At 37.9% G+C, this 144,179-nt stretch overlaps 1 pseudogene; it reads right to left on the bottom strand.

Moving 5' to 3' along the window:
• Window positions 1-77,081: 77,081 nt before the first annotated feature.
• On the bottom strand, window positions 77,082-77,181 carry LOC111748461 (U6 spliceosomal RNA; annotated as a pseudogene).
• Between the last annotated feature and the right edge of the window lie 66,998 nt (window positions 77,182-144,179).

Here is a 144,179-nt window from a genome sequence, read left to right as displayed (position 1 = left end):
ACTAAAGGGGCACCACAGCCCAGGCGCAGGGACTAGAAGGCAGGCGGGGACAGGAGACCTGGTAGTAGGGAACCCAAGTTTGAGAAGGGAGAGTGTTGAAATGTTGTAGGGATGTTAAACATTGTAATAAAGCAATAGGTGTACTAATTTTTTAATGAGAAGCTAGTCTGTTCTGTAAATTTTCCTCTAAAGTACAATTAAAAAAAAAAAAAGCCTGTGTAGCTTTTGTGGGAGTGGATGACGTTCCATAATTCCCATGCACTAGAATAGCCCTTATCACAAAACAGAACTTACAGACTTGCATCTGATAAGATCTGAGAGACAATATTAAAAAAGAATAAGGGAAATTAACATTTATCAGATGTGCACTGTGTAACCAAGCCCAAATCTCAAGAGGCAGCATGATGCAAGAAGTAGGGCCTGGACTTCAGCCAGCCAATTAGTGGGAGCTGGATCCTCTTTCTAGCTTCTCCAATTACTGTGTGACCTTGGGCATGTCATTTAACCATACTCAAGTTCAGTTTCTTCACTTGGAAAATTGGCTTGAATACCAGCTATATTATAGTTGTACTATGATGATAAAATCAGGTAATAAATGTAAAGTGCTTGGCTTAGTGCCATGCACATATTTAGTGCTCAAAATGTAATTGTTATAATTACCCATGTACCCAAAGGTTTCTTGCTTCTTTCTGATTACGCAATTAGAACTTCAATCTTTTTTTCTCCTAAAGGCCGTGCAACCACTAAGTACTACTCATTAAGATACAAATGTCCCTGGGTTAGGTTACCTTTTATTCTAATTTTAGCAGGTCAGAAATAATAGTTTTCAATGGACCAGCTCTCCAGGAGGAATGTCTTGAGCAAAGACGAAGAGATGGATTGATTCCTCGGTTGGTGTCAGAAGTGTGGAGGCTGGAGGAGACCAAAAGAGGGTTGTGAATCGGAGAGGTGAGATAAATTTCCATAATTTTACCAAGCAAAACAGTACAATAACCCAAAAAGTAGGCTATTTGACAGTATGAATGATGATAACATACTAACGTAATATATATTAATAGCTATATAATTATATAAACATAATAAACTTGGAATTTACTTTTTCCTTGAAGACTCACAACAATCCTGCTGTACATATAGTATTGGCCCTATTATAGACGAAGGCCCTTCGGTAGCTCAAACAGTTAATGCTTATCTACTCAAAGTTTGGTGATTTGAACTCATCCAGCAGTGCCACAGAAAAAGACCCGATAATCTCCTCCATAAAGATTAAAAAAACAGCCAAGAAAATCCTATGGAGCAGTTCCCCTCTGTAACACATGGGTCACCACGAGTTGGAATGGACGGAACAGCAATTGGTTTGTTTTTTTTGCTTTTATTACAGATGAGAAAACTCAGAGTCAGTATATTAGGGGAACCAGTGCTAGCAGCTGCATAAAAAATAAAAATAAAAACCAATTGCTGTCTGTTGTTGTTTTTAGTTGCCATCGAGTCAGTTGTGACTCATAGCCACCCTATGTACAACAGTAAGAAACACCGCCTGGTCCTGCAGCATACTCACCATCGTTGCCCTGCTTGAGTCCATTGTCGCAGCCACTGTGTCAGTCCATCTGGTTGAGAATCCTCCTCTTTTTCGCTGACTTTACCAAGCGTGATGTACTCTTCTAGGTACTGGTCCCTCCTGATAACATGTCCAAAGTAAGTGAGGTGAAGTCTCAAAATCCTTGCTTCTAATGAGCATTCCGGATGTGCTTCTTTCAAAACAGATGTGTTCATTCTTTTGGCAGTCCATGGTATATTTAATATTCTTCACCAATACCACAACTCAAAGGTTTCAATTCTTTTTGGTCTTCCTTATTCATTGCTCACCTTTCACATGCTTATGAGGCGATTGAAAACATCAGGACTTGGGACAGGTGCGCCTTAGTCCTTAAAGTGATATTTTTGCTTTTTAACTCTTTAAAGAGATCTCTGTCTAGTCAATTCCAACTCATGGCAACCCCATATGTGTCAGAGTAGAGCATAGGGTTTTTAATGGCTGATTTTTCACGAGCAGGTAGCCAGGCCTTTCTTCCAAGGAGATTCTGTGTGAACCTTCAACTTTTCGGTTATCAAGTGAGCCTGTTAATTTTTTGCACCACCGAGGGACTCCTGCTGTATCCAAACTATCCCCAAATTTCAGTAGCCTAAAACATTAATCATGAGAGTTTATTGCTTCCTGAATAGCTTTCCTCTAAGCAGTGACTGACTCCGGGATGCAAGTTCTTTCCTTAATGAGTTGGCAGTGTCAGTGTTCTTTCCTTCCAGACACACAGGCTGGGAAGAGAGAGGGAGCTGAATTGCCCCTGGAGATTTTAGGGGCCAGGTTAGAAAAAGACGTACATAACATCCACTCATTTTCTTGGCATTTTGGCCCTAACCTAATTACAAACGAGGCTGGGAAATTAAGCCTCCCTGTGCACCCAAGATGAAGAAATAGGATCTGTGAGAATTTACCTTGTCCCTGCCATCCTCAGGAAACTTAGAGTGTTGGTTTGGAAACTCCATGAAGGCAATAAGCAAAACACCAGTTGCTGGGGAGTTGATTTCTACCCATGTGTGTTAGAGTAGAACTGTGCTCTATAGGGCTTTCATTGGCTTATTTTTCAGAAGTAGATTCTGAGGTGCCTCTGGGTGGACTCAAACCTCCAAAGTTTCAATTAGCAACCAAGCATGTTAACCATTTGCACCACCCAGGGGCTTCCATGAAGGCAATAGGGGTATTGTAATATTCATGAAAACAAGACTGAGTACAGAATTACATAGGAAGGACTCGAGTGAAAATAAAACAAAACAAAACATTTCCTAATGACAGAAAGGCCAGTAACATTGTCCTAGAGATTCTGCCGGCTGTTAGATTTCCTACTTTTCCACACTTATTCATGTTCTTAGCCTGGGTGATGCCCAAAGGAGCAGCAAAGAGCTACAGTTCTGAGTAATATTACCAGTAGCATATAATCTCTGTTTTGAAGAATAATGTTCTGTATTGAGTAGGAATCGACTCGATGGCACTGGTTTTTTTTTTTTTTTTTTTCATGTTGCTATAGAGGTCACTCTGTAGTTTTGTCAGTCTTCCGTGACCATAAATCCTGAATATATTACGGGAGTGTGAGAGAAGTAGGTTAGGTAACAGACTGGGTCAATGTGTCTCTTAGCTTAGTGAGAAGGAAGGAATGCATACCCGCTATGGTCCTCGTGGGGGAATTAGAGAAAGACTTAATTCCTTTACCTAGTGATCTAGTGTAAGTCAGCTGAGCCCAGTAATTACAGATTTGCTTTGATTCTGAAAATAAAAGGTACCTATTACGACGTCTGAGGCGAATCCTTAATGACTGTCATTTGTGAGCTTTGGAGAGTGGCATATCACACTTGGGGATATGGCCTTAAAACAGCTGCTGGGGAAACTCCTACAGCATTTTGTTCTTAGCCACTGGTGCTAATTTTGCAGTGAGAACAATTTCTGGAAATTTTAGTAGAGGAGGCAGGAACAGATAACTGTTGCATAGTTGCTGAGAATAGATACTATCCGTCTCCCTCAGGTTTGAAATTTCATTTTTGCCTACCTTACCTCAAATCAAAAAATGATAGGCTAAGGGCAGTTTGTCATTTTGAAATGAAGAACATGGTGTCCTAATTAAGGAAAATGGATGACTGCAAGGGGAGATGGTGGTCACGATGCTCTTTCCACACTAATATCAAATAAAATGGTGTTAATTTTTAAATTATTTTCTTTATTACAAAATAATACAGGTTCATTGTTAAATTTTGGTAAATATAAATAATAAAAATAATATATAATAACCATAATTTCATTCCAGAGACAACCACTAAAAGCATTATTTGTCTATTTTCTCAACTTTTTTTTGTTTCTGTATATCACTTTCTCTCCACAGAAATTCATCCTACTCTATATATTTTGATTTTTCAAAAGTGATTTCAAAGTCAACAATTTATTGTGACCTTATTTTTTTTTATTATTATTGTTGTTAATCTTCTATGATTTTTTAATGGCTTCATGAATATTCTGGATATTGTTTCCCTTGCCTGACCTGCTCTTTCCTCTGGTTTTCATGTGGCTATCTCCTTTTATGTTATTCCCATCTCAGCAAATGGCAACATGCTGAGATGGGCCTTCCTCAATTATCTAATCTGAAGTAGCCCTCTAATCACTTTCTGTCACACTGCTCTTCAAATTGTCTGTATCCAGTTGTCATGGAGTCAGTTCTGATCATAGCGACTTCATGTGTGCCAGAGTAGAGCTGTGCTCCATAGGGTTTTCAGTGTCTGATTTCTTTGAAGTAGTTTGCTAGGCCTTTCTTCAGAGGCACCCCTGACTGGACTTTAAAACTTTAAAACTGTTACTTTAAAACAAACAAATAAGGTTTTTGGGATTATGTAATTTATCATAATAATAAGGTTTTGGGGGCGCTGTAATCTATCATAATAGAACTGGAAAGTTAATCCTGCTTGTTTTCCTAATGCTGTAGAATATCTCTGGACAAATACCTCTTAGAAACCAGAACACTTATATACTTTGCTTAGTTTTGCAGAGTTATGCTGTACTATAATATAATTTAGAAAGCATATTTTGTAGAACACTATTCCATTTTTATGTTATGGCCTAAGATAATTTTCCATGTCTCTCTACACATCCTGTTTTAAAATTTAAATTGAAGCTAAGAAAATAATTTCACTTCAAAAATTGTTGGTAGACTCTGTAATGCTGATGGCAGATTCAATTTCTCAGTAATGTTTTAAACTAAATTTATTTAATACAGGCAGTCCCCAATTTATGATGGGGTTCTGCTCCAATGACTCCATTTTAAGTCAAATCTGAACATAAGTCAACTACATCTTTTTCTTAATTTTCATCATTATTGCCTTTTATTATCAGTATCTTTATAAATCCCATCTTCGAATATCTGTGAGTGAACTTCTGAGAATGTTCTTGTTATTATTGTTAGATGCCTTCCAGTCAGAGCCGACTCATAGCCACCTTATGTACAACAGAACCAAACACTGTGCCATCCTCACAATCATTGTTATGCTTAAACCCATTGTTGCAGCCACTATGTCAATCCATCTTGTTGAGGGTCTTCCTCTTTTTCACCAACACTCTACTTTAACAAGCATGATGTCCTTCTTCAGGGACTGATCCCTCCTGACAACATGTCCAAAGTATATGAGATGTAGCCTCTCCATCCTTGCTTTTAAGGAGCGTTCTGGTCATACTTCTTCCAAGACAGACTTGTTTGTTCTTCTGGCAGTCCATGGTATATTCAGTATTCTTCGTCAATGCCACAATTCAGAGGCATCAATTCTTCTTCAGTCTTCCTTATTTATCTTCAAGATTTTACAAGCATATGAGGTGACTGAAAACATTATGGCTTGGGTCAGGAGCACCTTAGTCTTCAAGGTGACATCTTTGCTTTTTTGACACTTTAAAGAGGTCTTTTGCAGCAGTTTTGCCCAATGCAATGTGTCTTTTGATTTCTTCACTGCTGCTTCCATGGATGTTGATTGTTGATCCATGTAAAATGAAATCCTTGACAACTTCAATCCTTTCCTCATTAATCATGATGTTGCTTATTGGTCCAGTTGTGAGGATTTTTGTTTTCTTTATGTTGAGTTGTAATCCATACTGAATGCCGTGGTCTTTGATCTTCATCAGTAAGTGCTTCAAGTCCTCGTCACTTTCAGCAATCAATGAGTCATCCTTCCCTGCTCTTGTTCATATAGTCCAGCTTTTTGGATTATTTGCTCAGCATAGAGATTGAATAGATATGGTGAAAGGATTCAACCCGACACATATCTTTCTTGATTTTAAACCATGCAGTATCTCCTTGCTCTGTTCGAACAACTGCCTCTTAATCTATGTATAGGTTCCTCACGAGCACAATTAAGTGTTTTGGAATTCACATTCTTTACAATGTGATTCATAACTTGGTATGATACACACAGTTGAATACTTTTGCATAGTCAAAAAAAAAAAAAAAACACAGGTAAACATCTTTCAGGTATTCTCTACTTTCAGCCAGGATCCATCTGACATCAGCAATGATATCCCTGGTTCCATGTTCTTTTCTGAATCTGGCTTGAATTTCTGGCATTTTCCTGTCGATATACTGATGCAGCTGGTTTTGAATGATCTTTAGCAAAGTTTTATTTGTGTGTGATATTAATGATATTGTTCCATAATTCCTGCATTTGGTTGGATCACTCTTCTTGGGAATAGGCATAAATGCAGATCTCTTCCAGTCAGTTGGCCAGGTAGCTGTCTTCCAAATTTCTTGGCATAGACAAGTGAGTACTTCCAACACTGTATCTGTTTGTTGAAACATCTAATTGGTATTTCTGGAGCTTTGTTTTTTGCCAATGCCTTCAGTGCAGCTTGGACATCTTCCTTCAGTACCACGTGTTCCTGATCATATGCTGCCTCCTGAAATGGTTGAACATCAACCAATTCTTTTTGGTATAGTGACTCTGTGTATTCTTACCATCTTCTTTTGATGCTTCCTGTGTTGGTTAATATTTTTCCCATAGAATCCTTCAAAATTGCAACTCGAAGCTTGAATTTTTTCTTCAGCTCTTTCAGCTTGAGAAATGTCAAGCATGTCCTTCCCTTTTGGTTTTCCATCTCCAGGTCTTTGCACATGTCATTATAATACTTTACTTTCTCTTCTCGAGCCATCCTTTGAAATCTTCTGTTCAACTCTTTTGCTTCATCATTTGTTTCTTTCACTTTAGCTGCTTGACATTCAAGAGCAAGTTTCAGAGTCTATTCTGACATCCATTTGAGTCTTTTCTTTCTTACCTGTCTTTTTAACGGACTTTTGCTTTCTTCATGTATGATATCCTTCATGTCATTCCACAACTCATCTAGTCTTCAGTCATTAATGTTCAACGTGTCAAATCTATTGTACTTTGGCTCTTGTGGACTAATTCTAATTTTCTTCAGTTTCAACTTGAACTTGCATACAAGCAATTGATAGTCTGATCCGTCGGCCCCTGGCCTTGTTCTGACTGATGATATTGAGCTTTTTCATCTTCTCTTTCCACAGATGTAGTCAATTTGATTCCTGTGTATTCCATCTGGTGAGGCTCACTCACATGTATAGTCGACCTTTATGTTGGTGAAAAAATTATTTGCAATGAAGTAGTCATTGGTCTTGCAAAATTCAATCATGCCATCTCCAACATTGTTTCTGTCATCAAGACCATACTTTCCAACTGCAGATCCTTCTTCTTTGTTTGCAACTTTCACATTCCAATCACCAGTAATTATCAGCACATCCTGATTGCATGTTCGATCAATTTCAGGGTGCAGAAGTTGGTAAAAATTCTTAGTTTCTTCCTCTTTGGCCTTAGCAGTTGGTGTGTAAATTTGAATAATAATTTCATTAACTGGTCTTCCTTGTAGGCATATGGATATTATCCGATCACTGTCAGTGTTGTACTTCAGGATAGATTTTGAAATGTTCTTTTTGGCAAAGACTGCAATGCCATTCCTCACATCTGAGAATAACATCAGCAGGTTGTGGGTTGTAACATTGTATGTAGTATATATTACTAACAATAAGAAGTATGAAAAAAGGCCATAAGTGCAGTTCATATAACTTGAATATGTCATAAGTTGGGACTACCTGTATAGGCAAAACATGGGTTTCTTTTAAAACCTGAATATTTAATGTGTTTTATAACATAACTAAAGAATACAAAGTTCTTAGGTGACAGCACAAATATGGAATAAGACAATGAGCAGTTCATTGGGATATATTTGTTTTTAGTGGTGAACATTTTCATATCTGGTTATTTGATCTTAGACTAGCAACTTAGCTTCTCTGGCCTTTAGTTCCTCATTTGAAAAATGATGAAGATGAACAAGTTATTGCCCAACATGACTTACAGATCAAAATGTCTATGATGTCTGTTATAAAATGTACTGGAAACATCGTGTGTGGCTTTGTCATGACCTAGCCCTACTGTTCATCTATTCCAAAACATTATTGCGTGCTGGAAATACCATGTGAATTTTAACTATTAGTCATTAGCATTAGTCTCTGTGAGGTTGTATAGATTTTATAATTTCACAATTTTCTTGATTAAACAATGTGCTTAACAATCTTTCTAGAGATACCTTGTTTACAGAACAGAAAAAAGTAAGATTAAAATGAGCTGTCAATTTGGGTTAAATTTTCTGAAAGCTATCCTTGAAGGAAAGAGGCACTTATGATTCTTCCCCTAGTGATGTGTATAATTTGTAAGATGACTGGAGAATATACTGATATATTAGGAAAACATCTGCAAGTTCTTTATCTAAAATCCAGGACTTCAGAACTTTTACACATAACCATACTTCAAAATAAACTTACTTTTCCCTACTCTTTAAACACAAATAAAATCCAGAAGAAAACTGGGTGATTAGATAGTGCCTAAACAGAAAGATAATATTGACATTTTTTCTTTTTTTTTATTTATTTGAGCAAGATAAAAACCCATAGACCTGGCTTTTGTCAATCATTGGGCCTGCATATTCCTGCTTGGCAGCCATAAAAATTAGGTGTAAGCAGTGAGGCTAAAGTTTGCCTCCTCCAATTATATTCTCCATCAATTTGCTCAAAAGACAATCTCAAGAAAATATTTTTATCTAAACAAATCAGTAAAGTGGCCATGCTAATACAGTTTCAAAATAAATTCAGACCTATCCTATGTCACCTCTTTCTCTTTCCAACTAATTTGTATTGGTAAACCACTTCTATAAGGATGTTTGGGAGGCTGGAAGCCTCTGTGGAAATCAGTAGCCTTGGTTAGAGTTAACCAATCCAGTGCAAAGCCTTTGAAGAAACTATTGCACTGAGTGCATTTTCTCTGAACTTAAAATATCCTCCTCATGACCTACTCTCATCTGAACAGTAATATCTTGGTATTTGAAGAGAGTATGAAGATTTATTTTTATTTATTTTTAATTTTGGTGTTTTCTGCCTCTTTTCAATCAATCAGTTAAGATACATTTGCCTCTTCACTAAAACTGTTTGTTCCTTCACTAACAGTGTGCAAAACATTTGGTTGGGTGCTGAGGGAATATAAAGTAGTAAAAGGGTGGAATCCAGTAAACTTTTAAAGGAGATAGACAACCAAGGTGTCTCTAACCTTAGAAGACAAATAATAGTAAAAAGAGATGCTGCTAGGTGGCCAATGAGTAACTACTCTGTCATTGGTGGAAGTTCAAACTGCAGAGTTCAGAGGAACTTAAGTTTTTCTTGTTGATGGAATTGAGCGGGATTCTTGGACATGAAGGGGCCTTATAGGATCACTATGAATCAGAATCAATGTAACAGCAACAGGTTTGGTTTTTCCTGACTTTAAACCATGCAATACCCCCTTGTTCTGTTCAAACAACTGCCTCTTTTGGTCTATGTACAGGTTCCTTGTGAGCACAATTAAGTGTTTTGAAATCCCCATTTTTTGCCGTGTTATCCATAATTTATTATGAATGCCTTTGCATAGTCAATAAAACACAGGTAAACATCTTTCCGATATTCTCTGCTTTCAGCCAAGATCCATCTGACATCACTAATGATACCCCTGGTTCTACGTCCTCTTCTGAATCCAGCTTGAATTTCTGGCAGCTTCCTGTGGATGTACTGCTACTGCTTTTGAGTGACCTTCAGCAAAATTTAATTACCTGTGATATTAATGATATTGCTGTATAAGTTCCACATACTGTTTCAATCCTCTTTCTCTGGAATAGGCATAAATATGGATCTCTTCCAGTGGGTTGGGCAGGTAGCTCTTTCCCAAATTTCCTGGCACTTCTAGTGCTGCATCTGTTGAAACATCTCGATTGGTATTCCATCAATTCCTGCCTTGCTTTTTGTCAATGTCTTCAGCGCAGCTTGGACTTCTTCTTTCAGTACCATTGGTTCTTGATCATATGCTTCCTCCTGAAATGATCAGATGTTGATCAATTCTTTTGGTTCAGTGACTCTGTGTATTCCTTCCATCTTCTTTGGTACTTCCTGTGTTGTTCAGTATTTTGCCCATAGAATTCCTAGGGGCTTGAATTTATTCTTCAGTTCTTTCAGCTTGAGGAATGCTGAGCATGTTCTTCTTTTTTGATTTTCTAACTTCAGGCCTTTGGACATGTCATTATAACACTTCATTTTGTCTTCTTGAACAGCCCTTTGAAATCTTCTGTTCAGCTCTTTTACTTCATCATTTCTTCCATTCACTTTAGCTACTCTATGTTCAAGAACAAGTTTCAGAGTCTCTTCTGACATCCATTTTGATCTTTTCTTTCTTTCCTTCTTTTTAATGACCTCTTGCTTTCTTTAAGTATGATGCCCTTGATGTCGTTCCACAACTTGTCTAGTCTTCAGTCATTACTGTTCAGTGTGTCAAATCTATCCTTGAAAGCCAAAATACAACCTTGAGTATATCCCATATCCCACCTGAATTTAGAGACCATTCCTGACAATGAAGTTAATTTTTTGGTCACTTTATGCTTCTATAAATGACTGAGGCTACTCGTCTGTGGTATTTAAACTATTTTAATTGAACAATTTATTTACACAAAGTTAGCCTGAAGCTTTAGGGTAAAGGTTGTATTCTAAAATCAATAATAAAGGCTAGATCTCAGTCTAGTTTAATGGAAAGGATCAATACTTTGTAAAAGAGCTTTGGAAAGTGGATTTTTGATGCTGGAAAAGAAAAGTTTAATTTTAGCAAAAAAAATCAAAATAAGAACCATTATTTTTTCTTAATTTTTAAAATAATGTGTTTTAAATATTTTCTTTCTGTTTACTTCGACATGTATATATATATATAAATGCATAAATATATAGATTCATTTACTTCATACACACTTTTCCTAATCTTTTTCTGTGCTCTACCTATTTTCTAAGATTTCCCCTCCCTCAAGACTCCCTCACCCTAACATATTTACCCCCACAATCCCAGTCATAAACATAATTACATGTATTGTTTCATTTTTTTTCATTTTTCAAAGTTATAGGAAAATTGTATTATTACTATACCTAGAGATTTCTCTTTAATAATTGTTTTTCAGAAATGGATCATAATATGTATTATTTTTTTGGATTTAGAATTTTTTACCTGCTCAACTGTACCTTCTGGAAATCTCTCCAAATCAGCTGGTTTACTTCTAATTTAGTATTTTTAAATATTTCAGGGTGAGGTGTGTATCATAAAACATTCAGTCATGGGTCTAATGATGTTGACTTACTTTTTTCTTGATTTTGTTTTCCTTTTTTAGTTCTGTGAATTAATACTGCTAGGATATTCTTGTTATAAAACCTTTTTATACTAGTGCCATTATATGTAGAGAGAATGAATTCTCAGAAGAGGAGTTTCCAATGTGTATGTATTTTTATTTTAATGTACTTTGTCAGGTTACATGACAACATAGTTGTAACAATTTACTTTTTCACCAGCAATGCATCAGAATCCTTTTATTCTTACATCCCCACCAAACCAAGATGTAAATTTTCAAAAGAAATACTGAGAAAATGTTATCATATTTATCATATTTAAAGTTGATTTGTATAAAGCTGACTGAGAGAACCACCTGACCCATCCACAAAGTAGAGGGCTTCAGGAGTTCCCCCTTTACCTCCAATTAAGAGAGTGACTTCAACATAGCTACTACTAGTAGTAGGGTTGACAGGTAAAATGTAGAACACCTAGTTAAATTTCAGTATCAGATAAGCAATGAATGGACTTTTAGTAAAAGCATGTGCCAGGTATTGCATGGGCATACTCACACTGAAATAAAAACAAAAACAAAACCATTATTTATCTGAAATTTAAATTTAACTGGATATCCTGTTTTTTTTATTTCACTAAATCTGGCAACCCTAATCAATAGGGCTTGGTATTATTTAAGCTAACAAAATTGACCAGTATTTCACAGTGATATTTGGACAAGTGTCCTGCTTTGATTGGAATTGACCTGCATGCTCTTCATTTATCTGAGCAAAACTGAGTTCTTTGTCCCCCATCAACCATATGTATGGCATGAGCAAAGGGACCAGTGTATCAGTTCAGCTAGCACTTAGAGAACTGTATTCAGCAGACCACCAATTCCTAGAACTTGAAGAGGAATTAAGAGAACACTGAAGTGTAGTACCTTCATGTGAATCAAGGAGGTTTTGGGTTAGAGAGAATAATAAGCGAGCTTTCCAAAGAACCCACAAGGTAGGAAGCAGTGAGAAAACATTAAACCTGTTGTTGCTGTTAGTTGTGTCAAGTTGATTCCGACTCATGGAGACCCCATGTGTGCAGAGTAGAACTGCTTCACAGGGTTTTCAAGGCTGTGACCTTTCAGGCGCCTCTGGGTGGGTTCAAACTGCCAACTTTTCAGCTAGTAGTTGAGTCCTTAACCGTGTGCACTACCCAGGGACTCCATATTAAATCTACTGGACCAAAAATGTGAGACCTCCTTATGAGAGTGTCAATCAAGTAAGATTTCCTGTTTCCCTTTCCACTTCTCTGTTTTGACAACTAAAGTTGAAAAAACAAAGAAGTGGAAGAATAAAATGTGGAAGAAGAGGTTTATGCCCTATCCCTTATGCCTACATTTTGCTTTCAGTAACCCCCAAGTAAGAAGCCCTTGTGGCACAGTGTTTAAGTACTGAGCTGCTAACCAAAAATTTGGCAATTCAAACCCACCAGCCACTTCAAGAAAGAAAGCTGTGGCAGTCTGCTTCCATAAAGATTACAACCTTGGAGATCTTATGAGGCAGCTCTATTCAGTCTCTATAAGTCTGAATTAACTTGATGGCAATGAGTATGGTCGATTGGTAAAAGTATGTGCTTTTTTCCCTTTTGTTTATTGATGCTATGGATTATTTGATACATTTTCTATTATTGAACCACTTGCATTTTGAAGTAAACCATGCTTGGTAAAAATATACCTTCTTCAAGCCCCACCCTGTGCTGTCCCCCAGACTTACCCTGCTGGAGGTTATGCCTCTGAGTAGCATCAGCACAGACCTCTGGACCCCACCCATGCTGCCCTGGGTCCCACCCTACCAAGCTCTGTGCCCCAGAGCAGCATCGGCATGGGCCTTCAGCTCCCCTCCCTGTGCCACCTCCAGCCACACCCCACTGAATACCACACTCCAAAGCAGCACCAGTGTGGACCAATGGACCGTGTCCTGTGCTTCCCCTAGCCCCATCCCACCGAGGACAATGCCCCCAAGCAGTATCTACATGGACATCTGGAACCCCAGACCCCACCCTGCTGCACCTCCCCAGAACTGCCCCACTTGCCCAAGTTTATGCCACAAATGATATATCCCTGCCCCTCCTCAACCTACTCTGCTACATCAGAGCTGAGCGACCTGCCCTGCCCACCTAGAAAAAGTGGTGAGAACTATCATGCCCAAGGAAGAGCAAGCAACAAAACATGCCCAGCCCACACATCCAGATGTAACCAAATAAAGCAAAAAAGCAGGATGAAACAAACAAACCCACAATCTACAAACAAAGAAAATAATTCCCGAATGTCATGGAGACAGCAGACAATATCAAAACATATATTAAAAAAAAAAAAAGACATGATGGTTCCAATAAGCAACCAAAATAAAATACCAGATGGCCTTCCAGTAGAAGAAAATGCACTGGAACTGCCTGAATCTGACAGAGAATTCAAAAGCCTAATATTCAGGCCTCTCCAAGAGATTAGGAAAGAGATGAAGGAAGACACAGACCAGAAAAAAAAAAAAAAAGGGCACTACAAAATGACAGCAATAAACTCACACCTATTATAATCGCATTGAACGTAAACAGCTTAAGTGTACCCATAAAGAGACAGACAGTGACAGAGTGAATAAAAAACATGACCCATCAATATGATATTTATAAGACACCCACTTCAGGAACAAAGACATTAAGTATACTAAAAATCAAAGGATGGGAAAAAATATATCAAACAAACAGCAACCTAAAAAGAGTGGGAGTGGCAATACCAGTCTCAGATAAAATAGACTTTAAAACAAAATCCATCATAAAAGACAAAGAAGGACATTATATAATAAAGGGACAATCCACCATGAAGACAAAACCGTAATAAATATCTGCGCAACAAATGACAGGGCTCCAAGATATGTAAAACTACCTTTAACAGCACTGAAAAGAGAAAATGACGGTACCACAATAATAGTAGGAGACATCAACACACCACTCTTGGTAAAGGGCAGAACATCTACGAAGAAACTCTAACAATGATACAGAAGATCTAAAGGTCGCAATCAACCAACCTGATATATGTAGAACACTCTACCCAACAGTAGCAAAGTATACATTCTTTTCCAACACACATGGAACATTTTCCAACATAGATCACATCTTAGGCCACAAAGCAACCCTCAACAAAATCCAAAACACAGATAATACAAGGCATCTTCTCTGATCTTAATGCCATAAAAGCACAAATTACTAACCTGAAGAGCAAGAAAAAAAATCAAATACATGGAAACTGAATAACTTTGTTTATAAACCACCGGGTAATACAGGAAGCAAGGATGGAATAAAAAAATTCTTAGAATGAAAACACATCATACCAAAATCTTTGGGACATAACAAAGGCAATACTCAGAAGTCAATTTATAGCAATAGATGCACAAGTCAAAAATGAAAAAAGGGATAAAATAAAAATGTTAGCTTCACGATTTGAAAAAAAATAGAGAACAGCAAAAGAAGCCCACAGCCACCAGACAAAAGGAAATAATAAAGATCAGAGCCAAAACAAATGAAACAGAGCATAGAAAAACAATAGAAAGAATCAACAAAACCAAAAATTAGTTCTGTGAAAAGATCAACAAAATCGAGTACTTGGCTGATGGCTGGGAATCGTGGTCTCAGAGGACATCTAACTCAATCGGCATAACATAAAGAATATGTTCTACACCCTACTTTGGTGAGTGGCATCTGGGATCTTAAAAGCTTGTGAGCGGCCGTCTAAGGTAAGTCTACCGGTCTCACCCCATCTGGAGCAAAGGAGAATGAAGAAAACCAAAGACACAAGGGAAACATTAGTCCAAAGGACTTATGGACCACAACTACCACAGCCTCCACCAGACTGAGTCCAGCATAACTAGATGGTGCCTGGCTGCCATCACCGACTGCTCTGACAGGAATCACAATAGAGCATCCTGGACAGAACTGGAGAAAAATGAAGAACAAAATTCATAGTCACACGCACACAAAAAAAAGAACAGTTACTGGTCTGATAGAGACTGTAGAAACCCCGAGAGTATTTCCCCCTTAACTCACTACTGAAGTCACTCCAGAGGTTCACCCTTCAGCCACAGATTGTTGTTGTTGCTGGGTGCTGTCAAGTGAATTCTGACTCATAGTGACTCTATGCAAAACAGAAGGAAACACTGTCTGGTTCTGTGCCATTCTCACAATTGTTGCTATGCTTGAGCCCATTGTTGAAAAAACTGTGTAATCTATCTCGTTGAGGGTCTTCCTCTTTTTACTGACCCTGTATTTTACCAAGCATTATGCCCTTCTCCAGGGACTGATCACTCCTGATAACATGTCCAAAATACGTGAGACACTGTCTACATCCTTGCTTCTAAGGAGCATTTTGTTTGTACTTCTTCCAAGATAGATTTGTTCATTCTTTTGGCAACCCATGGTACAGTCAATATTCTTCACCAACACCACAATTCAAAGATGTCAATTCTTCTTCTGTCTTCCTTATTCATTGTCCAGCTTTTGCATGCATGAGATGATTGAAAACACCACGGCTTGGGTCAGGCACATCTTAGTCCTCAAGGTAACATCTTTGCTTTTCAACACTTTAAAGATGTCTTTTGCAGCAGATTTGCCCAAAGCAACGTGTCTTTTGATTTCTTGACTGCTGCTTCCGTGGGCATTGATTTTTGATCCATGTAAAATGAAATCCTTGACAATCTCAACCTTTTCTCCATTTATCACAATGGTGTTTATTGGTCCAGTTGTGAGGATTTTTGTTTTCTTTATGTTGAGACTTAATCCACACCGAAGGCTCTGGTCTTTGATCTTCATCAGTAAGTGCTTCAAGTCCTCTTAATTTTCAGAAAGCAAGGTTGTGTCATCTGCATAATGCAGGCTATTAATGAGCTTTCCTCCAATCCTGATGCCCAGTTCTTCTTCACTGAGTCCAGCTTCTTGGATTATTTGCTAAGCATACAGATTGAATAGGTATGGTGAAAGGATACAACTCTGACACACACCTTTCCTGACTTTAAACCATGAAGTATTCCTGTTCTGTTCAAACACCTGCCTCTTGATTCATGTACAGGTTTCTCATGAGCACAATTAAGTGTTTTGGAATTCTTATTCTCCTCGGTGTTATCCATAATTTGGTATGATCCAAGCAGTTGAATGCCTTAGCATAAAACACAGGTAAACATCTTTCTGGTATTCACTGCTTTCAGCTAGGATCCATCTGACATCAGCAATGATATCCCTGGTTCCCTATCCTCTTCTAAATCCAGATTGAATTTCTGGCAGTTTCCTGTCATTATACTGCTGCAGTCGCTTTTGAATGATCTTCAGCAAAATTTTGCTTACATGTGATATTAATGACATTTTTCAATAATTTCTGCATTCAGTTAGATCAACTTTCTTGAGAATAATCATAAATATGGATCTCTTCCAGTCAGGTGGCCAGGTAGCTATCTTCCAAATTTCTTGGCATAGACAAGTGAGCATTTCCAGCACTTCATCTGTTTGTCGAAACATCTCAACTGGTAATCCATCAATTTCCAGAGCCTTGTTTTTCGCCAGTGCCTTCAGTGCAGCTTCGACTTCTTCCTTTAGTACCATTGGTTCCTGATCATATGTTATCTCCTGTCATGGATTGAATTGTGTCCCCCCAAAATATCTGTCAACTAAGCAGGGCCATGGGTCCCAGTATTGTGGGATTATTCACCTTTTTATGTGATTTCCCTATGTGTTGTAAATCCTAGCACTATGATGAAATGAGGTGGATTTGTGGCAGTTATATTGACGGCGTATGCAAGATAGTGTCTTAAGCCAATCTGTTTAAGATATAAAAGAGAGAAGCAAGCAGAAGCAGATGAGGACCTCATACCACCAAGAAAGCAGTGCCGGGAGCAGAACGAGCCCTTTGGACCTAAAGTTCCTACTCTGAGATACTCCCAGACCAAGAGAAGACTGATGACAAGGACCTTCCTCCAGAGCCGACAGAGGGAGAAACCCTTCCCTTGGAGCCAGTGCCCTGAATTTGGACTTCTAGCCTACTGGACTGTAGGAAAATAAAATTGTCTTTGTTAAAGCCATTCACTTGTGGTATTTCTATTATAGCTGCACTAGATGATTAAGATACCTCCCAAAGTGGTTGAACATTGAACAATTATTTTTGGTATAGTGACTTTGTGTATTCCTTCCATCTTCTTTTGATGCTTCCTGTGTTGTTTTTTTGGCTTGCGTTGTTTAATATTTTTGCAGTAGAATTCTTCAGTATTGCAACTCGAGGCTTGGATTTTTTCCTCAGTTATTTCACCTTGAGAAATGCTGAGCATAATTTTCCCTTGTAGTTTTCTACCTTATGAGCAATTGGTCTGTTCTGTAGTCGGCCCTTGGCCTTGTTCTGACTGGTGATATTGAGTTTTTCCATTGTCTCTTTCCACAGATGTAGTCAATTTGATTCCTGTGCATTCTATCAGGTGAGGTCCATGTGTACAGTCACTGTTTGCTGGTGAAAGAGGTATTTGCAATGAAGAGGTCGTTGGTCTTGCAAAATTCAATCATGTCTTCTCTGGCATCATTTCTATCACCAAGGCCACACTTTCCAACTACCAGTCTTTCTTCTTTGTTTCCAACTTTCACATTCCAATCACTAGTAATCATATCCTGATTGCATGTTTGATCAATTTCAGACTGCAGAAGTTGGTTAAAACTTTCAATTTCTTCATCTTTGCCTTACTGGTTGGTGAGAAAATTTGGATAATAGTTGTATTAACTGGTCTTCTTGTAGGCCTGTGGATATTATATCCTATCACTGACAGCATTGTACTTCAGGATAGATCTTGAAATGTTCTTTTTGACTATGAATGCAACACCATTCTGCTTCAAGTTGTTGGTCCCGGCATGGTAGGCCATATGAGTGTCTGATTGAAAATGACCAATACCAGCCCATTTCAGCTCACTAATGCCTAGGATATTGATCTTTATTTGTTCTGCTTTATTTTTGATGATTTCCAATTTTCCTAGATTCATACTTTGTACATTCCAGGTTCTATTAATGGATGTGTGCAGCTGTTTCTTCTCACTTTGAGCTAAAGATTAGATGGGCCTATAAAACAAACAATAACACAAATAGTCAACCATAAATATGAAACTAAATAAGCATACCAGCCTAGGGGCAAGGACTTGGAGGCAGGAGAGAACAAGAAAGCTGTGTGAATAGAAATGGGGAACACAAGGTCAAGAAGGGAGGAGTGTTGACACATCATGCTGCTGGCAAACAATGTCAGGAAACAATACATGTATTAATTGTTTAATTAGAAATGAATTTGCTCTGTAAGCTTTCATCTAAACTAAAAAAAATAGTGTTGTTTTCCAGTTGATTCCAACTCATAGCAACCCTATAGAACAGAGTAGAACTGCTTCATAAGGTTTCCAAGGAGTGGCTGCTGGATTCAGACTGCTGACCTTTAGCTTAGCCACAACGCTGTTAACCACCGTGTCACATAAAGCACGATTAAAATGTATGTGGTCTCAGGGGACATCTGGCTTAATTGGCATAACATAGTTTATAAAGTATTATGTTCTACATCCTACTTTGGTGAGTTAAGTCTGAGGTCTTAAAAGCTTTTCAGCAGCTTTGAAAACCATCTTTTGCTATTTGGGCTGATTTCTTGAGTGAGACTGGTCTACAGCTTTCTTTCTTTCATTCATCCTTTCTTACCTTCTCTCTATCTTTTTCATTTTCCCTTCCTTCCTTCCTTCCTTCCTTCCTTCCTTCCTTCCTTCCTCCCTTCCTTCCTTCCTTCCTTCCTTCCTTCCTTCCTCCCTCCCTCCCTCCCTCCCTCCCTCCCTCCCTCCCTCCCTCCCTCCCTCCTATCTTTATTTCTTTCTACCTTCCTGCCTCCCTTCCTTTCTCCCTTTTTTTTAATTCTATATTTTGTATTAAAGGAGACCTTGTGGCACAATGGTTAAGAGCTTGGCTCCTAAACAAAAGGTTAGCAGTTCAAGTCTGTCAACCTCTCCTTAGAAACCCTGTGGGATGGTTCTACTCTGTGCTATGGGATCACTGTCTTAATTATCTAGTGCTGTTATTGGTAAAAACCTTCAATTTCTTGCTTTTTGGCATTAGTGGTTGGGGCGTAAATTTGAATAATAGTCGTATTAACTGGCCTTCCTTGTAGGCTTATGGATATTATCCTATCACTGACAGCATTGTACTTCAGTATAGATTTTGTAATGTTCCTTCCGACTTTGAATGTGATGTCATCTCCCCCTCAATTTTTCATTCCCGGCTGTCTTAGTTATCTACCCATATACCCATTGATTCTGACTCACAGTGACCCTATAGGACAGAGTAGAACTGCCCCATAGGGTTTTCAAGAGCAGCATTAGCTCTTAACCATTACACCACCAGGGTTTCCATCTTAGTTATCTAGTGCTGCTATAACAGAACTATCACAAGTGGATGGCTTTAACAAAGAGAAATTTATTCTCTCACAGTCGAAGAGGCTAGAAGTCCAAAACCAGCGTGCCACCTCCAGGGGAAAGTTTTCTCTCTCTGTCACCTCTGGGGGAACATCATTGTCATCAATCTTCCCTTGGTCTAGGAGATTCTCAATGCAGGGACCTAGGGTCCAAAGAATGCACTCACCTCCTGGTTCTTCCTCCTTGGTGGCATGTTCCTCTCTGCTTGCATCTCTCTTTTATATCTCAAAAGGGATTGACTCAAGATACAATCTGATCTTGTAGATTGAGTCCTGCCTCATTAACACAACTGCCTCTAATCCTGCCTTATTAACACCATAGAGGTAGGATTCACAACACATAGGAAAATCACATCAGATGACAAAATGGTGGACAATTACACAATAATGGGAATCATGACCTAGCCAAGCTGACACATTTTGGGAGGACATAATTCAATCAACTACATTCCATCCTTTGGCCCCCCGAAATTCATGTCCTTGTCAGATGTAAAACACATTCATCCTATCACATCATAGCAGAAATCTGAAATCTACAAGTTCAAAACCCAAAAATTCCCCTTCATCTGTGAAATCTAGAAGAAGAGTCATCTTCTTCCAAAGTACAATGATGGAAAAGGCACAAGCTAGACATTTCCATTACAAATGGGAGAAAATGGAGGGAAAGTAGATATAATAGGTACCAAGCAAGTCAGTACTAGCTCTCAAGTCTTGAAAATAATCTGTTATCTGAGACCATTTAGACAATGGTCCTGCCCCACAGACTCTAGGTATTGGCCACACTCTCCAAATTCTGAGTGGTGGCCCCCCAGCCCTCCGTTCCATCTTCCAGGCCCACTGGAACAGCAGCTCTGCTTCCTTGAATTTGGGCAACCCCATTCTCCCAGTCCATCTGAATGGTGACTCCACCCCCTCAGCCTAGGCAGGCCCCGTTCTTCTGCCCCTTGAGAATGGCAGCCCTGTCCCCTCAGCTTTGGGCAGTGGATCTAGTCCCATCCCACCGGCACTCGTGAAAGGCAGCCCCACACTCTGAAGCCCAGTTGGTGAAGATCTGACTCTTTAAAACCTAGGAAGCTCTGGCCCCACCATTTGCAACCCCAGAGGCTATCACTCCACTCTTTGTCACCCCAGAGATTGTGGGCCTGCCCTTTGAGACTGAGGTAGGTCTGCTTCTTGTGTTCCTTGTCTCTTCCACTTCTGCTTTCCAGTTCCTTGGCCTCTCAGCCCCTCAGTCCTTGCAGCCTGCATCTGGCCTGCTGGGGCAAGCGTTCCAAAGCTCTTTCGCTCCACTGATTAAGTGCCTGGAGGCACCCCACTTCACCAGTAAACTTTGGCCAGAAGGCACTCAACTCTCTTGCTACGTGGGTCAGTTCCAGTGCTATCTCATGCTGGTCTCCTGGTTCTGCTGCTGCTGCAATTTCTCTCCTGCTGCTTTTTGCCATCTCCACTGTCTCCAGTATAAGAACTTTCCTCATTTCCTTTGAGTCCTCACCAGAATTGTCTTTGCTGTCCATAATTCCATCAACAATCTCTTCAAGGCAATCTAATTTTTTATTATCAGTCACTTTAAAACTCCTCGAGCCTCTATCCATTCAGTTTCAAAACAGCTTCCACATTTTAAAGTACCAACCCACTCTATTAGTACCAAATTCTGTCTTAGTTATCTAGTGCTACTATAACAGAAATACTACAAGTAAATGGCTTTAACAAAGAGAAATTCATTCTCTCACAGTCTAGTAGGCTAGAAGTCTGAATTCAGAGTGCCAGGTCCAGGGAAAGGCTTTCTCTCTCTGTTGGCTACGGAGGAAGGTCCTTGTCATCAATCTAGGCCAATAATTCCCAGCATTGCATGATTGTCAATCATTTTGTCACCTGATGTGACTTTCCTAGGTGAATTTCTTGGCCATCTTATTATTTATTCATAAATTTTTGGATTGCAACCATAGAATTTGATTTCTACATACCCATACCCATCGCCATCGAGTTGATTCTGACTCATAGTAACCCTATAGGACAGAGTAGAACTGCCCCATACGGTTCCCAAGGAGCACCTAGTGGATTAGAACTGCCGACCTTTTGGTTAGCAGCCATAGCTCCTAACCACTATGCCCCCAGGGTTTCCATGTGATTTCTAGAAATATATAATATGTATACACATACATTTCCAGTTCTTGGGCCTACTATTCAATCTCTGTTATTAATTGCTTGTTTCTGTCTTCTTGGTTTGTCCAGTTCAAAAAAGGCTGTATTAAAATCCACCACCAGAGGGGCGGGGCCTAGATGGCGGACTAGGTAGACGCTACCTCGGATCCCTCTTGCAACAAAGACTCGGAAAAACAAGTGACTCGATCACATACATAACAATCTACAAACCCTGAACAACAAACACAAATTTAGAGATGGAGAACGAACAAATACAGGGAGGCAGCGACTGTTTTCAGAGCCTGGAGCCAGTGTCCCAGTCAGGTAACCTTGGCGCCCGGCTTAGGTCTGGGCCCAGGGGAGCTGACAGCGCAAACAAGGGGCACAGCCCTACCCCCCTGAACTCACCCCGGGAGGGGGCTCAGCCGGTCCGTGCGGGCAGCGTGGCGACGCGGCCGGTGGGAGAAGTCCCCGGGAGGCAGTGACTGGTTTTGGAGCTGGGAGTGCAGCGTCCCGCCCGGGGAACCTCGGCACCGGGCTTTTGACTGGGCGCTGTCACCGCACAAGCATGGGGTGCAGCCTTACTCCCCTGAACTAACCCCGGGAGGGGGCCCAGCCAGTCTACGGAGGCAGTGAGGCGACGCACCTGGCAGGACGAGAAGTCCCCAGGAGGCAGGGACTGATTTTGGAGCCAGGAGTGCAGCGTCCCAGCAGGGGAACCTAGACTCTGGGCATTGGACTGGCAGCAGAGGATCTGACTGTGGCTTCAGCAGGCCAGACCCTCGGGGACAATCTCCACACAGCCAGCACACATAGGCGACACGCCCCTCGGGAATCTCAGATAAAATAGTCATTCCAAGCAAGAAAAGCAACTTTGGCTATATTCCGAGGTGCTACTCTCCTATTTCTCTGAACCCTCCCCCACCCTTCCCAGGCGGCTTCATTAACATTGGAATTTCCTGAGCCAGAGGGAGAATGGCTCCGGATCCGCGGCGGCTTTGCTTTTTCCTTTTTTTTTTTTTTTTGTCTTTTCCTAACCCATTCTTCTGGCCTGAGAAAAGGAACCACAAAAAAACCCAGGGACCAAAAATTCATCCCTAATTGGACTTAAAACGCAGAACCAGCTACAGCCAAGCATATATGATCCAAATCTCGGACCTTCATCCTTGCAGGGAACAAGGTGGCGGTTATAATCCAAAGGCAGTTCTGATAGGGATCTGACTGCATTTTTTTTTTAGCAGATTTTCTGGAAAAACAAGTTCCCCAGGTCTGATATCTCTGCTTATTCAACAGAGCCCTAACTAACCCACAACAGGGAACTGAGGGCTAAAGCTCCCCCCAGACCACCTAGCCTCTTGCCTTGGGGGTCTAAGGAGGGTGACATCTACCAATCAGTAGAGGTACTTGCATTGGGGCCCTAAGGTACAGCTGCAGTGCCCTCCCACCAAGGTGCCATAGGAATAGAGACACACCTACCTCACTGACACTTGGGGGAACCCTGTCAGCATCCTGCCCCCACTGGAGGGTGAACCCCAGCTGCTAATAGAATCTGGTGCACACAACTATCGCCACTACTTCTCGAGATGGATAGGTGTTAGGGTGCAGCACACACCTGATGACCCAAAATCAGATTCTACTCGAGAACGGTGAATAGACTCAGCCATATATATCTGGCAACAGCCCAAACCAGCTGGTAATAGATCATAAGTAAGTCAAGGGCTACAACAAACAAGACAGCACAATATAGTAGCCCATCCACGTATATTGAAAGAAAAAACAAGATAAGACTCAGCAAGCAATTACAGAATAAACCACTACTTATATCTTTTAGTGATGGCTCGGAGACAGCAGTCAATATCAAACAACATAAAGAAGCAGACCATGACAGCTTCTCTAACCCCCCAAACAAAAGAATCAAAATCTTTCCCAAATGAAGAAACTATCCTGGAATTATCAGATACAGAATACAAAAAACTAATTTACAGAATGCTTCAAGACATCACAAACGAAATAAGGCAAACTGCAGAAAAAGCCAAGGAACACACTGATAAAACTGTTGAAGAACTCAAAAAGATTATTCAAGAACATAGTGGAAAAATTAACAAGTTGCAAGAATCCATAGAGAGACAGCATGTAGAAATCCAAAAGATTAACAATAAAATTACAGAATTAGACAATGCAATAGGAAGTCAGAGGAGCAGACTCGAGCAATTAGAATGCAGATTGGGAAATCTGGAGGACCAGGGAATTAACACCAACATAGCTGAAAAAAAATCAGATAAAAGAATTAAAAAATGAAGAAACCCTAAGAATCATGTGGGACTCTATCAAGAAGGATAACTTGCGGGTGATTGGAGTCCCAGAACAGGGAGGGAGGACAGAAAACACAGAGAAAATAGTTGAAGATCTGCTGACAGAAAACTTCCCTGACATCATGAAAGACGAAAGGATATCTATCCAAGATGCTCATGGAACCCCATTTAATATTGATCCAAAAAGAAAAACACCAAGACATATTATCATCAAACTTGCCAAAACCAAAGATAAAGAGAAAACTTTAAAGGCAGCCAGGGAGAAAAGAAAGGTCTCCTTCAAGGGAGAATGAATAAGTATAAGTTCAGACTACTCAGCAGAAACCATGCAGGCAAGAAGGCAATGGGACGACATATACAGAACACTGAAGGAGAAAAACTGCCAGCCAAGGATCATATATCCAGCAAAACTCTCTCTGAAATATGAAGGCGAAATTAAGATATTTACAGATAAACACAAGCTTAGAGAATTTGCAGAACCAAACCAAATCTACAAGAAATACTAAAGGACATTGTTTGGTCAGAAAACCAATAATATCAGATACCAGCACAACACAAGGTCACAAAACAGAACATCCTGATATCACCTCAAATAGGGAAATCACAAAAACAAATTAAGATTAATTTAAAAAAAAATGCTCATAACAGGGAATCACTGCAGTCAATATGTAAAAGATCACAATAATCAAAAAGAGGGACTAAATACAGGTGGCATAGAACTGCCATATGGAGAGTGATACAAGGCGATATAGAACAATACAAGTTAGGTTTTTACTTAGAAAAATAGGGGTAAATATTAAGGTAACCACAAAAAGGTATTACAACTCCATAACTCAAGAAAAAAGCCAAGAAAAATGTAACGACTCAACAAACATAAAGTCAAACACTACGAAAATGAGAATCTCACAATTTACTAAGAAAAAAGTCTCAGCACAAAAAAGTAAGTGGAAAAATGAAATGGTCAACAACACACATAAAAAGGCATCAAAATGACAACACTAAACACTTATTTATCTATAATTAAGCTGAATGTAAATGGACTAAATGCACCAATAAAGAGACAGAGAGTCTCGGACTGGATAAAGAAACACGATCCGTCTATATGCTGCTTACAAGAGACACACCTTAGACTTAGAGACACAAACAAACTAAAACTCAAAGGATGGAAAAAATATATCAAGCAAACAATAAGCAAAAAAGTAGAGGAGTAGCAATATTAATTTCTGACAAAATAGACTTTAGACTTAAATCCACCACAAAGGATAAAGAAGGACACTACATAATGATAAAAGGGACAATTGATCAGGAAGACATAACCATATTAAATATTTATGCACCCAATGACAGGGCTGCAAGATACATAAATCAAATTTTAACAGAACTGAGAAGTGAGATAGACACCTCCACAATTATAGTAGGAGACTTCAACACACCACTTTCGGAGAAGGACAGGACATCCAGTAAGAAGCTCAATAGAGACACGGAAGACCTAATTACAACAATCAACCAACTTGACCTCATTGACTTATACAGAACTCTCCACCCAACTGCTGCAAAGTATACTTTTTTTTCTAGCGCACATGGAACATTCTCTAGAATAGACCACATATTAGGTCATAAAACAAACCTTTGCAGAATACAAAACATCAAAATATTACAAAGCATCTTCTCAGACCACCAGGCAATAAAACTAGATATCAATACAGAAAAACTGGGGAAAAGAAATCAAATACTTGGAAACTGAACAATACCCTCCTGAAAAAAGACTGGGTTATAGAAGACATCAAGGAGGCAATAAGGAAATTCATAGAATGCAACGAGAATGAAAATACTTCCTATCAAAACCTCTGGGACACAGTAAAAGCAGTGCTCAGAGGCCAATTTATATCAATAAATGTACACATAAAAAAGAAGAAAGAGCCAAAATCAGAGAACTGTCGCGACAACTTGAACGAATAGAAAGTGAGCAACAAAAGAATCCATCAGGCACCAGAAGAAAACAAATAATAAAAATTAGAGCTGAACTAAATGAATTAGAGAACAGAAAAACAATTGAAAGAATTAACAAAGCCAAAAGCTGGTTCTTTGAAAAAATTAACAAAATTGATAAACCATTGACTAGACTGACTAAAGAAATACAGGAAAGGAAATAAATAACCTGAATAAGAAACGAGAAGGACCACATCACAACAGACCCAACTGAAATTAAAAGAATCATATCAGATTATTATGAAAAACTGTACTCCAACAAATTTGCAAAGCTAGAAGAAATGGATGAATTGCTGGAAAAACTCTACCTACTTAACTAACACATTCAGAAGTAGAACAACTAAATAGACCCATAACAAAAAAAAAGAGATTGAAACGGTAATCAAAAAACTCCCAACAAAAAAAAGCCCTGGCCCGGACGGCTTCACGGCAGAGTTCTACCAAACTTTCATAGAAGAGTTAACACCACTACTACTAAAGGTATTCCAAAGCATAGAAAATGACGGAATACTACCCAACTCATTCTGTGAAGCCACCATCTCCCTGATACCAAAACCAGGTAAAGACATTACAAAAAAAGAAAATTACAGACCTATATCCCTCATGAACATAGATGCAAAAATCCTCAACAAAATTCTAGCCAATAGAATTCAACAACATATCAAAAAAATAATCCACCATGACCAAGTGGGATTTATACCAGGTATTTTTTTATGCAAGGCTGCTTTAATATTAGAAAAACTATTAATGTAATCCACCACATAAATAAAACAAAAGACAAAAACCGAATGATTTCATCAATTGATTCAGAAAAGGCATTTGACAAACTCCAAAACCCATTCATGATAAAAACTCTTACCAAAATAGGAATTGAAGGAAAATTCCTCAACATAATAAAGGGCATCTATGCAAACCCAACAGCCAACATCACTCTAAATGGAGAGAACCTGAAAGCATTTCCCTTGAGAACAGGAATCAGACAAGGATGCCCTTTATCACCGCTCTTCTTCAACATTGTGCTAGAAGTCCTAGCCAGAGCAATTAGGCTAGACAAAGAAATAAAGGGCATCCGGATTGGCAAAGAGGAAATACAATTATCTCCATTTGCAGATGACATGATCTTAACACAGAAAACCCTAAGGAATCCTCCAGAAAACTACTGAAACTAATAGAAGAGTTTGGCAGAGTCTCACGTTATAAGATAAACATACAAAAATCACATGGATTCCTCTACATCAACAAAAAGAACACCAAAGAGGAAATAACCAAATCAATACCATTCACAGTAGCCCCCAAGAAGATAAAATACTTAGGAATAAATCTTACCAAGGATGTAAAAGACCTATACAAAGAAAACTACAAAGCTCTACTACAAGAAATTAAAAAGGACCTACTTAAGTGGAAAAACATACCTTGCTCATGGATAGGAAGACTTAACATAGTAAAAATGTCTATTCTACCAAAAGCCATCTATACATACAATGCACTTCTGATCCAAATTCCAATGAAATTTTTTAATGTGATGGAGAAACAAATCACCAACTTCATATGGAAGGGAAAGAAGCCCCGGATAAGTAAAACATTACTGAAAAAGATGAAGAAAGTGGGAGGCCTCACTCTACCTGATTTTAGAACATATTATAGAGCCACAGTGGTCAAAACAGCCTGGTACTGGTACAACAACAGGCACATAGACCAATGGAACAGAATTGAGAACCCAGATATAAATCCATCCACATATGAGCAGCTGATATTTGACAAAGGCCCAGTGTGTTAATTGGGGAAAAGATAGTCTTTTTAACAAATGGTGCTGGCATAACTGGATATCCATTTGCAAAAAAATGAAACAGGACCCACACCTCACACCATGCACAAAAACTAACTCCAAGTGGATCAAAGACCTAAACATAAAGACTAAAACGATAAAGATCATGGAAGAAAAAATAAGGACAACCCTAGGAGCCCTAATACAAGGCATAAACAGAATACAAAACATTACCAAAAATGATGAAGAGAAACCCGATAACTGGGAGCTCCTAAAAATCGAACACCTATGCTCATCTAAAGACTTCACCAAAAGAATAAAAAGACCATCCACAGACTGGGAAAGAATTTTCAGCTATGACATCTCCGACCAGCACCTGATCTCTAAAATCTATATGATTCTGTCAAAACTCAATCACAAAAAGACAAACAACCCAATCAAGAAGTGGGCAAAGGATATGAACACACACTTCACTAAAGAAGATATTCAGGCAGCTAACAGATACATGAGAAAATGCTCTCGATCATTAGCCATTAGAGAAATGCAAATGAAAACCACGATGAGATTCCATCTCAGTCCAACAAGGCTGGCATTAATCCAAAAAACACAAAATAATAAATGTTGGAGAGGCTGCGGAGAGATTGGAACTCTTATACACTGTGGGTGGGAATGTAAAATGGTACAACCACTTTGGAAATCTATCTGGCATTATCTTAAACAGTTAGAAATAGAACTACCATACAACTCAGAAATCCCACTCCTCGGAACACACCCTAGAGAAACAAGAGCCTTCACAGAAACAGATATATGCACACCCATGTTTATTGTAGCTCTGTTTACAATAGCAAAAAGCTGGAAGCAACCAAGGTGTCCATCAACGGATGAATGGGTAAATAAATTGTGGTATACTCACACAATGGAATATTACGCATCGAAAAAGAACAGTGACGAATCTGTGAAACATTTTGTAACATGGAGGAACCTGGAAGGCATTATGCTGAGCGAAATCAGTCAGAGGCAAAAGGAGAAATATTGTATAAGACCACTACTATAAGATCTTGAGAAATAGTATAAACTGAGAAGAATGCATACTTTTGTGGTTACGAGGGGGGGAGGGAGGGAGGGAGGGAGAGGGTTTTTTACTGATTAATTAGTAGATAAGAACGGCTTTAGGTGAAGGGAAGGACAACACTCAATACATGGAATGTCAGCTCGATTGGACTGGACCAAAAGCAAAGAAGTTTCCGGGATAAAATGAATGCTTCAAAGGTCAGCGGAGCAAGGGCGGAGGTTTGGGGACCATGGTTTAAGGGGACTTCTAAGTCAATTGGCAAAATAATTCTATTATGAAAACATTCTGCATCCCACTTTGAAATGTGGCGTCTGGGGTCTTAAATGCTAACAAGCGGCCATCTAAGATGCATCAATTGGTCTCAATCCACCTGGAGCAAAGGAAAATGAAGAACACCAAGGTCACACGACAACTAAGAGCCCAGGAGACAGAAAGGGCCACATGAACCAGAGACCTACATCATCCTGAAAAACTGAGACCAGAAAAACTAGTTGGTGCCCGGCCACAATTGATGACTGCCCTGACAGAGAACACAATAGAGAACCCCTTAGGGAGCAGGAGATCAGTGGGATGCAGACCCCAAATTCTCACAAAAAGACCATACTTAATGGTCTGACTGAGACTAGAGGAATCCCGGCGATCATGGTCCCCAAACCTTCTGTTGGCACAGGACAGGAATCATCCCCGAAGACAACTCATCAGACATGGAAGGGACTGGACAGTGGGTAGGAGAGAGATGCTGATGAAGAGCGAGCTAATTGTATCAGGCCGACACTTGAGACTGTGTTGGCATCTCCTGTCTGGAGGGAGGATGGGAGGATAGAGAGAGTTGGAAGCTGGCAAAAATGTCACGAAAGGAGAGACTGGAAGGGCTGACTCATTAGGGGGAGAGCAAGTGGGTGTACGGAGTAAGATGTATATAAACTTATATGTGACAGTCTGACTTGATTTGTAAACGTTCACTTGAAGCTCAATAAAAGTTAATTAAAAAAATCCATCACCATAATATTTTTTAGAAATTAAATTCTACTTACATTTCTTTTAGGTTGTGCTTCAGACATTTAGCTACTATATTGTTTGAGGCATATAGATTTAATTTTCTTATGTTTTCTTTACAAATTATATTTTCATTTTGTTTATCATTACATAAAACCAGTACATAATAACCTTATTATATTGTCATGTTGTCCATAAACAAGGCAAAATGAACTTTCAAGTTAGGAGCAGTAAAAAAGATATTGTCAATATTATAATTACATAACATCCTTGTGATTTGGACGATAAAGATTTTTAAAATAATCATGATCCATTTAGTTTTGAACAGGAAGAATAGAAGGGGCAAGTATATAGAGGCAAGTGGAGTAATGACTAATTAGAAGGTTACTATTTGAAAAGCAGTGGTAGGTGAGGATCTGAATAGAATAATAAAGTAAAAGAGTGGGAATTTATGTGGGAGGATCCAGGAAGAAAGGACGGAAGGATGGAGGGAAGAAAGGGAGGGAGGAAGGAAGGAAGACTAACAGGATGGCAGGGAAAGGGAAGAATGAAGACTGGCAAGAAAATTTGGATATAGGGAAAATGATGGTCCTATTCACATTTTGAGAATAAAATTTGATTTAGTGCTTATGAAATTTCAAATGGTTTTCCATACTTATTTGAAGAATTAAAGATTGTTTAATTTTCTGAGGTTAAACACATCTGTCTTTTCCTTTTGTTCTTTTGTAATAATTCTGTTGTTTTTAGTCAAATTAAAACCTTCAGTTACATAGTTATTCTTTATGAGGTTAGATTTTGTTTTAAAAAAAATTTTAAAGCCTTGTATTAGAATATTGGTACAAATTCTTTGAGAGATCACTTAGAAATGACTTAAACATACCAGATTTATTTCTTTTCTACACAAAATCTATGCTGGTACATAATTGGATGTAGAAGAGTTGCTTTTCCACCATCAGCATGAATTCCATCCTTGGATCCAAGAAAACTTTTCCGTTTGTTGCTATCTCCATGCCTTGAGAAGGGGAAAAACAGGAAGTGGAAAGCAAATAGCTTCCTTTTAAGAATACGATCTGGAAATTGCACACATTGCATTGGCTAAAACTTGGTCAAAAAGGTTACACCAAGTTGCAAAGGAGTCTAGGAAATGTCATGTCTAGGTGGGCATCCCAGTCAACATTTGGTATGAGAATAATTTGTTTCTAAAATGAAGACGGGTAGTTCCTTGTGAAAAAACTCAAATCTGCCAATATTTCTTATAGCACACTGTAACTTAATGGTGTGTATTTATGATTTAAAATTTTTCTTTTCATATTTTATCACGCTTTCTTTATCAGTTACAGATTTAATTATAAAAGTCTGATTTATTATTATGTATATCAGAATGTCCTATAGGGTCGCTATGAGTCAGAGTTGACTTGATGGCAGTGGGTTTGGTTTTTTTTTTTAATATCAGAAAAATGTCAAGATACTTGAGAACAATATCCCGCATAATAATTATTCAAGTAGAAAATATTATGAAGCCATGATACTTGTCCATATAAGATGGTCTTTATATTTAATCTAAATGATCATTTTTTATTTCCTGGCCTGTATATATGATGTATTAGTTGTAAGAGATTATTTCTGTGGGCCTGAAATACATTGTTACGGATTGAATTGTGTTCTCCAAAATATATGTTGAAATTCTAACCCCTGTGCCTCTAAGTATGACCCTGTTTGGAAATATGGGCTGTCTGTGTGATCTATAGGGTTGTTACGAATCCAAATTGACATGACAGGGCAGTGGGTTTTTTTTTTTTTTTTTGGATGTGATGTTGTCAGAAACCCTGGTGGACTACTGGGTAAGTACTATGGCTGCTAACCAAAAGGTTGGTAGTTTGAATTCACCAGGAGCTCCTTGGAAACTCCATGGGGCAGTTCTACTCTGTGCTGTAGGATCACTATGAATAGGAATCCAATAAGTTTGGTGGGGCTTCTGCGGTTACTGTAATGTTAATGAAGCCATACAAGACTAGGGTGGGTCTTAAACCTAGTCACTCTGAGTTATAAAAAGAGCAGCATAGGAACACAAGAGGAAGATGCCATGTGAAGACAGACATACATGGCAGATACGTCTGAAATAGACAACGAATTTCTCCTAGTGCCACACTCTGAATTTAGACTTCTGGCCTCCTGAACTGTGAGAAATAAATTTCTGTTCTTTGAAGCCACACACCTGTGGTATTTTCTGTAAGGGCAGCACTGGGTAATTAAGATATACTCCTTACTCCAAGTATTATTTATATTAATTAATATGCATAGAGGGTAATTTTTTTGGCTGAAAAGGATGGCACGTAGTGTTTTTGAGGCTGATGCTCTTGAGAAGAGAGAGGAGAGCCATGCAGACAATAGAGATAAGGAGAAGTTGCCTGTCATGCCAATCACCTCTGCACACTCTTGGTCAGTAGACTGGACTTAAGCCATTTGAAAAGTGATTCTCAGATGAAAGGTTGAAGAGATTGTGTGTGTGAAGGAAGGTGTTTGATCTTGGGCACTAACAGTGCTGCTTAGGAGCCCAGGTGGTCAATTTTAATATGATTTTCAGAGGGATCCATTCTTCACCATTTTCTGAAACCTGGCATAGATGGCAGGACATATCGATTATCCTGAGGACTACCAGAGGCAGGAAGGAGAGATCACTGTGCCTGGGGATCACAAAGAGTAGGGAAAAATGAAGGGAAATATGTTAAAGTTGAGGAATGACACGTGTACTTGTTATATTTCTACACAGGGATTAGCAGAAAAGACTTGGTGGTGTTGATGGTGGGAAATTTGGGGGAAGGAGTTACAATTCCTAAATGGATACGCCTAGGCTTGGATCAGGGGAGAGTCATGGATTATTAATATTATTATTTGTCTTTGAAAAAAAATACAAATAATAATGCGACCTAATGTGTTCTCGGGAACCCTGGTGGCATAGTGGTTAAGAGCTCAGCTGCTAACCAAAAGTTTGGCAATTGAATCTACCTGTTGCTCCTTGGAAACCCTATAAGGCAATTCTATTCTGTCCTATAGAGTCACTAAATGTTGGAATGAAATTGACGGCAACAGGTTTGGTTTAATATGTGCTCAAAGACAAAGCTTAGGACGAACTTCAACATGCATACGAATCACCAGAAGACCTTCTTAAAAGTAGATCCCCATTTAGTATCTGGGGTAAGCCAGAGATTGTGCATTTTTAATAAGCTCTCAGGTGGTGCAGATGCTGCTGTTTTACAGACAATGCTTCCAGTAACAAGTGTTTGGTAATATTGAATTAATCAACCATTTATCCTCCCCATCTGCCAATTCCTATTTCTTTCAGAAAAGCTTGGATTTCAAAACTGGATATACCACTAACAAGTTAAGTGTCACCGAGTAAGCTATTTAACCTCTCTGAGGCTTAGTTTCTTTTACTCAAATGAGTTTTTATGACCACTGTGATGTTGGATATTTCTGTCCGATAAATGCATCTGTTTTTCTTGTGTATATGGTAAAAACATAGTAGGATTGCTCCTTTGAAGCTAGGTGTGGCCATACATCTGCTTTTGTCAATAAAATGTTATGTGCCACTTGTGTGATTTTTTACCTTCTCTTTCTCTGTGCCTTGGCTATTGTCAATGTCATAGTATATGCTTTATCATAAACATGTAACATGAGAATAAATTTTATTGCTTTAATCCACTGAGATTGTGGGAGCATTTGTTTTATTGGCATAACCTAGTTTATCCTGATTGACACATCAGTAAATGGGAAAAGTTTATATAGATATAGAGAGAGAGAGGGAGAGTGAGGGCCCTGGTGGTGTAGTGGCTGAGAGCTCAGCTGCTAACCAAAAGGTTGGCAGTTCAAATTCACCATTCACTCCTTGGAAACCATATGGGGTAATTCTACTCTGTCCTATAGGGTTGCTATAAGATGGAACCAACTCGATGGCACCTAACAACAACAACTATATTATTCTGAATACTGTGTCATAATATATACATATATACAAACATATATGTATATATTATGACACAGTATTCAGAATAATTTTCCCTTTTTCTATCCCTAACCCCCTGGCTTTTGGTCTTTTCTCTGCGTCTGTACTATAAGAGTAATAAAGAAATTTAAGAAATGGTGAAACTATATTTATATTAGCTTTTCAGTCCTCATAAAATTATGTTGATGAAAAATTTAGAATTTACAGATAAACAAGCTTCTATTTTTCTAGAAGCTTCTTTCTTCCCATTACCATGACTAATTTCAAATTAGCTAGAATTGGAACATATGATGAATTCTAATCTGTTGGGTGATATTTAGCACTATAACTGCTGGAGAAACACAACAACTGATGAAGCAGGCCCACACAAAGGACACTTAGTCACAGTGATGGCTGTTTCAATTTGCATTACTACATTTTTATTTCTATATTTTTTGCTTGCTAGAAGAATGGCATTTTTATTATTCCTCTGTGCACACATTTGAATTTGGTACAAATGTAGCAAAGGACATTCTTTCTATTTTTAAATTATCATTGTTGTTGTTAGGTACCATCATGTTGAATCCGAACAATAGAACAGAACACTGCCTGGTCCTATGCCATCTTCACAATTTGTTGTTATGCTTAAGCCCATTGTTGCAGCCACTGTGTCAATCCATCTAGTTGAGGGTCTTCCTCTTTTTCGCTGACCCTCTATTTTACCAAGCATAATGTATTTCTCTTTTAATATTTCATTGTTCTAAGAAGCAAAGTATTAACCAGCATTTCTTTGACCTTTTTGATGGGTTATAATTTAAGCATCTGGTATTTATTTTTATCCTTCACATTTCTTCCTTCTCTGTAATCCATGTGACAGAAACAGAATTATCACCTAATCAAAATAGAGACAATTTACAAGTAATGTTTAAACCAGACTTCCTTTGAACTTTCATAGTAATTATTCTTTATCGTTTCTTCAGCAATTTTTTTCCTATTTCCCATGAAACTCTGTCTTCTAAGACAAGTTTATTTTCCTTCTCTCCCATCATGCTTATTTTATTTTAAAAACGTTATCACTTAGAGTCTTTTGAGTTTCATATATGTATCAGTCACCTATTGTTTCATGTCAATGTACCCTAAAACTTAGCTTAAAACAATCAACAATTATTACCTCACAGTTCCTGTGAATGAGAAATTCAGAAGCTGCTTAGCTCAGTGGTTCTGGCTCAGGGTCTCTCATGAGGATGCAGTCATCTAAAAACTTGACTGGAGCTGGAGTTTCACCTTTCAAGATAGCTTACTCATTTTGGCTATTAGCAGTAGGCCTCAAATCATTTCTGATTGCTGGCGAGAAGACTCAGGGATCTTAGAATCCTTTCCACCACATTTACTTCCACATCACTTCTACCTCATTCAATTCATTAGAAGCTGGAGTCACTAAGTCTAGCCCACATTCAAGGGGAGGGGATTTAGACTCTACATTTTAAAGAGAAAAATATCAAAAAGTATGTGGATATATTTCGAGACAACATAGAAACATGAGAGACCTTGTCCCTGGCCCATAAACCAACCTCTTCGTCTCCTACCCTTGACTCAATCTTGCATTAGGTGTGGCCTCACATGTACATGTGTAAACACCCAACCCACACATTTAAGATTGGTCCACACATCCCACCAATATCTACTTCTTGTCTATTTCTCAGTCTTAATGGTGTAGGACAGCAGGGTATCCAAATTCACTGTTCCAACAGGATGACTCTTTACTTAAAGGGGCAATTTTTCAAAATAAATAAGACTTCTGTTAGAAAGAGTAAATGCATGATGAGGGACACAAAATAACAAATGTTCACTGATTTAAGCGTGTGTATATAACATGTAACATAACAAATCAAAACATGAAATGTATGAAGTATAAATCAGGAAAAGTGAAAGTCATCAACAATGGAACAGAATGCATAATGATCAATATCCTAGGCATTAATGAGGGGAAGTGGACTTGTGTTGGCCATTTTGAATTGAACAATCTTATGATCTACTATGCCAGAAATGACAAATCAAAGAGGAATGGAGTCACATCCATCATCAAAAAGAACATTTCAAGATCTTTCCTGAAGTACAACACTGTCAGTGATAAGCCATTATCCACAAACCTACAAGGAAGACAAGTTAATAAAATTATTATTCAAATTTACACACCAACCACTAATGCCAAAGATAAAGAAATTGAAGATTTTTACCAACTTCTGCAGTCTGAAATTGATCAAACATTGCAATTAAGATACCTTGATAATTATTGGCAATTGAAATGCAAAAGTTGGAAACAAAGAAGGATAGTAGTTGGAAAATATAACCTTGGTGATAGAAAGGATGCTGAAGATTGCATGATAGAATTTTACAAGACAAATGACTTGTTTATTATAAACACCTTTTTTTCAGCAACATAGACTGCAACTATACATGTAGACCTCACCAGATGGAATACACAGGAATAAAATTACCTACATCTGTGGAAAAAGATGATGGAGAAGCTCAATATCATCAATTAGAACAAGGCCAGAACCTGACTGTGGAACAGACCATCAATTGCTCATATGCAATTTCAAGTTGAAGCTGAAGAAAATTACACATCCACAAAAGCCAAAACACAACCTTGAGTATATCCACCTAAATTTAGAGGCCATCTTCAGAATAGATTTTATGCATTGAACACTAATGACAGAAAACTAGACTAGTTGTGGGACAACATCAAGGACTTCATACATGAAGAAAGCAAAAGTCCATTAAAAAGACAGGAAAGAAAGAAAAGACTAAAACAGATGTCTAAAGAAACTCTGAATGTTGCCCTTGAACATAGAGCAACTGAAGCTAATGGATGAAACAATAAAGTAAAAGAGATGAACAGAAAATTTCAAAGGGGAGCTCAAAAAGACAAATTAAAGTATTGGAATGTGCAAAGACCTGAAGTTAGAAAAATAAAAGGTAAGAGCAAGCTCAGAATTTCTCAAGCTGAAATAACTGAAGAAAAAAATCAAGCCTTGAGTTGCAACGCTGAAGGATTTTATGGGCAAAATATTGAAGGACACAGGAAGCATCAAAACAAGATGTAAGCAATATACAGAGTCACTGTAGGGAAAAGAATTGGTTGGCACTCAACCACTTCAGGAGATAGGATATGATCAAGAACCGATGGTATTGAAGGAAGAAGTCCAAACTGCACCGAAGGCATTGGGGAAAAATAAGGCTCCAGTACTTGATGGGAGACCAAATGAGATATTTCAACAAACAGGTGTACCATTGGAGGTGTTCACTTGTTTATGGCAAGAAATTTGGAAGACAGCTACCTGAATGTCTTAGTTATCCAGTGCTGCTTAGTTATCTAGTGCTGTTATCACAAGTGCATGGCTTTAACAAACCAAAGTTTATTCTCTCGCAGTCTAGGAGGCTAGAAGTCCCAAGTTAGGGTGCCAGCTCCAGGAAAAGGCTTTGTCTCTTTCTCGACTCTTGGGGAAGGTCCTTGCCATCAATCTTCTCCTGTTATAGTAGCTTCTTATTGCAGAGACCCCAAGTTCAAATGACATGCTTGCTCCGGGCTCTTCTTTCTTGGTTGTAGGAGCTCCCTACCCACTCTGTCCACTTCTCTCTTTTAAATCTCAAAAGAGATTGACTCAAAATACAACCTAATCCTGTAGATTGAGCTCTTTAGCATAACTGCCTGTAATCATGCCTCATTAACATCATAGAGGTTAGGATTCACAGCACATAGGATAATCACATCAGAATACAAAATGGTGGACAACCACACAATACTGGGAATCATGGCCTAGCTAAGTTGACACACATTTTGGGGGAACACAATTTAATTCATTACACTGACCAATCTACTGGAATAAATCCATATTTGTGCCCATTCTAAAGCAAGTTGACCCAACAGAATGTGGAAATTATTGAACAATATCATTAATATCACACACAAGTAAAATTATGCTGAGGATCATTCAGAAGTTGTTGCAGCAGTACATTGACAGGGAACTTCCAGAAATTCAAGCCAGATTCAAAGAGGACATGGAACAAGGGATATCGTTGCTGATGTTAGATGGATCTTGGCTGAAAACAGAAAATACCAGAAAGATGTTTATCTATGTTTTATTGACTATAACAAATTATGGATAACATTTAGATGAATGGGCATTCCAGAACACTTAATTGTGCTCATGAGGAGCCTGTACATAAACCAAGAAGCAGTTGTTCCAACAGAACAAGGGGATATAGTGTGGTTTAAAATCAGGAAAGTTGTGCATTTGGGTCGTATCTTTTCACCACACTTATTCAATTTATAAACTGAGCGAATAATCTGAGAGGCTTGACTATATGAAGAAGAACAAAAGACTCATTAACAACCTGCATTATGCAGATGACACAACCTTGCTTGCTGAAAGTGAATAGAATTTGAAGCATTTAATGATGAAGATCAAAGACTTCAGCCTTCAATATGGGTTACACCTCAACATAAAGAAAACAAAAATCCTCACAACTGGATCAATAAGCAACATCATGATAAACAAAGAAAAGACTGAAGTTGTCAAGGATTTCATTTCACTTGGACCCACAATCAATGCCCAAGGAAGCAGCTGCCAAGAAATCAAATGACATACGGCAATGGCCAAATATGTTACAAAAGAATTCTTTAAAGTGTTAAAAAGCAAAGATGCCACTTTGAGGACTGTGTGCCTGAACCAAGCTTATATGCACGTGAAAGCTGAGCAATGCGTAAGGAAGACCAAAGAAGAACTGATGCTTTTGATTATGGTGTTGGCAAAGAATATTGAATATACCATGGATTGCCAGGAGAACGAAAAATTCTATCTTGGAAGCAGTACAACCAGGATACTCCTTAGAAGTGAGGATGGCGAGACTCCATTTCACATACTTTGAACATGTTATCAGGAGGAACCATTCCTTGTAGGTGGACATCAACTGGTAAAGTAGAGGGTCAGAGAAAAAGAGGAAGATCCTTAATGAGATGGATTGACACAGTGGCAGTAAAGATGGGCTCCTGCATAGCAAGCAATGAATGTGAAGATGGCTTAGGGCCAGGCAGTGTTTTGTTCTGTTGTGCATAGGGTTGCTATGAGTCAGATCAGATCTGAAAGCACCCAACAACAACAACATGTAATGTGTAATATATAATATCAAGTGCAGGTGGAGCAGTGGTTAAGAGCTTGCCTGCTAACCAGGTTGCAGCAGTGCAAGTCCAACAGGCCCTTCTTGGAAACTTTGGGGCAGTTCTACTCTGTCCTATAGAGTCACTGTGAGTTGGAATCAACTCAGTGGCGATGGGTAGGAATATATAAGATGTGATGTGTGTGCGTGTGTGTATAATATGTCCATTTCCATTATGTGGCTCATATATATATCTCCACATAATGATAAAGAAGAGAAATGACTCTTATTTAAGTTAGCCAATTAATTTAACAGATTAAAATGAGTGTTTTTCTGTGAACTCATAATTGACTAAAAACCAAGGAAAAAATATGAAGTCATGATCATATTTTTTTTTCAACTATTGTGCTCTTTGTCAGTTAAGTTATAAAATCCTTGCTCATTTATTAACACGTCAGGTCCAAATTCAAACAAACTTCTATTATGTATTAATCTAGCTGGTGTATTGACCCACATAATTCCCTTCATTGCCTTTTAGAACATTTGGAAGAGTCAAGAGACAGAGGGAGGATTAAGAATACTGCTTTCTGGGGCCAGACTGTCTGGGCTTCAGTCTGGGCCCCATCACTTACTAGCTGGTGGACCTTGTGCAAAATATTTAATCTCAGCTTTAGGTTCCTCATTTTAAATGGGGATGAAAATGGCATCCATCTCACAGGATTGCTATGACGATGAAATGAGCTAATTGATGTCAAGTGCTTGGAACGACATTTGGTCCACAGGCAGCTATATGTGTTAACTGTTCCCGTTAAGTCTTGGTTTCTCCAAACTCTCTAATAAACCATAAACCCTTTTGAAGGCAGTGATCAAACCTTTTTCTTTGCATTAGCCCTTTAGCTCTTAACACAGTGTCTTAAGAAGTGCTTAGTAGATAAATTAAATATTGAGAAAGCAATTATAAGTCCTAGTATTCATACTCTAAGTTTCACATAGGCTAGCTCTTGTTTAACTCAATTTTTTGTTATTTTGTAATTGTGTTGTTGTTTTTCAATAATAAAGATAAAATAATCTCTTCTAAAACTGCAGTAGGTGTTAGTGATGATATTTGCAATTGTCTTCCCTCTGCCTTGTTGGTGGGAGTATAGTTGGAGCAATCATTATGGGAAAAATATGGTTTTATTTTATAAAGTTGACCGTTCATACCTCTCTAGCAATTCCGTTCCTAGTTATGTATCTAAGAGAACCTCTTGCACATATGAACAGATGACATATACAAAAATGTTCACTACACTGTTCATAATAGTGTTGAATACCAAATAGTTTAGATTACCAAATGTCATCTAAATCTCTGTTGAGAAGAGAACGGATAAATAAATTGTCAAGTATAGAGAACAAAATAGAGTAACATGTAGATTGTAGCCGTAAAAAAAAAAAAAAAATTACTGCTACAATCTACATGTTACTCTGTTTTGTTCTCTAGCAGTGAGCATCCCCAATTTTGTTTATCCTTTCCTAAATCAATGTACCTTCTAGTACTGGGCTTGATCGTGTGACTTCCTGTGGCTAATGAGTCAACAGCAAATGTGACACAAACCAAAACTCAAAAACTGCCTGTTAATTGGAGTTTGTTGCTTATGGGAACTCTGCAACTGTCACTATGTGTATAAGCCCAGGCGAGCCAGGTAGAGACATGTGTCTCAGTTTAACTCTATCACCCTAGGATTTGGAACCTACTAACATCTAGCACAAATCATCAAACATGTAAGGGACACCATACCTCCCTAGATCAACCAATCACCACCTAAAACTATGAGTGTGCACAGTGAAACCAGTGGAAGTACAATTCATTTGAACCCGGACTAAATTTCTGACTCACAGAATTATAGGCTAAGAAGTGATGTTGTTTTAAACCACTACATATTGGCATGGTTTGAAGCAAAATTTCACAGATGTGAGCAGTAAAAATATCTGAACTATGGTTACATACAACAACACTGAATTGTAATAATTTTGTTAATTAAGAAAAAAAGGTTGCAGAGGCCTATGTGAAGTTTGAAAACCTATAAGCAATATATTGCCTAAGTGTTTTTATATGTTAAAATTCACTGCAATTTCAGACCATAAAGATAATACAATAAAATTTTTGCTATTTCCTTCTAGCATTTTTTCTATGCATACAAATACATGTAAAGAAAAACATAATTGAATAATATGTGTGGATTTTTGCACCTTGTTTTTCTTATTTCACATGTCATTAAGTTCTCCTCCAAAAACATCATTAAAGACGGCTAATAATCCATGATATGACATAATACAGTGTATTTGTTCAGTCTCCTGTGTTTGATATTTAGGTTGTTTTTAACTTGTTTTATTATCATCAATTGCAATATATATAACATTTATACATTTTGGATGCCCCCATAGAATAATTTCTTAAAAACGGGTTTACTAGATCAAAATATTATAAATATTTTTAAAAGTATTAATACACTTCTAATTGCATTTCAGAATAGGAAAAAAAAAAATTTACATCCCACCAGGTGTATAGATCACCTTCGTTGTTTAACATCTACAAGCATTTGGTATTATTCTATTCATATTCTTTGATAATTTGATAGGTGGAAATGACATCTCACTATTATTTTCATTGTTAAGTTAGTAACTGAACTTACAACTTTATTCAATAGTCATTTGTATTTTTACATCTCTGACTTATCTTTCCATGTATTTTACTCTAAATTCTTTCTTTTGACACTTTATAATGCAGTTGATTGGGTTCCACCTTTCTTAATTACAGTCACATTCTAGTACTGCCTGTTGGAGATTATACCCTTATCACCTTGATTGTACTTCACTATTTCTGTAGTTCTCAGCCACACATTTAAAAATGGTATTTTACTGATGATTTTTTTTAAGCTCTTCCTTTATGACTATCTGATAATTCATATAATTGTGTCTTTAGTTTTATTCCTTAGAAGTCCAAAAAAACTCGAAATGGCTAATTTTTAGTTGGTTCTTAATAATTATGTAGGGCATAATTATTTCTAAAACCACAAGGGCACCTTACAATATTTGTTCCAATGTATTATTTTCATTCAAGCATACATATCTCATAAGACAAATTAGAAGAAAAGATTTTGGAAGGATATTTATATATATTTTTTCCCTTTAAGATTCTATTAACTTTCCTAATGATGTAAAGGAGAAGTTCATGAAGGCTTTTTGACTAGGACTAAATAACTGAATTAAATTCACTTTTTGCTGAATTAAACTGGCATTTACATGCCTGCCTGAGACTCTTCATTTACCTAGCTGCTCTCAGCAGAATCAACCCAGACTTTTCACATGCACCTGTAATTTGACTCCTTAATTGCTAGTAGCAATGGGAACTGAGGAAGTTTTACTCTGCGATCAAGCCAGGGTATAAAAAGAATTCAATCTAAGGAAGGGACTCTTGACTCTGGGGTCTTTTTGTGTAAAATAGGCCTAAGAAATGTATCTTTATGACAAGGACGCAATGAGAAAAAAATTGTTTTGAAAGGGTCCTGGAGCTAGCCTTATCTAAAGTTTCCCAGAAACTTAGTAAGCTGATTAGAACTGCTTACCATCAGCCAGTGATGTTTTTATGACCCTTCCTGAAGGATATGTGATTATGATTGAAAACCTCTGTAATTAGTCCCTGAAACCAATCACTATAAACCTCTGTACACAATTATCCAACAGAAGTCCATTCCCCACCTCCCTAACCCACCCTTCTTGTGACCTTAACCAAAGACTAACCAATCAAACAACTGTATTATAGTTTCTTTGTTCCTTGGACTATATCTGTTTCTGTCAGACGCTCTCTCACTGGAGACATCAGTTTTCACTTATATGAACTGGTATCTCTCTGCATTCAAATTTAACCTTTGAAAACAAGGTGATGTAGGACGATACGAGTTAGGTTTTTACTTAGAAAAATAGGGGCAAATATTAAGGTAACCACAAAGAGGTCTAATAATTCCAGAACTCAAAATAAAAACCAAGAAAAACATAACGACTCAGCAAACTTAAATTCGACTACTATGAAAATGATGAACACACGATTTACAAAGAAAAACGTCTCAGCACAAAAAAGGAAGTGGAAAAATGAAATTGTCAACAACACACACAAAAAAGGCATCAAAATGACGACACTAAACACATTCTTATCTATAATTACACTGAACATAAGTGGACTAAATGCACCAATAAAGAGACAGAGAGTCTCAGACTGGACAAAGAAACACAATCCGTCTATATGCTGCATAAAAGAGACACACCTTAGACTTAGAGACACAAACAAACTAAAACTCAACGGATGGAAAAAAATATATCAAGCAAACAACAATCAAAAAAGAGTAGGAGCAGCAATACTAATTTCAGACAAAACAGACTTCAAAGTTAAATCCACCACAAAGGATAAAGAAGGACACTACATAATGATTAAAGGGACAATTGACCAGGAAGATATAACCGTACTAAATATTTATGCACCCAATGACAGGGCTGCAAGATACATAAAACAAACTTTAACAGAACTGAGAAGTGAGATAGACACCTCCACAATTATAGTAGGAGACTTCAACACACCACTTTCGGAGAAGGATAGGACTCCCAGTAAGAAGGTCAATAGAGACACGGAAGACCTAATTGCTACAATCAACCAACTTAACCTCATTGACCTATACAGAACACTCCACCCAATAGCTGCAAAATATACTTTTTTTTCTAGCGTACATGGAACATTCTCTAGAATAGATCACATATTAGGTCATAAAACAAACCTTTGCAGAATCCAAAACATCAAAATATTACAAAGCATCTTCTCAGAACACAAGGCCATAAAAGTGGAAATCAATAACAGAAAAATCAGGTAAAAGAAATCAAATACTTGGGAACTGAACAATATCCTGCAGAAAAAAGACTGGGTGATAGAAGACATTAAGGAGGGAATAAAGAAATTTATAGAATGCAACGAGAATGAAAACACTTCCTATCAAAACCTCTGGGACACAGCAAAAGCAGTGCTCAGAGGTCAATATACATCGATAAATGCATACATACAAAAAGAAGAAAGAGCCAAAATCAGAGAACTGTCTCTACAACTTGAACAAATAGAAAGCGAGCAACAAAAGAATCCATCAGAGACCAGAAGAAAACAAATAATAAAAATTAGAGCTGAACTAAATGAGTTAGAGAACAGAAAAACAATTGAAAGAATTAACAAAGCCAAAAGCTGGTTCTTTGAAAAAATTAACAAAATTGATAAACCATTGGCCAGACTGACTAAAGAAATACAGGAAAGGAAACAAATAACCTGAATAAGAAACGAGAAGGGCCACATCACAACAGACCCAACTGAAATTAAAAGAATCGTATCAGATTATTATGAAAAATTGTACTCTAACAAATTTGCAAACCTAGAAGAAATGGATGAATTGCTGCAAAAACGCTACCTACTTAACTAACACATTCAGAAGTAGAACAACTAAATAGACCCATAACAAAAAAAGAGATTGAAACGGTAATCAAAAAACTCCCAACAAAAAAAAGCCCTGGCCCGGATGGCTTCACTGCAGAGTTCTACCAAACCTTCAGAGAAGAGTTGACACCACTACTACTAAAGCTATTTCAAAGCATAGAAAATGATGGAATACTACGTAACACGTTCTATGAAGCCACCACATTCCTGATACCAAAACCAGGTAAAGACACCACAAAAAAAGAAAATTACAGACCTATATGCCTCATGAACATAGATGCAAAACTCCTCAACAAAATTCTAGCCAATAGAATTCAACAACATATCAAAAAAATAATCCACCATGACCAAGTGGGATTTATACCAGGCTGGTTTAATATTAGAAAAACCATTAATGTAATCCACCATATAAATAAAACAAAAGACAAAAGCCACATGATTGTATCAATTGATGCAGAAAAAGCATTTGACAAAGTTCAACACCCATTCATGATAAAAACTCTCAGCAAAATAGAAATTGAAGGAAAATTCCTCGACATAATAAAGGGCATCTATACAAAGCCAACAGCCAACATCATTCTAAATGGAGAGAGCCTGAAAGCATTTCCCTTGAGAACGGGAACCAGACAAGGATGCTCTTTATCACCGCTCTTATTGAACATTGTGCTAGAGGTCCTAGCCAGAGCAATTAGGCTAGACAAAGAAATAAAGGACATCTGGAGTGGCAAGGAAGAAGTAAAATTATCTCTATTTGCAGATGACATGATCTTATACACAGAAAACCCTAAGGAATCCTCCAAAAAACTACTGAAACTAATAGAAGAGTTCGACAGAGTCTCAGGTTACAAGATAAACATAAAAAAATCACTTGGATTCCTCTACATCAACAAAAAGAACACCGAAGAGGAAATAACCAAATCAATACCATTCACAGTAGCCCCCAAGAAGATAAAATACTTAGGAATAAATCTTACCAAAGATGTAAAAGACCTATGCAAAGAAAACTACGAAGTACTAGTGCAAGAAACTAAAAGGGACCTACATAAGTGGAAAAACATACCTTGCTTATGGATAGGAAGACTTAACATAGTAAAAATGTCTATTCTACCAAAAGCCATCTATACATACAATGCACTTCTGATCCAAATTCCAATGAAATTTTTTAATGTGATGGAGAAACAAATCACCAACTTCATATGGAAGGGAAAGAAGCCCCAGATAAGTAAAGCATTGCTGAAAAAGATGAAGAAAGTGGGAGGCCTCACTCTACCTGATTTTAGAACATATTATAGAGCCACAGTAGTCAAAAGAGCCTGGTACTGGTACAACAACAGGCACATAGACCAATGCAACAGAATTGAGAACCCAGATATAAATCCATCCACATATGAGCAGCTGATATTTGACAAAGGCCCAGTGTCAGTTAATTGGGGAAAAGATAGTCTTTTTAAGAAATGGTGCTGGCATAACTGGATATCTATTTGCAAAAAAATGAAACAGAACCCATACCTCACACTATGCACAAAAACTAACTCCAAGTGGATCAAAGACTAAAACAATAAAGATCCTTGAAGAAAAAATAGGGACAACGTTAGGAGCCCTAATACAAGGCATAAACGGAATACAAAACATTACTAAAAATGACAAAGAGAAACCAGATAACTGGGAACTCCTAAAAATCAAACACCTATGCTCATCTAAAGACTTCACCAAAAGAGTAAAAAGACCACCTACAGATTGGGAAAAGATTTTCAGCTATGACATCTCTGACCAGTGCCTGATCTCTAAAATCTATATGATTCTGTTAAGACTCAACCACAAAAAGACAAACAACCCAATCAAAAAGTGGGCAAAGGATATGAACAAGCACTTCACTAAAGAGGATATTCAGGAGGCTAACAGACACATGAGAAAATTGCTCTCGATCATTAGCCATTAGAGAAATGCAAATGAAAACTACGATGAGATTCCATCTCACTCCAACAAGGCTGGCATTAATCCAAAAAACACAAAATAATAAATGTTGGAGGGGCTCCGGAGAGATTGGAACTCTTATACACTGCTGGTGGGAATGTAAAATGGTACAACCACTTTGGAAATCTATCTGGCGTTTTCTTAAAAAGTTAGAAATAGAACTACCATACAACCCAGAATCCCCACTCCTCAGAATATACCCTAGAGAAATAAGAGCCTTTACACGAACAGATGTATGCACACCCATGTTTATTGCAGCACTGTTTACAATAGCAAAAAGCTGGAAGCAACCAAGGTGTCCATCAATAGATGAATGGTTAAATAAATTGTGGTACATTCACACAATGGAATACTACGCATCGATAAAGAACAGTGATGAATCTGTGAAACATTTCATAACATGGAGGAACCTGGAAGGCATTATGCTGAGTGAAATTAGTCAGATGTAAAAGGACAAATACTGTATAAGACCACTATTATAAGGTCTTGAGAAATAGTATAAACTGAGAAGAACACATTCTTTTGTGGTTACGAGGAGGGGAGGGAGGGAGGGTGGGAGAGGGTTATTTAGTGATTAGTTAGTAGATAAGAACTACTTTAGGTGAAGGGAAGGACAATACTCAATACAGGGAAGGTCAGCTCAACTGGACTGGACCAAAAGCAAAGAAGTTTCCAGGATAAACTGAATGCTTGAAGGTCAGCAGAGCAAGGGTGGGGGTTTGGGGACTATGGTTTAAGGGGACTTCTAAGTCAATTGGCATAATAAACTCTATTATGAAAACATTCTGCATCCCACTTTGAAGTGTGGCGTCTGGGGTCTTAAATGCTAACAAGCGGCCATCTAAGATGCCTCAATTTGTCTCAACCCATCTGGATCAAAGGAGAATGAAGAACACCAAGGTCACACAATAACTATGAGCCCAAGAGACAGAAAGGGCCACATGAACTAGAGACTTACATCATCCTGAGCCCAGAAGAACTAGACGGTGCCCAGCCACAACCGATGGATGCCCTGGCAGGGAACACAACAGAGAACTCCTGAGGGAGCAGGAGAACAGTGGGATGCAGACCCCAAATTCTCATAAAAAGACCAGACTTAATTGTCTGACTGAGACTAGAGGAATCCCGGCGGTCATGGTCCCCAAACCTTCTGTTGGCCCAGGACAGGAATCATTCCGGAAGACTACTCATCAGTCATGGAAGGGACTGGGCGATGGGCTGGAGAGAGATGCTGATGAAGAGTGAGCTACTTGTGTCAGGTGGACACTTGAGACTGTATTGGCATCTCCTGTCTGGAGGGGAGATGGGAGGGTAGAGAGGGTTAGAAACTGGCAAAAGGGTCACGAAAGGAGGGACTGGAAGAGAGGAGTGGGCTGACTCATTGGGGGAGAGTAAATGGGAGTATGTCGTAAGGTGTATATAGGCTTATATGTGACAAACTGACTTGATTTGTAAACTTTCACTTAAAGCACAATAAAAATTATTTTTAAAAAATTAACTTTTATTTTCTTTTTTACTGAGTAAATTCATCTAAGCTTATTTCAAGGACTTAATGGTTTTCTTCTCTACAACAATTTGGGGACTGGTCTAGGATTCTGAAAGCAGTTCCTAAATGGTGGACCTGAGAATCATGGACCAGAGTTTCTGGCAGCAAATTTGAAGGCCTTTATACCTTTTTTTTTCTATTTCCCTGAGGCCTCAGTTTTTGCAGTTTGGTGGTAAGCACATTTCGGGAAGATCCTCCACTCTTTTGCATAGAGGCTTTCTGAAGAATTATTCACTTTGCTTTCTGTCTTTCTTTTTTTCCTGTTGAATTTCTTGAATGTAATGTGAACGCCTTGCTAATTGTTGGTGTGTGTAGTTTTGAATTGGTAAAATGACTAATTTTGAGTTCCATCTAATGGACCTTTTTTGGAAGAAAATATTGAGGCTGATCTGTTTTTCTCTTTTCCCGTTGGAGATACATTAAACTTCTGCATTTCTGATTTATGTGCACATTTCCTTCATGAGATGGGTAATACCAATTACAAAGGGTGTTTGGGTACCCCTGTTGGAACCCCACCACTTTCATGGTGGATCACTATGACGCCAGTGGACTGTTATACCTGTAACATTGGCATTATCTCATGCAAGAAAGTCATTAAAACCAGTGGTCTTTATGGGGTACTTTTGAAATGAAAAAAAAAAAAAATTGATTTTCCTGCACAGCCAATTGGATTTTAAAGGTTCTAAAATTAGGAGAAAGGAATGGCAAAGCTTTCTTGATTGCGACTAAAAAGGCTGTAAAACAAAGAATGAAAATAATCTTGCTTCCTTGCGAGATGTGATGTTTAGGCAAGGTGACCTAATAGAAAACTTGCGATGTCAGTCTGAACCTTTAGATGACCCTCCTGATCCTGTTGTTCCTGTTGCTCCTGTACCCATTGTTCCACCCCCTTCCACTGCTCCATCTCCCACTGTCACTCCTTCCTCTGATCCTCTGGTAGCTGCCTCCTTTATCCACATCTTTCTCCTCGGTTTCCACTTCTTCCCTCCTATTCTGAAAACACCCAGTTGAGCTTCCTTATTGTGAAGAGGACTTTGGACATAAAAGGGACAAAGACAAGCCTCATGTCCAGATGGCTTTTTAAAATCAAGCAACCCAACTGAAAAGGACAGCATCCACAAGTAATTTTTATAGTGTGGAGCAAGGCAGAGCTAAGAGCCACAGTTAAGGATTTTCCCAAGCCCAGGGAAGATTCAGGTATATTTACTGAGGAATTCAGAGTCCTCACCTCTACCTACCAGATAGGAATCCCCGCTCTTTATCAATTTGTTCACATGCTCTGGGGTCTGGGTAGGCCCAACTGTGGGTGGCTGAGGCTGGATGGTACTAGGACAGGACTTCTTTATTCCTTTCTCACTAAAAACCACTAGATAACATGATCTGTTAATTAAAACAAGCTCACAAGTATTTCCAAAACCAACCAACCAAACAGACAAAACAAATAGATTGGACCAAAACTCAAGCTTGAAAACAAGAGAAGGGTAAAAGTGTATACAATTTTAGAGATAGATTAGAATGATTTTTCCTTGAACACTCAGGATTAAGATTGGATAATGATGATTCTGAGATTGCCTTCGATTCTGTCTTTGTCAATGGTTCAAATCCAGAACTTCCAAAACTGGTCAAATTCCACTGCTTAGATTTAGAAACAACTCCCCTTAGAAACCTTTTGGACATTGTTTACAAATTGACTAAAACCACTGAGCAGCGAAATCAAGCTTTTGAACAAAAAACTAAAGCCAGGCAAGATAAATTTATAACCTTGCAGTTTTAGCAACTGCAAACTCCTGGAGTGCAGGCATACAATACTGGAGCCCAAAGGGGAAGAAACCAATCAGGAACCCCATTGTTCTTTTTGTAATTGTAAGAAACCAGGACATTTTCAACAAAAAGTGTACTAAATTAAAGAATAAATTGAGCATGCTTCTTCCCACTTCATCTCCAGTAGGGTCAGATTGATGGGGCTCTGAAGATCAAATGGGGATTTCTCCAGTAGTGGCTTTAAATAAACAGGGAGAAACTACTCTCTGAGTAAATGGGGAAAATTGTAAGTTTTTGATTGATACAGGAATGGCTTTGTCAGCTTTGAATACCATGTGTTTGAAAAATTCCTTACCCTGGAGTAATTAAACTTCTAAAATCATGGGAATTATGAGTCAGGGGCAAATTCTAGCTCATTCTCAGCCAGTTAGTGTTTCTTTAGGACCTATAGAGGATATGCATTCTTTTTATTGAGTTTAAATACCCTTGTTAACCTACTAAGGAGGGACCTTTTATCTAAATGGAACTGGCATCTACAATTTACTCAACAGGGAGAAATAATTTTAGGAATATTTGATGCTTCTTATCCTGGGATGAGAGAAACTATGGATAGAAAAGAAAGTCTTTGTTATTTTCAGGAACTTACTATGTTTTTATAGGAAGACAATCCTCATCCAACCACTGACTCAATTCCCAGTGTCAGGCAGGCAGAATTGCTGCTACCCTCTCCAGGGCACTCAGCAGACCTTCATCAGTACACTGAGGGCCCCCTGCCCTAGATAGCCTTCCTTCGGTTGTAGAAACATTATGGGCCACATCTTCTATAGACAATGGTTGAGGTTTGCCAGCTGAACTCATCAAAATTCAAATAGGTCATTCTATTCCTTTTCGTAGTGTTTCACAATACCCTATAAAGAAAGAAGTAAGGGAAGAACTAGCACCAAGAATCAAAGATTTGCTAAAAAAGGGGCTCATTATCCTTTGCACTAGTCCATGTAATATTCCTGTTTTCCTTTTGACAAAAATCCAGGAATTGAGGGTGCCATTTTGTGCAAAACTTATGAGCCATTAACCACACAGTTATCCCTCACGTTCCTGTAATGCCTAACCTCCATATACTTTTATTTAATATTCCTCCCGAAACTACTTATTTTGCCATAATAGATTTATTCAGTGTCTTTTTCAGTGTCCCAGTTCACTCAGAGAGCCAAAACCTATTTGCTTTTATGTGGGATAGTCAACAATTTACCTGGACAGTCATACCCCAGAGATATACTAAAAGCCCTGCTTACTTTCCCCAAGTTTTACACATTGATTTATCGTCTTTACAATTTGTAAATGACTCCACTCTGCTCCAATACGTTGATGATTTTTTTAGTCTGTTCCCTTTCATCACATGGCATGTTTGAATAGAATTCTGCTATTATAGCACTTGGCCACTAGAGGGCATAAAGTGTCCAAAGAAAAACTACAATTGGCTCTGCATTCAGTAAAATATTTAGGGAATATTATCTCAGCACAAGGAATTTCCATAGACCCAAAAAGAAAGGATGCATTTCTGGCTTTCCCTATTCCTACCACTAAGAAACAGCTGATAGGATTCTTAGGACTCTGTGACTACTGTTGCGCCTGGGTTTCTAATTTCTCCCTTATAACTCAGCTGCTTTACTGGTTTTTAAAGAAACCTACATCTGACCCATGTCAGCTGGATAAGGAGGACTTTCCAGCTGTTTCTAAGTTAAAGGAGTCACTTGTCACTACCCCAGATTTAGGGTTTCCCAATTATAAACTGAATTTTTCTTTGCATGTCCTGGGAAGAGCTGGAAATGCTTTGGGGGTCATCACTCATACACATGGGGGGCAACAGAAACCCATGGAATACTATAGCTTACAGTTAGATCCAGTAGTCATGGAATATTCTCCATGCCTTAGAGAAGTTGCCACCACAGTCTGGCTGGTAGAAGCCACAACTGATATTGTACTTGGGAAGTTTTTAGAAGTGTACATTCCCCAATCTTAAATTCTTCCCTAACCCAACTTTTGTTGGCCAGTAAGATAACTTCCTATGAAGTTCTACTTTTAGCTGCATCCAACATGAGGTTGCACATCACTAACTCTTCTAATCCGCTACCCTGTGGCCTGTACCTGATGATTTTGAAACCGTTCCTTATCATTGCCTGGATTTAACAGACCGATTACTCACTTGAAGACACAAGATGCAAGAAAGTCCCCACTCCAATCCTGATTTGATTCTTTTTGTTGATGAGTCATGTTTAAAACCAGATTCCTCTAGCTCTTATTATCAAAGTGGGTATGCTATTACCATACCTACTGAGGTCCTAGAAAGCATCCCACTACCAGATGTTTCTTCATCACAACAAACTGAAACGATTGCACTCATCAGGGCTTGCAAGTTGGCTCTTCTTCCAGAAAAACCATATCATTTTGTAATTACTCATGACTTCGGGATGTTATGGAAACAAAGGGGGTTTTACACCATCTGGAAACCAAATTAAAAATGGCCCCCTGGGCCTGGGGACCATGGTTTTGGGGAACATCTAGGTCAATTGGCATAATGAAGTTTATTAAGAAAATACTCTGCATCCCACTTTGGTGAGCGGCATCTGGGGTCTTAAAAGCTAGTGAGTGGCCATCTAAGATGCATCAATTGGTCTCAACCCACCTGGAGCAAAGGAGAATGAAGAACACCAAAGGCACAAGGAAAATATTAGCCCAAGAGACAATAAAGTCCCACATGAACCAGAGACTCCATCAGCCTGAGGCCAGAAGAATTACATGGTGTCCAGGTACCACCAATGACCGCCCTGACAGGGAACAAAACGGAGTCCCCAAATGAGTAGGAGAAAAGTGGGGTGCAGAACTCATATTCACATAAAAAGACAAAACCTAATGATCTGACTGAAACTAGAGGAACCCCGGACTCTTTGTTAACCCAGAACTAAAACCATCCCTGAAGCCAACTCTTCAGACAAAGAATAGACTGGACTATAAGACATAAAATGATACTCCTGAAGAGTGTGCCTCTTAGTTCAAGTAGATACATGAAACTAAATGGGCAGCTCCCCTCCGAAAGTGAGATGAGAAGGCAGAAAGGGATAGAAGCTGGTTGAATGGACACGGGAAACCCAGGGTAGAAGGGGGGAGGGTGCTGTCACATTAAGGAGATAGCAACTAGGGTCACATAACAATGTGTGTATACATTTTTGTATGAGGAGCTAACTTGAACTGTAAACTTTCACCTAAAAAAAAAAAAAAAAAGGCCCCCTGATGGTCAAACTCCTGGAAGCTCTCTTGCTCCCTTCTGAGATCTTGGTTTTTAGGCCCATTAACCTGAAAACATTCCCCAAATGGAAGAAATTAGAGGAAATGCTTTAGCTGATATGGCTGCCAAAAAGGCTGCATCTCAATCCACTCAATCCACATATCCCACCTGTCACTACTGAGATGTGAAAAGGAAGGGATAGAAGAATTATGTCCTTTGAACCTGGAAACATTAAGCCATGTTAAGTTAGGCCTGGCTAAGCTGAGTCCATGCCTTTTTAATTTTTCCCGATTATCTGACCTTTTTAAAATCCTTAGCAGATATCAACAAAAGGCTTCAGAGGAAGAAGTCAAGGGCTGGAAATATAATGAGGGCTATCAGGACCCTGCTAAGTGGTTGTGGCTAGGCCCTGACAATAGACCTGTCCTACCAGCATTTTTGCATGTGCCCTTACTCAGAACTTGTTTTACAGACGTTAGGGACATAGCTTGTGATGAAGTGATTAGTTTTTTAGAAAGAAAATTTTAGCCTTAGCCAACCGTGTATATTCTTTTACCCATGTATATTCTTTCAGCTGTGCCACTCCTTCTGACAATGGATTTGCTTCCATGATGATGAGTGCTTCTAGCACAGATTGTTACAGACCTTCGTATAAGTAACGACTACCTCTCTCTCTATGGCAAATGCCACGCTTGCAATGTAGAATCCCTTGGAGTGGCCAAGAGCAGATTGATTAAAGACCTTAGATGAGACCCTCCAGTTTGGCATGATTTAGCCCGCCATCAGAAATATGCTCCTGAAGTAGAGATGGAAAAGTAGATGAAAGAAGGCTGTAAATTTAACAACAATTCTTCCTTCTGGGAAGGGCCTGATGTCAAACCTATTGTCCCCAAGGATTTGCCTATTCTCCTTGCAACCACCTTCCACATGAAAGAACTTTTGGGCAGAGACAAAACAATAAGCATTTTAAAAAAGTATTTAAGGGACATTTTTTGGAAGGCTATGGACCAAGTAAGCAGAGTCCTGTCTGCTCAGAATTAAATCCAGGTAAACATCATCAACCTCCACCTGGAAAGTATCCTTTGCCAACTAGGCTAATGCTGGAGTGGCAGATTTTATCCAGGTAACCCCTGCCAATGGTAATAAATTTGTAACAGTTATGATTTGCAGGTGTTCATATTGAGTTGAGGTTTTTCTTTCTAGAAAGGCCACAGCAGCATTTGTTGCAAAAAAGCTATTAGCAAATATCATTCCTGTATGAGGAATCCCAGCCGTCCTTTGCAGTGAGAGAGGAACCCACTTTACGGAACAAGTAATAAAGGCCATCTGTTGTATTTTTTCCCACTTTTAAGAGACTCCATTGTCTTTATCACTCCCAGTCTTCTGGTCTTGTGGAAAGGACCAATGGGATCATAAAAACTCAGCTAGCAAAGCTCATAGCCTCTGTGGTATTGACCTGGCTGCAGGCCCTCCCATTAGTGTTAATGAACCTAAGGGCTGCTCCTTTCATCCCACCTAAATTAACTCCTTATGAGATTTTAACAGGTCAGCCAATGAACTTATTATATTCAGCAGTCATTGCAGACACAAATTTAACCCAAGCTGATTTATTAAAGTATTTTCATTATGCTAGAGAATATGCTACCTTTCTTAAAGAGGCTTTTAACACTAAGAATCTTGGAGAGCCTGACACCTCTCCTCATCTACCTGGAGATTATATCTATTGGAAAAGACATCAGTTAAAGGATTCCCTTGAACCTCAATGGAATGAAAATTACTGAGTCTTACTCACAAATTCTTGTGCTGCTAAATTACAGGGAGTTAAGGCTTGGATTTATTTATCCCAACTGAAGAAAGACATTGACTCTCAAATGGACTATTGAACCTCATGAAAGATTGAAATTAAATTCAAACATCGCTGGGAACAGAAGCAAATGACAACTGTGTAAACTGCTTTCTGAGATTTCTGGACCAGATCTGAAACTGCCTATGCAGCTTGCAGTAAAATTGGACTGTTCGCTCTTTTTATTTTTTATATCATTTTTTAGTATCTTAGTATTGTTGGCTGTTATGCATGATTGCAGAATTATATCCTGGTGGCTTTGGTGATTATATTATGCCAATTGTTATCTTTGAAATAAGTTATGTAAATTGTGTCCCCCCAAAATATGTGTCAACTTGGTTAGGTCATGATTCCCAGTATTGTGTGGTTGTCCTCCATTTTGAGATATTCCTATGTGTTATAAATCATAATCTCTGCCTGTGGGTAAAGAAGATTAGGGTGGGATGTAACGCCCTTCTTAAGGACACATCCCTAATCCAATGTGAAGGGAATTTCCCTGGGGTGCAGCCTGTACCACCTTTTATCTTACAAGAGATAAAAGGAAAGGAAAGCAAGCAGAGAGTGAGGGATCTCATACCACCAAGAAAGAAGCACCAGGAGCAGAGTGTGTCCTTTGGACCAGGGTTTTCTACCTGGAGAAGCTCCTAGTCCAGGAGAAGATTGATGAGAAGGACTTTTCTCCAGAGCCAACAGAGAGAGAAAGCCTTCGCCTGGAGCTGGTGCCCTGAATTTGGACTTCCAGTCTACTACACTGTGAGAAAAAAAATATCTCTTTGTTAAAGCCATCCACTTGTACTTCTGTTATAGCTGCACTAGATGACTAAGACAGAGGGCTTTAACTCTTTTCAAATTTTTCTTAGTTACTAATATTGTAATTTTTAGCTGTGGTTATTTTGGTGGTTTTAATTATCTAACTCATTTGCGCTGCCACCTTCTGATTTTTATAGTTATTTTTGCGTAATCCAAGTTTATAACTAGTATGAGACTTTAGGATTACCCTTTTCTTGTCTTAAGTTTTATAATGTTTCCCAACATTTGTATTCTATTAATCATTTGCTATGAATGCCAGATGCAGGTTAATTTAGTAAGACTCACGAATTTTGAAACAACATCGTATCTTTTTATCATTAGCATTATAATTATATTTGTCATTTATTGGTTAGTAGCCTTCTCATCCTTCTTTATGCCTTCAAGTACGGAAGTTTATTTTGTCATCATTATTATCTGTATGATAGTAGCCCTTTGTCTTGGTTATCTAGTGCTGCTATAACAGAAATACCATAAGTGGATGGCTTTAACAAAGAGGAATTTATTCTCTCACAGTCTAGTAGGCTACAAGTCCAAATTCAGGGTGTCATTTCCAGGGGAAAGCTTTCTTTCTCTGTCGGTACTGGGGGAAGGTCCTTATCACCAATCTTCCCCTGGACTAGGAGGTTTTCTGCGCAGGAATCCTGTGTCCAAAGGATGCACTCAGCTCCCAGTGTTGTTTTCTTGGTGGTATAAAGTCCCCCAACTCTCTGCTCACTTTCCTTTCCTTTTCATCTCTCGTAAGATAAAAGGTGATGCAGGCCGCATTCCAAGGAAACTCTCTTTACATTGAAGCAGGGATGTGACCTGAGCAAGTGTGTTACATACCACCCTAATTCTCTTTATCATAATCTAATCTTGCCTCATTAACCACAGACAGAGATTAGGATTTATAACACATAGAAAAGTTATATCTAGCACAAAATGGAGGACAACAACACAATGTTGGGAATCATGGCCTAACCAAGTTGACACATATTTTGGGGGGCTACAATTCAGTCCACGGCATTCTCGTTTATTTCTTTTGGGCTATGTTTCTCCAGTATGAAGTCTTTCTTAAACTTTCTGCCCATATTGCCAGTCCTTGTAGGTCCCATTAACTTCTGCCATGAAAAATATTTTTGTCAAGCTAGCTCAGAAAGCCACAGGATCCACAGATCTTACTGATTGCTGAACGTGTCACCCTTTACCCAAAACTGTACATAAGAGCTCAGACCCATTAGCTACTCCCATGCCGAATTATAGTTTTGTTCCCCCTGCTAATGTTAATGTTAACATCACCTTTAGGCAAGCTATGCATATGAAACCGTGCGATTCTCCTGAGATACTGATTCCACCCCAGGTCCCATATTTCAGTCTAACTCAGATTAGAGTTAAACAGTGTCCCAAAATACCTTGGACCTCCTCTTCAGGCTGTAAAAATAAGCCCTTAATTTTATATAGTTCCCTTCCTAGATATTGAAATATGGCTCTTTCAGAAAATTTAACAGCATATCTACAGTGAAAAAGGCCTTTGTGTGTCCAAATGTGAAGTGGGCTAAAGTTAGGATGTCTATTTGCAAAAACCCCTTAACAGAGAATTGGCTTAAAGGGTAGAATCAAATCATCCCTCTCCCAGGTAAAGGTGCCAGAACTGGCATGATATATGATCCATATGGATACATATTTTTATGTAGAGGATCAAGATATCCCAACTTTGCCAATACAGATCCAAATAATGAGTCCTATACTTTTTTTTTTTATACTGGGCTTTATCCTGTTTGGATGATTGGAATATGACAGACCGATGTACCTTAGGCCATATGGGAATCCCTTTAGACATTCATTATTACAATAAGAGTTTACATTGGACTAACAAAAAAATAAAGATAAATAAAAAACCTAAACCCATTTCAGCTGAGTTGATTCCAACTCATAGCAACCTTAGAGGACAGAGTTGAACTGCCCATAGACTTTCCAAGGTGTGTTGGTGGATTTGAATTGCCAACCTTTTGGTTATCAGTGGTAGCTCCTAACCACTGTGCCATAAGGGAGCAGTGGACTAACCAACTGAAATTATTAGAAAGAAGAAACAAATGGCCAATAGATAAGCAAGGGTGATGTGGAGGGAATCCCTTAAAAAAGTTCCCTGGTTTAGGTTATATTTTTTGAGGATATTCTTCCTTTGGCATGGAGTAGGAGATTTAGAACACACTGTCCATAACATGGAAACTCTGGTAGCACAGTGGTTAAGTGCTACAGCTGCTAACCAAAGGGTCGGCAGTTCGAATCTGCCAGGCGCTCCTTGGAAACTCTATCGGGCAGTTCTACTCTGTCCTATAGGGTCGCTATGAGTCAGAATTGACTCGACGGCACTGGGTTTGGTTTGGTGTTTTTTGGTCCATAACATCTCCAGAACCTTGGAAGGAATACCAGATAATATTACCAATGTTATGACTGCTCAGTAGAAATCACTGAACTCCCTTGCCAAAGTAGTTTTGGATAATGAATTTCCCTAGACTTCCTGTTAGGCCAGCAAAGAGGAGTCTGTGCTATACTTAACACTTCTTGTTGCACCTGGATTAACACTTCAGAAGAAGAAGAACATGGTATTGCAAAAAATAAGCAAAAGTCCACCTAGTTACATATCCTTGAATATATCAGATTCAGTTTTTCCTTCTCTAATATATTCAGTTGGCTACCAGTAGAGTGTGTGCCTGAGTTAGATCTATCCTGTTCTCTGGTATCATGGTTTTAATGTTAATATAGTCATTGTAATTGGCACTATGAAATATTGTATGAAAGTAACCACTAATTCCTTGACCCAGAGTAACAACCTGCTGCCCACATACAGTCTAATGTATGTGGAGGCAATGATTATCTGTAATGAATTGGAAGAATCACAAGTTTAGTTCAACCATATGGTAAGGTCACTGAGTCCTCTGAACCACTAAGTATCCTCCTAACCACCTTAAGAGCTTTACAATATCATGGTGAAGAAAGCCAAAGATACCTTGTAGCTAGAAACAGCTTGCAGAAGATGAGTTACTCCTTTGTAGGTGACATGAGACCAGCTCACCCTGAAGATGAGAACACCCCTATAGCAAGGTAAGAATTAAAAGCTTGCTGGCTCAGCAGCCATCAGGGAACAGTATAACTAACAGTGATTTGAGACTAAGTCCATACTGAGGAACTACTTTTTGAATTGATCAGAAGATGTTCAATGAAATATCTGATCAAAAGGAGGGAATTGTTGTCTTAGGCTGGGTTCTCTAGAGAAGCAAAACCAGTAAAGAGTATAAGTATAGATATAGATATATATAGCATATATGTGTGTGTATAAATATAGATATATAGAGAGAGAGAGAAAAAAAATTGGAGAGACAGAAAAATTTATTTCAAGGAAATGGCTTATACAGTTTTCAGAGGCTGGGTAATGTCCCAAGTCCCTGAAGGTAAGAAAGAGGATTCTCCTGATTCACATAGCCGCAGGGGCTGGTGAACCCAAGATTGGCAGTCTGGAGAGCAGGCTGTAGCAGGATATGAAGACAGATGAATCTCAAGATCAGCAATCAAGCTGCTAGCTCAATTCCCAAGAACTGGAGGTCAGATAAACAGGAGGCAGCTGCAGAATCTAGAACAAGCAAAAGCCCTTGCAAGTCAAGCAGGAAGGAAGTAGGTGGAGGAGGATGGAGAGATGAAGGCTGAGGGGGCAGTGAGTCACCACAGTCCATGCCTTCACTGGTACCACTCAGCAGATTACATCATAGGGGTGATCACGTATCAAATTTCAACAGGGAAGTGATCACAACATTATACAACTGCCCAATAACTGAGAATCATGGCCCAGCCAAGTTGGCACATGATATAACCATCACAGCCCATTCACTGTCAACTTGGCATCTGTATACATATCCCCAAAGCATACATAATTTCTGAATAAAGGCAATTACAAAGTCATACTTGTGCCTAACATGATACAGCTAATATGCATACAAACAAAAATGCCCCAACCGTATTTACATCTTATAAGTGAAGAAAACAAAAATATTCGATGCACATATACAAAGCAGAAATACTCATAAAAGTTACAGTCCTTGTTTCCGCAACTGGGCATGTGGCCATAACTGGTATTTAGAGCTACCTTCTTCCACTACCCATTCAGTATTCCTTTTGCCCTCAGCAAGCACCGCAGCTGGTCATGGTTCATTGCCTGATGCAGTGACCCAAGCCTTCATTCCTGAAGCGTCTGGGAAACTAGAAGTCATGTCGGAATTGGGTTGCTGTAGTTTTCCATTGACTTTAATCACAGGGCATGGTAGTACTAAGAGATGCCCTAACGGATCTCCTGCATTCCAGACATGCTCTTCTTTACCTCCATTATGTAATACCAATCCTATTTCTTCTGGGTAATCAGAATTAATGACACCAGACAGTATGATAACTCCTTTCTTTGCCTGTTGATCCAGAGGGATAAGGAGCTCAAAGAGGCCAGGTGGCATTCTTAGCTTCCAGTTCCACAACCCAATTGAGCAACGATGGGAGTAGTAGGGGAAAGAAGATGACTGGTTTCCACAGAAAGCATCTTCCTATCCACTTGCTTGTTAAAATTCTCCTCTGCTGAGGTCATGCTTTGGTGAGCGTTCCCATAATACACAAATATCTTCACTGCTTTGGCCCATTCAGAGAGGTCGATCCACACACCTCTTCCCCATAAATCCTTGTCTCCAATTTTCTAATCCTGTTCATTCCAAGTCCCTGGATATCCAGCCAAACCATTGGCCACAGCCCACAAATCAGTATACAATCACACATCAGGCCATTTCTCCTTCCAAGCAAAGTGAACAATCAGGTACACTGATTGGAGTGGTGCCCACTGGAAGGATTTCCCTTCACTGTTGTCCTTCAGGGAGGTCCCTGAAAGGGGCTGTAGTGCTGCTATTGTTCACTTTCAAGTGGTACCTGCATATTTGTACAGAAACATCTGTAAACCAGGCATGAGCTCTCTTCTTCAGACAAGTGATCATAAGGAACTCCCCATGAGGCCATAGGTGCAGACTAGGAGATGGAAGGTCATGTGGCAGGAGTGGAGATCATGGGCTTTTGGGCTACTTCCTCATGCAACTTACTTGTGCCTTCAGGGCCTGCTTGGGCCCATTCTCCTATATACCACTTCAATTTAATGATGGAGTGCTGCTGTGCACACCCAACTTTATGACTCCGTGGGTCAGACAACACCCAGTTCATGATGGACAGCTCTGGTTGCATGATGACTTGAGGTCCCATGGCTAAGCATTCAGACTCTCCTAAGGCCCAGTAACAAGCTAAAAACTATTTCTCAGAAGAAGAGTAGTTATTTTCAGAGGATGGCAGGCTTTGCTCCAAAATCCTACGGGCCTGCACTGTGATTCACCAGTAGGGGCCTGCCAAAGACTCCAAGCTGCTTCTCTATCTGCCACTGACACTTCAAGCACCATTGGATTAGCTGGATCATATGGCCCAGTGACAGAATGGCTTGCACAGCAGCCTGAACCTGTTGCAAAGCCTTCTCTTTTTCTGGGCCCCACTCAAAACTAACAGCTTCTCAAGTCACTTGATAAATAGGCCAGAGTAGGACACCCAAATTAGGAATATGTTGCCTCCAAAATTCAAAGAAGCCCACTAGTCATTGTGCCTCATTTTCAGTTGTGAGAGGAGCTATGTACAATAACTTTTCCTTCACTTTAGAAGGAATATTTCAACATGTCCCACACCACTGGATCCCCAGAAATTTCACCAAGGTGGAAGTTGCCTGAATTTTTGTGGGACTATTTTTCTATCCTCTAGCATGCAAATTTTTTCATCAGGAAGGCCACAGTCATTGACACTTCTTCCTTACTAGGTTAAATCAGCATAATGTTATCCATGTAATGGACCAGAGTGATGTCTTCTGGAAGGGAAAGGTGATCAAGGTCCTTGCAGACTAAATTATGAGATAGGGTTGGACAGTTGATGTAGTTCTGAGATAGGCAACTAAGATGTATTGCTAGACTTGCCAGCTAAAGGCAAACTGCTTCTGATGATCCTTGAAACAGGTATGGAGAAAAAGGTATTAGCCAGGCAAGTAGCTGCATACCAGGTACCAGGAGATGCATTAATTTGCTCAAGCTATGAGCCTACATCTGGAACAGCAGCTGAAATTGGAGTCACCACCTGGTTAAGTTTTCAATAACCCACTGTCATTCTCCAAGACCCACCTGTTTTTGCAAAGGCCAAATAGGCAAGTTTAATGGGGATGTGGTAGGAATCAGTACCCCTGCATCCTTCAAGTCCTTGTTGGTGGCAGTAATCTCTACAATCCCTCCAGGAATGCGATATTGCTTTTGGTTCACTATTTTCCTAGCTAGGGACAGTTCTAATGGCTTACATTTGGCTTTTCCTACTGTAATAGCCCTTACTCCATTTGTCAGGGATCGAACATGGGGGTTCTGCCAGTTGCTGAGTATATCTACTCCAGTTATGCATTCACTATAGGATGGTTTGGGGACCCACTGAACCTACTGTGAAACTGACATGAGCTAAGACTCCATTAATAACCTGACCTGCATATACCTGTACTCTAACTGGTGGGCCACAGTGATGTTTTGGGTCTCCTGTAATTAGTGTAAGTTCAGAACCAGTACCCAGTAATCCCCCAAAAGTGTGATTATTTCCTTTTCCCCAATAAACAGTTTCTCTTGTAAAAGGCTGCAGATCCCTTTGGGGAAGGCTAGGAGAAAGACTAACGGTATAAGTTTTTGGCAGTGTATTGGCATCATTCCTCAAGGGGATCGGGCCTCCCCTTTAACCAAGGGGCTGTGGATCTGTAAACTTGCTCAAGTCTGGGAATTTATTGAGGGGCTGTGACTCTCTGTTCTGGCGATTAAGTTAGAATGCTTTTCGCTTGACCTAGAATTCATGCACAAGTACACAGCAAGTAAAATTTAGTAGATTTAGTAGATTTCCTATCTATTTAACTCCTAGGGATGACGACGTCGCCAGTGCCATAAGTCCACACAGGTCAGACTGTTCTCTTTACTGCTTTGACTCTGCTCTCAGTCATGGTAACCACACCCACCTTGGCTTTGTTGATCGAGTGCTGCCACTTGACTCCTTCCACCACAGGTTCCAATCAGCCCTATTGTAGTTAGGTGTCTTAATTCAGTTAGGGCAGTTCCCACTGTGAAATCTGACTTACATAAAATATCAATCACAGCGGTCTTCAAGGATGCTGGGGCTCCCTTCAAAATTTGTTCCTCATCATTGTGGTAAATGTTGTGTCCTCTGGGCATTCCATGTGTGAGTCTGTGGTTATAACCTGATAAATTTGCTCTAACATGCCAATTTCCCTAAGCCTTTGGACACCTTATTCTGTAGTATACCAAGGCAGGTCTGGTACTTCAACTTGATTTAGTGTAGGCCACTCCACAATCCATCTTCAGCAATGCAACCAAATAAACTATTAGATCTTTTTGTAACTTCTCAAGCTGAAACATTGAATCGGTTCTTAGTGATCCTATATCAATAAACTCAGACTGATCCATCTTTATGTTCCTTGCACCATTTTCCTACACCCTTAATAGCCATTCCCACACATATTCCCCAGGTTTCTGTTTGTACACATTAGAAAAGTCAAGCAGTTCTTCTGGAGTGTAGCACATCTCCTCCTGGGTTACGCTTTGTGTTTCACCTTTTGGTGCTCATTGTACTTAAGTCTAGTTACAGGTCTAGAAGCCAAAATTGGTGGGGAAATGTTTTGAGAACATTCAGTAGTGTCTTGTAAAGCATCTGCCTCAGGCAATGTTCCAGGCAATGACTTAGACAAAGGTGCTTTAGATGCAGCTGGGTTAATATTATTAGATGGGAGTGGAGGGGATAATGGTTCTGTTGGCAGGAGTGATTCAAAATAATTTAGGGACTCAGTGTCTCCAGCTACCTGATTATCTGCTCATATGTCCCCATCCCATGTTTCAGAATCCCAGTTCTTCCTAATGGATGCCCTCACTTTAACTTCAGAGACCTCTTGAGATTGACAGTTGAGTTGGCATTGGAATTTAGCCACTCCTACAATAAGATTTGGGATTTAGATTTTGGCAATAGCAGCTCTGATACTACAAGAAATAAGGCTTTCTTTCAAAGCACAAGTGAAAACTTTGAGGTCATTTATGTGGGACTTGAGTTTTTTGACACAAATGTAATAAAAAATTGTTTTGAAAGGGTCCTGGAGATAACCTCATCTAAAGTTTCTCAGACAACTGAAAAGAATTTTGTTTTAACAAGCTGTTTCTGGGAAATAATGTACTGGTACGCACTGGTTATCATAAATCCTTGAGACATCTGATCACAACTGCTTACCACCAACTAGTGATGTTTTTGTGACCCCTCCTGAAAGATATGTGTTTATGATTGAAAACCTCTGTAATTAGTCCCTGAAATCAATCACTGTAAACCCTTGCACCCAATTATCCAATAGTAGCCCATTCCCCACTTCCTAACCCACCCTTCTTGTGACCTCAACCAAAGATTAACCAACCAAATGAGTTTATTATAATTTCTTTGATTTTTGGACTATATATATTCTTGTTAGAGGCTCTTTTGCTGGAGTCATCAATTTTCACTATATGAACTGGTATCTCTCTGCATTTGAATGCACTTTATCTTTTCCTTCTTTCTTTTTTAACTGAATAAACCCTCCTAAGCTTACTTCAAGGACTGAGTGATTTTGTTCTTTACAACAATGATTTGGCAATTGTAGAATCAAATCAGGATAAACACAGAAGATATACCATTTGAAAACTTTAAGTGTGATTTCAAGATCGTAAGTTAATCACAAAGTCAAGCCAAAATGTTATATCTTACTCTTTATTGATAGCCAAACTCAAGTACAATCTGTCATTCATTTAGCAAATTAAATCAATAGACAAATGTAAAATGCCATGTAGCCCAATTCAAAGATCTTTTTTTTCCTGTTGGGTCACTAATTCTGTTTTGTTTTTGTCCCCAAGCCTTGCTAAATATTGTAATTGTTTGGAGAGAGAAAAAAGCTAGTTTTCTATGCCAGGGCAGAGTAAAGAGCGATCAAAGATATATTTACCCAGATATAAAAGAGCTAGTAAAAAATGGAAATAATACCAAAAGATGAAATTTTGAGGCTATTGAGCTATAACAACTTAGAACCCAATAAGTCCAAAAATTTCCAGTAAATTGTTAGCCCTGTGCCATATTGCAATAATTTTCCACTGAGTTTATTTTGAAATCGTAGTTTTAAAAATCACTCTTGCTTTTTCTCCCGGGTAAAAACTTTTTGCATGCAATCACATTTTTCTCTGTTAAATTATAAAGATTTTGATAGAGTGGACACCCAGTATGAGATATATACAGAAGTGTTTGAGTTAGGGGTTTTGAATTCTTGGCTACAGCATGTCATTCATTAGGTTGCAGGTGCCATAACAAACATGCTCCGAACAGTGCATTTTTCATAATATGAGTATGTTTGCAAAACTGATTTTAAACCTGTAGGGGATTGATGGTGGATGCAAACAAAAATATTTCCATTTTTAAAAAGGCCATCAACTTAATGCTGGAAGAATTCCCTCTCCATAGGCACACATGTTCCAAAATGTTATCCCTAAATGTTTTACTTACGAAAATATTTTAACTTCCTAGACTACCAGCATACCATTATTCCCAGAGTACTGATATGTAGAAACTATTAAAACAGTTATAGCTAATCAGGAAATAGACTCTACACATTAGGATAGTTCTTAAAGATGTTGAAGATATGAACTTGCTGTGAAAAACTGTTATAAGAACACTGCACAGTAGCATAATTAAATACAATTTAGATCTGTCCTGAATCTGCCTATCAAAACTATTTGTTTGAAAATCAGGTCCTTTATATCTCTCTGAATATGCAGCAAGTTCTTTTCAATCAGTAATACAATAGATGATTATTGAACTACTCACAGAAGTCTCTAGTATTCATTAGGATTTCATTATGGAGTTAAAGAGGAAATGGAGAAAAGGAATTGCCTTCTGTCAAAAGAATTTACTGTGCAGTTTGCTGCAGGAGACTGCTACAGAGAGAAGGAAAGATGTGATTTGTTAATGATAACCAGACAATATTGGGGACAACCTCATCATTAGTATCTTTCATTAGATTGTCATTATTCAATGCTAAGAGTACTTTGTATTTTCATTGTTATTCACACTCTCAGAGCTTTCATTCCTACAGCCTCTCCACCTTTCAACCACTTGTTGGGAATAAGCAGTTTCAATTAAAGTAAATTATGACAAATATTTGCTTAGACAAATACACACACATACAGAAATTTTTCATCTGAAAACCTGTAGTGTTCTGAAATAGTTGTTTGGCAATAGTCAATTCCATCTGGGAAGTGAGTGTAGAAATCGACATCAGTCATTGTTTTCCATCCTGAAAGTTTTATAATTTGTTACAGTTTTTGTCAGCAAAGGCATACTTATGAATTTTATGGATACAATTTAGATAGTAAATTGAGTTGGGTGAAAAAAAATGCTTCTACAATGTAATTTATGTTTTTTTTTCGTTTATTTAGAGTTCAAGCCTAGATGCCCCAAAAAACCTAAACCATTTCCTGTAGAGTCTATCCCAACTCATGGCAACCCCCATGTGTTTCGGAGTAGAACTACACTCCTTACAATTTCCAAATGCTGTGATCTTTCAGAAGTAGGTCATGTCAAGCCTAGAATTTTTTGTTGTTATTGTGTGCCATAGAGATAATTCCAACTCATAGTGACTCTATAGGACAGAGTAGAACTGTTCCAAAGGATTTCCTAGGCCACAACTTTTTATAGGAGCAGATCATCAAGTCTTTACTCCTGTGGAGCTGCTGGTGTGTTTGAACTGCAGGCCAGTTCTCCTTAAACCTAGAATTGTAGATCCCAAAGCTATATGATCTTCAGGATTATCTGGAGAAATTACAAATATATAGAGATATTATAATGAGATGTTGTTTTTGTTGTCAGCTGCCGTCGAGTCAGTTCCAACTCACAGTTACCTTATGTACAACAGAATGAAACGCTGCCAGTCCTGTGTCAATCCATCTCATTGAGGGTCTTCCTTTCTTTTGCTGACCCTCTACTTTACCAAGGATGATGTCCCTGTCCAGTGACTAGTCCTTCCTGATAACATGTCTGAATATGTGACACAAAGTCTCGCCAGCCATCCTTGTTTGTAAGGAGCATTCTGGCTGCACTCCTCCAAGACAGATTTGTTTGTTCTTCTGGCAGTCCATGGTATATTCAGTATTCTTTGTCAACACCATAATCCAAAGGCACCAGTTCTTAGAATGAGATAGTTCCTATTGTTACTGCCAATTGCGGATATGTGCCACCTGCCACAAAGCCAATAGTGAGACAGGAGGACGTAAGCGGTAACAGAGCTTTATTGAATACCGGTATTCAAGGGACAGAGAGGGTTAAATTGCTCTCAAATTCTGTCTAAACTAGAGGACTAATTGGAGAGTTTTCATAGGGGGAAGGTCAGGGTTTAGAGGTTTTCAGGAATGTTGCTTTTTCTTTGAGGTAGACATGATGATAAAGTGATCTATTATTAAAGTTCTGCAAGTCTCTGCATGTTACCCTGGAGTCCTGCAAGCCCATTCATGCCCTCCTGGTTTCTGTCACAAGATGGATCTAAACTTTGTTCAGCTACCTTGGTTTTTTATGCTTTTTCTTCCTTGGGAAAGGAACATAGTTTAATCAACAACTAGAAACTGATTACCTTATTCTTCTTCATAGAAACAATCATAAGACAGATTTCAGAGCAAGTAATTGCGTTTCAAAAACTAGAAATTAATCACAGTTTATACAGGTATACTAAAACGCTAGAAATATATTTTCTCTATTCCAATACTAAAAACACCAATAGAAACATATTTTCTCTACTTCACTATTATTGTTATCCCCCTTTACGTCTCAATTGTAAAATGATGTTATATTCCTGCCTATTACCATTTGGCCTGCAGTGCTCCCTCGGGAAGGAGTACATATTCTCTTAGCATTGAAGGTATGTTTGGCCAGGAAGCTTGTTTTGCCTAATGGCATGTGAGCAACACTGAGGGAGTGTTTATGAATCACAGCATGCCTTTATTATCTTTTCTTTTACCATGAGAACAACATGGCCAGTATAGGGTTTTTCTTCCTGCCTCAATTCTAGACATCAAAGATTTCTCCACCACACTGCTTTACTTGAATTTCTGACCAATAGTTTCTGTCTTAAGAGCTCTAGTGGCACCGTGGTTAAGCACTTAGCTGCTAACTGAAAGGTCAGAGGTTTAAACCCACAGCTGTTCTGTGGCAAAAAGACCTAGTGATCTGCTCATTTGCTCCCACAAAGATTACAGCCTATAAGTCCTATAAGTTTGCGACGAGTTGGAATTGATTCGACAGCAACGGGTAGTTTCTGTTTTACCTCACTAAGTATCATAGTGATTTGTTATGCAGCAATAGATAGCAGAATTTTAATTCAGTTATATATAGCACTGAACATGTATTTTCAATTTGAAATATATTTCGTTTCTTCTGAAAATTATATTTCAAAATAGTCAACCAGCCATGAATTGAACACAGCAAAACTATATCAATATATTCTCCAGGCAGTCAGCTTAAACTATAATACAAGGTTCAAGATACTGATTATTTTTTATAGCCAAAAGAAAGAAAAAATAAATGCAAAATAAGAAAGAAGAACTCAGAACTAAAGAAAGAAGCAATTTCTATACAAATAACAAGGTATGGGCAAATACTGCTTACTTTGCTGCTACTAAGGATATTCATTTTCTTATCTTGGTGCTGTATTTCTCCAATAATCTGGTTTTCCAAAAATTTGAGTTTAATATACTATTTCCAACCTGGATATGATTTATATAAAGTCCTCTGGGTTGAAAGATGTACATCGAAGTCAAAGCTTAAACTGTTCACGTCAACTAAAATAATTTAAGAAACTGCGTTTAAGGGAGGAAAACTTATAAATTTGGGAAGAAAAATTTTAAATGGTGAGGACTCTAGATTAATACAATGGAATTATTTTGGCTTTGCTTATGTGTATGGCATGTGCAGTGTGTGTGTGTGTGCGTGTGTGTGTGTGTGTGTGTGTGTGTGTAAAGGGGAAAGGAACCATAAGTAATGAGTCTTAGATTACGTGTTCTGTACCTTACCAAATGCCAAAAACAACATGTGGTCCTCTTCTGTTTCTATCATTTATCATTTCATAGCTGTATTAATAGTTACCCTGAACACTAGGTTAGGCTTTGTGCTCCAGTGTAACTAAGTGCCATTTCTAGAAGGTAGCGCATTTGTATTGGCTGAGCCTTTTTTTGGGAGAGGGGGGTGGTAGAGGAATACATTATGATATTAGTTGGTATACATTTGGCTTAAAAAAAATCAGCTCTTTGTATTTTTATTTGCTCTAAGTATTTGGAAAAATGCTACCACAAAGTAGATCAGTGTGTGTTCTCCATAGTGAATACACATTTAGATGACACCATTAAAATATCAGAATAGCTATTTCAAAATGCTCTAATTAACATTGTATTACTCAAAATGTATTATAAACTTTATATTGATTTTATTTGAAACGAAAAATTATATTCTGTGTATTTTACATTATGAAACTTTAAAATACTACATATGGTGTTTGGGGAAGAGAGGTAATTCTTAAAGATACAGGTTTTTTTGGTTTAGTAAAAAATACTCTATTCTAAAATGTTAGCTATGAGTTTGGCTCTTTTATTAAAATATAAATGTGAAAAGCGTAATTTTTGAATTTTTTTATAACCATAGTTTCCATAGGTAAAAATTCTGCAGACTCAGGCATCTTTCAGAAGTTAATAGGTATAGTTAGTTTTTATTACTGGAATGAAATCCTAAAAATTTATGAAATCAATGACATGAGTTTGCTGATTTTTTAAAATTTGAGTAGGATTTATTCAAATTATGTGAAAATTACCTAATCCTAATGCAAATTCTTGAGGTTGTTTTTTTTTTAACTAATATGGCTTAAACATGCCTGCAACTTATAATCATTTTTTTAAGAAAAATTAAGAGGATAAATACTACTGAAAACAAATGCAGTCATATTATATATTTTAAGATATTATTGAAAAGCCAATTGAATCTATTGTTGCATTTTGATTTTAATATTTACAAAAGTAACAGGATCATTAAAAAGAAATTTGAAAAATAATCAAAGTATCAAATGTTTTCCACAATTATGGCAATTTGGTCTATTTCTATTTAAGTTTATTTTATGCATAAGATATTCTTGAAGTATTTGGAATTATATTGTATTTTTAACTGTTTGATTCTTTTTTTTATTTCACTGACCGTTATACTTTAAGCATTTTTCTGTGTCATTGCAGAGTCTTCAGAGCCATCATCTTTGAAGGCTTTGGAATGTAAAGGATTTGAGGTTAGGTTTTGGTTCCTGATTCCTACCACTAATCTTGCTGCCCCTCTAGGGTCCCCTGCCAAGTTAGCTAACATATAAAGATCCTTTCCAAAATGGGAAACAAAGTACTGAATCTTCTAAGAACCAAGCAATTACCCAATACCAACTGCAAGCTGGATTCAGAAGAGGACATGGAACGAGGGATATCATTATTGAAGTCAGATGGATCCTGGCTGAAAGCAGAGAATACCAGAAAGATGTTTACCTGTGCTTTGCTGACTATACAAAGGCATTTGACTGTGTGGATCATAACAAATTATGGATAATGTTACAAAGAATGGGAATTCCAGAACACTTAATTGTGCTCATGTGGAACCTGTACATAGATCAAGAGGCAGTCGTTCAAACAGAACAAGGGGATACTGCGTGGTTTAAAGTTAGGAAAGATGTGCATCAGGGTTGTATCCTTTCACCATACTTATTCAATCTGTACGCTGAACAATAATCTGAGAAGTCGAACTAGATGAAGAAGAACGGGGTATCAGGATTGGAGGAAGACTCATCAACAACCTGCAATATGCAGATGACACAACCTTGCTTGCTTAAAGTGAAGAGGATGTGAAGCATTTACTGATGAAGGCCAAAGACCACAGCCTTCAGTGCGCATTACACCTCAACATGAAGAAAACAAAAATCCTCACAACTGGACTAATAAACAACAGCATGATAAACAGTGAAAAGATTGAAGTTGTCAAGGAATTCATTTTCCTTGGATCCACAATCAACACCCATGGAAGCAGCAGTCAAGAAATCAAATGATGCATTGCCTTAGGCAATTCTACTGGAAAAGACCTCCTTAAAGTGTTCAAAAGCAAAGATGTCACCTTGAAGACTAAGACATGCCTGACTCAAGGTTTTCAATCACCTCACATGAATGTGAAAGCTGGATGATGAAAAAGGAAGACCTAAAAAAGAATTGATGCCTTTGAATTGTGGTGTTGGTGAAGAATGTTGAATATACTATGGACTGCCAGAAGAACAAATAAATTTGTCTTGGAAAAAGTACAACGAAAATACTCCTTAGAAGCAAGGATGGCGAGACTACGTCTTGCATACTTTGGACGTGTTATCAGGAGGAATCAGTCCCTGGAGAAGGACATCAAGCTTGGTAAAGTAGAGGGTCAGTGAAAAACAGGAAGACCCTCAACGAGATGGATTGGCACAATAGCTGCAACAATGGGCTCAAGCATAACAACGACTGTGAGTATGGCACAGGACCAGGCAGTGTCTCGTTCTGTTGTACATAGGGTCTCTATGAGTCAGAACTGATTTTGTGGCACCTAACAACAGCTACAACAACAACTGCTAGGCAGTGAATAAAGCTGAAGAATGCATCTTCAGACAGGAAAACAGGGCCCATGCCAGATAGTTGAAGAGACGAAATAATATAGGAAACTAATTCCAAAAACGTTGAGAGAGCTAAAAGCCAAACAGTGAACAGTGTGTCAATTCAGAAATTAGCAACAGTAGGAAGCCACCATCATCTTTAGAGCTAGAAGAACAAAGGGTATCACCAGAATTCAAGAGCAGAAACTGAGTCTGCAATAAATATTGCTTAGAGAGACCTGGAACTCATGAAGGAGATACAACTTCCAGAGAAACATTGGAAGCAGAGAGGTCTGGGAGACATATTCTGGCTCTACCTTTTCTCCAACCTTTCAATTTTCTCCAGGAACTCCCAATTTTTAATATAGTCAGAAGCCAATTTTGATGGAAATGCAGAATTTTTTACCTGGAAGTGGGAGCTTGATGGTTCTGAGTCCTTAGTAGTCTTGCCTTTATGAACATCTATAGTCTTCCATTAATTTTTCCTAATGGAGTGGAAGTACTAGAGTTACCCTAATGAATACCCTGGGTTTTAGACATATGTTCCTCTTTGTCCCATTATGTAGCTGCTAAATATTTCTTCTCGATAATAGCATCGGTTACATGATTAACTACCCCAGCCTTATAGCACAGTCATTTCTTTTCTTCTTCCTTCCTTTTTTTTCTTTTTAACCTGCTGGTCCTTTGACCCATTGTTGTCAAGGTGACGCAGTGGTTAAGAGCTTAGCTGCTAATCAAAATGTTGGCAGTTTGAATCCCCCAGCCACTTCTTGGAAACCCTATGGGGCAGTTCTACTCTGTCCTATACAGTTGCTATAAGTAGGAACCCACTCAATGGCAATGGATTTGGTTTTCGGTTCAGTCATGTGGCAAGTCAATTACTAATTTAGTGGAAACATTGTTGTGACTCTGGGGGAAAGCCTTCCTTGGGAATTAAGCTGTCTGAGCCAGCAGAACTCCAGGTTATAAGGATGAGAATTCAAACCCTTCGAGTGGTCAATAGGTGAAATTGTACAAGGAGCCACTTCTACTTCCATCCCTTGGTTCCCAGACCTGTGTGCCCTGTAGGAGAAAAAAAAAAAAATTTTTTTTTTGAGAAACAACACCGTATATTTGGTGAGAGAACAAAGCTTATTTTACATCCAATAGGACAGGACTCCAACCTTTCCAGGTATTTTATCTTAACTGTCCTTGTAACTGATTTTTCAGAAATTTATTCCATCATCCTACCAGGTCAGCTGTCTTTGGGTAATGAGATATTTTGTAAGATCAGTTAATTTCATGGACTTACTTTCACTGTTACATTTCTTGTGCAGAAACAATACTTGTGCAGTCACTATGGGGGTAAATAAGACATTCCATAAGACAAAGGGTGATGATGCTGGCAGACATATACATGGAAGGGAAGGCAAATGCATACCCAGTAAAAAGTAGCAGGTGTTTATTAGGTAAAGGCATATCACTCTTCCCTCCATAAAAGAACTGTCCAAAATTGGTAAGCTCAGGTAGCTGGCTGGTTCCCCAGGGGAAATTCCTTAGTTATCTAATGTTGCTGTAACAGAAATACCACAAGTGGGTGACTTTAACAAAGAGAAATTTTTTCTCTCACAGTCTAGGAGGATAGAAGTCCAAATTCACAGTGCCAGCCCCAGGGAAAGGCTTTCTTTCTCTGTCAGCTCTGGGGGAAGTTCCTTGTTAATCATATTTCCCTAGTCTAGGAGTTTCTCAGTGCAAGAATACCCCTGGTTCCTTATTCTTGGTGGTATGAGGCCCCCATGTCTCTCTGCTCACTTCTGTCTTTTATATTTTAAAGGAGATTGACTCAAGATACAACCTAATCTTGTAGATTGAGTCCTGCCTCATTAACACAACTGCCTGTAATCCTGCGCCATTAACATCATAGAGGTAGGATCTACAACACATACAGAAATCACATCAGATAAGAAAATGGTAGATAATCACATAATACTGGGAATCATGGCTTAGCCCAGTTGACACACATTTTGGGGTAACATAATTCAATCCATAACAGGAATAATGTCATGGGGTAAGGGAGAGATTCAGAATAGGCCTCTGTTATTGGCAGGTTCTACACTCAACAGTAGTAGAAGATACATCAGCTTTGGTGACAAGTTCACGTTGTCTGCTCATTCACACCATTTTCTTTCCTGCTATAGCTGCTTCCTATATGGCCCATTGAGCAAACACCAGTGTGATCAGCGAATGAGGCTGCTGACATTTATAGGATGTGTGCTTATTGAGAGCCTACTCAGCAGTGGGCATTGTTTTGTAAGCAAATATCCATGAATGGGTATAATTTAATTTGAACATTTTTTTCCAGGCAATAAAGACATCAAAACTTCGTGCCTCAAAATTGCCTACAGGGGATTTCCCATTACTCTGGTCTTTTACAACCATCTCTGAGTTGAAATATAAGTCAATAGCAAACCACTTGGAGTCTCTAGGTGATACATACAGTTAAATGCTCAAGTATTAAAAGAAAGGTTGGCAGTTCAAATCCACCCAGAGGCACCTCAGACAAAAGGCCTGGTCATCTACTTCCAAAAGGTCACAGCCTTGAAAAACCTATGAAGCAATTCTACTCTGCACACATGTGGTCGCCATGAGTCAGTATCAGCTCAGTGGCAACTGGTCATTTTTTTTTTGGTAGCATACCACTTTAAGCTGATGCCAGTTTATCCTGAAAACACATTTGTAAATAATTCCACCTCCCCCAACCCACAGTTTTTTTTTTTTTTTCTCTCTTTGTGATTATAGGAAATTCTCATGAGGTCATAGACACATGTTGAAAGGTAGTGACAATGCAATGGGAATAAATATTCTGGGAATCTAAGTCACCTACTTAGGGCAATTACTTGTACCTTTCAGCTCTGCACAGGACTCATTTCATATATACCATTTCCATTTTGATGGATTATGGCTACACATGACCAACCTTATAGACTGATAGATCAGACAAGTCCCAGTTCAATATGAGCAGCTCAGGTTTTGTGTTACTTGGTGTTCCCTGGACAAGCATTCAGTCTTTATAAGGGCCCAATACCAATCTAGGAGCTGTTTCTCAAACGGAATATAGAAACTGGCATTCGAGGGGATAGCTTTGTTTTGACACAGTAGGAATCTGCTGAGTCATATATCTCCGGACTTGCTGCAAAACCTTCTCTTGCCCTGGACCCCACCTTCAGTTAATGAGTTAGGGTATCACATGTAACTGTGGGAAACGTTGCCTCCAACTAACATTGTCAAGCCCAGATTGAAGCCAAAAGACCAAACCCGTTGCTGTCTAGTTGATTCCGACACATTACCGTTGCTACGAGAAACCGTAAAGTCATCGCTTTGCAAAGGGTTTGCATACAGGGAGGGGAACGGTGGTGGGATTTTACAAACTACCACAATTCGCTCTAGAAAAGATACTATATCTGAAATCACAGATGCAATTGGAGTTACCATTTGATTTGATTTACAATAACCTAGAGTCATTCTCCAAGATCCATCTGGATTTTACAAAGATCAAATCACTGATTTCATTGTGAATAAAAGGAATAATCACTCTTGCATCTTTCAAGTCTTTTCTAGTAGCACCAGTCTCTAATTCCCCCCAGAGATGTGATATTGCTTTTGTTTTGCCACTCCTAAGTTTCAGAGGCTTCCATTTGCCCTTCTCACCATAAGAGCCCTCATGTCAGGAAGCCCTTGAGGGATTCTGCCAGTTGCCAAGTATATTCCAACTATGCCTTCAGAAACTGGGGAAATAGCCATAAGATGGGTCCGTGGACCCTCTGGCCTTGCTGTGAGATGGACTTGGAGCATTACATTATTTGTCTCCTGAATCCGTAAGCCCACATTCTGAACCTTTGGGTCCCCAGGTCTTAGCATTAATTTAGATACAATGTCTAATAATTCTTAAATGCTTGGTATTTCCCTTTCCCCATTACATAGTTTACCTGATAAATGACAGGATGACCTTTTGAGAAAAGCTTGGAAGTACTTACAGCATTTACTTGTCATGATTTTGCAAGTTCTTATTCAAATGGTCCTGCTTCTCCTTCAGTTAATGAACTCTGGATTCTTGAACTGGCTTAGTCATGAAAAATCATGACTTGCTGTCTTGAAGACTGAAATGAGGTTTTAGGTCACCAGCTGTAGGTGTTTTTGGCTATTTGGTATTGTGTCAGATTGAATTTTCCAAAGATGGACTCAGCAATGCTTCCTATCTTACTTGCTCTCTGCAAGGAAGGCTTACCCGACTCCCATCAAGCAGTGTGAGACTACATCCCTTCCTGTTGAATTTAGGTAGACTGGTGACAGTGGGTTTGTGACTATTTCATAGTAGAGTAGGGCAAAAATAAAGCTATATGACTTCTGAAATCAGATCATAGAAGGCTATGGAGGTCCTTTCGTATCTGCTAGAGCAGCTATATTTTACTCTTGAGTCCCCACGTAAGTAGTTCAACTATCCTGAGGCTGCCATGCTGTGAGGAAGCCTAGGCCATATGAAGATGCCGCACTTAGGGTTCTAACACATAGCACCAGCTGACATCAAGAACTTAACATGGTAAAGAGATCCCCAGATGATTTCAGCCCCCAGCCAACAACATACTTCCAGCTGTCACGTTTTCTTCTGAGGAACTGAATATTGGGAGGTTTTATGCCTCTAAGTTTTGGGGTGGTTTATTACACAGCAATCGTAACTTGAACAATTATTTTAAACTCATTAACCCAGTTCTGATTTTATTTCATATATGAGGTGGTTATTTTTTATTCTATGTATCACTGACTCCAACTAATGAAAACATTTTCCTGTAGTAAATTTTGATTTGTAATGTCTCCTTTCTGGTATATTGTATTCTATAAAATCTGTTTCTCTATTTTTTTAGTATTCCAATAATCATTTATACATCTATAATTTATGTCAATACCACAGTGTAAAGCTATCTAATTTTTGTTTTATGTTTTAAGCAAATGGGCTTTATCCTCATTATTTTTTTTTCTTTTTAGTTAATTTTTTGATTGTTATATTTGTTCTTTCTTCCAAGTGAATGTTATATTTCTTTTTAGCTAGACAATTAATTTGGTTTCTAAAATGTCAGAAATATTTTGTTTAATAAAGCATGGGAGCCATCCTTTTTGAGTTTTAAAAGTAACTTTTTTATTGTACTTTAAGTGAAAGTTTACAAATCAAGTCAGTCTGTCATATAAAATTTATATATACCTTGCTATATCCTAGTTGTTCTCCCTCTAATGAGACAAGCACACTCCTTCTTTCCACTCTCTATTTTCATGTCCATTTGGTCAGCTTCTGACCCCCTCTGCCCTCTCATCTCCCATCCAGACAGGAGCTGCCCATATAGCCTCATGTGTCTAAAAACGCTTCGTGAATTTGCCTGTCATCCTTGTGCAGGGGCCATGCTAATCTTCTCTGTATCGTTCCAATTTTAGTATATGTGCTGCCAAAGCAAGCACTAAAAATAATTTTTAACTGATTAATTAATCTATGAATAATATATTCTGTTAGTCTAGAAAGTAACCAAACAAACACATAAACAAAACAAACAAACAAAAACAAACCTGTTGTCATCGAGTTGATTCCAACTCATAGCAACCCTACAGGACAGAGAAGAACTGCTCCATAGGGTTTCCAAGGAGTTACTGGTGGATTCAAACAGCCAAGCTCTTAGCCACTGCACCACCGGGGCTCCTGAAAGTACAATAGTCTCCCTATTTTATAGGGTTGTATTTTTTTTTTTTATAGAATTGGAGGAAACCCTGGTGGCGTACTGGTTAAGTGCAATGGCTGCTAACCAAAAAGTTGGCAGTTTGAACCCACCAGGCACTCCTTGGAAACTCTATGGGGCAGTTCTACTCTGTCCTATGTGGTCACTGTGAGTCTGAGTCAGGATCAACTCGATGACAATGTGCTTGGTTTTGGTTTTTATAGAATTGGAGAATTACCAAAGATTTGGGTGATCTTTATGCTTTTTCCAGCTATGAAACTTACATTTACAAATGGTTGGAATGTCTCCAGTCCTGGGCTTTGCATCAAGTTGTTGTTGTTAGCTGCATTGAGTTGGTCAGTGACTCATGGTGACCCCATGCACAATGGAATGAAACACTGCCCAGCCCTGTGTCATCTCCATGATCAGTCGGGAATTGTACTGCTGTGATCCATAGGGTTTTCATTGACTACTTTTCAGAATTAGATAGCCAGGTCTTTCTTCCTAGGTTGTCTTAGGAAGCTCCTCTGAAACCTGTTCAGCATAATGGCAACACGAAAGCCTGCACTGATAGTGGCTGCACATGAGGCATCTTGACTCAGAATCAAGCCCAGGTCTCCAGCATAGAGGGCAGGAATTCTATCACTAAAGCACCAATACCTCATTTTCTTCTAGTAGTGCTCACTCTTTTATGCTTAATTTCACCCTTGTGAATTTCAAAACTTCGTGAAAACAAGGCTGGGGGACATGGTAGGTAACAGCTTTGCTTATACTTTTAATCTTCAGGTGGCTCTAAAAATGCACGTTTCTTTTACTAACTGGTTGGTGATTTGATTATCACCTCCATGTATTAGATTTTATATTTTGTTTAATTTGTAGGATGTGTCATGTGGGATGTGGAGGAGAAGAACCTCTATAATAATCCATGCATTCCTTATTCCTATGTGTGCAATTAATTACTTTCATTCATGGAAATCACAGGTTTTCCAGTTCGCTGACCATTTACATGCAGGGTAAAAGCATAAAGGTCAGAAAGGAATGGTTAATAACCAGAAAGCTTGCGAACTAAGGGAATTAAAAAAAAAATTATACATTTTCATCTTGCCTGGAAAAATTTGTATCGTGTTAAGTCTGATATTTAAAAAACATCAAAGTTGGGCAAAATGATTACATTTCCCAATACATGGAATGTGACATGCTGAAAAGTAGGCTTTTGCCTAGCACCTTTCCTAAGTGTAAAGAAACATATAATTCACAGGAATCAGCCAAGACAATACAACGTTAGATGATAGAGAGCTTTTGAATATAGAAAGTTCAGCATTTCCCGCATTGGGTTTAAACAGGCTTCCCTTAGGACCAGTTTCTGCCATGGAGTATTTGTTACCTTGAATAATGTGACAGAAAGAAAAGGAACAAAGGAAATGATTTTTACTAAATAAAAGCAGCCATCAACCCTGAAAAGATAAACTATCCATATTTTTGGAAGAATACAGTTCTCTGGGAAAACCTTGGTGTTTTAATGATAATTTGGAGAAGTAGTTGCAGGCACATTCAGTTTTACAGCTCAAGTATCCACAGCTAGGTGTCTAAAAATTGCCAAATTCTACAAAATGGTCTTACTTTTGTTAGTTCTGCCCAAACAAGCAGGGAGGCCAAACTCCCCAAGCGCAGGTTTTCAGTACAGGCAGGAACAGTAAAGAAAAGTGGCTCTTAGAGAAACCAAGGTAGAAATGAAAGCTTGGCCAGACCCAGGGGACCTGTAGGAGCCATCATGATTCACTGTGCTCTTGTGAAGCAGGAAGCCTAGATCACCGCCATTGCGCTTCCAGGAAAATAAGCTGTAAGATATTTTTCTCCGGTATGTGGGGATGTTGGTTTTATCCTAACCTCCTCATCTGTAAGAGGCTGAAGATTACTATTCCATGGAGGAAAAGCAATTTTTTAGCAGCCGAAGTGGAAAAAAAAAAAAAAAAAGGAAAACTTGTCAAAAATTGCTTCCCTGTCTGTGACCCATTTTTTCTCCTAATGGAAATTATGGGTCTCTCTCCTGACTGAAAATAGGTTTATTAGATTTGTTTCTTAAAGAAATGTTGAAGGCTTGTAGGAAGGGGTGGCAAACAAATGTGGATGCAAAAGAAAATTAAGGAAATACAGGTGTGACAAATGCAAAGTGATAGATTTTCATGCCTTCTCTGCATATCACCTGTTTGTCTAACATTTCATATCCTCCCTTTGTGTGCCCTAAAGTCATCCTTAAGATATTAAAATCTCTTCTACTTTCAGGTGCCTGTCTTTTTTTGTTTGTTTGTTTGTTTTACTGTTAAATTGTATTATCACTTGGCAAAAATATGTGATTTACTTTTATTGTCAAGTTGCTCAGCTGAACTAGGCATCAGGGGAACTGTGACTTTGTGATCTAGAATCTCTGCGGTTAACGCTGAAGGCATTTAGCCTTGATTGTAAAATCAGTCTCTAAACAGGCTGACTATCCACTGCGCAGCTGTCACTCCTTTTATGACTTCTGAGTGTGTTATGTTGCTGATAGAAATGGAACGTTTGGAGGTCAAAAGAGATGATGTACTAGATTCATATAAATCAGCGATATATGTATCAATTTCCAATGTGATTTCAGAGTACTGCTATGAAAGTCTATGCAATATCTTACAATAGGTACCTGTGGAAGTCAACACCCATATAATAAATAATGCAAGAATGTTAAAAATGATTATGCACTTACACAAATAACCAGTAAAATCCCAGACACTAGAAAAAGCAATAGTAATCAATGTTGCTTATGATATCATCTCCCTCATGGAGATATTCACTACTTCTGGGCTCACTGAATAAACTCTTTGAGGTTTAGCTTCACTAACACAAGTTGTCATAAGAGCACTTATCTCAATCTAAATTAACCCATATTTAACATATGAAACTTTCAGACAACACTCCCTTGACAGTATATATAATTCAAATATGTTACTTTTATTTTTTTTATGTTTAGTAGAGGTTTCAGTTATCTGTCCCAAACACTTGAAAAGGAATTATTTTATTTTTATCCCTACAATTTAAATGATTCAGTGAAGAGTAAACCTTATGTTTTGTACGTTTTGCTGCAAAATGTAAATTAATTTATTGGTCAAGGGATTCATGAGAATGCTGTTTCCAAAAAGCTTCATTTTATTGAGAAAGAAAAATAAACCACATAATTTAATGTTTGCTTTTCACAAAATAAATTGTTCTTTAAAACAATACTTCTGCCTATTTTGAAAAGTACAATTATATTATGCTCCCAACTCCACGCTCTTCAATCTCACTTGGTAGGTTGAGTCTTGGGCATGAGTCACTTACTGTCTAAGACAGTGCTGCCTCCCAGGATCACGGATCTTCAATTCTGTTACAATCTCCTTCAGACTTGCTTTCCTTCCCTCATACTTTCCCTTACTTTTTGATTCAGCTCGCATCATCCTCTTTGGCAGGGCCAGTAGAAATATCCTTTAATTTCAGGTCACTAAAGAAACTATTTTTGAAATGAAGCTCCTTATCTTTATGGGGTTAAAACAGACTCCCCGGGCATATTTTTTCTTAGATCAATAAACCTGTGTCCAGCCTATCATCTTCCTATGTGGTTACGATAGTTTTATGATTTTAGGACAATGAAAACCATGAGAAAAACATCTGATAACTATATGGTTTAAATCATCTATTGGTATACATAGATTGTCTTTCTACATATAATTGGCATGGTCCATACCTCTAGTTTTAGCATACCCAAGTGGTATGATGCTGATGCTGCCCTTTCAGTAGATAGTGCTAGTGATCTCATTTTATGAAAATAAAATATACTGTAAGAGGGATTAATTTATCCATATTTTTATTATACTATGACATCCACTAATATTGAAGGAACTTTGGTGGTGCAAATGTTTCAGTGCTTGGTTGCAAACCCAAAGGCTGGCAGTTCAAACCTACCCAGCTGCTCGGTGGGAGAAAGACCTGGCGATCTGCTCCACTAAAGATTGCCCTTTGGAGCAGTTCTACTCTGCCACATGGGGTTGATATGTGTCAGAATCAACTTGACAACACCTAAAATGATAACAACAATAATATTTAATATTTGTTCTTTTTTTTGAGAAATATATCCTTCTAACATAAAAATGGAACTTTATAGAGAGAGCTTCCACAGTGTTGTGTTGTTGTTGTTGTGTGCCATTGAGTCAATTTCAACCCTATGTGACAGAGTAGAGCTGCCCCATAAATTTTGCTAGGCTGATGGCTCAGTGGTTAAGTGGGAGAAAAATGTGGCAATCTGTTTCTGTAAAGATTATAGCCTTGGAAATCCTATGGGGTGGTTCTAACCTGTCCTATAGGGGCACTATGAGTTGGAATCTTCTCAACAGCAATGGGGGTGGAGAATCTTTACAGGAGTAGATTGTCATGTCTTTTCTTCCACGGAGCTGCTGGGTGGATTCAAAACAACCTTCGAGTTAGCAGCCTAGTACTTAACCATTTACATCACCAGGGTTTCTTCTATATTAGTGAACAACAAAATAACTCCTTGGTTAGGTTTATTAACAGATAGTAATATTCTTTACTCAAAAAATTCGGGCAATAAAGCAACAACTATAAAGGTCATATCATTAGTAAATGTCTAAATTAGGAAAAAATAATAAGAATGTCCATGAGTGATGATTCTGTGCATGTTTTTGTTATCAATGTAACTATTTGTTTTAATTAAAATACACCAGCTTGATTGAGATCATTAAAATGTGTTTGATATATGCAGGTGTTTTGGAATTTCACAACATTGCATTTCACAGAAAACCCTGGTTTAGCTTCTACTTCCATACCATGCCCTGTGTAGTGAACACATAAGTTATACTCTAACAAAAATTTATCTTCAATAATAGGCATGCAGATTGGACTCTGTCTAATAAATTAGCTAACTGTTGTCTTCTAGTGCAGCTATTACCCAGTGCCATCGATATTAGTCGGGATTAAAAATTTAGCAGCTACATCTTTTTGAGACTCTTTCCTGATGCTTCTACATGGACTTCAGTGATGTCATGGATTGCTTTTGTAAGGAAGGAACTCAAGTCACTTGGGGTTCTATAATATGACAGTGGAATGTGGAGATGATTAGGAAGAAAAGTTAGCTATTTCATAGGATGAAGGATGGGGAGAGGAATTTTAGTTCTCCTAACAAAAATACTGCAGCAAGTTTAAAAGGAGATCATTATTGAGTATTAGTATCTTTATATCTGTGTATTTTCCAAAATAAATGGTTTTCATATCACAAAATATAAAATCTTCATTAGATATTTATAAATATTAATTATGACCGAGTTAACCTTCAATATAGTTTAAACTCTGTGTCTTAATTAGCTACCATGATAGCAAGGTTATAGAACACTGCAGATAACATGCTTTTATATGAAGCACATCTTTGGGGGAAGACCCAAAACAAAGTGTATTGTGTTCATGAATGCTTTTAAATGAACTAGAAGAAATGCAAATTTCATATGAATACTACGATGGTGTACAGTCACTCAAAATGTCTGATGTCTGATTCCTGGAAGCCTTTTTCTAATAGAAAAAACAAGACTTACAAGGTTCCTTTCCCTGTTTTGATCTGAGAAAAATGTTGTTTAGATTTTCCTTACTGTTTGAGAAGAGAAGAAAACCATTTCATTTTTCTGCCAAATGACAAAATTGGGAATACGCCACTTTTATTCTCTGAGTAGTAAGAATATTTTCATGTGACACGTGCTTCTTTTAGAGATTCATCAAAATACTGACATTTCATGCAATTTAAAAGTGTTTCTTAATGCACTACAGTGACAGTTTTAATTCATATTCATTGCTTTATAGAGTACTAAAATGATGTCAGGTTAAAAACCATCAGCCTATGTAGGTTATTTCGCTAACCTGTATTTTCCCAGGGAAAGATTTAGGCAAACTGGCTAATTCATTTGTGTTTTTTTGTTTGCCTTCTGTCCTCTTCTCCTAGTTTGCATCTTTAAGTAGGTAATTGATAAACAAAGAGCAAGCTGAGTCACAACTGCAACAGATGTAAGCTTTATGAATTCCCATCTTACTTGTGGATTGGAGACCCTAAAGCCCTTTTACCCCTCTCATAGACCCTTGAGGATAAAGTAATTGTTTGTGGAATTTGGGAGACTATTGATTGAAAGCTCTATGATATCTTCCCAGATGCACTGAGACCAGAAAAGCCCCTGGAGATCGAGCTTGGGCTTTCTCTGTTTGGTTTGCAAAGTCACTCAGACAAAGGGACTCTGGGCTGTGGGAGAGTGGGGCACACGGAGGCACTGTTTTTTCTCCATTTAAGTTGTTGTAAATCTTCAATTTTTAGTACTTTCATTTTCAGGTTTTCACCGAAGAAAGATTTTGGAAAGTACCAATTTCCACAGAAGTGAAGTCGGATTATTTTCTTATGGGAATTAAACAAAAACCCAGATGAGAATTAAACAAAATCACATTAAAAAAAGCATTTAATATGATGAATCTTCTGTGATAAAGACAAAAAACTTCCTTACCCCAAAGGAGGGTTGACTAATCCTTTGATGCAGCCCTTTGATGCTGCAGAAATGCTTTCTCTGAGATCACGTACAGTGAAGATTAGTGAACAGCTATGGTCTTAAACATGAACCCTAGAACGATATGGAAACTTCACAGTCTTTCTTATAAAGTGTTATTATAAAAACAGACTATGACTTTTTTAAAATAAATTTTAATAAGTGGGCTAAATAATTTCCTTTGTCTAATTAATTTCAGATGAAGAAACTCAAATAAAGATTCTTTGAAATGGCTGCTAGGCAGGTAATAGAGCAAAGTGTTAAAAATAGCACCAGTGAGAAGTAGTAAATGGAGAAGCTTAAATAGTACACATCTATTAAAAGAATAGACTTTTCTAAGCACCAAATCAGACATATAATTAAACTATTTTAAATGTGCTCTCAGTTAAGAATAAATACTTAAAAAATCTCTGATAAAGGCAGAGTTGTAGATGAATATCCATTTGAATACAAAGCCAATGCATGGATACAACTTTGCTGATAAACTGTAGATATTCTCTATTTAATGTAAATCTTTAAAAAAGCTAATAAAAATCATTAATGTCTGCAATTTAGACCCTCTGCCTATGATAAGGGTGCCCTGATGGTACAGTGATTAAAAGCCATGGTTGCTAATCAAAAGGTCAGCAGCTGGAATCCACCATCCACTCCTTAGAAACTCTATAGGGCAGTTCTACTCTCTCATCTAGGGTCGCTATGAGTCGGAATTTGCTGGAAGGCAATGGGTTTGGTTTGGTTTTTTGGCATATAATAAGACACTGAAGCATTTGCCAATTCAATACTATTTGTGGTGAAATTTGGAATGTTTGATGCCTCAAACTTAAATCTGTTGGAGATGCAAACTGTTACCCTCAGAAAGTGGTTGATACCTTAAAAAGTGGGTGTTAGCACTCAATAAATGTCTGTTGAGGTGTTTGTCAAAGTGTAACCAACCAAGCATCAGTACCAATCCTTTAGCTTCTTTGTAGAAAGACTGACTGAGTTTTGTATATGTCGGATGCACACATGTTTCCTTGTAATCTGTGAATTTCCAAAAATCCCAGGGAGGCATATTCTGTAACTCTCCTTCCTTGACACCTAATTTGTAGGTCTTGATGTGGCTTCATTGATAAAAAGTTGGGAGGGTAATAAGTGAAAATGAACACAATCCCACCACCTAGCTTTTGAACACGCTTAGGTCGGCTGTATGTTCACAAATCAATGATTTTTCTCATTGGGAGATAATACACTTTGGTAATGCTAGAAAAGTTAGATGCTAGAGAAGTCACTGTAGGGGGTTATGGAAAGCTACAGCAGTTGTCAGAATGGCAATTACTCCTAGTCAAACTTGGTTTGATAGCAGGAGTAACTCTCTTGCTGGGCTTGAATTGCTTTCATATTTGATTATGCTTATCTGTAATTAGAAAAAAGGGTTGGAGAAAAGCAAGGATTGGGAAAAGAGTTCTCTGGAGCAGTCACTCTATGATAATAAAACATCCGAGTGGAAAATCATCATGCTGTTTTGTCTACAGGGTGCCAAATAAGTTATTTCAAGGTTATATAAAGCCCAGAATTGATTTGTTCATGAATGCTTAATGTGAACCTGTGCACAACAATAAATCGATTTGAGAAACAATCATTCAATTAAAAATCAGGTACCTTGAAAACAACAACAACAACCACCTGTGAAATACAATGGATAAATTAGTAACTAAATACTTCCGGGTGATTATTTCATTTACCGTTTTTTTGCACGTTAACACAGAACCACCCAGCTGTTGCTCGCGTCTTCTAATTTATAGCTTGTTAGGAAAAATCTCATGAAATTTTTTCAGTTAATTATAAATAGAAAGCAGGGTAGAGGTTTTTCCAATTTGGAAACATAGCCTTCCTTTAGGACTGCTATAGCTCTTTTTTTTTTTTTAATACAGAATCATATTTCATACTTCCTGATCATATTTCCGTATGTTGTTTCTTCCCTTGTTTTAGTCCTACTGCATATATTCTGTAAACCAATTGTAAATGGTAGAAGTTCATCTCTCAACTTCCTCTCTTTTATGATCCCTATGCTTTTTCCTGATTTTCATTCCTTCCTCTCCAACATAGACACTGTAGGATAGTGTCTTGCTGGTAATATTCTAAACATTATTGCCCAATTGTCCTTCCAGCCATCCAGCACTTCACAACCCTAACCTAGGTCAGCCCAGCCATCTTGCCTCTATATTCAGGCTAGTGAATATTCACCCATAGAGAAAATTTGCAACCAAATGAATAGTTGCTGTTACAATTTTATGTTCTTCAACGTTGATCAAACTCTCAACTGCGCACAGAAATTCAATTTTCTTCGTTGATTTTTCCCCCAAGGCTCTTATCTCAGATGATCTCCATTTTTTATACTTCTTATGCCTCCAAATTCCCCATTACTCTTCTATTACATCATAGAGAAAGGAAGATCTTCACATTCTTATGACTCCTTACAACATAGCACTTGGAATCCTTTCTTTCCTTTCCAGTAGAAGAGATGCCTCATCTACTCATAACTAGGACCTTCATCCACTGACTATCCTCTTCATTAGCACTTGAATAAAAATAAACCAGTTTCACAAACAACAAAGACCCTTTATTTAATCCTTTACAACCCCACATTGCTCAGTAAGTACTGACTTTTTTCCTGTCCTTCATAAACAAATCTTTGAGAGAGTTGTCTATGTTATTTTTCTCTTATTTCTTTACCATTTTCTCCTTAATCTACTATGTTATGGTTTCCACCATTCATATTTCACTGAAACTTCTCTTTCCAAGGTCACCAATGATCTACTAATTGCTAAATCTAAATGACAGTTTTAAATTTTCTTTTTTGGGCTCTCTGAACCATTTGAGTCCATCAAACCTTCCTCCTTTTGTATGATGCTTCCTTCCCTGGGATTCAGTGGTACCACATTCTACTAGTTGCTTTCTATTTCTCCTATTATTACTTCTTAATAATCTTTTTTTTTTTTTTTAAGACTCTTTTTTGCTTAAATACTAGATTCTGCGGGATTCTGCCTTAGGTCCTCTTCTTATCTTACTCTATAACATTCCATGGGTAATCCCATATACTTCTAGGGCTTCAATTATTGTCTCATTATAACCTTTCTTTTTATCAGTCAGGAAAGCATTGAGTTACAAACAAACCAGCAAACAAACCCAAACCTTGTCTACAGTGGCTTAAGTAAAAAGGAGTATATTATTGTTGTTGCTATTATTATTATTACCCAGACCCAGTGTTGTCGATTTATTACCTATTATAAAGTCTAGGAGAAAGACAGGACAAGGGAAGCTGATGCAGCTTCTCAATGGTTCAGTTTTTATCTTTCTGCTCTGCTATCCTCAGCATCTAGGCTTCAGTCTTTTGGTTCAAACATCAGTGTTGCAGCATTAGGCCCAAGCTCTGAACATTATAAAAGGAGAAAGAGAACATTATAAAAGGAGAAAGAGAATTAGAGTTTTGCTTATGCCTCATAAGCCATAGCTGTGACATATGCTCAGCCATACCTTCATTGAAGGCCAGGAAATCAAGTTTTAGCTTGAACATCTTCTATAGTAGAAGGAGATCATAGAGAAATAGGATCAGATATGCTACTTGGTTCAACTAATCTACAAAGTTTACCACCTTCCCAGATATATCTCTTAATCCATCCAGATCTTGAGAGTATATATATATATATATCCATATACCCACTGAACATCTGATTATGGATGAATGTGTATGTGTGTGCGTGTGTGTTGCTCTGCATGTCTGTCTGTCTCAGTCTTACCAGTAATACTGACTCATAGCAACCCCATAGGGTTTCCAAGGCTATAAATCTCTACGGAAGCAGACTGCCACATCTTCCTCCCACAGAGCAGCTTGTGGCTTTGAACCCCCCAACCTTTTGGTTAGCAGTCGATCTCTTTAACCACTGCACCAGCACTCATTTTATATGTGTGTATATATATATATATATATATATAAATTACACACACAAAAACCCAAATCCATGCCGCTGAGTAAATTCTGACTATATCTATATATACATATCTATATCTATATATACATATCTATAGATATATATACATATCTTTTATAGATATGTATATATAGACATAGAGATAGGTATTGATAACCTGCAGACTACACACACACACACATACACATCATCTACTACCCGGATATCTTCACTTGGTTGTTCTTTATGTACCTCAGATGCAGCGTGTCCCATAACCCGTAACCTGTAACCCTTTGCCGTAGAGTTGATTCCGACTCATAGCGACTCTATAGGACAGAGTAGAGCTGCCCCATAGAGTTTTCAAGGAGCGCCTGGCGGATTTGAACTGCTGACCTTTAGGTTAGCAGCTGTAGCACCTAACCACTACGCCACCAGCACATCCCACAGGAGCTTATAAAGTTCAATCTTTGAATCTCAAACATCTCTTGTGTTACTTTTCTCAATGAATGGCACCCCAGTCCACAAGCCAGGCTTGCACTACACTTGACTCTTCTTTGTCTTCTACCACATCTTGAATCCTGCCAATCTATTCCCTATCAAATTTGTCTAATATTTTCTGTTTCCTCTACTAATTTCAGTCCGAACATGATATTCTATTTCACAAAAGCTCTCTCTGCTTCTAGTCTCTTTTTCCCCTTCAAAGCATCATCTGTATTGTAGCCAGAAGGATCTTCCTATTTTGAACATCTGATTATGTCTGAATGTGTGTGTGTGTGTGTGTGTGTGTGTTGCTCTGCGTGCCTGTCTCTTTGGGTTTTACTAGTAATACTCTCAACCTTCCCTGCCACTGGAAGAGTAAATATTTGCTCTGTGAGAGTGAGTTCCAAGCCCTACTCATGCAGTGTTTGAGGAGAGGGACCAGGGAGAGAAAAACTGTATACTAAGCCCCATTTTTTGGCTTCAAGCCCAGCTGTATTCCCTGGGAAGCCTATTATTTGGGAGTTACGGTATACTATACTGCAAAAAAAAAAAAAAAAAAAAAATGCTTGTCTAGTAACAGAAAGTTTGGTGATATGAACCTACCGAGCAGTACAACAAAAGAAAGTCCTGGCAATATGCTTCCATAAACATTGCGGTCAAAAAAAAAAAGAAAAGAAAAAACCCTGTGCAGCAGTTTCAGTATGTAATATATGGAATTGCCATGAGTCAGTGTCACCTCAAGGGCAATGAGTTTTAGTTTTGTTTTGTTTTTTTAATTGGTACACTATACTTATCCACAAAGTAACCAGAAGCAATGCTTTAATCCTCTGTTCATTCTTTTTGTTCGTTCTTTTCTAAACTCATGAGTAAGTAATTAGCACCCCCAGAACTTCCAAAGCTTTCTTGCCTAAAGTCAGTTTCTAGGGAATCTTGTGTCATTAATGGTATAAAGTAGACACTAACTACTGTCAGTATTTCTCAGATTTTTTTTTTTTTAATCCTGTGTTTCCTACCTCAGTTAGGGTTACCAGATTTCACAAACAAAAACATTTTCTCTGGCAATGAAAGCCTAATTAAGTTGGCCCAGTGCCCACTCAGATTCCTAAGGCATAACCTGGGTACAATCATTAATCTTTCTTAGCTCTTTTCTTTCCCTCCTTTATTTCACCTATTCCTGCTATTTCTACTGTCAGAATATCTCTCAAATGCCTCCAATTCTTGCTTTCTCACTGCCAATGCCTTTATCCAAACTGCCAAGTCTCTCACCTGACCTATTGCTACAGGCCTTCAGGGACTCTGTCTGCCTCCAGATGTACCTTGCTCCATTCCATCCACTATGCTGCAGCCAGAACACTCCCTCCAAAGTGCAAATCTAATCTTACAATTTCATTCACCCTTCTGATAAAATCCAAACACCTTATTTATATTGACACACAAATTCTTCTGTGGCATGGCCTCTGTTTGTTTTTCTTGAGACTTCTATCACAACTCTAGAGCCCAAAAGGAGGAGTCAGAATTAGCTAATGGAGAGTGGGGGCACAAAAATATTTTAAATCGAGGAAATAATATGGGAGATAGAGAGCTTGGCACTTTGGGAGATTTTTTTTTTTAAAGGTAAATATAGAAAAAAAGAGGAGGAGAAATGCATACAGGTGATGGAGGGACACCGTCATTGATTACTAGGTTTTCACAACACAGAGCCCTTCTCATTTCCTCTGGGGAACTTTCCATCAGCCTAGAAGAATGAATTAAGTGTTCCTCTCATGCTTACCAAGAAAGCTTTTCACTTTTCCATTGCAGCACACACCATATCCTATCACAACTGCCTGTTAACTTTTCTGCTTCCCCAGTAGTTCATAAGCTTCATGAAGGCAGGGCCATATCGCTCTTCTGTATTTATGCTCAGCATCTTGCACATTGCTTTCCTTCTACAGGATACTCTAGGAATATTTGTTAAATGGATGGATACATCTATTTACCCATGAGGGAAAAATCTGATTATGTCATTCCTCAGCTTAAAACTTGTTTTAGCCTAGGGCTTCAGAAAGCACAGCCTGCAGCATGACATATCTGCTAACTTTTATTAGGAAATGAAACCCTAGCCAAGCTCATGTATGGGGAAAGAGGAGTGCAGTGGGGAAGGAAGGAGAGCCACTGCCAGGGTGCAAGCTGGCTACCACTTAGTATCAAGAGCAACTACCTGCTTGATTTCATGACTCTAAGAGGCTTTATGAATTGTGGGTTTCAGGACCATCCTTCTAGGGTAGAGAAGGGAGGGTACTTTATCTTCCATCTTCTTTGTGCTATTGGTCAAAGGTTTGCCCCCCTACTGCCCTCAGATACAAGTACAAGGGACCCTTCTCTGGGTCCTGAACTTTTCCTGAACTTTATCAGGTGCCTTGGTCACCTACTCTTGCTATAAGAGAAATACTACAAGTAAATGGCTTGTAACAAACAGATGTTTATTTGCTCACAGTTCAGGAGGGTAGAAGTCCAATTCAAGGTACCAACTCCAGGTGAAGGCTTTCTCTCTCTGTCAGTTCAGGGGGAAGGTCCTTGCCATCAATCTTCCCCTTGCCTAGGAGCTTCTCAGCACAGGGACCCCAGGTCTGAGAGACGGGTCAGTCCAAAAGAATCTGTAGTAGCACATATGAGGTAGTTGATACAAAACCCTTTCATAGTTCCCCATTATCCTCAGTATAAAGTCCTGACCCATCATGATCTGGGTCCCTCTTAACTATCTACCCTCACCTCATGTTACTTCTCCTACATTATGCTTCAGACTCCAACCAGCTGAACTATTCATGATTCTCCACGCAGCTACTCTGCGATTTCTTTTTCCCCCCTTTGAGTCTTTAAATAGGCCTTTTCATCACTCAGGAGTATTCATTTCTCCCTTACTGTCTCTCTCCCTCTTTTCTGCCCTAGCTAACTGCTTTTAAAAAACCCTCTAAAAAGCCTCTGTGATATTCATGACCCGTCTTGCTGCTTACATTTATTCTTCTAGAGCATGCTGTATTTACTATTTTTTTCACTTTATAATGTAACCAAATGGTTACTTATCTGTACTTACAGTTGAAGAGACTGTAAGCTATTTGAGGCAGGGGCAGTGTCTTATTCGTTCCTAACTTCCCAGTGATATAAACAGCAGTTGATACACACCAGGATCAAACCACAATAAAATATAAAATTTTAATAAACCTATGCAATGATTCTGTAGAATGATTTGAATTTTGTCAAAAAAGAATACTTTGTGAAAAAAATAATACACCACCACCATCAATTGGTCTCAACCCACCTGGAGCAAAGGAGAATGAAGAACACCAAGGTCACACGACAATTAAGAGCCCAAGAGACAGCAAGGGCCACATGAACCAGAGATCAACAGCAACAACAACAAAAAACCAGTAGCAGTCCAATACCTTATTAGTGTACAGCAGTGTTTTAAAAAGAACATCTTTCAGAAGTACTAGAGATACTATGAACTGTGATGCAGCAATTACTATCTTAACTACAATGCATGGTGTAAATCAATGGTGGCATTAAATTTGTCTAAATGACCAGAACATGAGCTAAGTCTCCCTTTGTTGCACATATTTCTCTTTAGCTGATTTTACTCCCTTTAGGCTTGTGGTTTGTGTACAGAGGCTTTTAATGGCAGGAAAATCAGGGATCATTTTATTTCAGTCTTTCAAAAATGATCTCCCTAGGAAAGCCTACAGTCTAGAAATAAATACCCAGTGGCTTACAAACATATTTGCAATGGAAAGCAAGAGACTCTTGGAGTGATAATCCAGTAGAACAGAATTAGTTTTTTTTTTTCTTTTAATCCTTGGCATAAATATTTTTAAATGTCTCAGAGCAATAAAATAGTGAATCCTAATCTTGGTTTTATGATTCTTGAGATGCCTAAAAGGGGCTGCAAGTATTCAAGACAAATATGTTTAATTCCCTGAGATTTTTAATAGGGTTGACAAATGATTATTGTGGGAGAAGGGGATGATCTAGAGAACAAACCACGGAAGAACTCAGTTTAAAAAAAAGTTAGGAAGTGCTGCAGCAGTGTCAATATACAACATGATTTCTTCCTTCCTGGTTCAAATAAAAAAAAATAGACTGAGTGAAATACTGGAATCGAAAAGGAATGTTAGATTCAGTTGTCTCTTTTCCCTTGATTGAATAATTACACATCTCACCTGGATAAGGTATTTCACATAAAATTTGTCAACTCTACATTCACTGGTTCTGTAGAATTCTGTGATTTTATTCCCTTGTCCAGTGGGCATATCATTTAATGTCCTCGCTATAAGGGGGAAAAAAGTTGGTTGTGGATGCTCACTTCAGTGGAATTCCTTCTGTGATAGGTACTGTACCGCACGTGGAATCTGTCTTGTCTGTAGCTCTAAAACTACTGGAAAGATTTTAATGAGATGTCTGGGCTATCATAAACATCATGTTTTCTGTCTCCCTTTTCACCAAGCTCTCATGCAATTTCCTTTCACCTGAAAGCGACTAAGTGAGATTTCATTAGATCTCATATATCTTGATCACTTATATATTCTGTGGCTATATGTACACTTTCGTAAATGCTGTTTTCTTTTCCTTCTAATATTTTCTCCCCCCACATAATATTTTTGTTTTATTGCTTTGCTAATCCCTTATTTATTCTTTTGAAAAATAACTGAAATTATTAAACCATTTAAATTTATTTGATTCATGTTACTTTGGTATACCTATTTTTGTTCACATTTGTCTTAAACTTATTAGTAACCCATTTAAAAGGAAAACATGCTTCATTTTTTTTTTAACTTTTATTAAGCTTCAAGCGAACTTTTACAAATCCAGTCTGTCACATACAAATTTACATACTTCTTACTCCATACTCCCACTTGCTCTCCCCCTATTGAGTCAACCCTTACAGTCTCTCCTTTTGTGACAATTTTGCCAGCTTCCTTCTCTCTCTATTCTCCCATCCCCCCTCCAGACAAGAGTTGCCAACACAATCTCAAGTGTCCACCTGATATCATTAGCTCACTCTTCATCAGCATCTCTCTCCCACCCACTGACCAGTACCTTTCATGTCTGATGAGTTTCTTCGGGGCTGGTTCCTGTCCTGTGCCAACAGAAGGTCTGGGGACCATGGCCGCCGGGATTCCTCTAGTCTCAGTCAGACCATTAAGTATGGTCTTTTTATGAGAATTTGGGGTCTGCATCCCACTGATCTCCTGTTCCCTCAGGAGTTCTCTGTTGTGCTCCCTGTCAGGGCAGTCATTGATTGTGGCCGGGCACCAACTAGTTCTTCTGGTCTCAGGATGATGTAGATCTCTGCTTCATGTGGCCCTTGCTGTCTCTTGGGCTCTTAGTTGTCGTGTGACCTTGGTGTTCTTCATTCTCCTTTGATCCAGGTGGGTTGAGACCAATTGATGCATCTTAGATGGCCGCTTGTTAGCATTTAAGACCCCAGATGCCACATTTCAAAGTGGGATGCAGAATGTTTTCATAATAGAATTATGTTGCCAATTGACTTAGAAGTCCCCTCAAACCATGTTCCCCAGACCCCCGCCCTTGCTCCGCTGACCTTTGAAGCATTCATTTTATCCCGGAAACTTCTTTGCTTTTGATCCAGTCCAACTGAGCTGACCTTCCATGTATTGAGTGTTGTCTTTCCCTTCACCTAAAGCAGTTCTAATCTACTAACTAATCAATAAAAAACCCTCTCCCTCCCTCCCTCCCTCCCCCCTCGTAACCACAAAAGTATGTGTTCTTCTCAGTTTACACTATTTCTCAAGATCTTATAATAGTGGTCTTATACAATATTTGTCCTTTTGCCTCTGACTCATTTCGCTCAGCATAATGCCTTCCAGGTTCCTCCATGTTATGAAATGTTTCACAGATTTGTCACTGTTCTTTATCGATGCGTAGTGTTCCATTGTGTGAATATACCACAATTTATTTACCCGTTCATCCGTTGATGGGCACCTTGGTTGCTTCCAGCTTTTTGCTATTGTAAACAGAGCTGCAATAAACATGGGTGTGCATATATCTGTTTGTGTGAAGGCTCTTGTATCTCTAGGGTATATTCCGAGGAGTGGGATTTCTGGGTTGTATGGTAGTTCTATTTCTAACTGTTTAAGATAACGCCAGATAGATTTCCAAAGTGGTTGTACCATTTGACATTCCCACCAGCAGTGTATAAGAGTTCCAATCTCTCCACAGCCTCTCCAACATTTATTATTTTGTGTTTTTTGGATTAATGCCAGCCTTGTTGGTGTGAGATGGAATCTCATCGTAGTTTTAATTTGCATTTCTCTAATGGCTAATGATCGAGAGCATTTTCTCATGTATCTGTTGGCTGCCTGAATATCTTCTTTAGTGAAATGTGTGTTCATATCCTTTGCCCACTTCTTGATTGGGTTGTTTGTCTTTTTGTGGTGAGTTTTGACAGAATCATGTAGATTTTAGACATCAGGCGCTGGTCTGAGATGTCATAGCTGAAAATTCTTTCCCAGTCTGCAGGTGGTCTTTTTACTCTTTTGGTGAAGTCTTTAGATGAGCATAGGTGTTTCATTTTTAGGAGCTCCCAGTTATCGGGTTTCTCTTCATCATTTTTGGTAATGTTTTGTATTCTGTTTATGCCTTGTATTAGGGCTCCTAGGGTTGTCCCTATTTTTTTTTTCCATGATCTTTATCGTTTTAGTCTTTATGTTCAGGTCTTTGATCCACTTGGAGTTAGTTTTTGTGCATGGTGTGAGGTATGGCTCCTGTTTCATTCTTTTGCAAATGGATATCCAGTTATGCCAGCACCATTTGTTAAAAAGACTATCTTTTCCCCAATTAACTGTCACTGGTCCTTTGTCAAATATCAGCTGCTCATACGTGGATGGATTTATATCTGGGTTCTCAATTCTGTTCCATTGGTCTATGTGCCTGTTGTTGTACCAGTACCAGGCTGTTTTGACTACTGTAGCTGTATAATAGGTTGTGAAATCAGGTAGAGTGAGACCTCCCACTTTCTTCTTCTTTTTCAGTAATGCTTTACTTATCCGGGGCTTCTTTCCCTTCCATATGAAATTGGTGATTTGTTTCTCTATCCCCTTAAAATATGACAGGGAATTTGGATCGGAAGTGCGTTATATGTATAGATGGCTTTTGGTAGAATAGACATTTTTACTATGTTAAGTCTTCCTTTCCATGAGCAAAGTATGTTTTTCCACTTAAGTATGTCCTTTTGAATTTCTTGTAGTAGAGCTTTGTAGTTTTCTTTGTATAGGTCTTTTACATCCTTGGTAAGATTTATTCCTAAGTATTTTATCTTCTTGGGGGCTACTGTGAATGGTATTGATTTGGTTATTTCCTCTTCGGTGTTCTTTTTGTTGATGTAGAGGAATCCAAATGATTTTTGTATGTTTATTTTATAACCTGAGACTCTGTCAAACTCTTCTATTAGTTTCAGTGGTTGTCTGGAGGATTCCTTAGGGTTTTCTGTGTATATGATCATGTGATCTGCAAATAGTGATAACTTTACTTCCTCCTTGCCAATCCGGATACCTTTTATTTCTTTGTGTAGCCTAATTGCCCTGGCTAGGACTTCAAGCACGATGTTGAATAAGAGCAGTGATAAAGGGCATCCTTGTTTGGTTCCCGTTCTCAAGGGAAATGCTTTCTTTCACGTTGTCTCCATTTAGAGTGATATTGGCTGTTGGCTTTGCATAGATGCCCTTTATTATGTTGAGGAATTTTCCTTCAATTCCTATTTTCGTAAGAGTTTTTATCATAAATGGGTGTTGGACTTTGTCAAATGCCTTTTCTGCATCAATTGATAAGATCATGTGGTTTTTCTCTTTTGTTTTATTTATGTGATGGATTACATTAATGGTTTTTCTGATATTAAACCAGCCTTGCATACCTGGTATAAATCCAACTTGATCATGGTGAATTATTTTTTTGATGTGTTGTTGGATTCTATTAGCTAGAATTTTGTTGAGGATTTTTGCATGTATGTTCATGAGGGATATAGGTCTATAATTTTCTTTTTTTGTAATGTCTTTACCTGGTTTTGGTATCAGGGAGATGGTGGCTTCATAGAATGGGTTGGGTAGTTTTCCGTCATATTCTATGCTTTGAAATACCTTCAGTAGTAGTGGTATTAACTCTTCTATGAAAGTTTGGTAGAACTCTGCAGTGAAGCCATCCAGGCCAGGGCTTTTTTTTTGTTAGAAGTTTTTTGATTACCGTTTCAATCTCTTTTTTTGTTATGGGTCTATTTAGTTGTTCTACTTCTGAATGTGTTAGTTTAGGTAGGTAGTGTTTTTCCAGGAATTCATCCATTTCTTTTAGGTTTTCAAATTTGTTAGAGTACAATTTTTCGTAGTAATCTGAAATGATTCTTTTAATTTCATTTGGTTCTGTTGTGTTGTGGTCCTTCTCGTTTCTTATTCGGGTTATTTGTTTCCTTTCCTGTATTTCTTTAGTCAGTCTAGCCAATGGTTTATCAATTTTGTTAATTTTTTCAAAGAACCAGCTTTTGGCTTTGTTAATTCTTTCAATTGTTTTTCTGTTCTCTAATTCATTTAGTTCAGGTCTAATTTTTATCATTTGTTTTCTTCTGGTGCCTGATGGGTTCTTTTGTTGCTCACTTCCTATTTGTTCAAGTTGTCGGGACAGTTCTCTGCTTTTAGCTCTTTCTTCTTTTTGCATGTGTGCATTTATCGATATAAATTGGCCTCTGAGCACTGCTTTTGCTGTGTCCCAGAGGTTTTGATAGGAAGTCTTTTCATTCTCGTTGCATTCTATGAATTTCCTTATTCCCTCCTTAATGTCTTCTATAACCCAGTCTTTTTTCAGGAGGGTATTGTTCATTTTCCAAGTATTTGATTTCTTTTCCCTAGTTTTTCTGTTATTGATTTCTACTTTTATTGCCTTGTGGTCTGAGAAGATGCTTTGTAATATTTCGATGTTTTGGACTCTGCAGAGGTTTGTTTTATGACCTAATATGTGGTCTATTCTAGAGAATGTTCCATGTGCGCTAGAAAAAAAAGTATACTTTGTAGCAGTTGGGTGGAGAGTTCTGTATAAGTCAATGAGGTCAAGTTGGTTGATTGTTGTAAGTAGGTCTTCCGTGTCTCTATTGAGCTTCTTACTGGATGTCCTGTCCTTCTCCGAAAGTGGTGTGTTGAAGTCTCCTACTATAATTGTGGAGGTGTCTATCTCACTTTTCAATTCTGTTAAAATTTGATTTATGTATCTTGCAGCCCTGTCATTGAGTGCATAAATATTTAATATGGTTATGTCTTCCTGATCGATTGTCCCTTTTATCATTATATAGTGTCCTTCTTTATCCTTTGTGGTGGATTTAAGTCTAAAGTCTATTTTGTCAGAAATTAATATTGCTACTCCTCTTCTTTTTTGCTTATTGTTTGCTTGATATATTTTTTCCATCCGTTGAGTTTTAGTTTGTTTGTGTCTCTAAGTCTAAGGTGTGTCTCTTGTAGGCAGCATATAGACAGATCGTGTTTCTTTATCCAGTCCGTGACTCTCTGTCTCTTTATTGGTGCATTTAGTCCATTTACATTCAGGGTAATTATAGATAAATAAGTTTTTAGTGCTGTCATTTTGATGCCTTTTCATGTGTGTTGTTGGCCATTTCATTTTTCCACATACTTTTTTGTGCTGAGATGTTTTTCTTAGTAAATTGTGAGATCCTCATTATCATAGTGTTTGACTTTATGTTAGTTGAGTCGTTACGTTTTTCTTGGCTTTTATCTTGAGTTATGGAGTTGTTATACCTTTTTGTGGTTACCTTATTATTTACCCCTATTTTTCTAAGTAAAAACCTAACTTGTATCGTTCTATATCGCCTTGTATCACTCTCCATATGGCAGTTCAATGCCTCCTGTATTTAGTCCCTCTTTTTGATTCTTGTGATCTTTTACCTCTTGACTTCCATGATTCCCTGTTAGGTGTATTATTATTATTTTTTTTAATTAATCGTAATTTGTTTTTGTGATTTCCCTATTTGAGTTGATATCAGGACGTTCTGTTTTATGACCTTGTGTTGTGCTAGTATTGGATATTATTGGTTTTCTGACCAAACAATATCCTTTAGTATTTCTTGTAGCTTTGGTTTGGTTTTTGCAAATTCTCTAAACTTGTGTTTATCTGTAAATATCTTAATTTCGCCTTCATATTTCAGAGGGAGTTTTGCTGGATGTATGATCCTTGGCTGGCAGTTTTTCTCCTTCAGTGTTCTGTATATGTCATCCCATTCCCTTCTTACCTGCATGGTTTCTGCTGAGTAGTCTGAACTTATTCTTATTGATTCTCCCTTGAAAGAAACCTTTCTTTTCTCCCTGGCTGCTTTTAAAATTTTCTGTTTATCTTTGATTTTGGTGAGTTTGATGATAATATGTCTTGGTGTTTTTCTTTTTGGATCAATCTTAAATGGGGTTCGATGAGCATCTTGGATAGATATCCTTTCGTCTTTCATGATATCAGGGAAGTTTTGTGTCAGGAGTTCTTCAACTATTTTCTCTGTGTTTTCTGTCCCCCCTCCCTGTTCTGGGACTCCAATCACACGCAAGTTATCCTTCTTGATAGAGTCCCACATGATTCTTAGGGTTTCTTCATTTTTTTTAATTCTTTTATCTGATTTTTTTTCAGCTATGTTGGTGTTGATTCCCTGGTCCTCCAGATGTCCCAGTCTGCATTCTAATTGCTCGAGTCTGCTCCTCTGACTTCCTATTGCCTTGTCTAATTCTGTAATTTTACTGTTAATCTTTTGGATTTCTACATGCTGTCTCTCTATGGATTCTTGCAACTTATTAATTTTTCCACTATGTTCTCGAATAATCTTTTTGAGTTCTTCAACGGTTTTATCGGTGTGTTCCTTGGCTTTTTCTGCAGTTTGCCTTATTTTGTTTGTGATGTCTTGAAGCATTCTGTAAATTAGTTTTTTATATTCTGTATCTGATAATTCCAGGATTGTATCTTCATTTGGGAAAGATTTTGATTCTTTTGTTTGGGGGTTTGTAGAAGCTGTCATGGTCTGCTTCTTTATGTGGTTTGATATGGACTGCTGTCTCTGAGCCATCACTGGGAAACTAGTTTTTCCAGAAAATCCGCTAAAAAAAAATGCAGTCAGATCCCTATCAGAGTTCTCCCTCTGGCCCAGGCTATTTGGATGTTAATGAAGCCGCCTGGGGAGGGTGGGGGAGGGATCAGAGAGATAGGAGAGTAGCACCTCAGAATATAGCCAGAGTTGCTTGTCTTGCTTGGAATGACTATTATATCTGAGATTCCCACAGGGTGTGTCGCCTATGTGTGCTGGCTGTGTGGAGATTGCCCCTGAGGGGTCTGGCCCGCTGGAGTCATGGTCAGATCCTCCGCTGCCAGCCCCACTCCCAACGTTAAGGTTCCCCTGCTGGGATGGTGCACTTTCGACTCCAAAATGAGTCGCTGCCTCCCGGGGACTTCTCGTCCCGCCAACCGCGTCACTGTGCCACCCCCACGAACTGGCTGGGCACCCTCCCGGGGTGAGTTCAGGGGGTGGAGCAGCTTTCCTTGCTTATGCCGTGCCTGCGCCCAGTCAAAATTCCGGCGGCACGGTTCCCCAGCTGGGACGCTGCTTTTCCCGCTCCAAGATCAGTCACTGCCTCCCGGGGACTTCTCCCACTGGCTGCGTCACCACGCCGCTGGCGCAAACTGGCTGGGCCCCCTCCCGGAGTGAGTTCGGGGGCTAGGGCTGGTCCCCTTGTTTGTGCCGTCTGCTCCCCTGGGCTCTGCCCCAAATCGGGCGCTGAAGGTTACCTGACTGGTACGCTGGCTCCAGGCTCTGAAAACAATCGCTGTTTCCCCATATTTGTTCGTTCTCCGTCTCTAAATCTGTGTTTGTTGTTCAGGGTTCGTAGATTGTTATGTATGTGATCAATTCACTTGTTTTTCCGAGTCTTTGTTGCAAGAGGGATCCGAGGTAGCGTGTACCTATTCCGCCATCTTGGCCGCCTTCCATTTTTTTGAATAACAAAAGCAGTAACTATGAATTCAAAGTGTAATAAAATGTATGGCTATTCAGTTGCACTGAAAATAAAGTAGTGTATAAGAAAATACAAACTGTGGCCAAATTTAAGCCTGCCTTCTCAGTAAAATACATAAACAGACTGAGCCTTGGAAGCCAGTGATGTGACTAACTCTGTTTCTGTGGCTTCCATTAGCTCGTTTATTACATAACTGTCTTACATCTTCTTGGGTTACTCAAAGTTGGGAATCCTTAAATAATGCTTTCATGCATCTTGCACCTGAGGAAGAGGGTGCAGACGGATCCTCAAAAGCTAGCACACACAGCCATTAATGCTGTCATTCTTTGTAGCGAATCACATTCTTTTACACTCTCAGCATTCTTAAGTAGATAATTATGTAAGTCACACTCTCCTGGGATATAACTAAAAGCCTGCTGTCAAAAGACAACGTGGCTTCATATATAAGTATAGAAATGCATGCTGTCTAAGGAATGAATGATTTTCCTTCTCCTTCTCCCTACCCCAACAAAAGGGTCCTAATCTGCTTTTAAGTTCAGTGGTACTCTTGCTGTGAGAAATGACATTTTAATACATACTATATTATACTAAAGAGTTTTCCTATGTTGGCTTGAACCTAGTGCAATTAATTGACCATCTCAATTCTGTCACCCAAAATGCATACATTTAACTGAAGTATCAATGTAGAATGGAGCAGGATAATTTTAGTGTCTTGAGATCTCTGTTGGATTCAGATGACTGGGGTGGCTTCATTAAGAAAACCAGACAGACAGTTTTCCAGAGCAGATCCTGTTCCTTTGAGGTGAGTAGACTGCCCTGCTTTTTCCTGCCACTTCACTGCACTGGTGAGGGTGAGTTTGGATGAAGCACCACAGTTCCCTGTTTTTTTTTTTACCACAGTTCCCTTTTAAGATGACAGAGTAGAAAATCGCTAGGGGACTTGGGCTGCCAAGCCCTCAAGAGCTCTCCAATGTGTCCAATAAAAACACAGATCAGTGAACCAAGAGATAATAGGCAGGAGTCTCCAACACAAACAGACCATTGTTGATTTCATGGCGGCGTCTTAAGAGGACAGCATGACTGTAGTGACTAACTCAAAAATTTGCCTAACTATGTATCTCAGAATACATGCACTTAATAAAAAGAGAACTATAAATTAAACAAACAAACATTTTTTGAAGCATTCAGGCCTGCTTTGGTTGTATTCCCCTTTGGTTGGAAGGTATCAATTTTAGTAATTTTTTTTTTCCGACTCCAAGGGAAAACACAAAAATAAGCAGTAACTGTGAATGTGCCCATGATCCCTTAGCTAAATATAAATGTTCAAGGCCTATCTTCCCGTTTCTCCCCCTACTTTACTTCTTATACAAAAGTTGTGTATCATAGAGGTGTTTCTGTTCATATTTATCATAATTTATATTCTTTCATTATTTCTCTGGTCTAGCTACATTTTTCTCTCAAAAGTTCTCTTAATTTGCTCATTTCACTACCATTTTAGAATTCTAGGATCTTTACATTAAGAAGGATATTATTGGTTATTTAGTCCAAGAAACAGGCCCAAAGAGGGCAAAATTTTCAAGATCACACAGCTGGTAAGGGGAAAATCTGAGACTAGGATCCAGGTCACCTTATTTTCAATAGTAGAAGGAACACATGGTGAGAAGTCTTATACTCAAGTTCATTTAAGGTGCACGTCTGCCTCTAAATCTGTATCAGTTCTGCATTTATAAAATCAGAATAGTAGCAGCTGTTTTGCACCCTTCCAAAGATATTTGAAGGATGACATGAGATGATATATGTGACAGCACTGAGTAAAGGTAAAGAGTTGTTAGCCATTTGCAACCTTCAAATAGAAAAGGCGATGAGATGAAGGCAGCCAGGAGAGCCTTGCTGGTTTGCCTCACTGAGTCCAATCATCCTAGGAAGTTTTCTCTGGTAGAGGGCTGGATGATCTGAGTTAGAAACTGATTTTTCCAGTAAAATGAATGAGAGTAGGTCTGTCTCTCATGGGCAAACTCACATTAATTATTCTCACAGAGGCTGAGTTGAAGATTTATTAATTTAGAAAAGGAACTCTTACTGGTATCTAATTCGGGACACCTACATTAGTAATAGTGGTGTATTCTCCCCCGGAAGCAAAACCACACAGGGAAATGAGATTTTAACTCCATGTTTTCATAGTGGTTGTGGAGTCAAAGTAAAGGGAATCAGTTTAATGACTCGAATGTTCAGTGGCATTGGGTATGGGGCATTGGGTATGGATAGCCCTTTGGTGTCATTTCCAAGAAATAACAAACAGCAACAAGTACTAACATTTATTAAGCACTTACTCTGTGCCAGGTATTGTGCTAAGTACTTTTAAAGAATTATCTCATGGGATATTTACAACCATTCTAGACAGGCAGCATCCTTTTATACCCATTTTGCAGGAAAGGAAGCAAGACTTGGGTAGGTTGGCTGCCTATCTTCATTCTTACCTTTCGTGCTTCTTGTTACCCCTGTGTACCCCCTTCCCCCTAAAAAAAAAAAGAGATGTTTTGAAATCCTAGCCCCTGTACCTGTAAATAGGAACAGGGGAAATTGAAAATAGAGGTTTTCTGCTGTTACATTAATGAAGTTTATAACAGTATAGGAGGGTCTTAAACCTAATAACTCCTGAGCTGTGAAAAGAGCTGAATAGACACAGAGACTCAGAGGGGAAAGATAGATTCCATGTGAGGACCCGGCTACAAGCAAAGAAATGCCAAGCATTGCTCAAGACACCAGAAACTAGGACAGAGGCCCACAGAAAGAATCAACATGACTAAGACCTTGATTTGGACTTTTAGCCTCCAGAACTGTTGGAAAATAAATTTTTGTAACATTTCTGTTACAGCAGCACTAGCAAACTAGGATACCTCTCTTAGCTGTTCACTTGCCTCCAGCCACTCTGCACTTCTACCAGCTTTTTGAAAACTTAGGCACACACCCAGTTCCAAGTCTTTGGACTTGATATTCTTTCAGCCTAGAATGTCCTTCTCCTAGACCTCTGCATGGCTATCTCCTACTCTTCTTTCCAGTCTTGATGCTGAAATCATGGTCTCATTGAAGTTTTCCCTGTCATATCTAAAATTTTCAATCCTGCCCCATCCAACATTTCATATACCCCAAACCTGCTTAATTGTTTATCAAAAACATCATTATTACCCAACACAATAATCAATTTTCTTAAGTATCATTTTATTGTCTGTCTCTTCCACTAGGACATAAGCTCCATGAGGACTTTTATCTGTTTTGCACACTATCTTTAATAAATCCCTACCCGATTCTGTAAATTTTCAATAAATATTTGTTGAGCGAATGAATAAATGAATGAAGCGACTGCCCAAGGTGATGGCTTTAGTGGGGAAACCAACATAGACATTACGTGTTATGCTCTAGTAACTTTCAAGCAGTAGAAATAATCTTCTCAAAAGGACCATAATTCTGGAATCCTCCCTGAGCTAGAGGTGTCCTGACACTAGGCTCTGTGACCTTCCTTAGGCTAAGGATGCTTCCCTTACTGACAAATATTTGCCACCTAATGAGTAAATTTTTTTTTTTTTTTTTTTAATACTTCAGTCTCCTCCTGTAATTTGGGAATCAGTCTTTAAGGGGATTTTTTTTTTTTACGAGAAGTTCTATCATGAGAAGGTAATTTGAAGAAGGCAAAGAATAGTTAAAGTAAAATCATTTAGAGGAGGGAGCAAATTTTCACAGAAAATTGTGAAAACATTGGATTCTTACATCCTGAAACTGACAATAAATTTATTTCAATTTATATTTAGCAAAATGCCTTATAATTGCCACTATGTGATATCTTTTAAAAGAATGAATGAAGAATGATTCATGTGATTTTTTTTCTCTTATGATAACAACACAGTGGACTCTTTTACTTTATTTAGACTTTTTCAGTATGGCCGTAGTAATTTGGTTTTTACAAAAGTATTTCAGAGTTTAATTGGTTTTCCCAAGGTCTTCTCTTGATCCTTTAATATCTTAATACAGGAAATCCCTTTTAGAATGCCTTGCATTACCATTTCAGTTTTTTTCTCTTTCTCTTTCTTTTTTTTTTTTAACTTTCAACCCATCTAACTTCTGGATTCTCATCTCTGATATTATGTTCAAAGATTTCGTGAAACCATTTTATATTGATTGTATTGCTATGTATTAACAAATATGTCAGTCAGAGTCAGCCAGAGACTGAGTGATAAAGATACAGGTGGGATAGGCAAAGATAAGTTCAAAATTAAGGAGGAAAAGATGTTTAAGGAATATTAGTACATAATTTTGTGTTAAGATTTTAACTTTCTTAAGTAATTTCAGAGCTGTGTGCACTTGGTTGATGACTGTTCTAAAAATACTAGCCCCTTTATGATTGTTCGTCAATTTTTCAGTTGTAACCTATGTTTGTCCTTTTTTAGTGTCCAACAATGATTCATAATGTGCTGACTTTATTGTGGGCTAGGCACTTTGCTAGGACTTCTGTACATATATTAATTCCCACAACAGTTTAGTACTAGAGAAATTATATCCCATTACTCAACTACTAAATTACATAAATGATAGATATTGCCCTTCCAACTTCCTACAAGCCCTTGGCTCTTCCAATACATGGTTAAACTTTTGAGTACCTGGAACTATTGAAGTGCTTTTGAGGAGCTCCACAAAGAAGGTGGCTCCACCTAATTATTTCTTACATTAGACTGCCTAAAATTCCCTACTAGAGATTCATTTTCCTGAATTTCATGACTTTGGAATGCCAGTAGGCCTTGTGATTTTATGCCAAAGACCCTTTGTTAATAGCTGGGCACCACGTAAATAGTAACAGACCTGGCTGAAGAATTTTCTTCATGTACAAGTGAGTTAACCTCTCTGAATCTGTTTCTCCCTCAATAAACTGAGGCTAACTTCACAGTGCCACATTGAGTGAATCTCAGAGAAATAATGTGCATAAAGTTGAAGTGGTAAATATGTACATTATATGTGTTTTACTACAGAAAAAAGAAATCTTAACCTGCAAATGAAAATCTGCTTGAAAATAGAGTTCCCTAGCATAAAACCAGTAGCTGTTGAGTCAATTCTGACATGCAGCAACCCCATGTGTGTCGGGGTAAAACTGTGCTCTATACCATTTTCAATGGTTGATTCTTCAGAAGTAGATCATCAGGCTTTTCTTCTGGGTGCCTCTGGGTAGACTCCAATCTCCAACCTTTTGGTTAGCAGCTGAGTGCTTTAACTATTTGCATCACTTTCCCCTGGCATATTACCTTAGAAAGATTGCTTGCTCACTCTTTCGCAACTTGAAGATTAAAAGAAAATAAACGGGATGTTTTCATCCCCAGTCCATAGGTCACTGCAACTCAAACTAGCTTAAACAATAGGAGATGTATTATATAACAAGAAATAAGAAAATGGGCAGACTAGACTAAAGTTCTGCTGAGCTTTGGCCTCACACTGATCTTGGACTCTGACCTCCTTTCTTGTGATTCACCCTCTCTGTGGTCTGGGAGCAAGATGATCACAGCAGTTCCGGTACTCATAAACTCCCATTGCCACTGAGTCAGTTCCGACTCATATCAACTCCACAGGGCAGAGTAGAACTGCCCCCACCGGGTTTCCATGGCTGCAAATCTTTATAGATGCGGACTGTCACATCTTTCTCCTGCGGTGTAGCTAGTGCGTTCAAAACCGCCAACGTCTATGGCTAGTGGTCCAGTGTTTTAGCCACTTAGCCACCAAGGCTCCTTTCCTGAACTCTTACTTGCCCATAAACTCTAAGTAGGCATGTTCCTAACTCAGGGCCTTTGTATTTGCTGTTCTTTCTGCAAGGAATATCTCTCCTCTGTGGGTAATTCCCTCCCTATATTCAGGTCTCTGTTCAGATATCGCCCAGTAAAAATGAAAAGTTTTGTGCTGCCCAGATATATTTTTGCACACTAACGATTATTAAACTATTTATAGTAGTTTTAAAATGCATATATTTAATTGATTCCAGGTATTAGTTTCTTAAAATCAAATTCTTAATAAGTTCAGCTTATATATTTTTTTCTGCTTTTAAGTCTAGTAATTTTAATGATCACGTTTAAGGGGGCTGATTAATATTTGCTCCCTTTTAAAATCTTAGCTAAGTTTCTTTATGTATTTAAACTGTATTTACAAGTTTTATGTACTTAGTTTGCTTCTGTGGTACTGTTTACTTTAACAATAAACATTCCCAAAATAGTTAAGTAATTCTTATAAATATGTTGTAATTTACATATTAAACAAAACATAAGGTTGACTTGTTATTCTACTGGTAAATTTTTCTTTAACATTACATGTACTACCAAATACTTGTATTATCAAATATGCACAGATTTATTAACATAAACTATTACTAGAATGAGTTTTATTTTACTGCTCAAAGCACACCTAAACTTAATTGTAAATCTCTTGAGAGTTCAAAGATGCCCATTCACAATGGAAACAATTATATCTTATCAAACAATCTTCATGATTAGCTTCCTAGATAATCTCTGAGGTTAATCTTTCAGTTTGGAAGTCAGAAGTGACTGAAACGAAACCTGTTTACCATCTATAGTAAGGACTTCTTAATGTAGCAAGTGAGACTGGAAGATTGAATGCCTATTTTTTATGTATTTTTGTACAATTTTTTAGTGAGATTAGAATCTGTAAGCCCTATCCTGAAGGTTACCTGACATAAATGAGTTTTGCTTTTTTTTTTTTTGTCTTTTGAGCTATACAGGAAAACCTGGTGGCATAGTGGTTAAGTGCGATGGCTACTAACCAAGAAGTTGGCAGTTCGAATCTGCCAGGTGCTCCTTGGAAGCTCTATGGGCAGTTCTACTGTGTTCTGTAGGGTTGCTATGAGTGGGAATCGACTTGATGGCAGTGGGTTCAGTTCAGTTTGAGATATACAAATACCTTTACCATCTAAATTTAAAGATCACCGAATGTGACTGAGCCCTACATTTTTTTCACATATTCTTCTCTCTTAGGATAACAGTAATCGTTGTTGTTAATCGCCATCAAGTCGGCTCCAACTCATAGTGACCTTATATAAAACAGAACAAAATTTTTCCCAGTCCCGAGCCATCTTCATGATTATTAGTATGTTTGAGTCCATTGTTGCAGCTATCGTGTCACTCTATCTCATCTTTAAGTGTCCCCCTTTTATTCATTAGCCCACTACTTTACCAAACTTGACGCCTTTTCTAATGATTGGTCTTTCCTGATGATGTGTCCAAAGTAAGGAAGGGAATGTCTCACCATCCTAGCTTCTAAGGAACATTCTGGAACATTAAAGAACATCAATTCTTCTGTCATCGTTTTTCATTATCCAGCTTTCAAACATACACGAAGTGATTGAAAAGATCATGGCTTAAGTCAGACACATGCTAGTCATCAAATTTAGTCTCGCTTTTTAAAACTTTAAAGTGGTCTTTTAAGCAGATTTGCCCAAAAAAATATGTTGTTTGATTTCTTAACTGCTTCTTCCATGGGCACATAGTAATTGTTGATATTAAAATGATATCCAATTCTGTTGTAATTTTTTTTCTTTCCACCTAAATTTTCAGTCACAACTTTTGCTGTGACTTAATGTGGTGGGTTTTGCTGATGACACAGTAAACAGCAACCTTCTTTCCACGTTTCTAATCCTTTGCCTTGCATTAATTTTCTTCATAGCACATTTCACTCCCTGAGATATTCTGTATTGGTTGATGTGTTTTTTCTTTCCCCTAAAATATAAACTCCATGGAGACTGTGTCATGGATTGAATTGAATCTCCCCCAAAATACGTGCCAACTTGTTCAGGCCATGATTTCCGGTATTGTGTGCTTGTCCTCCATTTTGTGATTGTATTTTTATGTTAAGAGGATTAGCATGGGGTTGATACAGTGTAAAGGGAGTTTCCCTGGGGTGTGGCCTACAAGCAGAGAGTTGGGGACCTCATACCACCAACAAACCAGCACCAGAAGCAGAGTGCATCCTTTGGACCCAGGCTCCCTGCACCTGAGAAGCTCCTATATCATGGGAAGATTGAGGACAAGGACCTTCCTCCAGAGCCTACAAAAAGAGAAAGCCTTCCCCTGGAGCTGATACCCTGAATTTGGACTTGTAACCTACTTTACTGTGAGAAAATAAACTTCTCTTTGTTAAAGCCATCCACTTGTGGTATTTCTGTTATAGCAGCACTAGATGACTAAGACAGACAGTAACCTAAATTTTCTCTGTATCCCCAGTGCCATAAAAAGTGCCTGACACATAGGAGGGTCTCAAAAATGATTGTGAAAAGGATAAATGAAAATACCAGATGGACATCCTGAGCCTATTCATAAACTAATGTATTGGTAGAATCCCTTGGACTGCCATGACTGGTTTAGAACATACATACCCAGGAGCTGGAGATCACTTCACCTTCTCACAGTCATGGAGTTATAAGGCGTTCCTGAGCACTATCAGGATTCTGTAAGCAGAGAAATGGAAATGGTCCACTTACATGATTCTAACAGAATAAAAAGGAAGCAGAGGTTGTTTTAAAATGACAACATGTAGTATTGTAATGGGTTACAGAAAAAGAATTATCCCCCTAAATTTTGGCAGATTCTAAAAAGCCTCATAGAAGAAATCACATGGCCATTTGAGCTTATTATTCCCTGACTAGTAGATAATGTAGCTAAGATGGCTCTTCTTAGCCCAACCTCATAGATCAGTTATAAAAAAAAAAAAAAAGATTAAAATCTTAATTATTTTTTATTTCAGAAGTAGGAGAAAACCCTTCTTATTTTATGGACTCGCTCTTTCATTAGATTTTTCCTCAGATAAATGATAATAAGGAATATAATTTTCAATTGACAACTCTCCTTTAATTGAGTCTTTAATAGCCTACATGTTATGAGGTTTAAAGCATTCCATCTCATTTGCAAAGATATTGGTAATTCTATATTGAATAAAATGTTGCTAAATAATGTAATCAATCCAACTGGCTAATAGGGAGCATTAATTGTCTCAAAATTCCTTGCTAAAATTAGATGGAAACTATATTACCCAGGAAAAAACCCATGGAGCACTAGCATTCAAATCGTTGTAGTTGGATTGGAATTTTCAGTATAGAACAGAATCTGACTTGGGAGGGTTTTACTTGATTCTTGCTTCATTCAGTAGCACCCAAATATATAAGTCCCCTCAGAAGTAAGTCAAGTCATCTATTCCTTCCAAATAGTTAATAATTTTTCTGATTGATAACTTCAGTGCAATCATTTTCCTTTAAGTACACGATTAGGGGCATGCCATATAGCCCTGATTGGAGGCAAGTAATAAAGATAAGAGAATCTCTGCAAGGCTTTGAATAATTGACTTTCTCTTTGACATACTTGGAAAGAGGTTAAAATTTATTCTGGTCTACAAATTGTGCCTAATAACAGATGTGTATTAAAATATTGGGAAACCCTGGTGGCGTAGTGGTTAAGTGTTACAGTTGCTAACCAAAGGGTAGGCAGTTCGAATCTGCCAGGCGCTCCTTCGAAACTCTATGGGGCAGTTCTACTCTGTCCTACAGGGTTGCTATGAGTCGGAATCAACTCGACGGCACAGTGTGGTTTGGTTTTTTTTAATTAAAATATACCTTATTGGTGAAAGTTGAAGAAAACATGTAATTTTAGATTTGAAAAGGAAACTGAGAAAGTCAAGTAACTACTTATATATTTTTTTATTATTATTTAGGAAGCCAAATCCCAGATAATTTATATACAATCTCAAGGGATAGGGCCTACACTAGAAATATGATCCTGACTCCTAATCTAATGCCCTTTCTTCCCTGATGTGCTTGTTAGAGGAATATGGGTAAAAATTTATGGCAAAAATAAAAACTTATCGAAAAATAGGTATACAGGTTTATTTCCTACAGAGGAGTCTTCATTCACTTAAGCTACATGTAAATTATGTTAATTTAGTAATATAACATATATTAGTGACTGACATACATACGCTAGATATTATTGCAGGCACAAGAAATAGAACTACGAATGAAAAAGATAAAAATCTCATTTGTATATATGTGTATGTATATAATGAAAGGGTGTGTAAAAAGCCCAGTTACTGTGGGTTCCAACTCATGGTGGTTCCATGTGTGCCAGAGTAGAACTGTGTTCCATAGAGTTTTCAGGGGCTGAATTTTTGGTAGTAGATCACCAGGGCTTTCTTGTCAGGCACCTCTAAGTGGATTGGAACCTCCAACCTCTCAGTTAGCATCTGAGCAAGTTAACCATTCACACCACTCAGGGACTCCAAAAGAGTATATGAGATCCCATTAAAAAGTAAAACTCAACTAAGTATGATAACTACCAGGAAGAAATGTAGCAAAAAATAAATATCAATGCAGCTATAATCAATTAGCAATTGGATACTCATTATTTACTTGACCATTGAGCAGATTGTAAAAGGATTCTATTACTTGCTAGTAAGTGATGAGTCTCTTGCATTAGGCAGTCATTTTGCATACATAAATGTAGGGAATTAAAGAAAAGATTAATTCTATGACCTTTGCAGAGTGAAAGGACCGTAGTAACTAAGAGATCTCATTTATTCAGCTATATTGGGAAGTAGCAGCTTCCATACAGGTGAATTTTCTAGATTCATAGATTCATTCATTTGACAAATATTTGTGAAGCACATTCTATTTGCCAGGTCTTATCCTAGGGACAAACATAAAGGAGAAAACAAAACATTCTTATCCCAGTGGAGTCATGCAATTAACAAATACACAGATGTGTCCAAAAAAATACAGTGAACAAAAGGAGATAGAGTTTAGGGAGGGACTGAGAGAGGTGTCATATAAAATAGTTTTATCATATAATGATTCTTCTCATAATCAAGTTCAATTTTTATATGAATATTGCAAATATATTACAAGCATAGAGTTTTTTTTTTTAAGGATTGGCCCAATATAAATATTTCAAAAACCTAGGTGACATGGGGTTACTATGAGTCAGAATCGACTCGAGGGCAATGGGTATTTGTTTGTTTGTTTGTTTAGGTGATATTAGTGCTGATCAACATTCAGAAGATAGAAAATGTAATAATTACCATTTAAATAAATATTTGAATAAAATAAAATGCATATGTTGTGAACCAAGTAATTACGTGAGAAGGAGAGAAATATATCTTTTCTCTACCTCAAAACACAATTCTAACTGGTTTCCATTGTTTCAGAATCTTAACAAGGCCTGACATACTTTTCCTGGTTTAGGCCTTGGCTAACTCTCAAGTCTTATTTCACATCGTTCCCTCCTATGTTCTTTCAACATGTGCTAAGTATGTGGACTAGGTCTTGTAGACTATTACAATTAATAGGTCTTGTAGACTTTTACAATTAGGAGGAACAAAATATGCAGTTTATATTCTCATTGGAAAGACAAAAGTAAATATGCTATTAAATTGATAAACAGGATAATTGTGGATAATTGTAATTAAGATGTTGTAGAGAGAAATTGGTCAGCGTGAGGAAGATGAAAAGGTAGTAGAAGCCCAGGATGAGTGGAAGGTGATATATGGGTATTTTTGCATAGTCTAATCTGTTCATGTAAGGCCTTTCTGAGGAGGTAACATTTAAGATAGATCTTAAAGTAGGAGAAGGCACCAAACTACAAAGACTCAGAGAAAAGGATATTCTAGGCACAGACAACACAATCTACAAAAGTCCTGAGTCAGAAAAAAGTTTATTTTACACAAACGGAACTGAGGACAGTGTTGCTTAATCTTAGTAAACCGGGTAGCTGATATTATGAGAGGAATTGAGAGAAGCAGATAGGAAACAGATCATGAAGCACTTTGGCACTTTGGAATATATTCAAAATTCAATGGGGAGCCGTGGGATGAGGTATTCTGGTTTGCATTTTAACAAGTTTGTACTGTTGCTGCTATGTGGAGAATGGATTTCAAGAGATGGAGATGGTGTCATGGATTGAATTGTGTCCCCCCAAAAATCTGTTTATCAACTTGGTTAGACCATGTGTTATTGTCCTTTTTTGTGATTTTAATTTTATGTTGAGAGGATTAGGGTGGTATTGTAATACCACCCTTACTCAGGTCACCTCCCTGATCCAAGGTAAAGGGAGTTTCCCTGGGGTATGACCTGCACCAGCTTTTATCTCTCATGAGATGAAAGAGAAGCAATCAGAGAGTTGGGGACCTCATACCATCAAGAAAGCACCAGGAGCAGAGTGAGTCCTTTGGACCCGGGGTCCCTGCGCTTGAGAAGCTCCTCAACCGTGGGAAGATTGAGGACAAGGACTTTCCTCCAGAGCTGACAGAGAGAGAAAGTCTTCCCCTGGAGCTGACATGCTGAATTTGGGCTTTCAGCCTACTATAGTATGAGAAAATAAACTTTCTTTGTTAAAGCCATCCTCTTGTTGTGTTTCTGTTATAGCAGTGCTAGGTAACTAAGACAGATGGAATTCTGAGTAACCCTCTAGGAGGCTACTCTAAGTCTAGCTGAGAGATGGTATATATTTGACATAACACACAGTTGCAAATAGACAGTACTTTACGTCAGCACATAAGCTTACAACCTGTTCATGGAGCCATTTCCATATAGGCTCTAAACAGATATTGATTGAAAAATGGTACTACAAAAGAAAAGTCCTTTGTTTTTATCTGTGACAGTTACACTGCTATAAACTGCTTATTTGCAACTGTGTTGTGTTGAAAATCTACATTTTAAAGGACTCTAATAAGAAATCAGTGATGCTAAACAGCCTACTATGTCAATAGTAAACACATAAACATTCACAAATATTTGAGTCAATAATGTTCTGAATATATTGAAACCCATATATAATTGATGCTGTGGCAGATATTAAAGATTAGGAATTGATGGGTTCTCATTGTGAAAAGTTGACTACCTTTAGATTTATATAGAAGGAAAATGTAGATACTGTGTTTTGCTATTCATATCCCTTTCAGACTGAACCAGTCATTTGTTCCCCAAAAAAACCCAAACCAAATATATTGCCAATGAGTCAATTCTGACTCATAGTGACCCTACAGGACAGAGAAGAACTGCCCCACAGGGTTTCCAAGCAGCACCTGGCAGATTTGAACTGCTGACTTTTTTGTTAGCAGCCATAGCACTTAACCACTGCGCCACCAAGGTTTCCAGTCATTTGTTCAGGTGCTGGGAATTTTGGCCTCCAAGGATTTACAGCTGAATTATATTCCAGAGCTTGCCCTAGGCTAAAGTGAGCTACCTTGTCCAACGTTCAGTCCTTTCCCTCAAGGCAACCACATCCAATGATTTGTCAATGCAAAAGGCTAGACCTTGGTAACTTTTTTGCCTCAACTTGGAACCGTGAAGTGCCATTCCCTTTCCAGTTCTCTGTGGAATTGGATGAGGTCCTGTTGTAACTGCATCAGTCTTACTTTTCTAACTTCCTCACAGTGTTGCAAAGAGCACTTTCCAAAAAGCACCTCTATGCAAATACTGAGCTTAGTCTGCTTCCCAAAGAGCCAGACCTAAGATAAAAATAACAAACCTATCTCAGATCAGTGATAAAAAGCAAAACATTTCTTATGGGTCTTTAGGATATCTGAGAGATTCCTCAGGAAATTGTTTTCTTTTTTACATTTGTGAGTTGACTTAAATTAGCCATTTTGCGTGACTAAGGCATTCCACCTAAAATATAGAATGAGTATTTTAACTATTATTTTCATCAACTGGGATTACAACAATAGCTGTCTATCTATCTACTATCTATCCATTATCTACCCCTGACCAAATTAACTTTAATGAAATTCTATGTTTGAATGCCTTTCATCAACTTAGTAACTCATCTGTATTTTGACCCACATTAGAAAATTTGGGATTACACTTTGTATGAAATCTGACAATGGCCTTGCAAAAACCTTCCTGGTTGCAAGTGTTTCTGGAAAGAAAGAGTTTAAGAGATTTACTGCCAGTGCTTAGTGTGTTCTGTGATTTAGAACTGTAGCTGGTAATTTTGGTATCTACAGTCCTTGTTCGCTCATTGTCTTGTGACTTTTTGCAAAGCATTTTAGATGCTGTCAGTGGTTGAATTGGGTAGAAAACCAAGACTGTGCAGAAGAGAAGTTGTGATGCAGTTACAACAGGACCTCAGCCAATCCCACAGAGAGCTGGAGAGGGCATAGTGCTTCAGGTCCCAACAAGGGAGGAGAGTGGTCAGAGTCCACATATGAGACTGCAATCAAAATAAATATCATTTGTTTGCTATGTAAGATCATTTCAATTAGTATTAACTACTCCCTCCTCCTTCATCCTGTCTGTCAGTTTGTCTTACTGTAGAGGCTTGCATGTTGCTGAGTTCCTGGAAGCTATGCCACTGGTGTTCAAATACGTGCAGGATCACCCATGATGGACAGGTTTCAGCTGAGCTTCCAGACTAAGACAGACTAGGCAGTCTACTTCTGAAAAGAATTAGCCAACGAAAACCTCCTGAGCAGCAGCAGAATATTGTCTGATATAGTGTCAGAAGATGAGCCCTTCAGGTTAGAAGGCACTCAAAAGATGACTGGGGAAGAGCCATCTCCTCAAAGTAGAGTCGACTTTAATGACATAGATGGAGTAAAGCTTTAGGGACCTTCATTTGCTGGTGTGGCACAACTCATAATGAAAAGAAACAGCTGTAAACGAATAATAGAAAATTCATAGGGAGTATAAATCTAGGAAAATTTGAAATCATCAAAATGTAATGGAATGCATAAACATTGATATCCTAGGCATTAATGAGCTGAAATGGGCTGGTATTGGCCATTTTGAATGGGACAATCATATGGTCTAGTATAGTGGAAGTAACAAATTGAAGAGGAATGGCATTGCATTCATGGTCAAAAAGAACATTTCAAGATCTATCCTGAAGTACAATGCTGTTAGTGATAGGATAATATTCTATTCATAGGCTTACTAGGAGGACCAGTTATTATGACTATTATTCAGATTTATGCACCAACCACTAAGGCCAAAGATGAAGAAATTGAAGACTTTTACCAACTTCTGCAGTCTGAAATTGAACAAACATGCAATAATATGCATTGATAATTACTGGTGATTAGAATGTGAAAATTGGAAACAAAGAAGAAGGATCAGTAGTTGGAAAATATGGCCTTGGTGACAGAAACTAAGCTGGAGATTGCACGATAGAATTTTGCAAGACCAACGATTTCTTCATTGCAAATATCTTTTTTCAACAACATAAAAAGTGGCTATACATGTGGACCTTGCCAGATGGAATTACGCAGGAATCAGATCAACCACACCTATGGAAAGAGATAATGGAAAAGCTCTATATCGTCAGTCAGAACAAGGTTAGAGGCCGACTGTGGAACAGACCATCAATTGCTCATATGCAAGTTCAAGTCGAAGCTGAAGAAAATTAGAACAAGCCCAGAAGAGCCAAAGTATGACCTTACATACAGCCTGCCCAAATTTAGAGACCTCAAAAACAGAGTCGACGCATTGAACACTAATAACTGAGGACCAGATGAGTTGTTGAATGACCTCAAGGACATCATACATGAAGAAAGGAAGAGGTCATTAAAAAGACAGGAAAAAGAAATGACCAAATGGATGTCAGAAAAGACTCTGAAAATTGCCCTTGAACATAGAGTAGCTAAAGCAAAAAGAAGAAATGAAGAAGTAAAAGAGCTGAACAGAAGATTTCAAAGGGAGGCTTAAGAAGACAAAGTAAAGTATCATAATGAAATGTGCAAAGATCTGGAGATAGAAAACCAAAAGAAAGAACACGCTCGGCATTACTCAAGCCTAAAGAACTGAAGAAAAAATCCAAGCCTCAAGTTGCAATAGTGAAGGATTCTATGGGCAAAATACTGAATGATGCAGGAAGCATCAAAAGAAGATGAAAGGAATACACACAGCCACTGTACCAAAAAGAACTGGTCGATGCTCAATCATTTCAGGAAGTCACATATGATTAAAAACCAGTGGTACTGAAGGAAGAAGTCCAAGCTGCACTGAAGGCATTGGAGAAAAATCAGGTTCCAGGAATTGACGGAATTGAGATGTTTCAACAAACAGATGCAATGCTGGAAGTGCTCACTCCTCTATGCCAAGAAATTTTGAAGACAGCTACCTGGCCAACCAGCTGGAAGCAATCTGTATTTATGTCTATTCCAAAGAAAGATGATCCCTCAGAATGTGGAAAGTATTGAACAATATCATTAATATCACACACAAATAAAATTTTCCTGAAGATCATTCAAAACAGGCAGCAGTACATTGACAGAGAAGTGCCAGAAATTCAAGGTGGATTCAGAGGGGGGCAAGAAACCAGGGAAGTCATTGCTAATATCAGATGGATCCTGGCTGAAAACAGAGAATATCAGAAATATGTTTACCTATGCTTTATTGACTATGCGAAGGCATTCAACTGTGAGGATCATAACAAATTATGGATAACATTACAAAGAATGGGAATTCCAGAGTACTTACTTGAGCTCATGAGGAACCTGTACATAGATTCACAGGTAGTCTTTTGAACAGAACAAGGTGATAATGTGTGGTTTAAAGTCAGGAAAGGTGTGGGTCATGGTTGTATTCTTTCGCTATATGTATTCCATTTGTATGTTTAACAAATAATCCGAGAAGCTGGACCATATGAAGAAGAATGCCACATCAGGATTGGTGGAAGACTTTTTAACAACCTGCATTATACAGATGACACAACCTTGTTTGCTGAATATAAAGAGAACTTGTAGCACTTACTGATGAAGATCAAAGATCACAATCTTCAGTATGGTTTACACCTCAACATAAAACAAACATCCTCACAACTGGACCAATAAGCAATAGCATGATAAATGGAGAAAATATTGAAGTTGTCAAGGATTTCATTTTACTTGGATCCACAATCAACACCCGTGGAAGTAGCAGTCAAGAAATCAAACAATGCATTGCCTTAGGCGAATCTGCTGCAAAAGACCTCTTTAAAGTGTTAAAAAGATGTCACTTTAAGGACTGAGGTGGGCCCAACCCAAGACATGATGTTTTCAACTGCTTCATATGCATGTGAAAGTTGGACAATGAATAAGGAAGACCAAAAAGGAATTGATACCTTTGAATTATAGTGTAGGTGTGGAATACTGAATATACCACGGGCTGCCAGAAGAATGAACAAATCTGTCTTGGAAGAAGTACAGCCAGGATGCTCATTAGAAGCAAGGATGGTGAGACTTTGTCTTATATACTTTGGACATGTTATCAGGAGGGACCAGTCCCTGGAGAAGGGCATCCTGCTTAGTAAAGTAGAGGGTCAGTGAAAAAAGGAAGACCCTTGATGAGACGGATTGATATAGTGGATGCAATAATGGGCTCAAGCATGACAAGGTTAATAAGAATGGTGCAGGACAGGGTAGTGTTTTGCTCTGTTGTACATAGGATCGCTATGAGTCAGAACTGACTTGACCACACCTAACAACAACACTTCTTCTTCCAGCAGTCCCTGAGTAGTGCAAAAAATTTGTGCTCAACTACTAACCTATAGGTTGGTGGTTCAAACTCATCCAGCAGTGCTGTAGTAAAAAGGCCTGGCAGCCTGCTTCTGTAAAGATTACAACCAAGGAAACCCTATAGAGCAGTTCTACGCTATAACACATGGGGTCACCATGAGTTGGAATCAACTTGATGGCACCGAGTTTTTTTTTTTTTAACTCCCTCTTCCATAAATATTTCCTATACAAGAATTGTGTAATTACTACTGATCACCTTTACCCAGGAAGGTGATGAACCATGTTCTTCTCTGTAAAAAAAGTCCACTCATTGAGATAAATATACCAAAAACTATATTTGGTGAATTTGGAAAATAAACATCAAGGCAATATGAATAGTAGCATTGTCTTTAAGAAATAGCAAAATAAGCTCTAAGGGACATATTTTTCAATTGTGCCTTACGGCCCTCTCGATTCAGAAGGGACCAGACTTTTAACATCTTAATAACCCTTTCCAGTCTCAAACAAGTATCATTTGAACAAAGTATGCTAGCTTTTGGAATCATTAGCCAGTACCTAATAATAAGATAATTTGGGGTAAGAAAGTAATAAAAGTGGTTGAGTTACTCCCAGTTTGAAAAAAAAAAAAAAATTACCTTACTCAAACTTGAGTTTTGATGTTTTACCCTGCCTGAAGGAAATATTTTCTTTAGATGCTAATCTTGTTATGTACAGATAAAACACGGAGTGGGGAATCTAAGTGTATTGGAATATCGTTACTGGTTTTTATTCTATTTAGAAATTACTAGGAGCCCTGTTGGCACAATGTTTATGTACTAGGCTGCTAATCCAAAGATTGACGGTTTGAACTCACCCAGTGTCTCCATGGGAAAAAAGATCTGGAGATTGGGTACTGTAAAGATTACAGCCTAGAAAACTCTATGAGGCAGTTCTACTCTGTCACATTGTGTCACTCCCATCCAGAATCAACTCAACGGCACGCAATAGCAATCCACATTTGTTGTACTATTCAATACTTCACTAAAATATCCTCTAGCTTAGGCTCAGAATTGATAATTTAGTTGACAGCATTTGAGCCATTATGTTCCGTGGACAATGTTCCTGCAATCAAAGAGCTCTTTTGAGGGCACAGTGCAAATGCACTCACCTTAATATAGGATGTAATTAATGACTAGGCTTTGCATTTCATAGTACTGCTTTGTATCACTCGCATAAAAAATAACATTCACATTGCTTTCTAAAGGTCACAGAAAAGAACTTATTTTCTTGCTAAGAGAAACTAACTTATAAGTGTGTTTGTGCGTGTTTGTAGGTCCTACGTCAACTTAGTCTAATTATATATATATATATATATAGCTTGCTCTGTTCTCATTATCCTATTGCCGTCGAGTCGATTCCAACTCATAGCGAACCTATAGGACAAGGTAGAACTGCCCCATAGGGTTTCCAAGGAGTGTCTGGTGGATTTGAACTGCCGGCCTTTTGGTTAGCAGCCGTAGCTCTTAACCACTACGCCACGAGGGTTTTCATAGCTTGCTTAAAAAAAAAAAAAAAAAAAAGCTTGCTTGCCCCCAAAATTATGGTAACAATTTTTAGAGCAGTTATTAACAGAAATTTCAATAAAGATTCATATTTAAACTGGACATTTATTTTCTCACTGAGTCCTGTAGCTCTAGTGTGTGTATGGTATAGAAGGGAGAAATGGCGTGCAGGGTCTTTGAACATCATCATTACAAATCATATATACAGCAGTAGGAAACAGACTCTGGGGAATAATATTGCAGTGGTAGGGGAGAGGCAGCACAGGCCAAAGTAATTTAATTTATCTAACCTAAATCAAAGTTCAAGACTTACCCATGTACAAAATGTAAGTATAGCCCTGTTTCTAATTCTTATTTTTCAGGCTGGCTCGGGGCCTTGCCTCCCACCCAAATCCATGTGAAATACAAGGGTCAGGGTCTTGAAGTTAAATTGTTAAATAATTTAATAGCTACCAGAATGAATATTTTAGCTTACCGAATGTCACATTTTATTTTTTTAATAATGCATGACATTATTGTGTAGATATATGTATAAAACCCATTTCAGAAAATAGCATAATCTAACAGTTGAGAGATTATGTTAGTTGGCAGCTCATGTTGTTTGAAGTCTATTATTACAACCTTACATGGTATTTATTTATTCAGATGAATAATAATCTTCATTTCTCAAGGGCAATGCACTAGAAAATGTACATAAAATCTTGTCTGCTGATTAACCTAACAGGTGATAAAAGAATATGAGCGTCATAAAATTTTTAGAAGTGTAAATGAGGAGGTAATACAAGAGGTGGGATTTACAAATCAAAAAAGAAAAGAAGCTAATTGCAGTCCACCGTTTACGGTACTATATTAGAAATAAAAACACAAAATCATTTAAATTATATTGGCTGCATTAAATCTTTTTAAATTTTATTTTATTTTTTTATCTAAAGAGGTGAAAATATAAAAGTAGCTAAGTGCTTGTAGGATACTAAAGACTCTATTTAAATTACTTTTAAAATTTAGGTATAATTTTTACTAATACTGTTGAGGAATAGGAATAATTAGAATGATTTCAACAAGGCTGGACACTTGAATAATTAAAGGCACAAGACTAATTTCAGGAGAAGCACCATTATCTAAAATTAATCATTAGAGTCCTTATAAAAGACAGAGATAAGGATGGAGCATAGCCAGAACCACAATTTGCAGTTCTTTAGCCTCATTGAACAACAGATTTCCTTAAATAAATATAAGATCCATATGTATTGAATATAAATTTCAAAGTGTCTTGACATATCAATATTTGTATTTTGTAGAAAATAATAATTGCATAATCTTGCCTGTACTTCCTATATTACAGTGTAGTAATGGTGTCCCACATTATTGTTTCTTTAATCATTTCTAAATAGGCAAATAATAAATACTCAAGCACTGAAAAGCAAGATTCTTTTCCACCTCTTTCTCCAGGCCAAGTCCTTTCCAAGAGCAACAATTTTTTTTGTTGTTTTTGCCAGTTTCTGAGATATCCTGAATATCTCTATACATTTGGGTTTAAATATTTGACATGTGGTAGGCTTTGTAAACACTGCTCCGCTCTTTTCTTTCATCACTGCACACCATCTCACTAATCATCTTGTTTTAGTACCTGAAGCTTTTTAACACCGCATGGTATTCATCCTAAGGCTGTATCACAATTTATTTAATCAGTTCTAGGCTCAGTAGTTAAAGCCATCAGCTGGTGACCGATAGGTTGGTAGTTGGAAACCACCACGGGCCCTGCAGGAGAAAGATGTGGCAGCCCGTTTCTGTAGAGATTGACAGCCTTGGAAATCCTATGGGGTAGCTATGAGTCCAAACTGACTCGATGGCAGTGGGTTTTTGGTTAACTGATAGATAGTGGAGCCCTGGCAGTGCAATGGTTAAAGCACTCGGCTGCCAACAGAAAGGTTGGCAATTCGAACACATCATGGGAGAAAAATGTGAAGATCTGCTTCCACGAAGATTAAAACCAAAAAAAAAAAAAAAAAAACCCTTTTCTGTCCAGTTGATCCCAACTTAATGACGCTATAGGACAGAGTAGAACTATCCCATGGGGTTTCCAAGGCTATAAATCTTTATGGAAGCAGGCTGCCACATCCTTCTCCCGATGAGCGGCTGGTCGGTTGGCAGTGGAGCATTTTAATCACTGTGCAACCAGAGCTCTTTCCCATAAAGGTTACAGCCTCGGAAACCCTTTGGGGGCAGTTCTGCTCTGTCCGACAGAGTCGCTATGAGTCGGAATTGACTGGATGGCAATGGGTTTAAACTGATAGAGATTTGAAGTAGTTTCCACGTTTTAGCATCATAAGTAATGCTTAAATACGATTGTGCAAACATCTTTGAACACATTGGTGAAATAATTCCTTAAAATTTAATTTCTGGTAAAAAATACATAGATCAATAATTTAACAAATGACTGCAAATTACCCTCCAAAAATGCTTTCCTGGTTTGCATTTTTACAAGTAGTATGTGAGAGACACTATTACCAAAAAAAAAAAAAAAAAAAACTAGGTCAAAATACAGTGTTATACAATTTTTTATCTTAGCCAATGTGACAAGTAAAAAATTGGAGTTATCATTGTTGTTTCAGTTTGCTTTTCTCTGTTTTGTGCAGTTGAGATCATTTTATGTTTATGTTTAAATGTCAGTATTTTCTGTTCTGGAAGCTATATGTTCACATCCAACACTGACTGTAAAAATGGAAAAAGTAGGAATGCTTCAGATTTGTGCATCTACAAAATTGATGAATTATTTACAAGCATCCATTTTCCCACTAGGTCCACATTTCCATTGTTTCACACGTTTTAGGTAGATAGTAAATACCCTTTTGTTGCTTAGTGAGGCAAAGAATGAATTCAGTTTTGAGTTTAGAAAACGTATGGAAAATATGTGTTCACCACAGAGGTATATTATTCCAGGGGCTGCGAGAAAGATAATTCAACAGTAAAAGAGATAATAGATTGCTTATTAAAATTCAAAAAAAATAATAGGGGAAAAGTATCATCCTAATGATGATTTAAAAATTTCTATAGTTCCAGAATCAAGCACCATTAATATGAAATTACACTTGAATTTCCCAAAGTACTAGTTTCTATAAATACGTGAATTTCATCATCATCATTGTGTCTATTGTATGTCTTTGTTTAGAACTCATAGAGGCTATTAAATTTAATTACATTCCCCTGAGGCTTGCATGGTAAAGGTGCATTTAAAGGTGGGGCTTCTAAATTAGAACAGATTCTCATGAATAAGAATGTCATTTATTTATTACAATTTGGAAAAAGCAGCAGGTCTGAAAGCTGCCTACTTCAAGTTCTGGATAAGAATAATGATCCGGGAGAAAAGGCGTATCTAATTTTGAATGATATGCCTGAGGAAATTTTCAGCAGGATCTATTCACTATTTTTTTGATCGATTCCCTGAACTTTCTTTGGACAAGCTTTACAAAGAAAAATGGGTATAGAGTTTAGACCTCAACACTTAACTATTGTTTCTCTTTTCTTCCTATTAGCTAGACCTAGCATTTTCCAAAATAATTTTGTATATGTTAATAAATATTAAAAATAAGACAGTAATATAAAAATAAATCCTTTGACAACTCATATTCTATGCATTTTCAGCTTATATTAGAACATTAATATTAAAATTTGGAATCTTATTTCTCATTTATACTTTCAAAATCTTTATTTTTTAATTTTTCATGATTTATTTTTGTGGATGTTCAGTTAAAAAAATAAACTCCAATATGTTCTAAGCTATATTCTTTCTTCTTTCTAAATATTTTCTTCAAAACCATTCTTTAAAATATTCTAAATGCTATGCATGTAGAAGAATTCCAGGGTAAAGCAAGTGGGTATTTTGTTTGTTTATTTTAGGTATAAGTGAACAATGACATCAGTAAATACACAAAATAAACTCTGTTTGAATTACATAGTCACAGTTACCTGTGAGTATGAAGAAAATCCAAGTGTCTCTAAAATTTTCTAATATATTAGAAGGAACCAGGAAAAGAAAAAGTGAAATGAAATATGTTTAAATGGACCCTTGTGCATGAAAGTAATAATAACATTAAATAAACCTCTGCCTATGGAATTCCATAATGAAGTATCTTTGATTATTTTGGAATTTGCCTGAGGAAATTTTATAACAAAATCTATATAGGAGTTTATACGATATTCTTAATTTCCCAGTGGACTCTGAGTATTGAGTAGGCACTCAATAAATATTTGCTGAATAAATGAACTTGAAAATATATACAGATGCTTTCTAAATTACCAAATTCAACTAGATGCATAACCACGTAGATAAACGATGAATAAGAGATCCTGTGGGAAGGTCATTTCCCATCAGATGAGAACATCTATCATGTTAAACATTTATCATGTTAAAGACTGAGTTGATAATCGTAATAAGGGGATTGACTGGAGGAATGGGAGGCAATGGAGTGTATTTAGAAGAAAAAAATCAATGTATCAGTAAGATATTGTTATAGATCAAAGTGAGCCCCACAATACAGATATATTTAAGTCCTAACACCTTATACTTGTGAATTTCACCTTCTTTGGAAATAGGGTCTTTGAAGATATTATCAGTTACCTTACCATGAGGTCATACTGGAGCAGGGTAGGTCCTAATTCAGTATGAGTGGTGTCCTTATAAAAGAAGAGAAGAGAAGCAAAGGGAGAGGGTTGTATGAAGGTGGAGACATAGATGGAGTTTTGCTGCAGTTGCTAAGGAATGCCTGGGATTACCAGAAACTTGGGAGAGACAAGAAAGGGACTTCTGCTAGAGCCTTTGAAGAAACTATAACCCTGCTGACACTGAATTTTTTACTTCTGCCGTCCAAAACTGTGAAATATTAATTTCTGACTTTTTAAGCCATCTGTTTAGAGGAGCTTTGTTAACGCAGCCCTGGGAAACTAATATAGATGCCATAGACAGCGGAGACAAAAGGGCTTAGCTTTCAATCCTGGTTCCGCCATTTACTACCTACGTGGCTTTGGACAAGTTTCTTACTCTCTCAGCTCCTTTATATTTATTTGTAAAATAGCTATAAAATGTTATCTACCTCATAGATATGCCAAAGATGTGTATCAATGAGCAAATATCCACATACTCCTTCTTCAAACTCCTTGCAGGTGGGTGAGGCCATGTAACTGATTCTAGACAGTGGCATGAGTGGAAATGATGGGCGCCACTTCCTTGCAGAAACATTTAGAGCCCCTAAGCAATCTTCCTTCACTCATTTCCCTTCTGTGATGGTAGAAGATGAAGCACATTTCAAAGGCTGAGGTTTAGCTAAAGATGGTGGAAACTTTGAGCCCTGTGTGACTATGTGGAGCAGAACACTCTGTCAACTCTCTACACAAGTGGCCATAGGCTCCATGTGAGGAATAGCTGTATTCTTTTTTTGTTAAACCCTGAGGATTAGAGATTAATATAAAGAAGTTTTTTTTGTGTGTGTGTGTGAGGATTAAATGAGATGATAATTATAAAGGCATCTTCCTGATTTATGGTACACTGTAAAATCTCTACATTTTAACTCAGGGTTTGGCAAGATTTTTCTGTAAAGAATCACAGAGCAAATATCTTAGGCTTTGTGAATTGCGCAGTCTTTTTCTCAGCTTTTCATTTCTTCCATGAAAGCCAGAGAGACCATGTAAAGAATAAGTGTTGCTTTGTTTCAATACAACTTTCCAAATGCAAGCAGTGGGCCAGATTTAGATCAAGAACCATAATTTACTGCCACCTGTATTAAAACAATATCATTTTTATTATCATAACGATGAAGCTGATGAAGGAAGAGTGGTTAGTTGAATTTAATTGAATTTACATTCATTTACAGAGTACCTAAATGTGCTTGGAACTCTGCTATTTGATAACGGGGGAAAATGTATATTTAGCATCCTCTTTTTTTTTTTTTTTATGTGACTAGCTCCTATAGGGTCGCTATGAGTCGGAATCGACTTGACGGCACTGAGTTTTTTTGGGAGGGGTATGTGGCTAGCAAATTGTTAGGTTCTTTGTATACATTATTATATTTAATCTTCATGGGTTGGCATGTCACAGATAAGGATCTTGAGGTCTAGAGAAGTTAAGTGAGGAACTGATCATTATACTCTTAGTAATTCAAATCCTGTTTGACCCCAAATTCTAGGCTCTTTGCATGTTCTTATAACTGTTATATTGAATAAGCAAGATATATAGGTGCAATTATAAAGACATTTTTCTCTCATTTTCTCTTTATAATTGCCCTTACAAGCCCAATCTGTGGGACCATTATTTTCTACCCATGTGATAAAATCTTTGGGCAGATAGCCCAAATAGCTTATGTGTTCACTACAAGGTAATTAAAAAATCCTCTGGTAACTTCTGTCTCTCAAATATTCTCACCTCAATAATTAATATGCCATGTCCACTCAAAGTAAAATCCTTCCTCAACAATAGTTCAGGCCTTCTAAAGGTAGGAAATGTGCATCTGAGAAGGGAGTGGAAACCAAACCAGTCTTATCTAACTGACAGTGATCTGGCTATGAAAAAGTTTAAAAGCTGACTCTCTTCAGATGTCACAACAGCTGCTGCAAATACAAGTATGTGGGGAGTGGTCTCACCAGCAGTTTCCTTTTCTCTGCCAAATGCATCTCATGTAGCTGGTCCCTTATCTCCCTCAGACTTCCTTCTAGATGTGCTCCTCTGTCCAGGCAGTCTTCTTGGCCAAGGTCTGATATAACTCCAGACCTTTGTCATTTTCTCTTTTCATTCCCCCCTTTTCTCACATCTGTCTCTCAGTTTCTCTCTCTCTCTTTCTCTTTGTCATGAGGGTGGTGCTTATGGGCCACATCAGGGTTTCCCAAACTATAGGGATCTCCACAAAGCATTTCTCTTTTGATCTGAGGGGAGGTGGAAGTGTACCTTACCCCTCACCTAAGGTTGGAGCATCTTTAGAACAAACCTATAACTCTCCCCAGCTTCAACTACCAGTTATTTCAACTTGTGAATGACTTTCTAAAATTTGCAAAAGTGGTATTCAACCTCTTCCTCAGTTGCCCGTGAGTAATCTTTCAAACACCTCACTATGAATTATGGGAAAAATTATTATTCTAGAGCATCTGTAGAAATTTTTATGGTCTTATGTAAGGGGACATCTAGCTCTACTGGCATAACATAATTTATAAAGAAAATGTTCTACGTCCTACTTTGGTAAGTAGTATCTGGAGTCTTAAAAGCTTGTGAGTGACCATCTAAGGCTCTCCACTGGTCCTACCCTGTCTGGAGTAAGAGAGATTAAAGAAAACCAAAGACACAAGGGAAAGATTAGTCCAAAGGACTAACGGACCACAACTACCACAGCCTCCACCAGACCGAGTCCAGTACAACTAGATGGTGCCCAGGTACCACCACTGACTGCTCTGACAAGGATCATAATAGAGGGTCCCAGACAGAGCTGGAGATAAAAGTAGAACAAAATTCTAACTCTCAAAAAAGACCAGACTTAACTGGTGTGACAGAGACTGGAGAAACCCCAAGAGTATGACCCCCAGACACCCTTTGAGCTCAGTACTGAAGTTACTCCTGAGGTTCCCACTTCGGCCAGATTAGACAGGCCCATAAAACAAAACAAGACTAAAGGGACACACCAGCCCAGGGACGGGGACGAGAAAGCAGAAAAGGACAGGAAAGCTGGTAATGGGGAGCCCAAGGTAGAGAAGGGGAGAGTGTTGACATGTCATGGGGTTGGCAACCAATGTCACAAAACAATATGTGTATTAGTTTTTTAATGAGAAACTAATTTGAAAAGTTACAAAATTTGAAAACTAATACGTAGAAAGCATCTACACACAAAAAACTCTATTTCTCTTTAAGGCACTTGAAGTATGGTCATGAATACAAAACTAATAGCACAGAAATATTTACAATATTCTTAGGGATCAGAAGGGACTTACAGGTCAGTACGTTCATTCCTTTATTGAATCGATAAATACTTGCTTAATGCCTAGTGTTTGTAAAATGCTGGGCCAGGACTTCAGCAAGACTGAAAGCAAATACAGCTTTACTGATGTTACGATCACTGCTTTAATAGCTCGGGTTTGGGAGAATTCACTATCATTTTAAAAAGTAATTTCCATTTTTTTCCTACATCTTGGGGACTGTTATTTTAACAAATACACCTGTCATACAGAGAAATGTCAACCTTCACAAAACAACTTTTCATCTTGTCCTTCCTAGATTTGTCGTCATTAGCTCTTCTAATAGTTTCTTTTGACATGTGTAACAGGGGCATATGGTACAAATCTAACTTTAAAGTACAGACTCTGAGGCTCTCTTTTAAAAACTCCCCTGACCATTTGCAGGTGATAAGGACCGATCCTGAATCTCTGGGAGTTTACACATCGCTTGGGCCATCTCCTGATGCTAACTCCACATTTTGCACTGGATCTAGCTAGGTCCAGTTCCTCATCCCTGGCTTCCCTGACTTTTTCTAATGCCACATCCATCTCTAACAAACATATCAAAGTATCAAAGTGGTCATTTGGAATAATACATATCTTTGTAAATAAAGAACCAAGGTCACAAAAGTAAGGAAAATTCACGGGAAGTTGGAAAGCTGCAGGCAGTAAAGTGAAACTAAAACGGCGACAGTGCCTCAGGAAAACATGCCAGGTCTTAGCTGTAATGAAGAAATGCAAAAATAGACATCAGTATCATTGCAGAGCAAGAGTCTGATGCAAATTTAAAAGTCTGTCAATAGCAAGTATAGCTGGGCCTGTGAATTAAAAAATGCTATTTCTAGTAGGAGTTTAAATTTGTAAAACCACTTTAGAGAGCAATTTGGTAATATCTAGTAGAGGCAAAAATACACAGGCCCGTGGTTTAGCAATTCTTCTTTTATCCATAAAGACATTCTGAAATATATGTACAAAGAAATCTATAAAGTAAGATTCTTAGCAGTATTGTTCTTGACTGAAAATAAGCAGATAAATAAGTAACAACAACAAAACTTGAGACAGGACCAATGTCCATGTTTCTGTTGTGGGGTGTCATCTAGTTGACTCATAGTGACCCCATATGACACATTTGGACCGCCCCGTAGGGTTTCCTAGGTTGTAATGTTTACGGAAGCAGATCACCAGGTCTTTCTCTTATGGAGTCACTGGGTGAGTTCAAATCTCTAATCTTTCAGTTAGCAGCCAAGCACGTAACTGTTGTGCCACCAGGGTTCCTTAATGTCCATGTTAGGATGGATTTAAAAATGTGGTGGATGGCACAAGTGGCTTGCCATCAGCTGCTACTCTAAAGGCTGGTGGTTCCAACCTACCCAATGGTTCCATGGAAGAAAGGCCTGGCAAACAGTTTCCATAAAGATTACTGCCAAGAAAACCCTATAGAGCAGTTTTATTCTGTAATATATGGGGTTACCATTTGTCAGAATTGATTTGACTGCAATAAGTATATTTATAAAATAGGGTACTATACAGCAATGAAAGTGAATGAACCATATTTAATATTAATAAGTATAAATAATGGATGAATATAAATATACATTTATATTATGCAAATATGGATGAATCACACAAAAATAATTTTGAATGTAAAAAACAAATTGAACAATATTGATATAAATTTTAAATACAAGCAGAATGATACATATTGTTTAGAGAGACATACACATGCAGGAAACATAAAGAAAAGCATGATATAAAGAAACTCTGGAAAGCCAGATAAAATCTGAAAAACTGTTGCCTGAGGGAGATAGTTAAGGGATAGGCCAAAAAAAAAAAAAAACCTGTTGCCATTGAGTCAATTCTAAAATTGCCTCATAGGGTTTTCCAAGGAGCACCTGGTGGGTTTGAACTGCTGACCTTCTGCTTAGCAACTGCAGCTCTTAACCACTATACCACCAGGGTTTTTGAGTAAATGGGAGAGATATAGAAAATGATGGTAGAGGTAGAAGTAAACGTTAACTACCCTTTTTGTATTTTTGATTGTGAACTATGTGACTATACTACTACCCCCGCCCTCCCCCAAAAAAAAACATGGAAATGATTACTAACTAAATTCAGGATAGTGAAGAGGGAACACAATTTGATTGGTTGGAGGAGTGTGCAAAGGGGGCCACAGTTATATCTGCAGCATTTTAGTCTTAAACCGGATGATAAATAATATTGGTTTATTATTTTTTTATATCTTTTCCTTGTCGAAAATAAATAAAGCATTAACTTTCAAAACCATTGTTTCTGCTAAGGATTTGGTAATCCTAAATTGGAAGTAAAACACTGAGGATTGGCCCTAACTTTTTTGTAATTTTTAATATAATAATCCCAGTTAATGTCAAGGAAATGTTGCTGGCTCTAAGGGAAAGACAAATTACCAGGAAGTATGAAAATATAAAAAAGAAAAATATATTAATATTTTAAGATATTCTTTTGCTGGTTTATGCATCCCTCATTCTCCTTGATGCTCTTGTCTTTGATATAGTTCTTAAACCTGCCTTCCAGAATTAAAATATTTCAGATATTACCAGTCAATGACAGTATTTATTACCTTCGTATCAATCCACTTATCATAAACATGATCTAATATTCTATTTATGTGAGGATAGCCTTAATTTTGTAATCTTTCTGAGCAATACTAATATATTTTATCCTAAAAAAATGAAAGCAGAAATCATAAAACTAAGCTTTAGTTTTGATTTTACTTTTCAGAGCTTGATTTTGGAAGGTCAATTTTCATCTTCACATATTGTTTTCTGTACCTTTAAAATGGATAAAAGCCTATGTAAAAGGATCTTGTGAAAATTACTTCAAGTATAAAGCAATTAACAGCATCTGGAGCAAAACAAATGCTCAGAAATTAACAATTTTCTCCTGCCCATGAAAATAAGCATAAATATGCCTACATCCATGGCCACACTGGAGGCTCCTACAGGGGCTTAAGATCGTGATCACGCTTCAGGGCATGTATACAGTGTTAGCGCTATGGATACATAAGTTAGAAGAGATTTGAGTAAATATGTCTATATCCCAGGCCTATTTAGGTGATTTAGCAATAAAACTCTGATATGAGCTAATTTTTAACTTTTGTCAATAGCTTACAAAAGTAATGTAGAAAAACGAATTTAAAAAATAGTCCCAAAGCTAATTAAAAGCCTGTTTTTTAAGAATTTCACAAATTTGTGTTTTAGTGCTTTCATTTTTTCATGTATTTGTATGTTTTTACTGCTCATACATATTTGTATATCTGTGAATCATATATATACACATATACACACTAATTTTTATATATAAAAATGAGAATAAATATATGTTTATATACATACAAATTTTATATGTACATATAAAATAAGTATTAATATGCCTACATATGTATTCATATATGAAAGTCTGAAACTACATACAAATACATATTTATATATATATAAATTCTGTACTCTATGAATATACAAAATGTTTTCTTTAAACCATAATATCCTTTATAATTATTTTATATACATGATATATAATGTATATAAAAAATTAAATATAGTACATATTTATTTGTATATGTAGTATATAAAATAGTATATATTAATAATATATATACACATAAAATGAATTAAACACCTACTAATGTTTCTCAGGTGCTATGATTAATAGGATGAGCCTCATTTATGGTAAAAACCAGAAGAAGAAAGAAATTTAAGCCTAACATTAATCTTTCATTTGAAAATAAATATTTCACAGGAACTGTATAAGAAATTAAAAATAATACAAATTAGTTTCTCGTGAATTTTTTTTTCTTTTTCAGTGAACAGATATGGATGTAGTACACTCAGTAGGTAATTCCAACACAATATGTCAAGGTAGAGTAAGGAGTAAGGTCTTTCAGTCCTACTTCCACTATAACACGCCGTAGCTTAAGGAGAAAACAATTTAACAGGACACCTGCAGAGAGTATGTTTTAACCCCACAGGTCATGAAGCATTTCCCCTGTTCTGCCTAACAGGTTGCAGTGTTATTTTTGTTCATGACATATACTCAGCTTGTTTTGAAATCCAGTTATATATTGGATGTGCTGACTCCCTGCCATAGTGAATTCCACGGCAGGGGCTCCATGCTATGAAAAGTGGTATTCAACTAAAGGAGTCCAAGAGGAAAGTGAAAGTCTCTCAAATTAATTTCTCAAATTGCCTTAAACCCCAGCCATCTCCCCTCTGATGTTCTTTGCAGCTGCCTAACACTTCTGGACTAGTTGAGCCTGGGTGAGTTGGCTGCCTCCCCCTTAGGCAATATTTCCTTTTCAAAGGACAGTTGACCACAGTTGCATAATTTTGTGCAGGGAGTAGGAGTTTTTGTGATTGACCAAGCTGTGCTGAAAGGTAACAAGCACAAAACCTACAAGTTTAAGCTGAGGAAAATGTCTCATTTGAGAGTTGGAAGAAAGAGTGCTTTCCACAATGAAAATGCCTGGCATTTTTAAACATTGCCTGACTGCAAGGGACTCAGGGCACTTAAAGGGTTTTACTAAATTTGATCAGACCTCCCAGACTCCTCAGGAGCAGATAGAGAACAAAAGATCCTTAGCCAGAAGGGCAGAGAAACATGATGTTAGTTGCCTTTGAGTCCTCCCATGAGACTATCCCACGCACGACGGAATGAAACAACTGCATATTCTCTACAATTATTGTTATGCTAAAGTCCGTTGTTGTATCTACTATGTATTTTGAATGCGTTTCAGGGTATGGGGCTCTTCTTCCAGCCATGTACTGAACAATATTCTGTTGTGATCCCTAGGGTTTTCATAAGCTAATTTGGGGTAGTAGATCACAGGGACTTTTTTTTCTAATCTTAGTATGGAAGCAAGGGCGACCCTGCTGGTATTTGAAATACCAGTAGCGCAGCTTCCAACATCACAGCAACACTCACACCATCACTGTACAACAAATTGAAAGAAGAAAGAAACATTGAAATGGATTGAAGTTTTTGGTTCATTTACTATCATATCATGTAAATGGTTGGTATTTTTAGAGCTTTTTGCTCTAGATTTTTGCTCTGTATTGATGCCCTATATTCACGCTGACATTCTCATCACCATCTGCTATCCTTATGTCAACCGATTCTCTACCTAGAATTTCACCTCTTGAAATCCTACATATGGGCAAAGTTTTGAACCTAAATCTACTACGACAATCTTGTTAATAAAATAATAAAATACTGATAACTAAAAGTAGAATGGGTAAATTTAAAGATGATGAAAGAACTATGTTCAAAGAATGTTAATTAATTGTTGGTCAGGAACTGTGCTGGGTGCTTTTACTTACAGTATCTAAATTAATCCTTTTGTCATGCACTGTTAGCTATCTATCTGATTTACTTTTTTTCTTACTAAAATTACTCCAATTTTGCTCAAGTTTCCACTGTTTCCAGCTAAGATTTCTGAATTGATAGGATCTATTGAAATCTAGCCATGACCCTATCACACTGTTCTGGGCAATGAAACCTCGTTTCGGAAATTTCCTTTCACAAATAGACAAAGCCTTGGGAAAATAAGGTTTCTGCCCTTTGCCCTTAGCTATTCCTTATTCCTTCTTCTTACCTGTGACGGTGGTACTAGCATTAGCAGTAGCATCTTTCAACCAAAACACACAATAAGGATGGCTGAGTGGGAAGAAAAACTGAGCCTGAATTGTAGATGACTTTTTTTGGGCAATTTCACCAAACTTGAACTCTCTACTTGTAGCAGTTTTGTTACATTAAAAATAAAATTTTATTTATTTGTCATTTTTTGTCAAGCTTTCAGCTACTCAGTTTAATGCAATCATTGCTAGTGCTCACTTTGTAACAATTCTTTGAGCTACATGGTAATGTCTGACAGTGAGGAAGAAAAAGTGCTCTTTAGGAAACACTATATCTGATTCTCTGTTCGCTCACTTGTCAATGGTTCTATATGGCTCAACATTTTTGTTACTGACTTAAATGGGGAGATAGAAGAGTCAGCTAGCAGATTAAGAGATTTTTCAATGCTGTGAATGATAGGTAATGTACCACAATCTGCGACTGCAACTATCTTGACATATTGGATTTCCTCTGTCAAACTTTTCACTATTGTTTAAATACATATTAAATAGTTTGTGGTTTGATATGTCTATTAGAATCCAAGTGGAGATGCTGGATATAGTCATCTAGAATTCAGAAGAGAGATCTCTGCTGAAAATATAAATATTTTCATCAGTGGCACATAGAATTTAAAGCCATGCGAATGGGTTAAATCTCAAAGGTAATGAGAGTAGATAGAAAACGGAATAAGACTTGGACTGAAGCCTGGGCTCCCTGCAGTAAGAGTGTTGAGAAAAGTATACACAAAAAGAGCAACCAATGTGTGTGTTGTCCAGAGAACTAAGTGACAAAACTGTGTGATTAATGATGTGAAACTACTGATTTTTCAAGTAAGACCAAACTGAATTGGCCATTGAATTTTAGCCTGAATTTTAGATAACTTTTTGGGGGAAAATTTCACTAAACCTGAACTCTCTAGTGGTTTTCTTACATTAAAAATGAAATTTTATTTATTTAAGTCATTTTTTGTCACTCTTTGGCTATTCCCAGTTTAGTCACGTGACAAATATTGGCAGGGTGATCATCCATTCTAAAGTGCCTGTAGCACTCCCAGTTTGCACCTATTGTCTTAGGTTAATTAATAATAATGCCCTCTATCATTCTTAAAATAGTCATGGTTTAGACAATAAATTACGTGGTCATCCTAGTCACTACTGATCTTGGTGAAGGTTCAGTGGAATTCTGTGAACAACTATCAATTTAGAGTGTGTGTGAGAAGAAAGCAGGAAAGATTAAAACCAACCAACCAACCAACAAACAAAAAAAACAAATTATTGCCATTGAGTTTATTTCGACTCATAGTGACCCTATAGGACAGAGTAGAACTGCCCCATAGGGTTTCCAAGACTAATCTTTACAGAAGCTGATAGGCAACCTTTGGGTTAGCAGCTAAGTGCTTAACCACTGTGCCTTCAGGGCAGGAAATATTTTTAAAAAATGGCGGTAAATGAGGAATTTTGCTGTGAAGGTACACAAAGAAATGAGATGAAAGCTGAAGGAGTGACTGGCTTTAAGATTATTTATTTAGTGAAAAAATCTAAGCAATTGTGTGACAAAGGGAATAATTCAGTGGATGGTGAAAAATTATTGATGTAGGTAAGAGAAGAAAGATGTTCTTGAGTAATTGAAAAGGAATTGGAGTTGATGTTTAGCATAGGGATTTAGTTAAAATAGCTAAGTGTAAAGAGACAATTCTCCATGGGTATTTCACATTTCTGCATGTTTTGTGAGGGACCTTTGTTCTAGACTATCTTTTCAAGGATGTTTGTATAGCAAACAACTTTGTGTTTCTCTAGTACAAAAGGCAGGTTTGCATACAGCCGTGAAATATAAAGGTAGTGTCTTCCTCTGGAACAAAGAACAGGCACACTGATTGCTCTTAAATGATTTGTCTTAGTTATCTAGTGCTGCTGTAACAGAAATACCACAAATGAATGGCTTTAACAAATATAATATTATTCTCTCACAGTTTAGGTGGCTGGAAGACTGAATTTAGGGTGCCAGCTCTTGGGGATGAATTTCTCTTTGTCAGCTCTGGGGGAAGGTCCTTGTCATCAATCTTTCCCTGGGTCTAGGAGTTACTCAGTGCAGGGATCCTGAGTCCAAAGGACATGCTCCACTCCTGGCTCTTCTTTCTTGGTGGTAGGAGGTCCCTACTCTCTCTGACCCCCTCTCTCGTTTATATCTTAAAAGAGATTGACTCAAATTACAATCTGATCCTGTAGATGGGATCTTGTCCTGCCTCATTAACATAACTGCCTCTAATTCTGCATCACATAGGTTAGGATTTATAACATGTAGGAAAATTACATCAGATCACAAACTGGAGGACAACTGCACAATACAAGGAATCATGGCCTAGCCAAGTTGACACACATTTTTGAGGGGGGCACAATTCAATCCATAATACCAATTATAAAAAATTGGTTTCCCTAAACTTGCAGTTTCTATCTGGTAACGTAATCCCCTGCATGTTCAAGTGTCACCTGGTCCTCTTTCTTATGCCCTATGGGAATTGGAGCTTGGAGAAGGAGTGCAAAAATTCTGTCTACGCTAATGATGTTAGTAATAAACTGTTTTACATCTCTGATCCAGGAACCATGTCTTTTTTACAACTTTCCTTGAAACTGTGGTGGCCCAACTAGTTAGCTTGGAAGTATAGTGAATACTCAGACCCTTCACCGTTCTTGACAATAAGGTCTTTGATAATCCAGGAAAATAATACTGCAAATACAGTCTATTATTTTTATTATGATTTTCATTTTATAGAAGGTTTAGGTTTTTATGTAATCAAATAAGTCTAGTCTTATATGGCTTATGAGGTTTTATAGCTTGCTTAGAGAGATTTTATTCATTCTGTTATATTCTGTTCCATATATTTCTTCCAGAGCTTATCTTTAAAGTTAATTCTTAAGATTAGATCTTGAATTCATATGAAGTGCAGGTAAAAAACCAAACCCTTTGCTGTTAAGTCAATTCTGGTTCATGGCAACCCTATAGGTCAGAGTAGAACTGCCCCATAGGGTTTCCAAAGAGTGGCTGGTGGATTTGAACTGCCCACCTTTTTGTTAGCAGCCGAGCTCTTAACCAGGGCTCCAAAGTACACGCAGTCCCCCACTTGCGACAGGGTTACCTTCTGACTACTCTTTTGTAAGTTGGTTCTGACATAAGTAGGATACCTCATTTCTTTTAGTTTTTGTTATTATTGCCTTTTATTATCAGTATCTTTATATATCTGCTTTTTATTTGTCTTTGGGTGTTGGCACGAGAACGATAGCATCAGCAAGTTACTTGCTGCAACATTGTATGTAGTACATATTACTAATGGTAAGAAGTACAAAAACAAAACAAAACAGACGGTCATAAGAGCAATTCGTTGTAACTCAAATACGTTGTAAGTCAGGGACTACTTGTGTGTTGTTTTTTTTTGTATAAGGTAAAAAAGGTAAGGTTTTTTTTTCCCCCTTAAATGGATAGCCAGTTGTCCTAATGTCATTTAAAACCACCTTTAACTGATTACTTAAAATGCCTTTTTAAAATATTTTAAATCACTAGTACAGAAGTGTTTATGTTATGGAGTTTTCATATTCAGGTACATCTTTATGTACATATGCATGTGAGAATGTATTTTCTCATCCTTTTATTCAAAACATGTTTAATTGGTGCCTACTATGTGCACTAATGTCTTTTAAAAAGATGTTTTAAATAATCAGGTAAAGGTGGATTTAAATGATGTTAGGACAATTGGCTATCCATTTAGGGGGAAAAAAACCTATTTCATACAAAAAAAATGAAACTGTGCTATGCACTACAGTCATAAGCAAAATGGACAGTTTACATTCCCATGAAAAATGGAGCTGAATTGGGAAAATATGTAGTGAAGAAGTAATGAAATAAATATAAAATTACACATTATGGTAAGTACAAAAAATGTGATAAAAAAGATACTGTGATAGAAAGTATTGAGGTAAGAGTTAGACCTACAAATGAAGGTCTCCTCTGAGGAGCAGATCATTTAATCCAGCACCCAGATGATAAACACTGAGCATTTTAAAGAGTGGTGGAGTAAGGCTGTACACAATACTGGAGAATTCAGCACAACTTGTCCAAGGCAAAGTCATGGAAGCTCCATAGACACATCCAAACTCCCTGAGGGGCGGGATTGCTGGGCTGAGGGGTGTGGGGACCATGGTCTTGGGGAACGTCTAGCTCAATTGGCATATCATAGTTTATAAGGAAAATGTTCTACATTCTACTTTGGTAAGTAGCATCTGGGGTTTTAAAAGCCCATAAGCAGCCATCTAGGATATACCACTGGTCTCACCCCTCCAGGTGCAAGGAATAATGAAGAAAACTAAAGACACAAGGGAAAGGTTAGTCCAAAGGACTAATGGACCACAGCTACCATGGCCTCCCCCAGACTGAGTCCAGTACAACTAGATGGTGCCCAGCTACCACCACTGACTGCTCTGACAGGGATCACAATAGAGGGTCCTTGACAGAACTGAAGAAAAATGTAGAACAAAATTCTAACTCAAAATGAAAGACCAGACTTGCTGGCCTGACAAAGACTGGAGAAACCCTGATAGTATGGCCCCTGGACACACTTTCAGCCCAGTAATGAAGTCACTGCTGAGGTTTACCCTTCAGCCAAAGATTGGGCAGGCCCATAAAACAAAACAAGACTAAAGGGGCACAGCAGTCCAGGGGCAAGGACTAGAAGGCAGGAGGAAACAGGAAAGCTGGTAATAGGGAACCCAAGGTTGAAAAGGGAGAGTGTTGGCATGTCATGGGGTTATTAAGCAACATCGTAAAACAATATCTATACTAACTGTTAAATGAGAAACTAGTTTGTTCTGTAGATCTTCATCTAAAGCACAATTAAAAAAAAAAAAAAAAAAGAGTGGTGGAAGAATAGCTTGATGGAAAAGCAGGGGCAAAGCCCATGCAAAGAAAGAATTTCTGTCCATAGATCTGGAATAAGGCCAGAGAGATGGAGGCCTAGTGAGTGTAGGTAGGAAAACATTAGAAGATGTTAGAAAAGTCACTGAGGCTGTTCTGTCCACATTGAAGACAGTGGTGATATATTTGTACTTTATTTGAAATGTAAAGAAAAAATTTAAGAATGTAAAATGGGGCAGGAAGACAGCATGGTGAGAATTATTTTTAATGGGTAAATCTGACTATATAAAACATAAAGTAAGTCGTGTCACCTTTCAATTATGTGTCTATATTTATTAATATTACATTGTCTTTTCATCTCTACTGGCTTTTTTCATTCCTTCCTTCTTCACTCCCTTCCTTCCTTCTTTCTTTCCTTCCTTCTCAATTTGCTATCTGATAGCATTAGCTCTTTTAGACCACATGAATGTTTTCGTTGATTATGATAGTATATGAAATAATATTCTGATGGTCTTTATTAGGGCTGTTTTTTTCTGATGACAAAACTTTTTGATAATTGAAACACTCAGGGAAGTGAAATATATTACAGTATTTTAAGAGAATATTTATTTGCGTGTATTTTTATTAGTAGTTTACTTGACCTCAAGCAACAGAAAATCTATAAAAATAGTAGAGTTTGTCTCAAGAAACAAAACTTCCAAGGTTTGGCTGTCTAGTCTTGATTTGGTGACTCAACAACACTATGAAAGAATATTCTCTGTCCTTCCATCATGCCATTTTTAGTATGTAAGTCTTCATCCTAATATGTATTGCCTGTGATTGCCAAATGGCTAATCAATCTCCGGGCAGCACACAGAAGGAAGACGGAAAGGCAAGGAAAATGTGCACAGAAACCACGTTTGCCCCTTTTTAAGAGCTTTTCTGTAAGTCTGGTCTACTGATATCCACTCGGGACAGAAATATGTCATATTCATACATAAGTTATTTCAAAAACCAAACCCATTGCCACCAAGTTGGTTCCCACTCATAGCAACCCTATGGGACAGAGTAGAACTGCTCCACAGGGTTTCCAAAGCTGTAATCTTTACAGAAGCAGACTGCCACATCTTTCTACCATGGAGTGGCTGATGGGTTCGAACCACCAACATTTCAGTTAGCAGCTGAGTGCTTAATCACTGTACCACCCAGCCTCCTTTGCTTCAGTAAAGGGTTATGCAATGGTTTTTGCTCACCAACCAACAAAATATTTTGATTAATAGAATTCAAGTCAACCAGTTATATTGTATAGTTATGATGTTGGTAATTTTTAAAAAAAAAAAATTCTTTTTAACGTCTAATCATTGTAAAAAAAAAAAAATCATTGTATATTACCATAATTAGTTGTCTGGCCACCCAAATACTCAAACACTGCCTTATTGATTCCTTGGTTGCTGCCTGAAAGCAGTAGTTTTTGTTAGACCTGCTATTGAGTCTTTTTTCTAGTTGTTCTGTTTACCAGGAGAATGGACACTCCTCTTTTTTTATGCTCGTTCTTCTTTTTTTCATGGTGACTCTCTGTGTTACAGAGCAGAACTGCTCTATAGGGTTTTCTTGGCTGTAATTATTATGGAAGCAGATTGCCAGGCCTTTCTTCCATGAAGGTGCTGGCAAGATTCTAGCTGCCAACCTTTAGGTTAGCCACTGATCACCAACTGCTTATAGCATCCAGGCTCCCTTGCTCAAAAAGTTTTTTTTTTTTTACTGATCAGTTAAATTTCTCGTGTGTGTGTGCTTTAGATGAAGGTTTACAGAGCAAATTTGTTTCTCATTAAACAATTAAGACACATATTGTTTTCTGACACTGGTTGCCATCCCACAACATGTCAACACGCTCCCCTTCTGACCTTGGGTTCACCGTTACAGGCTTTCCTGTTCCCTCCTGCCTTCTTGTCCTTGCCCCTGGGCTGGTGAGCCCGTTTAGTCTCGTTTTGTTTTATGGGCCTGTCTAATCTTTGGCTGAAAGGTGAACTCAGGAGTGACTTCAGTACTGAGTTCAAAGGGTGTCGAGGGGCCATACTCTTGGGGTTTCTTAGGTCTCTGACAGACCAGTAAGTTTGGTCTTTTTTGTGAGTTAGAATTTTGTTCTACATTTTTCTCCAGCACAGTCCAGGACCTTCTATTGTGATTCCTGTCAGAGCAGTTGGTGGTGGGAGCCGGGCACCATCTAGCTGTACTGGACTCCGTCTGGTGGAGTCTGTGGTAAACGTGGTCCATTAGTCCTTTGGACTAATCTTTCCCTTGCGCTTTGATTTTCTTCATCCTCCCTTGCTCCTGATGGAGTGAGACCAGTGGATTGTCTTCGATGGCCACTCACAAGCTTTTAAAAACCCAAACACTACTCACCAAAGTAGAATGTAGAACATTTTCTTTATAAACTTTGTTATGCTGTTTGAGCTAGATGTTCCCCCAAGAGCATGGTCCCCAGCCCTCAGCCCAGTAATTCGGTTCCTCAGGGTGTTTGCATGTGTTTATGAAGCTTGCATGGCCTTGCCTTAGTCAAGTTTTTCTGACTTCCCCAGTACTGTGTACTGTTTTAGCCTTCAGCAGAGTTTCCACTTACCTATTGTCTAATTAGCAGTTTTCCCTCCGCATAACTCCTCTCTCTAGCAACCATCAAAGATTATTTCCTTCTCTGTTTAAAACTTTTCATGAGTTTTTATTATAGTGGTCTCATACAATATATGCCCTTTTGTGGTTGACTTATTTCACTCAGAATAATGCCCTTCAGATTCATCCATGTTATGATATGTTGTGAAGATTCATCATTGTTCTTTACCGGTGCATAGTATTTTATTGTGTGTGTACCATAGTTTGTTTATCCATTCATCTGTTGATTGGCACTTAGATTGTTTCTATCTTTTTGCTATTGTGAATAATGCTGCAAGGAACATGAGTGTGTATATGTCTATTCATATGACAGCTCTTATTTCTCTAGGATATATTCCTAGGGGTGAGTTTGCTGGAATGTATGATATTCTATTTTTAGCTTTTTAAGAAAGAGTCATATCATTTTCCAAAATGGTTGTACCCTTTATATTCCCACCAGCAGTGCAAAAGAGTTCCAATCTCCCTGAAGCCTCTCCAACATTTGTCATTTGCTGTTTTTTTTTTTTTCATTTTTGCCAGTAATGTTGAGGTGAGATGATATCTCATTGTAGTTTTGATGTGCATTTCGCTAATGGCCAGTGATCAGGAGCATTTCCTCATGTGTCTGTTAGCCACCTGAATGTCTTCTTTGGTGAAGTGTCTGTTCATATCCTTTGCCCTTTTTTAAATTGGATTATTTGTCTTTTTGTTGTAGAGATGCTGGATTTTCCTGTAGATTTTAGAGATTAGACCTTTCTCAGATTTGTCATAGCCAGAATTTTTTTCCCAGTCTGTAGGTTCTCTTTTTACTCTTGATGAAGTCTTTTGATAAGCATAAAAAAAGCATTTAATTTTTAGAAGATCCCAGTTATCTAGCTTATCTTTTGGTGTTTGTGTATTCTTAGTTATGGTTTTTATCCTATGAATCGACCCAACGGCAGTGTGGTAGTGCGAGTAGGCCCTATAGCGTTGACCCTATTTTTTTCCCTATGATCTTTATAGTTTTGGGTTTTATATTTAGGTTTTTGATCCATTTTTAATTAGTTTTTGTGTATAGTGTGAGGTATGAGTCCTGTTTCCTTTTTTTTTTTGCAGAAGGACATCCAGTTTTGCCTGCATCATTTTTTTAAAAAAGGCTGTCTTTTCCCCATTTAATGAACTTTGGACCATTTCAAAGATCAGGTGACATTAGGTGGATGGATTTACATCTGGGTTCTCAATTCAGTTCCATTGGTCAGTGTGTCTGTTGTTGTATCAGTACCAGGTTGTTCTGACTACCATAGCTGTACATTAGGTTCTGAGGTCAGATAGTGGGGGACCTCCTATATTATTCCTCATCTTCAATAGTCCTCTATCTAGAGCCTCCTTCCTTTTAATATACAGTTAGTGATTCATTTTTCCATCTCTTTAAAGAATGCTGTTGGGATTTGGATTGGGATTGCATCGTATTTGTAGATTGCTTTGGTAGAATTGAAATTTTCACAATGTTGAGTCTATCTATCCATGAGCATGGTATGTTCTTAATTTATGTAGGTCTCTTTTGATTTCTTGCAGTAATGTTTTGTAGTTTTCTTTGTATGGTTCTTTTACATCTCTTGTTAGATTTATTCCTAAGTATTTTATTTTTTTTTTAGACGCTATTATAAGTGGTATTTTTTTTCCCCATAATTCTCTCCATTGGTGTATAGGAAGCCAATGGATTTTTGTATGTTTATCTTATATCCTACTACTCTGCTGAATCTTTCTATTAGTTCCAGTAATTGTCTTATGGAGTCTTTTGGTTTTTCTATATATAATATCATATCATCTGGAAATAGGGACAGTTTTACTTCTTCCTTACCAATGCTTAATGGAGATTGAGAAGATCATGTGATTCTTTTCTTTTTTTTCATGTGGTGGATTATGTTGATTGTTTTTCTAATATTGAACCATCCTTGCATAAACCAAACCAAACCCAGTGCTGTCGAGTTGATTCCAACTCATAGCGACACTATAGGACAGAGTAGAACTGCCCCAAAGAGTTTCCAAGGAGTGCCTGGCAGATTCGAACTGCTGACCCTTTGGTTAGCAGCTGTAGCACTTAACCACTATGCCACAATGGTTTCCCTGCAAAGATAGTATGAATGCCGCTTGGTCATGGTGTATTATTTTCTTGATATGACGCTGAGTTTTACTGGCTAGAATTTTTGCATCTATATTCATGAGAGATCTTGATCTGTAAGTTTCTTCTTTTTTTTTTTTGGTAGCATCTCTGCCTGATTTGGTGCCGGGGTTATGCTGGTATCAGAATGAATTTGCAAGCATTCCTTCTTTTCTATGTCTGAAATAGTTTGAATAGTACTGGTGCAATCTCTTTTCTGAATATTTGATAGAACTCTCCAGAGAGGCTAACTGGGCCAGGGCCTTTTGTTGTTGCTGTTGGGAGTTTTTTTTTTTTTTTCACCTTTTCAATCTCTTCTCCTGTTATGGGTTTGTTCAAATTTTCAACTTTAGTTTGTGTTAGTTTGGGTGGGTAGTGTGTTTCTTGAAATTTGTCCATTTCCTCTAGGTTTTCAAATTTGTTGGAGTATAGTTTTTCAAAAGACTCTGTGATCATCCTTTTTTGTTTCTGTCGGGTCTATTGTAATGTCCCCCATTTCATTTCTTATTTGGGTTATTTGTGTCCTCTCTTGTTTTTCTTTTGTCAGTTTGGCCAGTGGTTTGTCAATTTTGTTGATCCTTTTGAAGAACCAACTTTTGGTTTTGTTGATTCTTTCTATTGTTTTCCTATTCTCTATTTCATTTATTTCTGCTCTGATCTTTATTATTTCCTTTTTTTCTGGTGGCTGTGGGCTTCTTTTGCTGTTCTCTATTTTTCCTGATTGTGTAGCTAATGTTTTGATTTGTCCCTTTCTTCTATTTTGATGTATGTATCTATTGCTTTAAATTGACCTCTGAGCACTGCGGTTGCTGTCTTAAAGGTTTTGGTGTGATGTGTTTTCATTCTTGTGTGATTCTAGGAATTTTTTTATTCTGCCTTTGATTTCTTCTATTACCCAATGGCTTTAAGCAAGGTGTTATTCATTTTCCATGTATTTGATTTTTTCCTTGCTCTTCCTGTTATTAATTTCTACTTTTATGGTGTTTTGACCAGAGAAGATGCTTTGTATTATCTCAATGTTTTGGATTTTGTTGAGGGTTGCTTTGTGGCCTCAGATGTGGCCTATTCTGGAGAAAGTTCCATGTGCTTTGGAAAAGTATGTGTGCTTTGCAGCTGTTGGGTGGAGTGTCCTATATATGTCTATGAGGCCAAGGTGTTTGCTTTTCTTCTTTATTTTGATGAGTATGTTTGTTAACTTTCTTTGGGGTTGCCTTGAAATTTACCCTTATTTTTCTAAGTTTAAACTAGTCTTTTATCACTTGATACTATCATAACTTCCTCTACATTTGGAAGTTCTATACCCACACCATTTAGTCACTCTTTTATTGCTCTGATGTTGTCATATACAGATTG

Source organism: Loxodonta africana, chromosome 4, assembly GCF_030014295.1.
Source record: "Loxodonta africana isolate mLoxAfr1 chromosome 4, mLoxAfr1.hap2, whole genome shotgun sequence".
In the NCBI taxonomy this organism is placed as follows: domain Eukaryota; kingdom Metazoa; phylum Chordata; class Mammalia; order Proboscidea; family Elephantidae; genus Loxodonta; species Loxodonta africana.
Note: the sequence above shows the minus strand (reverse complement) of the source record. Positions and strands in the feature narration are given on the sequence as shown.